This window comes from Cervus canadensis, chromosome 21 (assembly GCF_019320065.1).
Source record: "Cervus canadensis isolate Bull #8, Minnesota chromosome 21, ASM1932006v1, whole genome shotgun sequence".
Lineage (NCBI taxonomy): Eukaryota > Metazoa > Chordata > Mammalia > Artiodactyla > Cervidae > Cervus > Cervus canadensis.
Genome location: NC_057406.1, coordinates 42,956,175 through 43,063,570, shown reverse-complemented (window position 1 = coordinate 43,063,570; position 107,396 = coordinate 42,956,175). Strand labels below are relative to the sequence as shown.

Below are 107,396 nucleotides of genomic sequence, written 5' to 3'. Positions count from 1 at the left end.
AGTAAGTCTGTCACTACTTCCACCTTTTCCCCTTCCATTTGTGATGCAGTAATAGGGCCAAATGCCATGATCTTAGTTTTTCAAATATTTAGCCTTAAGCCAGCTCTTTCACTCTCCTCCTTCACCCTCATCAAGAGTCTCTTCAGTTCCTCTTCACTTTCTGCCATTACAGTGGTATCATCTGCATATCTGAGATTGTTGATATTTCTCCTGCCTATTTTGATTTGGGCTTATAACTCATCCAGCCCAGCATTTCTCATGATGTGCTCAGCATATAGGTTAAACAAACAGGGTGAGTGCAGACAGCCCTGTCCTACTCCTTTCTTGATCTTGAACTAATCAGTTGTTCCACATAGGGTTCTAACTGTTGTTTCTTGACTTGCATACAAGTTTCTCAGGAGACAGGTAAGATGGCCTGGTATTCCCATCTCTGTAAGAGCTTTCCACAGTTTTACATCATCCACACAGTCAGAAGCTTTAGCATAGTCAATGAAACAGATAGAAATTCTGAAGTTCCCTTGCTTTCTCTATTATCCAGAGAATGTTGGCAATTTGATCTCTAGTTTGTCTTTCTTTTCTAACCCAGCTTGGACGTCTGGAAGTTCTTGGTTCACATAATGCTGAAGCCTAGCATGTAAGATTTTAAGCATGACTTTACTAGCATGGAGGATAAGTGCAATTGTCCGATGGTTAGCACATTCCTTGGTACTACTCTTCTTGGGAATTGGGATGAGGATTGATCTTTTCCAGTCCTGTGCCACCGCTGGATCTTCTAGATTTGCTGACATACTGAATGCAAAACCTTGATGGAATCCTCCTTTAGAAATTTGAACAGTTCTGCTGGAATTTCACTGCATCCACTAGCTTTATTAACAGCTATGCTTCTTAAGGCCCACTTGATTTTGCACTGCAGAATCTCTGGGGCTCTGGGTGATTAACCACACCATCATCATAATCCAGTTCATTATATCCTTTTTATACAGTTCTTCCATGTATTCTTTCTATCTCTTCTTGATCCAGTCATCATTTACTAGGTCCCTACCATTTGTATCCTTTACTGTGCCCATCTGGGTGGAATGCTCCCTTGAAGTTTCCAATTATTCCTGAAAAGTAAGCTGTACATAGCCATAACAAATAGGAGATACAAATTAGATATAGGTATAGATACAGGATGATATTTATTATAGAGTAGCCCATATAGATATATTACATGCCTCTACAAATAGTGCATGCCATAGACCATCAATGCTCTCTTTATTATGGGAAATAAAATTATTAGCATCTTTAAATCTAACCAGCTTGGAGAGCATTCCAGAAACCCCAGAATCAATTCACCAAACTCATCCTTAAAATTCTGTTCCTCTGGAATCTTTCTTGGTAACAATATTTGTATTAATCAGAGTTTTCTGGAAAAAATGAACCAATAGAATACATGTAATCTGTATAAGCAGTAAACTGTACATAACCATAACAATTAGGATATATAAATTAGATATAGGTATAGATATAGGCATAGATGATCTCTGTTCATTTCCAAGGCAAACCGTTCAATATCACAGTAATCCAAGTCTATACCCTGACCAATAATGCTGAGGAAGTTGAAGTTGAATGGTTCTGTGAAGATCTACAGGCCTCCTAGAACTAGCACCCAAAAAAGATGTCCTTTTTATTATAGGGGACAGGAATGCAAAAGTAGGAAGGCAAGAAATATCTGGAGTAACAAGCAAATTGGGCCTTGGAGTACAAAATGAAGCAGGACAAATGCTAATAAAGTTTTCCAGAGAGAATGCACTGGTCATAACAAACACCCTCTTCCAACAACACAAGAGAAGACTCTACACATGGATATCACCAGATGGTCAACACTGAAATCAGAATGATTATATTCTTCCCAACAAAAGATGGAGAAGCTCTATACAGTCAGCAAAAACAAGACTGGAAGCTGAATATAGCTCAGGTCATGAACTCCTTATTCCCGAATTCACTTAAATTGAAGAAAGTGGGGGAAACCACTAGACCATTCAGGTATGACCTAAATCAGATCCCTTGCAATTAAACAGTAGAAGTGGCAAATAGATTCAAGGGATTAGATCTGATAGACAGAGTGCCTGAAGAACTATGGACAGAGGTTCGTGACATTGTACAGGAAGCAGTGATAAAGACCATCCCCAAGAAAAAGAAATTCAAAAAGGAAAAGTGGTAGTCTGAGTAGGCCTTACAAATAGCTGTGAAAAGAAGAGAAGCAAAAGGCAAAGGAGAGAAGGAAAGATATACCCATTTGAATGAAGAGTTCTGAAGAATAGCAAGAAGAGAAATAAAAGCTTTCCTCAGTGATCAGCACAAGGAAACAGATGAAAACAATAGAATGGGAAAGACTAGATATGTCTTCAAGAAAAATAGAGATACCAAGGGAACATTTCATGCAAAGAAGGGCACAATAAAGGACAGAAATGGTATGGACCTTACAGAAGCAGAAGATATTAAGAAGAGGTGGTAAGAATACACAGAATAACTATACAAAAATGATCTTCATAACCCAGATAATCACAATGGTGTGATCACTCACCTAGAGCCAGACATCCTGGAATGCAAGGTCAAGTGGGTCTTAGGGAGCATCACTATGAACAAAGCTAGTGGAGGTGATGGAATTCCCGTTGAGCTCTTTCAAATCCTAAAGGATGATGCTCTGCAAGTGCTGCACTCAATACACCAGCAAATTTGGAAAACTCAGCAGTGGCCACAGGACTGGAAAAGGTCAGTTTTCATTCCAATCCCAAAGAAAAGCAATGCCAAAGAATTCTAAAACTATTGCACAATGCACTCATCTCACATGCTAGCAAAGTAATGCTGAAAATTCTCCAAGACAAGCTTCAACTGTACATGAACCATGAACTTTCAAATGTTCAAGCTGGATTTGGAAATGGCAGAGGAACCAGAGATCAAATTGTCAACATCTGTTGGATCATCGAAAAACCAAGTGAGTTCCAGAAAAACATCTACTTCTGCTGTATTGACTATGCAAAAGCCTTTGACTCTGTGTATCACAACAAACTGTGGAAAATTCTGAAAGATGGGAATACCAGACCACCTGAGCTGCCTCCTGAGTAAATCTGTATGCAGGTCAAGAAGCAACAGTTAGAAATGAACATGGAAAAACAGACTGGTTCCAAACTGGGAAAGGATTATGTCAAGGCTGAATATTGTCACCCTGCTTGTTTAACTTATATGCAGAGTACATCATGAGAAACGCTGGGCTGGAGGAAGCACAAGCTGGAATCAAAGTTGCCGGGAGAAATATCAATAACCTCAGATATGCAGATGACAGCACCCTTATGGGAGAAAGCAAAGAAGAACTAAAGAGCCTCTTGATGAAAGTGAAAGAGGAGAGTGAAAAAGTTGGCTTAAAGCTCAATATTCAAAAAACTAAGATGATGGCATCTGGTCCCATCACTTCATGGCAAATAGATGGGGGAACAATGGAAACAGTGAGAGACTTTATTTTGGGGGCTCCAAAATTACTGAAAATGGTGACTGCAGCCGTGACACTAAAAAAACGCTTGCTCCTTGGAAGGAAAGTTATGATAAACCTAGACAGCATATTAAAAAGCAGAGACATTACTTTGCCAAGGAAGTTCCATCTCGCCAAATCTATGGTTTTTTCCAGTAGTCATGTATGGATGTGAGAATTGAACTATAAAAAAAAGCTGTGCTCTAAAAATTGATGCTTTTGAACTGTGGTGTTGGAGAAGACTCTTGAGAGGCCCTTGGATTGCAAGGAAATCCAACAGTCCATCTAAAGGAAATCAATCCTGAATATTCATTGGAAGGACTGATGTTGAAGCTGAAACTCCAATACTTTGGCCACGGTATGCGAAGAACTGACTCATTTAAAAGACCCTGATGCTGGGAAAGATTGAAGGCAGGAGGAGAAGGGAATGACAGATGAAGAGATGGTTGATGGATTCACTGACTCAATGGACTTGAGTTTGTGCAAGCTCCAATAGTTGATGATGGACAGGGAAGCCTGGCGTGCTGCAGTCCATTGGGTCACAAAGAGTAGGACATGACTGAGCAACTGAACTGAATTGATAGATATAAGGTGAGATTTATCATAGTAATTGAAACACATGATCATGGAGTCTGAGAAATCCAACAAGCTGCCATCTGCAAGCTGGAGAACCAGGGAAATTCATGGTTTAAGTTCTAGTTCAAGTTTGAAAAACTGAATATGAATGTCACTCAGTCGTGTCTGACTCTTGTGGCACCATGGACTATATAGTCCATGGACTTTCCAGGCAAGAATACTAGAGTGGGTAGTCTTTCCCTTCTCCAGGGGATCTTTCCAACACAGGGATCAAACCCAGGTCTCCTGCATTGCAGGTGGTTTCTTTACCAGCTAAGTGGCAAGGGAAACAAATTTGAAGGTTTTAAAACCAGAGAGCCTGGACATGTCTGGTCGTCCAATGGTTAAGATTTTGCACTGCCTCTGCAGGGAGTGAAGGTTCAATTCCTCCATGACACACAGCAAAAATACAAATAAACAAAACCAGGGTGCCAATCTTGGAAATCCTGGTCCAAGATTGAAGCCCCATGAACCAGAACTGTCAGTGCCAAAGCAAGATAAGATGTTGTTCAGTTTCAAGTGGAGATCTGTCAGGGTCCAGCCCCAGCAGGATGCAGGGGAACCCTCAGGATGAACGGCGTTGGCGAGAGAAGACACGTAGGACTGGCCTTGATGGGGCCAAGTCTGCGAGGGAGAGAGAGAAAAAGAGAGAGAGAGATTCAGAGACCAGACCAGGATATGCAGCAGAGTCTGACAGTTGCTTTATTTTTCACCATCGCCTTTATACCCTAAGTTGGTACATTTCTAAGGGGCATATAAGCACACAGACTTAGTTTAACATTACATCAGCTTGTCCTTCATGAAACCAGGTGTTCGCTGTATATTTTTGTTTATGAGAGTCTTTTCCCATAGATTTTTTTGTACATTATCTTCTGGCCTTGAACTTAGCAGAAAACAGAAAAGTGGCAGTCTCATGGTACAGCAGGTTGCAACATAATAGAAATACAATCCTGTTAACATAAAAGTCAGTCTTTTTACAGAAGTTTTTAGCTAAATTTATCTAAAAAGCTTAACACACAAAGACTCTGCGGCTCTGGTGAGGGAGCCCCTGTTTAGCACTCCTGGTTAAAATTAACAATTATCTTATTGTTTTTACACTAGGGCTAAACTCTTATTTTACTAGATCTCCAACTATAATAACAGTAGTTTCCCCTGCACAACCTCAGCACATCAATCAAACGTTGATCTAATAACCACTTTTAAAACAATATTTTTTGTATTCTCTAATAGGGCTTCCTCACCCCCCAAAGGGCTCTGTGCCTATTAGGGCCTTTTTTATGGTTAATCTCTATGTATAATATCTTCTGGCTTTCAGGCCTGTTGACAATTTATGGCTTGCATCTGGTGCAAATTTAAGCAACTTCAAGCAACTTCAGTAGCCGACCCTGTCTTTTTTGTGGTTAATCTATTTTCTTTCTATTAGGTGTCATCTCCATGGGAACTAGATAGGATTACATTTTTACAGAACAGAAATGCAAAGGATTGCAAAAACATCAGATATGGCACAAAACAGGCTCTTAGTCTAAAAGTTAACTACCTGCAAGAAGTCACCAGCTAATCTCTATCTAAAGTATTTTCTATTAGGCACATTTGTGGCTATAATATTTGTGGAGCTTTTCTCACCCCACGGAGGGACCTATGCTTAATAGTTTCTTTTGTTAGCGTACTGTGCTTAGGATGTTTAGGACAATCGTGAGCATTTTGTGCAATGAGAGCACACATTTATCAAACAAGCCAGAATGCCAGCAAAAGGGTTTGAATTGAAGCATTTCCTTCATCCCTGGCCCCTTCATAGGGTACCAGCGTCCAGGAGATTTATTAGTTAGGGTTTTAAGTTGTTCTTTATTCAGTGAAAGAGGAGCAGGAGAACTCTCGGCAGGCAACACAAGAATTTGCAGTAGGACAAAGAAGAACAACAGCAGAAAAGTGGGGAGGATACAGGATGGGGTAGAGGCTGAGGCCAATCTGGAGTGTCCCTTATCCTAGATGGCCTTGCCTGTCAGGTTTTTTCCTCATGACCTCATCATGGATGTGATCCCGGACGGCCTTGCCTGCCCAGTATTTTCTTCATGACCTCGTCACGGGCGGGACCTCCCATAATGTCTCCCGGCAGAGATCATATTCACTTTTCCTCTGCCTTTTTTTTCTAGTCAGGCCTTCAGTAAATTGGAGGATGCCCACTTGCTTTGTTGAGGGCCATCTTCTTTAGCCAGTCTACAGATTCAAATGCTAATCCTTCCCAGAGACACCCTTACAGACACACTCTGAAATATTTTACCAGCTATATGGGTGTTCATTAGCTCTGCCAAGTTGACACATGAAACTATGACACCTTCTTTTTTGTTTGTTACAACTTATATGATAGAGAGACCTTAAAATTACTAATATCAAATTGTCTTACTTTTTTATTTTTTTGTACCAGTGCAAGTTTCCTAAATGTTATAATTCAAGGGCATAACTCCCCAATAAGTATAAAGCTACACCTTGTTTTATTAATATTAGCTATTAATTTCATAATATGTTATTTGATAATTAATTGAGTTAATTGCTAAATTATTAATTTATTAGTAAATTGAGTTTTGAGCTACTGCTCTTCTTGTGTTAGACTTTGTACATTGAAACAATCTTTCAGTTCAGTTCAGTACAGTCACTCAGTCATGTCCGACTCTTTGTGACCCAATGGACTGCAGCATGCCAGGCCTCCCTGTCCATCACCAACTCCCAGTGTTTACTCAAGATCATGCCCATTGAGTCAGTGATGCTATCCAACCATCTCATCCTCTGTCATCCCCTTCTCCTCCTGCCATCAATCTTTCCCAGTATCAGGGTCTTTTCAAATGAGTCAGTTCTTCGCATCAGGTGGCCAAAGTATTGGAGTTTCAGCTTCAACATCAGTCCTTCCAATGAACACTCAGGACTGATCTTTAGGATGGACTGGTTGGATCTCCTTGCAGTCCAAGGGACTCTCAAGAGTCTTCTTCAACACCACAGTTCAAAAGCATCAATTTTTCAGTGCTCAGCTTTCTTTATAGTCCAACTCTCACATCCATACATGACTACTGGAAAAATTACCGAAATTTATTGCCTAGATGATGCCATCACATATTATAAAATGAGTTATTTTTCAACAATCTTTTCAAGGATTTGCTGAATAAGATATATTCTAATGTGGTGAGTTTGATGGCTATGCCATTACAGTGAAATTTAGTCAAGTTTTTTAGACTTTTTTTTTAATCATACTACTTGGCTTCTGGGGTCTTAGTTCCTGGACAGTCAAAGTGCCAAATCCTAACTACTGGACTATCAGGGAATTTCCAAGCTTCAGGGGAAAATTATTAAAAAAAAAAAAAAAAAAGTCTCACTGCACTCAGGATCTCATTTCCCTGACCAGGGAGTAAATGTGGGCCTCCGTAGTGAAAACGCCAAATCTTAAACACTAGAACACCAGGGAACTCCCTAAAATCAAGTTTTCAATGGTAAAACTAATGTGATGGTTGGTCTTACTCATTCTGTTACAGATTTTTAATAAACTCAGTTATAGGCAGGTATACTACTGAGGGTATACTTCACCTTTTATTAAAATATGATATATGAGTTAGTTTTATTGTATATAATTAGTGTCTTCTGATCATTTATCCCAAGGAAAATTTTGCTTTTGAGTTGTTTAATTATCCCACCCAATAAGATCCCTTGTATGTATAATTAATAAGATGCTAAAAAATATACTCTTTTTTAAATATAACATTAGCAGTGATATAGCTCCTCTCTTGGGCTTCCCTGGTATCTCAGTGGTAAAGAATCTGCCTGCCAATGCAGAAGGGTTCAGGAAGATCCCTTGGAAAAGGAAATGCCAACCCACTCCACTCTTCTTGCCTGGAAAATCTCAAGAACAAAGGAACCTGACAGACTAATAAAGGAAGCCCCCTATTCATGGGGTCACAAAAGAGTCAGACATGATGTAGCAACTAAACAATAACAAGAAGCTCCTCTCTTAGAGGTTGCAATTCTTGAATTTTTGCATTCCCATTACCAATTATAAGAAATGTTTAAAAAATGTTACACTGGTATTAATATTTGTTTCATTTCTATCTTTTCAACATAGGTGGGAAAGTAACAGGGTATTAATTAAGGGGGATAAAAATCAAATATATTCTGGTTTTCCTAAGCATTATATAAGTTCAAAATAGCATGAGGGGATGAGACTCGCAGACTGCACAACCATATCTCTACAACTGAATCACAACTTAAATACGTTGGACTTTTATTTTCCAATTCATTAAAAAAGCTTTTCTTGACTGTAAAGAGTACCTTCATAATGCCTTAGACTTGTACCTAATTTTTTTCTGCATTCTAGAAAAAAGTACAAATGCTTCAATAGCTTACATGAGATAAGTACTTGAGGATATGAATCTTTTAAATATATAAATTAGGCTAATTCCTGGGAAAATCTAAAACAGATTTACAAATGATTTAGTTTGTTTCCTTTTTGATTAATCATTTAACGTAATTTTATTGCACACAATTCTGTAATGTTAAGGCACTGCTGCTGCTGCTGCTGCTAAGTCGCTTCAGTCGTGTCCAACTCTATGCGACCCCATAGACGGCAGCCCACCAGGCTCCTCCGTCCATGGGATTCTCCAGGCAAGAGTACTGGAGTGGGTTGCCATTGCCTTCACCAAATGTCAAGGCACAGAGTTTATTAAATCTAACTAAATCTCTGCCACTCTATTTTCTGATTAATTGTATGTATATACATATATATATGTATTATATATAATATATATATAAGTTAAGTATAGCATTCAATAACTTGAGAAAAAAGGCTCTGAAAGCTGGTCACTGGAAAGGGAAATATCTTTATGATTATCATTTTCTTACAATACGTCTGGGAATTTTTTCTTTTTGCCAGATGACAGCATCCTAGAAAGATTATTTTTCCATTAACTAATAAGGAGGAAAAAAGGAGCTATATAGATGCCGGTTACATTTGAAATTAATAAATAACAAGACCAATTAAGACATAGGGAATATAAAAATTGTAGTGAGTCTTTCTCATTTGATTCTGAAACCACTGTGAAGTTTAAACTATCTTCTAGGCCAGTTCAGAGACTTTGGTCAAACTAAGAGGAGATTATACAGAGAAGAAATAAATTATTTCAGGAGGTAGTCATAAATTTTAAAATGATGGAAACAGAAAAGAGTAATAAGACAAACAGGTCTTATATAGGTCTTTGGTATAGAGTAGATTTTTAAAACAGCTGAGAAACATATTGAGAAAGAGTTATCAACAGCAGGAGGAAATTTCATAGACCAACATAAATATAAAGAGAGAAAAAGATTTTGAATTTTTTTTCTAACATAACACTGTTAAAGAAAGAATCATGATGTAGGTCTTAAGAACAAATCAGCTTATTTCTAAAATCTGTTTTGGAGGTTGAAAACTACTCTCTTCTATGGCTGTAACACTTTGCATGTTTCTGTACCCCCAGAGAGATTTCACCCTTATATATATATTCTAAAATTTTCTTAATAAATATTAATTATTAATTTAGTCTTAAATCCTAGTTTACACAAAGTGGCCTCAGAAATATTTTACCTATAAGATCCTGTGATTAGGTTCTACCATTTGTAGCTTGGTTTTTAATTTCCAAATGGACTAGTGTATTATCATGAGTTCTGAATATTGTTTTTTATCACTGCCATTTTTGAAGCAGATATCTATATATTGATTATATATATAGATAGTTAATTCTTGATTAAAAAAGCATTTTTTGTTCATGTGCCTTTACAAAAAGAGACAGAGAAGATAATCTATAAGGAGAAGTAAAAGGTGTATTGATGAGGATGTAAAGAAATATAGATCAGAAAGAGGAAAAAATGGGGTGAAAACAAGCAAGTAAGTTTATGGACCCTTTTGTGGTGGTGGTAATGGTGCTCAGTAGTATCCAACTGTTTGGGACCCTATTATACTGTAGAGGGCCAGGCCCCTATGTCCATGGAATTTTCCATGTAAGAGTACTGGAGTGAGTTGCCATTTCCTACCCAGAGATTGAACCCCAGTCTCTTGCATCTCCAACACTGGCAGGCATATTCTTTACCACTGCGCACACAACCCTACTTCAACATTTCCCTAACTCCTTGAGAAGAATGTAATGTTTCTGACTAATTTATTAAAGTCTTGTTTCATTTGTTTGTTTCTCAGGGTATAGATAAATGGATTTAACATGGAAGAGATGGAAGTCGTTAATATTGACACACCTTTATTAATTTCCATTTCATCTTTTGCTGAATTTTTGATATAGATAAATATACAACTGCCATAGGTAATGGAAACACAATCATGTGGGAAGAACAGGTGGAAAATGCCTTTTTCCATTGCTAGGCAGAGGGGAATCTTAGAAGTGTTTGGATAATACTTACACAGGACCAAACCACAAACATGAGAATCATTATGAGGATTAATGCAGAACAGATGATAACCATCTTCTCCATGAACCGTGTATCTGAGCATGTGATCTTCAGGACAGGTTTAGCATCACAGAAAAAGTGGTCAAGAACATTAGAATCACAGGATTCCAGGCTCAGTTCCAAGCTAAATGGTGGGATCATGATCAACACAGTGGTCATCCAACAGCAGAGATGAGTCTTTTGCAGACCCTGTGGTTCATGATGGTCATGTAAAGCAGGGGTTTACAGATGGCTACATAGCAACCATAAGACGTGTCATCCAAGAGAAAAAATTCTGTTATTTCAAACAGGTCTGTAAAAAATAGTTGGCATACACAAGCATTATAGGTAATGGTCCTGTCACCTGATGATATACTGTACAAGAGTACAGGCAGAAGTGCAGGCAGAAGTGAATGAGATTTTTAAGAAGGAAAAATTTTGGAGAAAAAAGCACATCATAGTTTTAAGGTGGGAATCGACCAATATGAGGATGAGGATGGCCAGGTTTCCAATTACACTCAACATGTAGGTGATGAGTAGAAATATGAGAGTCAGAATCTGCTATTGTGAGTCATCTGTAAGTCCCAGTAGGATGAAAGTGATGACTGCTATATGGTTTCTCATTCCTGGCTCCACACTTTCTCCCAAACTGTGTGGAAATCAGAGAAAGAAGAAACTCAGAAGAGGGAAAAATAGCTTTTGAGGTGGATTTCTGGTGGCAAAACCAATGAATTTCTCACTCTATGTTGTGCTCATAATGCATATTTCAAGATTTTAAATGTGATACTCACTGTTTTCACTCCTTTCCTGTCAGTCCTAAATTTCTCAGAGTAGCATTCTATATTTCTTTTTTTTTTTCCTCCTCCCATTTAGTTTGTCATTTGGTCTTATTATGTGTGTGCCCTTAATATCTTCCTAATTTATTCCTTTTCTTCTCTCACTTACAACATTAATTCACTTAGGTTGCCTTATACTAGTGCTGAGATACTTCAAAAACATATTGACATACTCAAAATATACATTTTGTGACCCTTATCCAGTCTTTTAAAAGCAATACAATCAAAATTATTTTCAAGAAAGCCCAGATATGATGAACACACCCCAATGTTTTCTGGGAGGACAAAGCTTTTAAAGTACTTATAAATGACTTTCTTTCCTTGCTAGATCTTTCCTCAAACCACTTATATCATCTCCTATTTAGACAGGGCTAAATTTCAGCTTTAATCACGAGCTATGATGAAAGAGCACACTCTTGGGATTTGTGTTTCAAGTCTATGAAACTGTAAGATTAATGACATATTTTTGATCAATATGCATTTTATTCTGTGGGCAGAATGTATATTCATCCTCAGAGATTTTACGAAATCTCTTTAACAGAGGGTAAGAGAACTGGAGAATAATTGTTAGATTTTAGTGGTTCTAAATCAGATTGGGGGTTCTGTGCCAGCCTCCACAGATATTAACACAAGCAAAGAAGGAAACTTGACAGATTTCTGGATTTTTTTTCCCATATGGATATCTAAGTAGAATATCAATAGGCAATACTTAGCTGTTTCTTGAACATAGATAAAAAAATCTTGGAAAGCCTAATCACATTTTCCTGCTCTTAAGATTGACATGTGCATGTGCTAAGTTGCTTCAGTCATATCCAACTCTTTGTGACCCTGTGGACTGTAGCCTTCCAGGCTCCACTGTCCATAGGATTCTCCAGGTAAGAATGTTTGAGGGGTTTGTCGTTTGTTTCTCCAAGGGATCTCCCAGACCCAGGGATTGAATCAGCATCTCTTACATCTCCTGCATGAGGAGGCAGATTCTTTACCACTAGTGCCACCTGGGAAGCCCCAAGATTGACAGATATATTAATAAATAAATGACTTTTTTCATGCCTAGTGCAGAAGAATTGATGCTTTTGAACTGTGGTGTTGGAGAAGGCTCTTGAAAGTCCCTTGGACTGCAAGGAGATCCAACAGTCCATTCTAAGGGAGATCAGTCATGGGTGTTCATTGGGGGGACTGATGTTAAAGCTGAAACTCCAATACTTTGGCCACCTGATTCAAAGTGGTGACTCATTCGAAAAGACCCTGATGCTGGGAAAGATTGACGGCAGGAGGAGAAGGGGATGACAGAGGATGAGATGGTTGGATGGCATCACTGACTCAATGGAGATGAGTTTGAATAAACTCTGTGAGTTGTTGATGGACAGGGAGGCCTGGTTTGCTAAGGTCCATGGGGTCACAAAGAGTCAGACACGACTGAGCGACTGAACTGAAGCAGTGACATGGAGGTAAAGAAGAATCTCAGATATCTCACAATTTTTCATAGTATGCTACAGGAATATGAAAGTGTCTTAAACCTTACACAGAGAACAACTGAACTTGAAAAGGAAAATAATCAAGAGGAACAAGAGGCATCACAGTGTCATGCATGCACTTAGGTAACTGAGAACCAGAAGATATGATGGATGCCTCTATATCTAATGGATACAGACATCCCTCTACTCCAATCACATCAAAACTATAAGTGCCGTAGAATTAATACAAATTTGGACAGAGGACAGCAACACAGATATACTGAGACAATGCCCTATAATGAATTTTGGTAACACATCCCCTGATGGCTCAGTCAGTTAAGAATCTCCCTGCAGTATAGGAAGGGCTTCCCTGGTGGGTCAGCTGGTAAAGAATCTGCCTGCAATGCAGGAGACCTGGGTTCAATCCCTCTGTTGGGAAGATCCTCTGGAGAAGGGAATGACTACCCACTCCACTGTATTGTCCATGGAGTCACAAAGAGTCGGACAAGGCTGAGCAACTTTCACTTCACTTCATTTGCAGTATGGGAGAGGCAGGTTCATTCCCTGGGTCAGGAAATCCCCTGGAAAAGGAAATGGCAGCCCATTCCAGCATTCTTGCATGGGAAATCTCATAGATGAAGAGTCTGGTGGGCTACAGGCATAGGGTTGCAAGAGTTGGACACAACTTAGTGACTAAACCAACACCACGAAGCAAGAAAGAAATAGAATTTTTTTAAATTAGAAATTAGGTTTATTTATTTATTTGCAGAAGGATTCACATTTATTGGTTCAAATACAGTATCTAACATTTCCTAAACATGCATTTCACACTAATTGGTCACATTTCCACAGGTAGTCAATTCACAGAAAAGGGCCCATTCCTTGCCAGGTGGCAGGGTGGAAGGTAGCAGAGGTCTTGGGTAGCAGAGCCTGCCAACTATCACTTGGTCATGCAGGACTTATGGAGTCAGGTTGGCCGGCAGCCCTTGGCCAACTCTTTGGGGACATGGGCTCAGAGACATCCTGTTTAATTGACTCCTGTGCAGGACTGTGGGCAGAGGTGGGCTCAGGTAGGTAGCCCAGGGGGAGGATCATGGACGCACGTGTCGCCAGAGCTCCTGAAGGTGGTGTCACGGGAGATGGTGCTCCCTGTGACTTGAATCATAGGAAGGAAATGCTGGCCTCTTCAAGGGGGTGGCTAGTCCCCTTCAAGGTGGTGGCTAGTCCTCTTCAAGGTGGCTGGGCAGGTGGGAAGGACTCCCCAGACATGGCCCAGACATTACAATGTAGCCACAAGCCCCTATCACAGGCCTGGGATGGCAACATGGACAAAAACACCCAACACCCCGGGGCAGGCAGTGTTTCTGTCTCCACAGAAACATATAAACAGAGCAGGAACTACAGTATTCTTTCCCCTCAAGATTCCTCAGAGAGGAATAGGCCAGGATGTCTGTCACTCAAGAGGTATAGTTTTTGTTGCTTTTTTCTTTTTTTTTTTCTTTTTCATAGAAATCTGAGTCAACAACACTATCATCTAAGATATTTCAGAGAAGGAAAACAATGGTCACCAAAGAACAAAAATCATCCTTTGGCTGGCAGGGCTGGCTCCAGGATTTGGGAGACTAGCCTCCACCAGTAAGACAACTTTTTTCTTGGACTTGAAACAAGCTCTGGCCTGATTCATAGCTTCCCTTTGAGCCTGCAACTGATCCCTGAGTGGGCTGTTGCCCATGGAGGGGTGCAGGCCCAGAGAAGGGAGGCCAGATGTGGTACTGGATTAGGCAGAGGGACCGGGCATCATGTGAGTCGGTAGGGGCCGGATCATGGAGGCTCATCTTACAGCACTGCCTGAAGTCTTCAAGTCTCAAGTGAGCCCAGCTTTGGTCAAAGAGGAAGCCCCAGCACAGTCTGTGGGGTCCTGTCTCTGACGAAACAGTCCAGGTCTGGCTCCTAAGCCCAGAAAAGAAGCCATTGCTTGTGGTAGCCAGAAGATGGGTTTCTGGGGACCCTGTAATTAAATACACATCCTGAGCTGTGGCCCTAGAAACCCTTGTCTCAAGGCTAACCAGTTTCCAGCACCTGGTGGAATGATTGCCATTTCTTATCCTGAGACACTAAAAAACATCATTTCACAGACACTGGTCATAGATGCTTCAAGCTGAGGGAAAAGGGAGGAATGATCAAATGCAAAAGCAGAGGGGAGTGCAGGGGGACTCTCATGGATCAAGTTGGGGAGAGTAAGAGTGGTAGGTTTTTTGTTTAATTTTCTTTGCTTGTTTAACTTAAAAAAAAAAAAAGAAAATTTTAAAGTTTAATAAAAGTGTTGGTCTAAAAAACTGTATTGCTTAAAACAATTGCAGAATTTTGAAAAGCAACAAGCAAAGGAGACATAGACTTGGAACCACTGCTCAACTTCCTGCCCTGCTGGGAAGCCAGTCTTTTGACTTTGGCCAACCTTGGACATGGTCTAAGTGTTGCCCATCCTGGGTTTGTCTGTTTCCCTCTGTCCCATTCCCCAGTAAACTGAGAACACCCACACTAAGGTAGGAAGTAGGCAGCAGAGCAAGGCAGCTAGCTCAGAAAGACCAGGGCTTTAAGTACCTGGTGACATAGTGGCCACGGCAGGACTCCCTGCTGATAATGGGTGGCAGGTGAGAGGCAGGCTGCTATGGAGTGGGTGACTGTCACGATGCCTTGGAGACCCCTCAGTTTCCTCTACCCCTCCTCCTCTGGATCTGCTTTCCACCCCTGGAGGTTTGTCCATCTCACTATTTATTGGGCCTGGGGGACTGGGTATTAAGTTTAATTTTTAAAATATTTTATAAATTGAGTTTTTGTAACTAGCACATTTAACTTTAATCCTATCAATTAGTCTCTTTTGGCCTCATCATAAAATTTAAGTGTATGAGAATCATTCTAATATTTCCAGTAGCAAATCATACAATTTGCCTAATTTCTTGCCCTATCCCACCAGTATAATGATTCTGGATGCTATCAAGAGATAATACACCATAGTGATAAACAGGTCAGTCTACAGCATCAGACAGCTAATTTATGTCTCCTCTTTTTTTTTTTTTTTTCATCTAACTTATCTAGTTGCAGGTTTTCACAAAAGGCTATGCTTAAATTCCCTGTGGAAATTCCCATGTGCTAGTCCTTCTCTCCTTAACGATGTCTCTATTTGAACTCTCTCCAGTCTCCTCCTTCTCTTTTCTGAGTTTTTATTTGGAGATCATTTCTACCAGGAATCCATGTCTAATACTTCAAGATGGAGTTAACCTTTCCTCTAACTATTCCTACTGTAACCTATGATTATCTTACAGCAGCTTTTATGACTAGATTTCCAGTCATGTTGGTAAATTTCATTTTAAACATTGTATTCTCATCAGCATCTTATTGCCAAGGGCACAGTCAGTGTTCATCCAAAGTTTATAGAAATAATCAGAGTGAATTTTATTTTTGCCTTATAGACAAAGAACAAGTTATAATTTTAAAACTATTTTAAAAAATGTAAGTCAACATAACTTTAGTAAGAAAATAACAAAACTATTTTAAAAAGCGTTTAGAAAGAAAGTTTTTATTTTCTTTCTTTCTATTAAAGTTAATCAGAAAAAACTGCACTGACGTTTGAGACTAACTTTAATGTTATGGAAACCTGACCCCAAATCTCTGTATTGCTTTCCTATGGACTAACGTCTTTTTAAAGTAAACATCCTGTGTTTTGTGCAGTTTCTAGAATTAGACTGCCTGAATTCTTATTCCACTTTGTTCCTTTTAGTTTCAGTTTACTTAATAACCTGTAGTTCAAAAAATTATTTTGAGCATTCATTCTATAATCCATACAGAGACTTTGGCAGACAGCAAATTAAAGCCTCAACTTCTAATTGTTTCTCTTTTTAATGTTCCTCTCTGTTCTCATATTCTTTTCTTTGACCCCAAATTACTCAGAAGTTATGTTAATGCATCTGAGCGCTAAGCAATGGCCACTGTGACAAATGGATTTTCTTTTCTGCATTCTCCACGAAGCAGGAGAATTTTGGTGACTGGGTATGTTCAATGTTCTTTTAACAAGTAATTAATGCCAGAGTTATGGACTCTGCAGTTCTGCATAGGACGCACTAGGTGTTCCACATTTCTTTCTCAGCCATAATTTATTTATTAATAGCATGGAAAGATATTTCCATTTGTAAAGATCACAAGCTTTCTTACTTTCCTCCATAATGAGGCAGAAAAGGATTTCCCATGGAGAACATCATTAGTCATATAAATGGCTTTCACTTATTTGCTACAAATTGCACCCATAAAAAAACCCATCGTGTGGTTTTTTTGGTGTTTTGTTAATTTAGGTAATTTTTTCCATTGAGACTGAAACAACTGACAGTATCTATCTTCTATAGTTAGGAAAGTACCTATAGGTATATAGTGAAGTGAAGTCGCTCAGTCCTGTCCGACTATTTGTGACCCCATGGACTATAGCCTACCACGCTCCTCCATCCATGGGATTTTCCAGGCAAGAGTACTGGAGTGGGTTGCCATTATAGTTACCATCAAAAGAAAGAGGTACTGTCCAGGCTCGGGAGAAATACTCTTCTGATATTCTCATACCTTTTTAGATAAAATCCCATAGAAAGTGACACTTCTGAAATAAATCTAGAAAATTCTTAAGCCCTTGAGATTTCACTGTGGCAACGAAACTCAAAGCAGTATCTAATTTTTAAAACTCTCCCATTCTAATTAGCTCTTATCACATCCACAATTCTCTTCTGTCATATCTTTTGTTAGTGAATGCTGATGAACTGTTTTAATTCAGGTGCATTTACTATTTAATAGGAAATTAATATTTCCTATTTACTTCCATGATTATTTACATGATACAGCTCAGTAATCACTGATGACAGCATTGCAGATATCTGGCATTCTAATGAAGAATGAAATAGTTATATCTTGGTATAAATATTGATTAATGACAGTGATATTATCGAGCACATCACTTCTGATTGTCCCTTCAATTATTCTGCTCCAATGAGTACACATTAAATTATTCAAGATAAATTTCTTGAAAACTTATTATGTGATTGGTACCAATCTACTCCTGAATTTAAAAAGACTAAACAGGAATTAACCCATGTCTCAATTGAGGTGTGTAATAAATATCTCCAGTGAGTCTAATCCCTTCACCTTTTAATTTTCTAGAAAAAAAAATATCAGACAGAACTATTTTTTTCCCTTGAGATATCCAAATTAATTATTGCCTTATTTTTAAACATAAATCTAATATTTTACAGAGATGAAGTAAATAAAATGTGAATGAAGAGAAAAACTGATATTACCAAAAAGAAAATACTTGCTCTTAGCAATCATAGCTTTAGTTGAATATGTAATTCTTCTAGTCCCAAAATGAAACTATGTATAAGTGAAGTCAATACATTCATAAGTAACTCTTTCATGAACCCATCCACATTCTCACAGCATTTTGGGGAACAGAGATGATCTATCTGAGTTTTCTTTTTTTTATTTATTTTTATTAGTTGGAGGCTAATTACTTTACAATATATATACAAAATATAGTGGGTTTTGTCATACATTGACATGAATCAGCCATGGATTTACATGTATTTCCCATCCCGATTCCCCCTCCCACCTCCCTCTCTACCCGATCCCTCTGGGTCTTCCCAGTGCAATTGATTTTAGCAGACATGGATGCTTTTCAGGCTTCCCTGGTGGCTCAGATGGTAAAGAATCTGCCTTCAATGCAGGAGATCCAGGTTCAATACCTGGATGGGGAAGATCCTCTGGAAAAGGGAATATCTATCCACTCCAGTATTCTTGCCTAGAGAATTCCATGGACAGAGGAGCCTGGGATCACAAAAAGTCAAACATGACTGAGCCACTAACACTAGACACTCTTCAGAAATCCTATTCCACTTTAAGTCTAGGAAGAAAAGCTGACATCACAATCCTGAAAGAAAAGCACATTTATTTTAAATTTCTGAGAAAAGTAAGATGAGTTTTAGAAGATTTTGAAAGAGATAATTTTTGATTTCTCTGGACAAAGAAAGATTTTTACACAATGAAATAAAATGAATGTTTTATTGTCCCAATTTCTTATAGATGAGCAGAGGTTCTCTGTGTGAATAAATAAAGGGCCCTTGTGACCAAAGTCTGAACATGACTAATGAATGTAATATGAACTGAATATTGGCAAAAGTTAACAGCGGCATCACTGGAAACCATGTCCTTGGAGATAATAAGATGCAACAACCTTACTGGACATATTCCAAGAGCATAACAATTGCCTGATGGAAAGACATAATTCTGACTCCTCTTCAACTTTTAGATAATAAAGTATGAGCAAACGATAACAAACTGTTTCCAGTGAGAAAAATACATAAGTATACATGAAAGTAATATACATAGCTACAAGTCAAAAACGTGACTATTTTACATGTTAATGAGTACAGATGTGCATTGTAATTTTTCTTCATAGTATAGTATTCAGCACTATAGGGAAAAGATAGGATTTAAAAAGGTTAGAAATACTACACAACTTAAATATTGAGAAAAACCTTTTATGATCTTGAAACCGAAGCAGGAGAATCAATGCATGTCCTCACAATGTTGTTTAACAAGTTGAAGAAGTATTTAATTAAATGAGAAAATATACTTCCATTTGACTTTGCTTTTCAGCATTTGCTTAGTTTTGAAACCAGATTGCATGTTATCTTGTAGATTTTTGTCCCAAGAAAAGATCATACAAAGATTACTCTGTTATAGCTCTATGTGACTTAACCAATTCAGTATCCATTAGAAAAAAAAATTTCAGAAGTCAAAAGTCTTTATCTTATGAATGCTTCTTAGAAGCAGTTTTACCATTCTACTGGTTCCATTGGCCAGTTGATTATAACCTTTTGTTTGTGTTCATTTACTAATTATATGAGTCATATTGCCCAATTTTTCAAAAATTATATATGAATAAGCTGCACCTCTGCATGGATAGAGTATCAGGAGAAGAGGATATCTATTTTTATAGTAATCATCAGATACTCTAGCTTAACTAAACAGGCTTAAGCATTAAGTCTAAGGTTAATGATGGGTGTGGCTCTCATGTTCAAGGGAGAGTATTTTCTTCTATAAGAGAGAACTGTTTTCACCTTCCCAATTTTAGCTTCTGAGTAGCATATCTTTTGAATATTTTTCTGGGACTTATGTAGAGCATTTTAGAATTTCCTTCAAATTAGAATATTTTCCTGGGCTTAGGCCATGGGGTTGCAAAAAGTTGGACATGACTGAGCAACTAACACTTCGACTTTTCACTTTTTATATACCATGAGGAGCAAGCAACTGAAACAAGCTTTTACAGCCTTATTTAAAAGAATTGTATTGATCTCAGAGAAGTAAAGGAATGTCAAAACTGAGAATAAAGCTTATCATAACACAGCAGGCCTTATGTGTTTAATCTTACATTATTAATTCTTTTATCTCTTCCTTGCACTCAGTGTATTCTTACTATAATACTTATCGCATCATTATTAATGAATAAAGAATACAAAATTATCATTTTTTTTTCATTGCAAATAAACTTTCTCCAAAGTGACATTTCTCCAAATTGAGAGTTTGCCTCAACTCAGACCAGTCTCACAAGAGTGTAAAAACTACTATAGATTAAGAACACAACGACAACAAAAAAAGGTTGAATTATTGGCTTTACATGAAAACCTCAAACCTTCTTGCAATTCAAATATACAAATGACAACATGAAAAAAACATAAATATTAGTCTTATTGTCAATCAGAAGCAAGAAAGTTCTTAAAAATTAAGAAAGCCATAATAATCTAGTACAAAAAATAAGTATATTTTAACACTGAAGAGGAAAACATACAAGCTTTGAAACCTAGATAAAACTAGCTTGGAAAATAAAACTTTAAATTCCAAAAATTCAGAATTTAGATTAACTACATTTCCTCCAAAATGAAAGAGCACAATCTTTCACAAACTGACAATCTAGATTGCATTGATCTGAGAAACTGTCAAGACAACAAAGTCACTTTTCGGATGACAAATCAGGACAAGTACTGAAATATACAATAAAATCCAATTCCGTAATGTAGCTAAACTAAGCCAACAGGAGTGAGACAATCTCAGCTAAATGAGAATCATAAACACACATCAACAAAACTAAACCAGCAAAATATACAGAAGTTTCTGTTTATAGAAGAGGAGCTCATTAGAAATTTTCAATGAGACTAGCAGGGAGGAAAAGAAATCTTCAAAATTAAGGAATGAAATGTGTGACCTTCACAGATATTTCTTAAAGATTTTTTTTTTTTACATTTGGTTAATTTTGTGTTATAATCTTTCACATTTCTCCCTCTAGACCTCAGTCCTCAGTGGTGCAGACTGGAATATCCTCAACTTTTATATCTTTCATTTTGACGTCTATGCTCATGGTGTCAGTTCTTAAAAAGATTCTCTTCCTTGTGTGCCTCTCTAGACTTCTTATGTACTCCAGGACTGTGTTTGGAATCCCTCATATATGCCCCTGTTAGCTAGTATGAGATAATAAATCTCTCCAAAAATCAGTGGTTCAACTGACCATTTTCTGGGTAAGCTGAGTGTCTCTGCTGCTCTGGGGAGAGATTAGTTGATCTTGGCTGGATTTATTCATAGGATTCTCATTATGCATGACTGGGCTTTGCCAGACAGATTAAGCTTCATTCACAACTTTAGTAGTTTAATGACTCATTACTAAGATAAGTGAGCTCTCTTCCAGATGGTGCTTTATCCTCTAGACAATGTTTGATCACATGGTAAGGTCATGGGGCTCCAAGGAAGAGAATGGAAGCATCCAAAGCTCCAGAGTCCTAGGCTCAATATCCCTTCTACCATATTCTATTCATCAGACTAGTCACAGGACCAGCCAGGACCCAAGGGGGGAAAAAAAAAAAAAATGAATCACTTGCTGATGAAACGAGCTAGAGACATACTGCAGTGGGGGAAAAAAAAAAAAAATGAATCACTTGCTGATGAAACGAGCTAGAGACATACTGCAGTGACTAGACAGAGGAAGGATCAGTCATTTTTGCTATCGTTTTCATAGTTGTTCATATCGTTTTGCTGGTCGTTTTCATAGACAGGACATTTCAGTCACCTGATGTTATATTTTACAATATCCTATCTATTTTGTCTGCAATATGCTATTCTGTCCCTAGTATGCAGGTGGATCCTAGGTAGTAAATGGCACCTGGGTTCGCTCTTTAAATTGGTTTTCAATAAGTTATGGTTGAATAAATTCCCTGCTGCTGCTGCTAAGTCGCTTCAGTTGTGTCCGACTCGGTGCGACCCCACAGCCGGCAGCCCACCAGGAGCCCCCGTCCCTGGGATTCTCCAGGCAAGAACACTGGAGTGGGTTGCCATTTCCTTATCCAATGCATGAAAGTGAAAAGTGAAAGTGAAGTCGCTCAGTCATGTAGGACTCTAGCGACCCCATGGTCTGCAGCCTACCAGGCTCCTCCATCCATGGGATTTTCCAGGCAAGAGTACTGGAGTGGGGTGCCATTGCCTTCTCCAGAATAAATTCCCTAGAAAACAATAAAGACCAGAATTTAGAAAAAGAAAAGTCTGCAATGACTCTAACTTTGATCAATGATGATACATAAGTGAATAATCTGGGTGTTACTTACTTGAATTTAAAACTGGAATTGATTCATAACTAAAATGCTGTGCAAACCTTTCTTAGAAAGGCATAAAATGCTTTAATTCTCCATATTTATAATGTTTCAAGATGCAGTTTAAAAATTGCTTTTATTATTATTTCATTTTTTAAAAATTTTATTATAGCAATAAGTTCATTTTAATCTTTTGACAATTTTTTCAAACTAACAATATAGATTTATGACCACACAGCTCCATTTTCAATATTTATTCCAACTTTAGATACTTTGATATTATTTTGTTTGAAATAACTTGCATAAAAGCCCAATTTAAAAATCTTTATTTATTTATTTCCTTATTGGGATAAAAAACACATAACATAAAGTTCACTGTCCTGACCATTTATAAGTATTTGGTTCAGTACTGTTAAGTATTATCACACTGTTATGAGACAGATCTCTAGAAATTTACATTTTTCAAATTTGAAACTCTGTTCTCATTAAACTTTGAAAAGTCCCTTGACTGCAAGGAAATCAAACCAGTCAATCCTAAAGGAAATCAACCCTGAATATTCATTGGAAGGACTGATGCTAAAGCTGAAGGTCCAATACTTTGGCCACCTTATTCATAAAGCCAATTCATTGGAAAAGATCCTGATGCTGAGAAAGACTGAGTGCAGGAGGAGAAGGGGGCAACAGAGGATGAGATGGTTGGCTGGCATCACTAAGTCAATGGACATGAGTTTGACCAAACGATAGTGAAGGACAGGGAAGCCTGGTGTGCTGCAGTTCTTGGGGTTGCAAAGGGTAGGGTCTGACTTAACAACTGAACAACAACTCTCATTAAACAACTGTCCATTACTCCCTTCCATCAGGCCCTGGTAAACATCATCCTGCTTTTCTGTTTCTATGAATTTGACTCCCTTAGATACCTCATATAAGTGGAATCATACAGTAGCTGAGGTTCTCTGGCTCACTTATTTCACTAAGTATAAGGTACTCAAGGTTTCTTCACACTGTAACATGACACACGATTTCCTTACTTTTTGAGTTTGAATAATAATCTATTGTATATATTAATATATACCACATTTTGTTTATCCATTCTTTGAACATTTTGGTTGTTCCCACCTTTGAGTTATTGAATATGTTGAGTATGGTGTACAAATATCTCTTTGAGATCCTGCTTTCAATTCTTTTGGATATCTGTCCAGAAGTAGGACTGTTCACTTGGTAGTCTTGTTTTGTTATTATTATTTTTTTAAGAGCCCATAATACTGTTTTCCCCAGAGGTTCCACTGTTTTCACAACTCCTTAAATGGTGCACAAATGTCATAGTTCTTCACATCTTTGCAAACACTTGTTATTTTCTGATTTTTTGAAGAGTAGCCATCCTGATACATGTGAAGTCTTCCAGGTATTATCATGATTTAGTCTCATTTTTAAGGAAAGTAGTAATTTGATAGTAATTTGATATCTTGTCCCTCATCAAGTATTTACCTGTTAGCTTTCACATCTATTGAGATTTTCTAACTCCACCATTATGTCTATGCTTGTTAGTTCATACATGACTATGAACTAGTTTTCCATTATATATTCATTCACTTTTACATAAAGCATTTTATCTTATTATATGAATAATAAAACACTGCTTTATTTATCATATGATTCTCAATTCAACTGGATTGTATGTATTCATTCCTAGATGTATTCAACTGGAACCCTTTTAAGCTGGTGTTTTCCATTTCTCTTCCTTGAATTTTGGCTGATCCTGTGAGTAGTCTGGTGAATAGAATGTGGTAGAAAGACATTGAGTCTAAGACTCTGGATTCTTGCTTGATTCTGTTATCTTCCTTGGAGCCCCATGATCTTCCCATGTTGGAAAAAAAAAACACAACACTATATAGAGAATAAAGCACCATCTAGAAGAGATTTCAGTTATCTTAGTAAGGAATCATTAAACTACTAAAATTGTGAATTAAGCCTAACTAAATAACAAGACTCAGGCATCCTTACAGACAATCCTATGAACAAATCCAGCCAAGATCAACTGATGTCTGCCAAAATCAGCAGAAACACTCAGAAACTTGACACAGAAACTCAAGTTTAACATCACTGATCTTGGAATGATTTGTTATTGCATAATAACTAACTGCAGAATGTGACAGGTGCACGTGAGGGATGCCAAACAGAGGGCTAGGGAAGGATTCAGGGAAGGAAATCTTTGTAAGAGGAGACACCTAGAACACAGGTCTAGAAATGAAAGACAAAAACATTCTAGTGTGGACCATTGAAGTTTTTGGTGAGAAATGCAAAATTTAGTAAGGTAAAAAATAACCAAATGTAGGACATCTTTCTTTGAGAGATATTAGTGAAAATTATACCTTCTGTTTTTTCAATGTTAAAGATGATCTTTGAAGAGACAATTTGCCTTCATATTGGATTCCTTGTCTATAGCCCAAGGTTTCCTTGTATTTTGCTGGTTTAATTTTCTTTAAGTCTAGAACTTTATTTTGCTGAGATTTACTGGCTCCTGTTGGTTTAATTTAGCCATATTTGTGACTTGCATTGTATTATGCATTCAGCATTAGACTTTCTTTATCAACATAAAGCTGACTTTATTGCCTCAGCAGAGTTTATCAGATCATTGCTACCTGGATGATGAATTAATGTAGATGCCATGCTTTTCACTTTAGAGAGAATTAAGTGAGTCTAAACTTTAAATCTTTGGGCTTTCATGTTTCTTTTACAGGGTAGATGTGGATCTCCAGGTTTCTAAACTCATATATATTTTCCACTTCTGTGTTAAAACCCATTCCTTTTTGCTCAAACTAACTCATTATTATCTTGATTAATTAACTCCTGCTTAAGAAGAGTGATTGAAATCACATATATGTCTTTTGAATGTCTGTACTAGAAAAAAAAAATGAATACTATTACTCTATTATTTTCCTATCAGTTCAAGAATTCACTATTTTCTTCACATAAGATTTAATAGTTCTCTAATTGATCAGAGCCAAGATAGAGTTTTGGAAAGCCCATACTCCTAGAAATCTAATTTTATGGTCTCTTGGTATGATACATCATCTTGAAGAAAGCTTATTTTCAACATGGGTTGCAGTGACCTAACTTGTTTATTTCAACAAGCATTGAAGATTATTTGGAGCCCAAGATTCAGTAATAACTATATAAGCATGTTAATATTAATAGACAATAGACCATAGTACAATAGCTAAGAAATGAAGATTATGACCTTAAGGCCCACTGCCTTTTTAAAATTTATATTTTATGCTTTGCTTCAACATTCCTTTACTTCTTTGACATCAATGACATTCTGTTGATTAAATCTGTAAAAGCTTCTTTCACTTGCTTGTTCCTCAGGGTGTAAATGAATGGGTTTAACATGGGGGCAACTGAAGTAGTAAGCACTGACACACACTTATTAACTGTCACTTTGTCCTTTGTTGAAGGTTTGACATAGATGAAGATACAACTGCCATAGGTGATAGAAACCACAATCATGTGAGAAGAACAGGTAGAAAAAGCCTTCATCTTTTGCTGGGTGGAAGGGAAATTTATGATGGTCCTGGTGATGTGCATATAAGATATAACTACACACAGAAATGTCAAGATGTCAGTCAACACAGCAAGGGCAACAGCCATCTGTTCTATGAACCGTGTGTCTGAACAAGAGATCTTTAGCACAGGAGAAGCATCACAGAGAAAATGATCAATGACATTAAAGTCACAGAATTCCAGATTTAAGCCCAGGCAGAGTGGTGGAAATATGACCAGCCAACCTGCTATCCAACAGCAAATAACAAGTCTTCCACAGACTCTGCTGCTCATGATGGTTGCATAATGTAAGGGTTTGCAGATGGCCACATAGCGGTCATAGGACATGATGGCCAGGAGAAAAAATTCTGTTGCTCCAAAAAGAATGACAAAAAATAATTGAGCAGCACAAGCATTATAGGAAATAGTCTTGTCCCCAGTTGATATGCTGTATAAAAATCTGGGAATGCAGGCTGTTGTTAACAAGATTTCTAAAAAGGAGAAGTGTTTGAGGAAAAAGTACATGGCAGTTTTAAGGTGAGAATCTACTAAAGTGAGCATAAGGATGGTCAGGTTCCCAGTTATACTCAATGTATAGGAAACAAACAGAAACATAAAAATCAGAACCTGCATTGGAGGATCATCTGTCAGTCCCAGGAGTATGAATGTAGATAAAGATGTACAGTTTCTCATTGCTGACTTGTGCTTCTGCTCAAACTCCTCAGAAATTCAAGTGACATTGAACTAAGAAAACCTATATTAAACCATGAGGCCATGGCCACTGGTTAAAATAAAATCCAATCAATTCAATGAATAGTCATTTTCTTCTTTGACCTGACAGGGACCTGCCAAAACTTTGGAATTCTCAGCTTTTTTGATGTGCATTACAGAAATCCTCCAGATCATGTTTTTCTGCAATAAGTTTTCACTTGAGTCCATATTTTCATACCCTCCATATGCTCTCTAATCTCTATTTTTCAGTTAATCTAAACTCTGTGCTCTATTGTCTGAAATATATCTAACTATATAATTAGAAAGGATCATCCATATGATATGATTTTGTGGGTTTTCTAACTATCTTTTGCTCTGAATAATTCTTCACTACTCACAGGTTCAAATGAGCTTGCAAGCTGCTTAAAGTGTGGGTCCCTGTTAAATGCAAATCAATGGCTGAGTCTGACATTTTATATAGCGCCTGGAGGCCATGCGTGCAGTATTTGAATGTTTGATGTTACTTCAATGAAAAAAGAGTTATTTCATTTTATTTTTGATATCAGGATTATCATGCAAATAATCCACATTGCTTTCTAGTTTTGCTATTTATCTTGAAGCTTCTACATCAATATCTGACTTTCCCTGCATTTCACTGTAATAGAACACAATGTTTCATAAGTACTACGTAAACAAGTTACCTGCCTCAATATTGAGTAAATTAGCCTCAGTGAAAAAACTTCAAAGAATTTAACCTCAATTGATTGTACTTCCAAAGTCGCGAAGGACATGGGAGACAGGATGAAACACAGGGTGGAGGAGACCAAGGACACAGGACAGCTCTGTTTCACGTAGTAACTTGAATCCTGCAACAGAAAATTGACATTAGTGGAAAAATTGGGAAAATCCAAATCAAATTTGTATTTGATTTAATTATTTTAATGTTATTATTTTATTGTTTTTCAATTAACCCTCGTCTCCACTCAGACCCTTCAGGCCAGAGCCACAGAGTCTCTCTTTCCAGCGCCTCTAGGGACTCTCTGTGAGCAGTGAGGTTGGCCAGCAGGTTGCACACACTCAGTCCTCGGGTGTCAGTTTCTCCGGTGGGATCTAGGGTGCGGCTCCGCCGCTGCAGCCCTGGCCCAGGCACCTAGAGAGTGAGGGACTTGCTCTGGAGGTGGTGGAATCTTTGCTGTCTGCCTATGACCTGGACCCATCCTTACATCTGTGTTTTATTAGTTATTAGTATTTGTATCCAGTGTTAATTCCTCAATATTAATAATTCCACTAAGATTATGCAAGTTGCTACTATTAGGGAGAGATGGGTGAAGGATATCTGGGAACTCTGCGCTATATTTTCAGTTCTTCTGTAAGTACAAAATTATTTCATAATGAAAAATTGACCAAATGGAAATAAAAAAGAAAGAAAACAGAAAAAGCACCAGCGATTATTGAGCACTTTCCATATGCCAGACAGTAGGTTGAGGTAAGTCTTTACATGGATTATTTGTCTGGAATAATACATCTTCTCTTCCAATCATTTGTTCTTCTTCAGCCTTATTTTGGCTGATGTCAATTTTATTCTATCTATAAGTGTATAGGATATCATTTGAAATGAATTTTGACAGTTAAAGTTAAGGATTAATATTAATCAGCAATATCTGAATTTCATGGATTCTGTCTATATCTAAAAGCCAAAGTTATAGCATCAACTAACAAGACCCAAAACTTGGAGATTTTGACCCCCCTCTAATAGTACACGCTTGTGATGAGGATGTCCTCGTTTAGAAAGAAATGTTACCTATGAAACAGCTCTTCAAAGTGCTTTCACCATAGGGGGACATTCACTTCACACACCAAAACAGCATCTACCAGTTTGAGTGGAATCTGTTTCATGATCCGACTCTTTCATTACCAGCTTCCTACCCCTAGTCTTTCCTTCAGTAGACTGATACGGAACTTGCAGGTTTTTCAACTTTTGGCTTAGAATCACTTCCTGAAAAAAAAAAAAAATCTTGAAAATTCATTGTGTAAGTTATTTGATTCTCTTTTTTACCCCTCTAGATCTAAGCTTAACTCTTTGTTACCACTAAATATGTGAATGTAATTTTATTGAGATTGGGCTATGTCTTGTTCATTGAGAATCCATAGCAGCTAACCCTATTTAGAAGAAGTAAATGGCAACCCACTCCGGTACTCTTGCCTGGAAAATCCCATGGACAGAGGAGCCTGGTAGGCTGCAGTCCAGGGGATCGCAAAGAGTCCCACACGAATGAGTGACTTCACTTTCACTTTTCACTTTCATGCATTGGAGAAGGAAATGGCAACCCACTCCAGTGTTCTTGCCTGGAGAATCCCAGGGATGGGAGAGCCTGGTGGGCTGCCATCTGTGGGGTCGCACAGAGTCAGACATGACTAAAGTGACTTAGCAGCAGTAGCAGCCCTATTTAAAGTTTGTCAAGAGCTCAATAAATATATTTATTGTAAAATTAATAAATTTTATATGTACACTTCTGACTCAGAATAAGCAGTTTGTTTTCTCAGTTAGTGAAATTTCCATTCTCTTTTTGGTACTTTTTTTTTTAATAGAAGTATGTAATACCAAGAGGGTTTCCCAATTTTTTTCTAAAAACGGTCAATTGAATTCTTCTGTGTTTTAGCTTCATTGACGTATAAATGATATAAAAATGTACATTCAATATATTTGGCATGTATAATCTCTGTTTTCAATTCCCCTTCATTTTAAAAATAAGATCTTTAAGATAGTAAAATAATTCTTTACTTTCTGGCAGTACACAAAATGCTACCTGTTGTACTTAGTCCTAGATTTAAAAAAAGTTATTTAACTTTTTTTTGATCAAAAAATATTATATATTTTGCATTCTCTGATTACTTAGGGCTTCCCAGGTGGCTCATTGGTAAAGAATCTGCCTCCAATGAAAGAGACTCAAGAGAAGCAGGTTTGATCCCTGGGTCAGGAAGATTTCCTGGGGTAGGAAATGGTAACCACTCCAGTATCCTTGCCTGGAAAATTCCATTGACAGAAGAACCTGGCCCCTACCTCCCATGGGGTAACAAAGAGTTCAACAAGACTGAGCACACACACACGCACACACGCACACACACGCACATACACACACATACACACACACACACACTCTGATTACTTACATAACAGCTAGATGAAATGTTTCCTATCCTTCAGTTATTATCTAGATACCTCATCAAATACCTCATACTGAATCAGAAGGCATTTGACATAGAGACTTCACTTAAATGGTTACCTGGAGTTTAACTTGGTTGCTTTACAGAATTCCCTTCCTTATCATTAAGAAAGGTAAATTTAAGCTCTTGCTTGGTACCTACTCCCATTTAGCCTAAAATGTTTATAGAAAGAAAGAAAAAGTTTTGCTAAAAGTTATCCTCCCCACCTCAACAGCAGCTTAAAGGTCATACAGAGACGGCACAGCATTTCCAGTGGTGGGACAAGAATGAATTGTCTCTGCAGCCTAGACGCCTCTGCTCAGGGCTGTCACACCAACTCCAGGTATCTGACTCTCTCAAGGATCTAACCTGTGTGTCCTGAGGAAAGACACTAATCTTTTATTCCAAATATATCACTATTTTTTTCAGTCCTTCATATTCCACCTTCTTAGCACTTCAGTGAAACTAATTGACACTGATATTGATATAGATGTTAAAATACTGAATTTTCATTACAATATGAAAGACTGTTAGTGGATGGAGTCACTGACTTGTAAGCAAATAAGTCACTCAATGCACATATATTACACACAGCTTTTGTTTAAAGTGAGGGAAAGCTTATGGCAGAGAACATGTAGGTGCATTTCTCTAAACTTCCATTGTATTTGGATGAACTTCACCATATTGATACATGAAAACAGCTTATCAATGATTGCCCTATATTTGCCAAACATATTAAGAATCCACACTTTATAAGCAGTTGTTGAAACCTTTCATAAAATATTAAAATGACAAGTCATATGAGTTATTTTGGTAGAGATAGTTTCCTCAGAGGAAAGCATCATTCTAGAATTCAGAAAAGGGACAGAAAATGATTTAAAAAATATTTCTCTGATACTCGTAACCTCTGATGTTCCCTTAATCCCAAAGTTGCAAAGGGTGAAAAAAAAAGTCACACAGGAAGGTCTTATGGTGGAGAGAGAGAAGGGTGGTCTCTGCCCATTCTTAGGAGCACAGAATCCTACTCACAGAGGGCTCTGCTGTTGATGAGTTCTCAGTAAGTTGTCCTCCACCCACACAAGATGAAGATTTTACTCAACAGAAAGCCTGTCTCCCACTGAGTCCAGGAAGTCTTTACTCTGGAACTGCAGAGCTAACAGTAATTTCAATGGCTAGGTAGGGATCTCTCTCTGTTCCTGGGAAAGTTGATATTCTGATATTTCTGGCAGAGGAACATATTTCTAAACTGACAGAATTACCCTTTAAAAAAAAAGGGCCCAATTTTCAATTAAGTGAAACAAACAAACATGTCTTAAATGTTACTAATGAGTCTCTTGTGTAATAGACTTTGGGGGCAGATAAGGGAACACAGACCTGGGGAAAATGTCCTCAGAGAGGTGCCTGTAAATAACATTAGCATCAGAAGAGGCCAGGTATGCAGTAATTAGTATCAGATTACAAGACAAAAAGTAACCATCTGTTATTTTATTTCAAAATTTTGTGAGGCATTTTAAGATGATAAATACAATGTTTCCAGTTTATTAAACTTGTAATATTTGTAATTAACGGTTGAATGTGGGCTTCCCTTAAAGCTCAGTTGGTAAAGAATCCGCCTACAATGCAGGAGACCCAGGTTCGATTCCTGGATTGGGTGAATCTGCTGGAGAAGGAAACGGCAACCCACTTCAGTATTCTTGCTTAGAGAATCCCATGGACAATATAGCCTGCCAGGCTCCTTTGTCCATAGGGTTGCAAGAGTCAGACATGACTTAGCAACTAAACCACCACCAATGTTTGAAAGTGAAAGTGAAAGTCATTCAGTTGTATTAGACTCTTTGCTCCCCATGGACTATACAGCCCAAAGAATTCTCCAGGCCAGAATGCTGGAGCAGGTAGCCTTTCCCTTCTCCAGGGGATCTTCCCAACCTAGGGATCGAACCCAGGTCTTCTGCACTGCAGGCGAATTCTTTACCAACTGAACTATCAGGGAAGCCCAATTAAGTGTCAGTGTAAACAATTCACGTAATAATAGAGAAAAAATATTTTATCAAAAGAAAAGGCAAAGTGGAAATATACTGCTAATAGTTTTCAGATATACCTTCCAGATCTTTATGATTCTTCTGTTTATACATTTCATGGGCCTTTTTTAAAAAACTGAAGTATAGGTGATTTACTATTGTATTAATTTCTGCTGTAAAGTGGTTCAACTATATACACATATGCAATCTTTTTCATATTGTTTCCATTATGGTTTATTATAGGATATAGTTCCCTGTACTCTAAGTAGGCTCCTGTTGTTTATTCATTCTATGTATATACTAGTTTGTGTCTGCTAATCCTAGACTCTTGTTCTATCCCTCTCCCACTCTTCTCTCCACTTGAAAACCATAAGTCTGTTCATCATAGGATATAGTTCCCTGTGCTATAAGTAGGACCTTGTTGTTTATCCGTTCTATATATATATATACTAGTTTGTGTCTGCTAATCCCAGACTCTCATTCTATCCCTCTCCCACTCTTCTCCCCACTTGAAAACCATGTCTCTTCTCTGTGTATGTCTGTTTTTGTATGGTAGATAAGTTCATAGGTGTTATATTTTCAGTTCCACATAAGTGCTATCATATGGTATTTGTCTCTCTCTTTCTGACTCACTTCGCTCAGTATGACCGTCTCCATCTGCGTCTGTGCTGCTGCAGACGGCATTGTTTCCTTTTGTGACTAAAGTTTAATTGTGTGCATATGCTGCATCTGCTTTATCCGTTCATCTGTCAATGGACATTTAGGTTGTTTCTCATGGGGCTCTTGAGTTCTATATTTATTTATGATCTTATTCTATTTCATTAAAACTTTAATACATATTTTACATTTATGTTTACATGTATTTTGTATTTATTCATGTTCATATATTTTTATTTCAGTTTGTTTTATAGAAACATTTTTAAATGTTTTTTCTATGAAAAGTGAAAGTCACTCAGTTGTGTCTGACTCTTTGTGACCCCATGGACTGTAGCCTGTCAGGCTCCTCTGTCCATGATATTCTGCAGGCATGGGCTCTTCCCAACCCAGCAATCAAACCCAGGTCTCCCATATTGCAGGCAGATTCTTTACCATCTGAGCCATCAGGAAAGCCCAATGTTCTAAATCTGGTTAATAGCCTCTGTATGTGCATGCAAAGTTGCTTCAGTTGTGTCTGACTCTTTTCAACTCTATTTAGACTGTAGACCACCAGGCTCCACTGTCCATGGGGATTCTCCAGGCAAGAATATTGGAGTGGGGATTGCCATTTCCTTCTCCAGGGGATCTTCCTGACCCAGAGATAGAACCCACATCTCTTTTTGTCTTCTGCATAGGCCAGCGGGTTCTTTACCACTAGCGCCACCTGGAAGAGCTAAATTTTAATCATTTGGTCACACTGCAGGGCATGTGGGATCTTAGTTCCCTGACCAGGGATAGAGCCCATGGCCCCTGCATTGGCAGCTCAGAGTCTTAACCATCAAACCACCAGGGAAGTCCCTAATGCTTTGATTTTAATATGTCTATGTTCAATTTTCTTTGAACATCACTCTAATGAGTTGATTAAACTTCTTAAATGTATAGATTTACTTCTTTCCTAACATTTTGAAAAGTTTCCAGCCATAAACTATTTTTACATTTTTTCTGTCCCATTCTCTCTTTCTCTTCCTCTTGGATCCAAGTTACACATATGATAGACTTCAACATTGACCATTGGTCCCACTATCTTTGTAAATTAAAAAGTTTACTTCTCCCTTTTATAAGGATTACACAGTTTCTATTGTTGTAATTTTAAATTCATTGCCTTTATCTTCTGTAATCTTTATCCAGTAATTAAGCCCAAAGTGTGACTTTCTTCAGAAACATACTACATTTTCATTTTTAACATTTTCCTTTTAATACTACATGTTTTCTCTTTCTCTTCTGAGAAATCTTTGCTTTTCATTATCTTCCTATAGAACAGTTGCATAGATTGATTTAAAATCTCTGTGTAATTCTATCAATATCTGAGTCCTCAGGACTTGACACCTGCAAGATGTCCCTTTAGTAAACGATTTTCTTTTTTGAATGGGTTACATTTTACCCATTCTTTATATAGTCAGTGATTTTGGATTCTATCCTCACATTTTGGATAGTATACTACATAAACTCTGAATTCTATTATATTCACCTGAAAAATGTGAATTTTTTTTTTTTTAAGCTAGCAATAAACTCTTTGAGACTCAAACTACAAGCTTAGTCTTGTCTTATGTAGTATGACTGAACACTCAGTTTAGTAATTTAAACCTTTGCTAAAACTGTTTTTGTTGTTGTTGTTTGAGCCTTGGGCCTCTGGTTCAGGGTTCATCCTGAAATATTTGTATGCTTATATATGTTATTAATGTTTGCTCTTCTCTAACTCTCTCATGAATTCCTGCATTAGTGTCAGACCTGCCCAGAGACCTTTCCATGTATCCTGTTATTGTATAGCATATTCTGCTAATGACATCTAGCTTCAGTTGGTTGATGGGTTATTGGGATATTTTATATCCTTGTTGGCTATCTGTCTAGTATTTCTATCTGCTACTGAGTGAGTAGTACTTAATTTTTCAGCTGTAAATGTAGATTTTTTTTTAAATTTTTCTTTTTTTGTTTTGTTTTGTTTTTTTGCTACATGTACTTTGAAGTTCTGTTTTTAGATGCTTTATTAGTTTGCTCCCTGGAGGAAGGCATGGCAACCCACTCTGGTATTCTTGCTTGGAGAATCCCATGGACAAAGAACCCTAGTGGGCTGCAGTCCATGGGGTCACACAGTCAGATACAATTGGAGACACTTGGCACCTTCATACTCATTAGTTTGCTTTCATAGCAATATAACATAATGGTAGAATAAGACAACAGAAATACATTGTCTAACAGTTCTGGATGCTAGAATTCACAAATTAAGATATCAGTTCCTTCTGAAGAAGAGGAAGCTGAGGAAGTAGCTCTTCCATGCCTCTCTCTGAGCTCCTGATGCAGTCAGTATCTTTGGTGTTCCCTCACTGCACATCTCTAGTTTCTGCCTCCATTATCACCTGGCCATCTTCTTCCTCCACGTCTCTTTCTTTATATTATCTTCTCATTATGTGTGTCTGCCTCTGCATCCAAATCTACCCTTTTAATAAGACCACTTGTGATACTGGAACAGAGCCCAGCCTAATGACCTCATCTTAACTAGATAGAAGGTAGGGCTGGAGAAGAGGGGCTAGGTCTGGAGCCAGGAATGAGATAGGGTTTCTCTTCTGCTCAGAGGCCGTCATTATCTATTGGGAGTTGGGTCAGGTCCCAAGTTCCTGATGCAGAAGGCCCAAGGGTTGGGTCTTGGCTGGTTCCTTCCGTGTAAGTTTGGTCCTGCTTATCCTCCATTCCTACCCAGCTCTGCCTGGGTCTGTCTTGCAATCCTGGTTGTACATGACTCCTGCCAGTCTCCAGTTAACCTTCAGTGAGAATCGTTCTACATGTTGTGTTTTTGATGCAATCCTAGTTGGGGAGGTGAGTTCCATGTCCTACTTTGCCATCTTGAAACACAAGCTTGAAACATTTTTAAGTTTATATTTCTATACATCCTTGCCAACATTCATCATTTTTGGATTTTTTTGAAGATTAGTCATCCTGAAACCTAGGAGGTCTTCCAGGTGTTGCCATGGATTCTTCTTATTTTAAATGTAAGCAACAATTTGAGACTGAAGAATAATTTGTTCCTCATCAAATTATTTTTTATATTGGTTTTCACCTATAGGGACTTTCTAATTCCATCACTACATCTATGCTTCTTGGTTCACAGGTGACTATAAGAAAATTTTTTTGTAGTTTTTATATATTTATTCATTTCACATCATATTTTTATCTTATTCTATGTGTTATAAAGCATAGCTTTGTTTCTCATATGATTCTCATTTTGTTCTAAACACGTTCAACAAGAAACCCTTTAAACTTGTGCTCTGTCTTTTTATAAGCTTCCATCATTTAAAAAATAATTTAATAAAGTCAAGAAGTTTAAAACTGCATCCTGTGCTGAATTCTAGATACTGTTTCCACATCCACTTCAATCTGATGTATTGGTCCAGAGATAAACTGAAAGAAGAAAAATAAATATTGTGTGGGAGTAAACCAAACTGATGCTGCATTTGTGAAAATATTTAAAGAATTCAAGTAAGAAAGTGTTGCATTAGCCCATGTACCTATTGACATTAATCTAGGACAAGGGAGGCAAATATACAACAGAGAAACAACTGCATGTAAAGAATGAAACTGTAACATTCTCTAATACCACACACAAAAGTAGTATTGAAATGGATTAAACACCTAAGTGTAAAACTGGATACTATAAAACTCCTAGAGGAAAACATAGGCAGAATATTCTGACATAAATCACAACAAGATCTTTTTAGACCTGTCTCCTGAAGTAATTAAAACACAAGCAAAAATAAACAAATGGGACCTAATTAAACTTAGAGCTTTTGTCCAGAAAAGAAAACCACAAGTAAGAAGAAAAGACAACCCTCAGAATGGGAGAAATATTTGCAAATGAACCATCACAAAGTACTGACCTCCAAAATACATAAGCAGTTTATGCAGCTCAATATCAAAATACAAACAACCCAACCAAAAAATGAGCGGAAGACCTAGACAGACATTTCTTCAAAGACACCACCAGATAGCCAACAAGCATGAAAAGATGCTTGACATCACTCATTATGAGACAAATGCAAATCAAAACCACAGTGAGGTGTCACATCACACCAGTCAAATGGCCATCATCAAAAAAATCTACAAACAACAAATGCTGGAGAGAATGTAGAGAAAAGGGAAAACTTTTGCTCTGTTGGTGGGAATATAAGTTGATACAACCCTTGTGGAGAATAGTATGGATGCTTCTTAAGAAGCTATGAACAAAACTACCGTATTACCAACAAATTCCACGGCTAGGCTTGTTCCCTAAGAAAACCATAATTCAAAAAGACACGTGTACACTACTATTCATTGCTGTACTATTTACAATAGCCAGGACATGGTGGCAACCTATATGGCCCTTGAGTGATGAATGAAGAAAGAAGTTGTGTACAAATATACAATGAAAAATTATTCAACCATGAAAAAGAATGAAATTGGGTCATTTAGTGATGTGGAAGAACCTAGACTCTGTCATATAGAGTGAAACAAGTCAGGAGGAGGAAAACAAATATATATTAATACATATATGTGGAATCTAGAAAAGTGGTACTGATGAATCTATTTGCAGGACAGAACTAGAGACACAGATGTGATGAATGAACATGTGGACACAATGAAGGAAAAAGAGGGTGGGACAAATTGAGACAGTAGTGTTAACATGTATCCCCTACTATGTGTAAAATCGATAGCTGGTGGGAAGCTGCTGTGAAGCACAGAGAGCCCAGCTCAGTGCTCTGTGATGACCCACGAGGCTAGGATGGGGGTTGTGCAAAGAGGCTTAGGATGGAGGAGACAGCTGCTGCAAGCTGTTGTACAGTAGAAACTAACACAACATTTTAAAGCAATTATAATTGATATAAACAATAAATTAAGAAAAAAAAAAATCAGGTCAGCTGAAGTGGTTAGTATCCTCCAGTTAGGGCTGCTAGAATCTAAATCAGGAGAGTTGGAATCTGAACAGAAGTTCCCCCATGTATCTTTGGCTAACTGATTGACTGAATACATGCAGAGTAAGTGTAGTCTATGTTCACCAGTGATAAGGCTGAAAGTTTGACAGAGATAGTAGGGGCTGAACAGTCAAGTGGGCTTGGAGTTTTGGCCCAGCCAAAGTAAAGACAACTTATGAATATCTTCTCAACCACAGGCTTCCAGCTGAACATTGGGAGAGCCACTTAAGAGTCAGGACTACATTCTGGGGCAAGTGTCAAAAATATTAAAGCCTGAGGGTAAAATCAATCCACACTTCTTCTCATAAACAAAGTTTTATTGGATAGTGTGCACTCCAACTCATTTGTTTAATATCTAAGACTGCTTTTAACAATAAAGTTGAGCAATTTTAACAGAGACCTCATGGCCCCAAAGGCCAAAATATCTTTTGGGTTGGCATGCTCTCACACCTCGAGGATGTATTTTCCTTTATTTTCTAAATTAAACTGAGCTGTAACACGGAGCTGTATCACTGATCTGTCCAAGAGCTGTGACACGGTCTGCTGAGGGCTGTAATGCTGGTCTGTCACTTCAAATTTTTGTTGTGATGAGACAGAACCAAGGAAATTACACACTCCCCTGACATCTATGGTGCCCTGACTCTGATTTAACCTGGCTGAAACAACCTTGGTGTGGCCCCCACAAGGAGGAGGTCAAGCACAGCAGACCAACTTGGCATAAGCTCCCGCGGTGGAAGCTGAACATGAAGAAAACGCAGTGCAGGGGAAGTGACAAGAAGCCCAGTGTGCTGGAAACCAGGACAGTGAAAAACAAACTCAGTGTAAAGCTCACACAGCTCAGTCTCACATTCCAGAAGACCTCCAGTTAAGATAGGCGGTCCTTGCTCCTGTGGCTGGAAGGACATATGCCTAGCAAAATATCAATTCCTTTACAACTTCTTGTTTCTTGTTTCCTTGACCCCCCCCCCCCGCCCCCCATCGTGAACAGGCGAGTGGCAGTGGGTGCGAATGGGGGACTCTGGAGAGGCTACTTCTCAGTATGTCCCAAAGGCTCCACTATCTGCTGAGCCCTGGTAGTTGTTACCCAAGCTGGTGGGGGTTCTCCTATCCTTAATCTTCTTTGTGCCAAGGATCAGGCCAATGAAAACTGTGAGCACAGGTCAGGTATCTAGCAGATTTTCCAGCAGGTTACGAAGGGGATTCCTTGGCACGTTTTTCCCACTACTTTTCCTTCCCATCCTCCAGCTCCTCTTTCCTGAGACTTGAGCCGGACCAAAACCCATGATGCCTGGCTTCAGGACCTAATAAAGCTCAGGCTCTGATGTCTCATTGCAAAAATTCTGTTAGAGACACAGTGATAGGTAAGAGGTGGATTTGTTTGGATTCAGAGAAGCACACTCTGCAGGGTGTGGGCCATCACAGAGAGCAAGTGCTTTGGCCATGGAATGTGGTGTGGCTTTGTTAGCTGGGCGAATTCATATGCTAATGAGTGGGAGGGTCATCCCAACTTTTGGGGAAACACCCACTCCTCTGTCTTTTGACATTGGCTTGAAACTGTCCTGCTACCTGTGGGTGTATCATTTAGCTTGCAGATTGGGGATTAAGGTTTACTTAAATTTGACTTGTCACCTTAGACCCATTTGATTTTAATTGGTTTATGTTATGCCCTTGTGCTTCGTCATTCTTTCAACAGTTGTGCCCTGCCCCCTTCCCTCCTGTTTCATGCTCTTTTCCTGAGCCCCATCCAGGCCCACAATTTGCCTCTACAATCTTCTAGAGGGACAACCAGGAAATAACTGGCCATTGGGAGGGAAATGCTTTTTTAATATCCAACCCCTCTAGATATTCAGGCCTTCTTCTTCCATGTTTCCTACAACATGTGCAACATTAGCATCTCTCAGTGAACCTGCTAGGGTGGGAGACAGGCACACCAGGCCTGCTAGAAGTCCATCAGTTGGCATCCCTTCAAAAGCGATTGGGCTTCCAGGGATAATGTTTGCCACTTTGGGAGTTAGCCCTGCAGGCTGTTTGGGCCCAAACCCTTACCATCCTTCTCCTAAAGTTACAAGCATTAGTTCAGTTCAGTTCAGTCGCTCAGTCATGTCCGACTCTTTGCAACCCCATGAATTGCAGCATGCCAGGCCTCCCTGTGCATCACCAACTCCCAGAATCTACTCAAACCCATGTCCATCGAGTTGGTAAGGCCATCCAGCCATCTCATCCTCTGTCGTCCCCTTTGCCTCCTGCCCCCAATCCCTCCCAGCATCAGGGTCTTTTCCAATGAGTCAACTCTTCGTATGAGGTGGTCAAAGTACTGGAGTTTCAGCTTCAGCATCAGTCCCTCCAATGAACACCCAGGACTGATCTCCTTTAGGATAGACTGGTTGGATCTTGGGTTGCAGCCCAAGGGACTCTCAAGAGTCTTCTCCAACACCATAGTTCAAAAACATCAATTTTTCAGTGCTCAGCTTTTTTCACAGCCCAACCCTCACATCCATACATGACCACTGGAAAAACCATAGCCTTGACTAGACGGACCTTTGTTTGCAAAGTAATGACTCTGCTTTTTAATATGCTATCTAGGTTGGCCATAACTTTCCTTCCAATGAGTAAGCATCTTTTAATTTCCTGGCTGCAATCACCATCTGCGGTGATTTTGGAGCCCCCCAAAATAAAGTCTGACACTGTTTCCACTGTCTCCCCCGGATCAAATCTCCACTCCACTTTTTTGGAACATCTGGTTTGTTGCCCCTTATCAATTTGTTCTTAAGTCAATTACTAACTCCTACAACCAGGACCCTGCCCCCTTGTGGGCAACATTGCTCCACCCCGCTTATTATTAAAATACCCTTAATGCCCCTAACAGGACCGGATAACCCACTCCTTCATCATTACTTCCATTATTACCTAAAGTGGGTCTATGACAATGGAATGTTTACCATTGGAGACACCCTAAACTGCTCTTATAGAGGACTAGGGGAAGAAATCAGTGACTTACACTCCCTTAGAGTAGTAAAAGGATAAGGCTTATGACTGTTTCACCAGGTTACCAGTCTCGGGGCACAGGCTTGGATTGCTTTACATCGTGATATCTATTCCCATCTGTGGTGAAGAAACTGCTGCTACTGCTAAGTCACTTCAGTCGTGTTCGACTCTGTGCGACCCCGTCCCTGGGATTCTCCAGGCAAGAACACTGGAGTGGGTTGCCATTTCCTTCTCCAATGCATGAAAGTGAAAAGTGGAAGTGAAGTCTCTCAGTCATATCCAACTCTTCGCGACCCCATGGACTGCAGCCTACCAGGCTCCTCCGACCATGGGATTTTCCAGGCAAGAGTACTGGAGTGGGGTGCCATTGCCTTCTCTGGGTGAACAAACTGGCAATAAGTTAAAATTACAACCCCTGAATCCTACCCAGCTCTGGTCATACTGGAGACCTTGGGAATACCCAACTCCAGCCCAGGGATTCCAGGAGGTCGACCTGCCTCGATCTGCCAAGAGATCCAGTCCCCACGAGGTCGTCATGCCTCAGCCTACTCAGGGATCCATCAGCCCAGGACCCCAAGAAGTCAACCTGCCTCAATCTGCCTAGGGATCTGGTCCATGAGAGATTGTCACACCTCAACCTGCTCAGGGATCCGCCAATCTGGGGGGAGGGGTGTCCCAGGAGGTCAAACTACCTTGACCTGCCTAAGGATCTGGTCCTCGAAAGGTTGTCAAGCCTCAACCTGCTCGGGGATCCACCAGTCCAGGGTTCCCAGGAAGTCGACATGCCTTGACCTGCCCGAGGAGTCAATCTTCAGGAAGCTATCATGCCTCAACTGGCCTGAGGATCTGCACCCTGATGCAGGGATGCCTGGCTCTGAGGTTGCAACAGTACTGAGTAGGATAAGCTTCAGAAAGACTCACCCCTAAAGAAGTCCACCCATGGAAATAGAAGGAAGCATATTACTTGTGGGACTGTGCCCAGTCTCAGCAATAACTCAGGGGCCCAATGAGAACCCCATTACCCCTTCTGGAAAGGCTAAAAGAGACCTTCCAAAAGTTTACCCATTCGGACTTAGACTCTTACAAGGGACAGGTGATTTTAAAAGACAAAGTCCTGGGGGGAGGAGCTAAGATGGTGGAGGAATAGGACGGGGAGATCACTTTCTTCCCTACAAATTCATCGAAAGAACATTTGAACACTGAGCAAACTGCACAAAATAACTTCTGATTGCTAGGAGAGGACATTAGGAACCCAGAAAAGCAGCCCATTGTCTTCGAAAGGAGGTAGGACAAAATATAAAAGATAAAAAGAGAGACAAAAAAGCTAGGGATGGAGACCCATCCCAGGAAGGGAGTCGTAATAGAGGAAGTTTCCAAACACCAGGAAACCCTTTCACGGGAGGGTCTGGGAGAAGTTTTCGAATCTCGGAGGGCAACCTAACTGGGAGGAAAAATAAATAAAACCCACAGATTACATGCCTAAAAGCAACTCCCAGCAGAAAAGTACCCCAGACGTTCGCATCCGCCACCAGCAAGTGGGGGCTGAACAGAGAGGAGCGGGCAGCATTGCTTAGGGTAAGGACTGGGCCTGAATGCCCTGAGGGCAATCAGAGGGAGCTAAAGTGAGATAGCGACTTAAACTGTGGGATAGCAAGAGAGAGAAAAAAAAAAATTAACCATCGAAAAGTGAGCTAACCAAACACACTGCCAGCCTGTTCGCAGAACAAAGGAAGGACTGAGCAATTTCAGAGAAGAGCTAGCCAATGGTGGACCGGCCCATCCCCCACCGGAGGCAGAAGGCAAAGGGGAGGGGAAAGGGGCAAACTCGGCCCCAGAAACGGCATCTCCTACCAAACTGCAAACAGGCTCCCAGTTTCTAAACAAAGACTTCCTGAGATTCTGGATGGTTGACATCCACTGGGAGGATTGCGGCTAGAGATCAGCTCCCCAGAACAGACACAATGCGCACCCAACCGGCATGCAGGGAAACTGAGGGGATAAGACGCACGCACCCAGGGAGAGTGTGATCGTCAAGCTCCTGGCTGCCTGAGCTGCTGGGGCTGGGGAAGGCACAAAACGCAGGCCCAACCAAGTCTGCGCTTTTGTGGAATACCTGAAAACTGGAACCATACGCAACCCAGGGCCCGCTCCCTATAGAGCAGCCTGGAGCCTGAGCAGTGTAGACGGGGGAAGCACATGTGCTGTGAGCGGGGGCAAACCCAGTGTGGCCGGAACACTGCGAGTGCGCCCCACACACGCCGGTGACATTTGTCTGCAGCGCCCCTCCCTCCCGCAGCGCGACTGAACAAGCGAACCTGAACAAGAGGCCACCTCCGCCCACGTGTGTCAGGGCGGAAATTAGACACTGAAGAGACAGGCAAACAGAAGCCAAATAAACAAAGGGAACCGCTTCAGAAGTGACAGGTGCAACAGATTAACATCCCTGTAGTTAACACAGACTACACCGGAAGGGGCCTATAGATATCGAGAAGTGTAAGCTGGAACAAGGAGCTATCTGAAACTGAACCAAACACACACGGCCCACAACAGCTCCAGAGAAATTCCTAGATATATTTTTACTATTCTTTTTTACTTAAAAAAAGTAAAAAAAAAAAAAAAAAATTTTTCTTCTTTTTAACTTTTAAAAAATTTTTATCTTAAAGTTCCCTATTGCTCCTCTATTACTACTTCATTTTCATTTTCTTTTACTTTCTTTTAAAGTCCTCAATTACTCCTCTATTACTCCTTAATTTTCATTTTCATATATTTTTACTATTTTTTAATTAATTTAAAAAATTTTTTTCTTTTATTTTCTTTTAAAGGCCGCTATTACTCCTCTATTACTCCTTAATTTTCATTTACATTTCACTGTAACCTTGCAAAAAAATGACCCTATTTTTAAAATGAACTTCATATATAGTTCTTAAATTTGTTTTTGTTTTTAATATTGTATTTTTAAGAGTCTAACCTCTACTCTAGATTTTTAATCTTTGTTTTTCAGTATTTGATATAAATTTTGGACATTTAAGAATCCAATATTCAGTACCCATTTTTATTCAGGAGTGTGATGATTACTCTCTCCCCCTTTTGACTCTCTGTTTTCTCCCCCAGATCACCTCTATTTCCTCCCTCCCCCTTCTCTTCTCAATCCAATTCTGTGAATCTCTGCGGGTGTTCTGAACTATGGAGAACACTTAGGGAACAGAGTACTGCGTAGATCTATCACTCTCCTCTTGAGTCCCCCTTTTCTCCTCCTGCTCATTTCTATCTCCCTCCTCCCTCTCCTCTTCTTCATGTAACTCTGTGAACCTCTCTGCGTGTCCCTCACTGTGGAGAATCTTTTCACCATTAACCTAGAAGTTTTATTATCAGTGCTGTAGAGTTGGAGAAGTCTTGAGGCTACTGGAAGAATAAGACTGAAATCCAGAGGCGGAAGACTTAAGTCCAAAACCTGAGAACACCAGGAAACTCCTGACTACAGGGAACATTAAGTAATAAGAGACCAGTCAAAAGCCTCCATACCTACACTGAAACCAACCACCACCCAAGAGCCAATAAGTTCCAGAGCAAGACATACAACACAAATTCTCCAGCAATGCAGGAACATAGCCCTGAGTGTCAACATACAGGCTGCCCAAAGTCACACCAAACACATAGACCCATCTCAAAACTCATTACTGGACACTTCATTGCACTCCAGAGAGAATAAATTCAGTTCCACACACCAGAACACCGACGCAAGCTTCCCTAACCAGAAAACCTTGACAAACCAATCATCCAACCCCACCCACTGGGAGAATCCTTCACAATAAAAAGGAACCACAGACCACCAGGATACAGAAGGGCCACTCCAAACACAGCAATCTAAACAAGATGAAAAGGCAGAGAAATACCCAACAGGTAAAGGAACATGAAAAATGTCCACCAAGCCAAACAAAAGAGGAGGAGATAGGGAATCTACCTGAAAAAGAATTTAGAATAATGATAATAAAAATGATCCAGAATCTTGAAAACAAAATGGAGTTACAGATAAATAGCCTGGAAACAAGGACTGAGAAGATGCAAGAAATGTTTAGCAAGGACCTAGAAGAAATAAAAAAAGTCAATTAAAAATGAATAATGCATTAAATGAGATCAAAAACACTCTGGAGGGAGCCAATAGTAGAATAACGGAGGCAGAAGATAGGATAAGTGAGGTAGAAGATAAAATGGTGGAAATAAATGAAGCAGAGAGGAAAAAAGAAAAAAGAATCAAAAGAAATGAGGAAAACCTCAGGGACCTCTGGGACAATGCAAAATGCCCCAACATTCGAATCATAGGAGTCCTAGAAGAAGAAGACAAAAAGAAAGGCCATGAGAAAATACTCGAGGAGATAATAGCTGAAAACCTCCCTAAAAGGGGGAAGGAAATAGTTACACAAGTCCAAGAAACCCAGAGAGTCCCAAACAGGATAAACTCAAGGTGAAACACCCCAAGACACATATTAATCAAATTAACAAAGATCAAACACAAAGAACAAATATTAAAAGCAGTAAGGGAGAAACAACAAATAACACATAAGTGGATTCCCATAAGGATAACAGCTGATCTATCCATAGAAACTCTTCAGGCCAGAAGGGAATGGCAGGGCATACTTAAAGTAATGAAAGAGAATAACCTACAGCCCAGATTACTGTACCCAGCAAGGATCTCATTCAGATATGAAGGAGAATTCAAAAGCTTTACAGACAAGGCAAAGCTGACAGAATTCAGCATCACCAAACCAGCTCTTCAACAAATGCTAAAGGATCTTCTCTAGACAGGAAACCCGGAAAGGTTGTATAAACGCGAACCCAAAACAACAAAGTAAATGGCAACGGGGCCATATCTATCAATAATTACCTTATATGTAAATGGGTTGAATGCCCCAACCAAAAGACAAAGACTGGCTGAATGGATATACAAACAAGACCCCTATATATGCTGTCTACAAGAGACCCACCTCAAAACAAGGGACACATACAGACTAAAAGTGAAGGGCTGGAAAAAAATATTTCACACAAATGGAGACCAAAAGCAAGCAGGAGTCGCAATACTCATATCAGATAAAATAGACTTTCAAATAAAGGATGTGAAAAGAGACAAAGAAGGACACTACATAATGACCAAAGGATCAATCCAAGAAAAAGAAATAACAATTATAAATATACATGCAGCCAACGTAGGAGCACCACAATATGTAAGGCAAATGCTAACGAGTATGAAAGGGGAAATTAACAATAACACAATAACAGTGGGAGACTTTAATACCTCACTCACACCTATGGATAGATCAATTAAACAGAAAATTAACAAGGAAACACAAACTTTAAATGACACAATGGTCCAGCTAGACCTAATTGATATCTATAGGGCATTTCACCCCAAAACAATCAATTTCACCTTTTTCTCAAGTGCACACGGAACCTTCTCCAGAATAGATCATGTTCTAAGCCATAAATCTAGCCTTAGTAAATTCAAATAAATTGAAATCATTCCAGTCATCTTTTCTGACCACAATGCAGTAAGATTAGATCTCAATTACGAAAAAAAAACTATTAAAAATTCAAACATATGGAGGCTAAAAACATGCTTCTGAATAACCAACAAAATCATAGAAGAATCAAAATATGCATAGAAACGATGAAAATGAAAACACAACAACCCAAAACCTATGGACACTGTAAAAGCAGTGCTAAGGGGAAGGTTCATAGCAATACAGGTTTACCTCAAGAAACAAGAAAAAAGTCAAATAAATAACCTAACTCTACACCTAAAGCAACTAGAGAAGGAAGAAATGAAGAACCCCAGGGTTATTAGAAAGAAAATAATCTTAAAAATTAGGGCAGAAATAAATTCCCCCACCTTTTAAAAGTTAATCTATACACAAAAATATTTCTTAGAGTTTTCCTAAGAAAATAAATTCAGTTTTTTAGAGACGGCAGTCTCAAAGAGCTTTCTACATGTTCAAAAATCCTGAGGGTGATAAATAATGCATGAGCCAAAGTGAACAGAAGTTTCTATGAAAATGTTCATTTAACCTATCATTTCAATTTAATGCCTTTAGGAATTATTATTTTAATCAACTTAAGGAAGCTATGAATGACTGACTTAAAAGTAAGCATGATAAGTTTTGCAACATTAGTAGTATTTCCCTTTGTTTAATTTCAGTCACAATTTTGTCCGAGAAAAAGGAAATTCATGTGCTTGCATTAACCTAAGATCTATGAGCTATAGTTTCTGTATTTTACAAAGTCTTCAAAAATATGAATGAAATGTCTTAATAGAAATAGATGGATATGTGAATAGATATCCAAATATATATATGCAGAAATGACATCAGCTATACCATCAACCTCAAGTTGGGAAATATACGTACGTGTGTGGTGTGTCTCTGTGTACTTCTTCCTTCGTCACTCTAAGAGATAAGCTGCAGTAACACCACTCTTGGGAAATCCCTCCTTTCAAATGTTTACTGAAAGATAAATGAACCAAAATCAGTTTGCTGCGTGTCAATATCAATTAGTTTATCTAATTGTGTCTTTTTTTAAATTTTTTTTTACAGTCAGCCTTTGTTGATTATCCATTTTAAATAAGTAGTGTGTACATATCCATACCAAATGCCCAGTCAATCCCTCCCCATGCCATCATTTCCCACTAGTGATGGTAAATTCATTCTCTAAAACTATGAAATATGCCTTATAATACTATGCGGCATTTTTTTAAGAAAAAATACAGTATTTGAACATTGAGTAATGTCCATACCATATTGAATAAGGTTACATAGTGATACATATGTAGCCTGAGAGATTAAAAAAAAAAAAAAGGATAAAAAAGTAGGTCAGATGGCAACAATCATTCCCTACCACTTCTGGATTTAATCTAATATATATGTTGTATACATCCCCAAATTCTCTGGGAGGGTCTTAGTTTTCAAAACTATGAGCCTAGGTCAGCACTTCATCCCCATACTGGTGGCTGCCAACACATGGGTTTAATGTTATGAACTGGGCAAATCATCAGATACAGCTCTTCTCCTACCTCAATATGAATAAAATACAATTTAAAAATGGTGAAGAGGAGCTCTTAACAGATGCATAAACTGTGATTTCGAAGGGAAATTTTTTCACTCATTGATGTAGTATTACAATCTTTGAGACACTTATTCTAAATTGAAAATTATGTTACCCCACTTCAGTAATTAAGTTGAGATGCCTGAGAAAATAACTAACTGCAGTAGCTTTTAGCATAAACTCAGCATCAATAAAACACTTGATTTCTGAAATTAACATTGCATTTATTGATAACAGTGAGCATAGAAACACAGTATCAATGAAAATACAATTATTTATTTGAAAAAACAGGGAAGGAAAGGAAAAACCTTACAGCTTTTGCCACAATTCCAAATATCACGGTATATCTAAATTAATTTTAAAAAATAGCTCTTCTTTAGAAAAGAAAAGCAAAATAACCAGAAGTGTCTGGCTATAAACTCAGTTGTACAAAAAAAAATTGAATAAAAATATTGAGTATCAGAATTTAAGTCCAAGTATGAAGAAACACTTTTATTGTGTATGCTTGGTAATAAATTTATTAAGAAAATAGTCTTAGGCACTGACAATACACATGAAACTACATTTGTTGTTGTTACTATCAGGGTGAGGAAGTTACGATTCCAGCAAACATATTCTCTAGCTAAGTACTAACATAGTGACAAGTTTTGCTGTTCATGGGAAGACAAAAGTGGGTGTATAGGATAAGGCTTCTAGCAGAATTGCACAAAACTCTTGAGAGGAAGTTTTACTTCAACTGAAAATCAGTTATTAGGTTTACTCAGTTAAGTTGCTGAATATAGGACAGAGTATACAATACCTTGCACAGACTGTGTTGTTAATAAATGGAATCTATGAGTACACAGGAAGGGTGATGTAAGTGACTAATCATGTCTTCTGATTTAGTCACGCTGAAATCAACATGAATAGTTTGGTAGTAGGTTCAACACAGATGTAGATATGCTTGGTATTAAAGTCAATATGTTAATTCAGAAAAAAAATCAATTAGTAGAAGCAGAAATGTGTATTTATTAACTGAAAAATGTTATACAAAATTATAGCAATTGTGGAGAAAAAAGGCAGAGGTGTGTAATCGGAAGTGAAGAGGATTTAAATAGGTACAAGCAATCAAAACAAACAGATAACACAGAAAAATCATGTGTAATTTTAAAGTCCCTTTATCAAAGCACTTCTTTTAAAAATGTAATAAATTGTGTTTAAAATGCTGTGTTGCACAACAGTTTGCACAATGGTACAGGAGTAAACACACTTATCCACAGCAGGAAAAACAAATGAACAAACAAAAAGAGAAAACTCTTATTATAAAGCTGGAACAGAGATTCCACATTCTGGTCAAGACTCTAGAGGGAGTCCAAATTACAAATTATGTGTTAGTATTTTGGGGGCTTCCCAGGTGTCTCAGTAGGTAAAGAATTCCTCTGTAATGCAGAAGACTCAGAAGAGGAAGTTCGAGCTCTGGGTCAGGAAGATCCCCTGGAGGAGGCATGTCAGCCCACTCCAGTATTCTTGCCTGAAGAATCCCATGGACAGAGAAGTTTGGCTGGCTACAGTCCAAAGGGTTGCAAAGAGTTGGACACAACGAAGGGACCAAGCACGCACGTATTAGCATTTTGACAAGAACTGAATTGTTAACCAAATGCATACTCTAATGACGTGTTGTTTCTTTCACTTAGCTCTGAATATGGGAGATTTAGGGGAGCCAAATGATATTTCGCTACTTGTGAAATCACACTATTTTAGCGATGTATTCAACCATATGCATATTTTTACTGTTGTTTAGTAGCTTAGTTCTGTACGACTCTTTTGAGACCCCATGAATTGTAGCCCACCAGGTTTATTAGCCCATGGGATTTCCCAGGCAAGAATCCTGGATGGGGTTACCATTCCCTTCTCCAGGGGATCTACTCCACTCAGGGATTGAACTCCTATCTCTTGCATCTCCTGCATTGGTAGGTGGATATTTTTACCACTGAGCCACCAGGTAAGCCAATCGCATTCATGTTATGATTTAAAATATCATATGAAAATGTAAGGAAGGTAGAGCTGATTAAATTAGTATTTATACAGATAATATGTTCTACATAATTATTTCTGAATACCTGTGCATGCAGTTTGGACAAAAGTCATCAGTGATGAAAAACTGGACAATAACAACCTTTATTCTGCTGGGATTGACAGACGACCCTGAGCTGCAGGTTCTGATTTTTATCTTTCTGTTTCTCACCTACACGCTGAGTGTCACAGGGAACCTGACTATCTTTGCACTCATCTTTGTGGATTCCCTCTGAGAACACTTATATTTTTTACAAAATTTCTCCTTCCTGGAGATTTTATTCACAACTGCCTATATTCCCAGGTATTTGCATAGCGTCGCAACAGGTGACAATGTCATTACCTACAATGCCTGTGCCAGCCAAGTGTTTTTTACTGACCTCTTTGCAATAACAGAATTTTTTCTCCTGGCTGCCATGTCCTATGACCGCTACATGGCCATCTGCAAACCCTTGCATTATGTGACCATATCATGAGCAGTGAAATCTGCCAGAGACTTGTTTTTTGCTCTTGGTTGGCTGGACTCTTGGTCATAACCTCCCCACTTAGTCTGGGGCTAAATCTGAAATTCTGTGATTCCAATGTCATTAATCATACTCTCTGTGATGCCTCTCCCTCCTGAAGATATCCTGTTCAGATACATGGTTCATGGAGAAAACTGTTTTAATCTGTGGGGTGCTGACCGTCATTTTGACTCTTACGTGTGTAGTTCTATCCTATATTTATATCATGAAGACAATCTTAGGATTCCCTTCTGTCCAGCAAAGAAAAAAGGCTTTTTCCATCTGTTCTTCTCACATGATTGTGGTTTCCATCACATATAGCACATGCATGTTCATCTATATGAATCCTAGAGCCAAGGAAGAAGTTCCTATTAATAAAATGATTTCACTACTCATGGCTTCCATTTCACCAATGTTAAATACATTTATTTATACACTGAGAAATAAACAAATGAAGAAATCCCTCAATGACTCAATCAAAAGACTTGCATTATTATTAAAGAAGTAAAATGAAGTAGCAGTCAATAAATAAAGTTAGCATAAAAGATGAGTGGTTGCTAAATTTTCTATTGAAGCTTATAGTTTTCTTTATATTTTAATAACCTATATTTCAGTTTCATTTCTCTGTTCCTCTTTAGATTTACTTAAGTTGCACCTTAATCAACTTAGTTATTTCCTTTATTTTTTTCTCAACTTCATGAAGATTTGTCTTGGTAAAGAAAATGGAAGTATATTTCTCATAAATTGATCTGTATTTAAGTATGTTGTTGTGTTAAGTTGCTCCAGTAGTGTCCCACTCTTTGCGACCCTATTGCCTGTAACCTGCCAGGCGCCTCTGTCCATGCAATTCTCCAGGCAAGAATACTGGAGTGGGTTGCCATTTCCTTCTCCAGTGGGGATCAAACCGGCATCTCTAACGTCTCCTGCATTGCCAGGCAGGTTCTTTATCACTAGCGCTACCTGTGAAGCCCAGGTAATATAATCTCATGTAATTAAATGTTATGGTATAATAAAAACAACTCATTACCATTTCATAAAACTGGCAGCATAATACTACTAACAGTTGTGCTCAAATATGGATAAAATTCTACAAAAATTCCAGTGAGAACTGAAATTACATGATAAGATACTGAATAGAATGAATGAAGGCATGATGTAAAAGTACAATGACCAATTGAGAAAGATAGTTATAACACTTCTAATGCTTTAGGAAAACACATTAAAGACAAAAATAAAATCTCGCAACTATTTTTTTGAATATCACTAATATAGAAAGTCAAAATGTGGGCAATCACAATGTATCAAGGATGAAAGGTAATCAGTAATAAAAAACACAACTTTCTAGGTCGGAAAGCTCGCCTTCTCTTCCTGTTTCCCGTCATGGCGCAGGATCAAGGTGAGAAGGAGAACCCCATGCGGGAACTTCGCATCCGCAAGCTCTGCCTCAACATCTGCGTCGGGGAGAGCGGAGACAGGCTGACCCGGGCGGCCAAGGTGCTGGAGCAGCTCACGGGCCAGACCCCAGTGTTCTCCAAAGCTAGATACACTGTCAGATCCTTCGGCATCAAGAGAAATGAAAAGATTGCTGTCCACTGCACTGTCCGTGGGGCCAAGGCAGAAGAAATCCTGGAGAAAGGTCTAAAGGTGCGAGAGTACGAGTTGAGAAAAAATAACTTCTCAGATACTGGAAACTTTGGCTTTGGGATCCAAGAACACATCGACCTGGGGATCAAGTATGACCCGAGCATCGGTATCTACGGCCTGGACTTCTACGTGGTGCTGGGTAGGCCAGGTTTCAGCATCGCAGACAAGAAGCGCAGGACAGGCTGCATTGGGGCCAAACACAGAATCAGCAAAGAGGAGGCCATGCGCTGGTTCCAGCAGAAGTATGATGGGATCATCCTTCCTGGCAAATAAATTCCCGTTTCTATCCAAAAGGCCAATAAAATATTTTCAATGAAAAAAAAAAAAACAAAACAAAAAAAAACACAACTTTTTCCAAAAATATATCAAAATTCTGGTACTAAGAAAATATTATAAATTAAAATATTGTAAGATACCACCAACACAAATAACAGGAAAATTAATGGTTCAGTTCAATACAGTGCAGTCGCTCAGTCATGTCCGACTCTTTGTGACCCCATGAGCCATAGCACGCAGGCCTCCCTGTCCATCGCCAACTCCCAGAGTCCACCCAAACTCATGTCCATTGAGTCGGTGATGCCATCCAACCATCTCATTCTCTGATGTCCCCTTCTCCTCCTGCCCTCAACCTTTCCCAGCATCAGGGTCTTTTCAAATGAGTCAACTTTTTGCTTCAGGTGGCCAAAGTATTTGAGTTTCAGCTTCAACATCAGTCCCTACAATGAACACCCAGGCCTGATCTCCTTTATGATAGACTGATTTCCTTGCAGTCCAAAGGACTCTCAAGAGTCTTCTCCAACACTGCAGTTCAAAAGCATCTCTTCCTCTCCAGCTCACCAGCCCTGAGCACTTGTCTCATGCATCCAACCTGGGCTGGTGATCTGTTTCACCCTTGATAGTATACTTGTTTCAGTGCTATTTTCTCAGAACATCCCACCCCCGCCTTGTCCCACAGAGTCTAAAAGTCTGTTCTGTACATCTGTGTTTCTTTTTCTGTTTGCATATAGGGTTATCGTTACCATCTTTTTCAATTTCATATATATGCGTTAGTATACTGTATTGGTCTTTATCTTTCTGGCTTACTTCACTCTGTATAATGGGCTCCAGTTTCATCATGTCAATGTACGGCAAAAACCACTACAATATTGTAAAGTAATTAGCCTCCAACTAATAAAAATAAATGGAAAAAAAAAGTAAAATAAAAGCATCACTTCTTCGGTGCTCAGCTTTCTTTATAGTCCAACTCTCATATCCATAAATGACCACTGGAAAACCCATAGCTGTGATTAGATGGACCTTTGTTGACAGAGTGATGTTTCTACTTTTTAATATGCTGTCTAGGTTGGTCATAACTTTCCTTCCAAGGAGTAAGCATCTTTTAATTTCATTGCTGCAATCAGCATCTGCAGTGATTTTGGAGCCCAGAAAAATAAAGTCAGCCACTATTCCACTGTTTCCCCATCTTAATATTTTACATATTTCATTCACTACTTTTTCATAAAAGTACATAAAATAATGACATACGTTTAATTAGAGTCAGTGAAATCTAATAGAAAACTTACAGACAATAAGAACATTTAATTATTTGGATGAAGAAAAGATAAATGGAAATGAAAAGTCAGTTGACTACATTTATAGCAGCAATAAGCCCCTTCATCAGAGCAATCAATATAACTGCTAAAGAATAGATTCTATTCTTAATTCAAAGTGTTACAAAATAAAATATCAATTTGCCCACTCAACAGATAAATTTAATGCAATTCCAGTCAGAATAAACTTTTTAAAAGAAATTAATTGCACAGATTATCTCAGTATGAAATAGTTAAATCTCATGAATAACATGTAAATGAAAAATGAATATTAATGAATAGCAGCTTACTTTAAATAATATCAAAATATATTATAGATCAGTGAAATCAAACTAGTGTGGTACTTGCTTTAAAAAAGATAAAAGGTTCAGTAGAACATTTGAGATCACAAAAGTATACACTAAAAAATAGCCTTTATTTTTATATAAAGTTTTACTTTACTTGTTATATGAAAGTTGGATATTTTCAGTTCATTAAGAAAATCGTTGTTTATACAACAATTGCTTCAGACACAAAAAAATCTCAAATGAAAATTTTTATTTTTTATTCACACAAATGGGTTACATTTAAATGATTTAAAATTTTAACTATAAAAATAAGCCAAAACAAAACAATGGTAACTGTTGCAGGTAGTGAATACTAATGAGCTTTCATTGTGGTGGCTATTTTTCAACATACGTTTATGAGAAACTATCAAATTTTATACCTTATACATACATATATTCTCATTCATACCTCAGTAAAGGTGAAAAAATATGTTTAAGAAAAATGAAAAAAATAAATACATGCCATGTGACTCCATTCATAAAATATTTTAGACACTTCAGACTAATCCATAATGATAGACATGGATGGATGATTGACTGTGAGCAGTAGCAGCAGTAAGGATGGGCAGGAAAGAGGGATTAAACAGGTGCACAAGTAAGCCAGAAAGATAAAGACCAATACAGTATACTAATGCATATATATGGAATTTAAAAAGATGGTAACGATAACCCTATATGCAAAACAGAAAAAGAGACACAGATGTACAGAACAGACTTTTCGACTCTGTGGGAGAAGGTGAGGGTGGGATGTTCTGAGAGAACAGCTTTGAAACAAGCATACTATCAAGGGTGAAACAGATCACCAGCCCAGGTTGGATGCATGAGACGGGTGCTCAGGGCTGGTGCACTGGGAAGACCCAGAGGGATGGGATGGAGAGGGAGGCGGGAGGGGGGATCGGGATGGGGAACACATGTAAATCCATGGCTGATTCATGTCAATGTATGACAAAAACCACTACAATATTGTAAATTAATTAGCCTCCAACTAATAAAAATAAATGGGGAAAAAAAAAAGAAACTTTGGAAAATGAAGGATTAGTGTGATAGGGTGACATTTAAGAGTACACATATGTCAAAATATCAAATTGCACACTTTAAGTAGTGCAGTTTATTGTATGTCAATTATATCTCATAATGTAGTTAAAAACTAAAGAGCAAAAAATATTTGATAGACAACTGTATAAAACTATGAACTATATGACAAAAATTAGTATCAAAACTTAAAGACTTAAAATCTTGAAATACATATATAAGAAATTTAAAAGAACGAGACATGAATAGGTATAAAAATAATTTACCAAATCTAATTGTAGTGCAAATATTTGATATAAACTGATCTTATGATTTCTATGAAGTGAAAGTCACTCAGTCGTGTCCAACTCTTTGCAACCCCATGGACTATACAGTCCATGAAATTCTCCAGGCCAGAATACTGGAGTGAGTAGACTTTCCCTTCTCCAGGGGATCTCCCCAACACAGGGATCAAACCTAGGTCTCCCACATTCTTTACCAGGCGGATTCTTTACCAGCCTAGCCACAATATTATATAAATTTTCCAAAAGTGAAATCATATTTTTACTGAGAAATTTCACTTCTATAAATTATTCTCATGCATTAAAATGTATTTGTATGAGCATCCTTTTGATAGAATAATTGGCAACCTGGGACAATAAAAATAATTCTACACTTAGTTCAGGTTTTGTTTTTAAACTGGCCAAAATTGTCATTGAAGCAATGTTATTTTGGAAAAAAGAAATGGATTCTCTGTGATAAACAATGTTTAAATATATAAAATAATATGTTATTATTTTAGTGAAATATACATAATAAAATTGACCTTTTTTACCATTTTTGTGTCATTAAATACAAAATTCAGTGACATTAAGCACATTCATATTGCTGTGCATACATGTGTTGTGCTCAGTTGCTCTGTCTTGTTCAGTTCTGCGATCCCGTGAACTGTAGCCCATCAGGCTCCTCTGTCCATGGGATTTCCCAGGCAAGAATACTGGAGTGGGTTGCCATTTCCTTCTTCAGGGGATCTTCCTCACCCAGGGATTGAGTCCACGTCTCCTACATCTGCATGGCAGGAGGATTCTTTACCACTGGGCCACCTAGGAAGCCCATATTGTTGTACAACCATAAAAACATGTTTTGTATCCAATTACATGATATGGTGGGAAATTTTTATGTATTCACGAATATTATAACATAGTCTGTGCTGAGATAGAAATATCTGGAATGATAAGGTCTATAATGTAAATGTTAGGCTTGTGTAATTTTATAAACTTCCTTTCTCTTATCTGATGGGAATTGTCCAATAATAAAACATTCATATAATTAAGGATTTTATTCATATAATTAAATAATTAAAACTTTCAAGATGTCTTGTTATATGTGAAAGATTTTTTAAAATGATTTTTGTGGTTTAAATGATACTGTTGTCCTCCTGACCTGTGTCAAAGGCTGCTGTAACATCCTCCTGTCTCCAAAGACATAATCCCCACTGAAGCGTGTTGTATTTTTGCCAAACTTCATTAATCAGAGTAAATAATGACTCTTGATTGTAGGTCAGCAAGGACCATTTGTTTTTGTCACTTAGTGGTATTTTCTGCAAATTAAAAACAAAGTGACATTTGACACTGACTGTAAAAGCACTCCTCTTTGTCCTGTTAATTTAACACATATCTCCTCTAGCAGTTAAGAGAATTCCTCAGCTCTTACTGAAATTTATTTTTGTTTCAATCATGGAGATAGTAAGAAAATATTTGGACATTCATAATAGCACTAAGCCCATCATAAGCAAAGCTTTCCAGTTTGTTGGAGATGGTGAACAAAGGGAGACCTATTCATTCCCAGACATGCCAGTGAATGTGAAGACATAAACATTTTTATTAAAATATGATTATTAACATTGTAATCTTAATTTTTCTATGCTTAAACAAACACCAGAAGCTTTGATTTACTCATAGAAGAGTAAGTATGATAAAGTTTGTCTCTTAGATTGTAATTCCTTTAGTAGGATCTTCTTTATATTTTCCTCTGGAAACAAACGTATTTCAGTAGTAATTTCTATTTTTAATGTATTAAAATATATTTTTGAGATGCCAGCTTTTAGAATGAATTTCCCTTGTGTGGATAAATTTCACTTCCTGGGAGGTGTATGTCATATTTAAAAAAAAAAAACCCTGTATCAAAGTTAATGTAAGAAATATTCACAACTTTGGATAGATATACAATCTCAAAAAAAAAAGTCATTTCCTGTATATAGAAATATGTAAGCATGTCCTTTCATCCCTCTTTACATACCCCCAAAATAACATAATGACTGAAATGATATATCTCATTACATAGCCATGTGTTCATATTGAACATTCGTTTGAAAGAATAATCAGAAATCAGATACTAACATTTTATTGTCAATATGCTTACTAACTTCTATTATAATATAGTCTTGTAAAAAAAATAGATGTATTTCAAGAATTGTGTGATGGTCAAAGTTTGAAGAGCACAGTAAAATTTCACAATGATGCACATATCACCTGTGAGATTATTATGAAAGATGAAAGGAAGGTAGATGGGCTGCAAATACATATGTATGTCTATTTCTTCTACATCTCAATTTGATGTAAATACTTACAGCAGTTGAATGGGAGACTAAATTCCTTAAGAAGATTTTTCAAGTAAGCTGTAATCCTCAGTTAGTGATTTTACTCTACATCAGAAAAATTGGACCTGAGTAAGTAGTTACAATTAATCCTGACCAACCTCAGTAAGAAAAGAATACAATAAGTTAAACAATAAAGTAAATACACTTGTAAAACAAATGAACCAGGCACAAAAGGGTGAAAATTTTTCTATTCATTGATGTTAGAAAATCTCAAGATAAGAAACACTAGTTGTATATTAGAAATATTTGAGTCTCTACTGGTGTAGTATCAATGAAGATTAATGCCTTGGTTGGAAGATGTAGAAAGGAAGAGAAGGCGATTATCATATATATCAGCAGCAGGGTAACACACATATTCAGTAAAGGCAATGATGGAAAAAAAAAAAAAAAGAGAACATGTGGACTATGTAGCAGTGGGTGATGGGCAAGCAGCAGGGTCTTGTTTGTTAGAATTAAGTGCACTTAACCTAAAAAGAAACTAGCACAAAAAATTTTCTTTTGGAACAAAGACCTCAATTTTTTATCTAGAGTCTATAAAGTAAACCCCACTTATCCTAGCACTGTTTTAAAAAGATTCAGAGTGTCAAGAAAAGATATGAAATCAAGGATGCAATTTTCTGATTTCATTTCTGAATAAGGAAAAATATTCAAAGTCAAAAGATATTATTGCAACCTATAAAAGTATAACTCCTCAGCATCTAGTTAGTCACAATGGAAAATTTTAAACACATGATAGACGGACAAAATATATGTGTGTGTGTGTGTGTATATATATATATATGTATATATATATCACATTATATATAAAAATGAAAATATTAAATGCATTGAATTTTAAATCAGTTAAAGTAGTCTATAATCTTATCAGCAAATATCTCTGAATGTCACACACAGACTGGAGAGAAGCCAGAAGTCAGTGATGAGAAACGGTACAGTAACAACATTCATTCTGCTGGGACTGACAGACGACCCTGAGCTGCAGGGTTTAATTTTTATCTTTCTATTCCTTACCTACACACTGAGTTTACTGGAAACCTGACCATCATCACCCTCACAATTGTGGATTCCCACCTGAAAATGCCAATGTACTTTTTCTTAAAAAATTTCTCCTTCTTGGAGATCTCCTTCACATCTTGTATCCCCAGATACCTGTAGAGCATAGCTACAGGTGACAGGGTCATTACCTATAATTCTTGTGCCCTTCAAGTAGTTTTTACCGATCTGTGTGGAATAACAGAATTTTTTATTCTGGCCACCATGTCCTATGATCTGCAAGCCCTTGCACTACATGACCATCATGAGCAACAGAGTCTGCAGAATTCTCATCATCTCTTGCTGGATGGCTGGTTTGTGTGTATTAATCCCACCATTTAGCCTAGGTTCAAATCTAAAATTTTGTGACCCTAACAAGATTGATCATTTTGGTTGTGATACGTTTCCTTTAGTGAAAATCTCGTGCTCAGAAACATGGCTGATGGAACAGACTGTTATAATCTGTGCTGTGCTGACCCTAAATATGACTCTTACTTGTGTAGTTCTGTCATATGCTTGCATCATGAAGACAGTTTTAAGGCTCTCTTCTGCTCAGCAAAGGAAAAAGTCCTTTTCAACCTGTTCTTCTCACATGATTGTGGTTTCTATCACTTATGGCACATGCATTTTCATCTACATGAATCCTACAGTAAAGGAAGAAGTGACCATTAATAAAGTGGCTTCACGCCTCATTTTTTTCTGTTTCACCTACGTTGAACCCATTTATTTATACCTTGAGAAACAAGCAAGTTCAGAAAGCCTTTAAGGACTCAATCAAAAGAATTGCCTTGTTCTCATCTAAGTAAGAAAAAAATATTTTTAAAATATCTCAAAAGGATAGGAAGGAGGCATTTTTGAAACATAATTCATTAATAGTGAAATACATATTATTACAATGAACACACATATATAGCAGATAAAATTTAATAAAAATTCTTTTTAATCTATCTTAAAAGTTGTCAATAGAATGTATTAGAAATAATGATTTAACTAAGTAGAACAATCATCTTTAAAAGCATATGGATAATCAGGAGAGTATAGGCAGGTATATGGGAACAGAGGTTGCACTGTAGATCACAGAGACTTATGGTTGAAGTCTCAGGATTACTGTAGTAAGAACACTTGGGACACAATAGATGCACATTTAATGAAAGTTTGAATTAGAAAACCGTACTTATTTTCATGGAAAGATTACCTTGTTTCCTGAGAAGTATTATTTGTAGCTTCCACAGCTGTGAATCAAGGGGAAAACATCCCCAGTATATTTGATACCTATGCCAACATCTAACACCAACTGAGCTTTTATATTCCAAATTCTATCATAATTATCTAAATTATTAGATATAACAACTTGAAAAATCCACACAAATGTAATTCCTTGGAAATTATAGTTTTTACACCAAATCAACTATTTACTATCAGGAAAACAATGAAATGCAGACATAATATCACAAATTATTTAGAACACTGAAAAAGCTACAGTCAATAGGAATTCTGTTATCTTAAATTATTCATTATTTACAAAAATGTAAACTAGTCCCAAAGAGGGGAATTTGTACTCATCTGAATAAATTGAAAAAAACTAAGAATTAACAAAAGTAAATGGAAAATGTAACTTACTATGGGTATAAAATGAAGTTAGTTAAGTAAGCTAAAGAGATTAAAAGCTAATTCTTTAAGATGTCCAACAGCAGTACAAGAGACCCACCTCAAAACAAGGGACACATACAGACTAAAAATGAAGGGATGGAAAAAGATATTTCACGCTAATGGATACCAAATCAAACAGAGAAACCATTAGTCAGACTCATCAAGGAAAAAAGGGAGAAGAACCAAATCAACAAAATTAGAAATGAAAATGGAAAAATCACAACAAACAACACATAAATACAAAGGATCATAAAAGACTACTATCAGTAACTATATGCCAATAAAATGGAACTTGGAAGAAATGGACGAATTCTAGAAAAGTATAACTTTCTAAATCTGAATGAGGAAGCAATAGAAAATCTTATCAGACTCATCACAAGCACGGAAATCAAAACTGTAATCAGAAATCTTCCAACAAACAAAGCCCAGGACCAGATGGCTTCACAGCTGAATTCTACCAAAAATTTAGAGAAGAGCTAACACCTATCCTATTCAAACTCTTTCAGGTAATTGCAGAAGAAGGTAAACTTTCAAACTCATTCTATGATGCCACCATCCCCTTATTTCCAAAACCAGACAAAGATGCCACAAAAAAAGAAAACTGCAGGCCAATACCACTGATGAATATAGATGCAAAAATCCTTAACTAAATTCTGGCAAGCAGAATCCAACAATATATTTAAAAAAATCATGCATTGTGACCAAGTGGGCTTTATCCCAGGGATGCAAGGATTCTTTAATATCTGCAAATCAATCAATGCAATAACCACATTAACAAATTGAAAGATAAAAACCATATGGCTATCTCAATAGATTCAGAGAAAGCCTTTGACAAAATCCATCATCCATTAATGATAAAAACTCTCCAGAAATCAGGCATAGAAGGAACATACCTCAACATAATAAAAACCATATATGATAAACCCACAGCAAACTTATCCTCAATGGCGAAAATGTGAAAGCATTTCCCCTAAAGTCAGGAACAAGACAAGGATGCCCACTCTCATCACTTCTATCCAACATAGTTTTGGAAGTTTTAGCCATAGCAATCAGAAGGAAAAAAAAAAAAAAAAAAAAAACAGAAATAAATAATATGGAATCCAGATTGGAAAAGAAGTAAAACTCTCACTGTTTGCAGATGACATGATCCTTTACATAGAAAACCCTAAAGACTCTACCAGAAAATTACTAGAGCTAATCAATGAATATAGTAAAGTTGCAGGATATAAAATTAACACACAGAAATCCCTTGCATTCCTATACACTAACAATGAGAAAACAGAAAGAGAAATTAAGGAAACAATTCCATTCATCATTGCAACAAAAAGAATAAAATACTTAGGAATAAAAATACCTAAAGAAACGAAAGACCTATATATAGAAAACAATAAAACACTGATAAGGAAATCAAAGATGACACAAATAGATGGAGAAATATACCAAGTTCATGGATCAGAATAATGAAAATGAGTATAATTCCCAAAGCAATCTATAGATTCAATGCAATTCCTATCAAGCTACCCACGGTATTTTTCAGAGAACTAAAACAAATAATTTCACAATTTGTATGAAAATACAAAAAACCTCAAATAGTCAAAGCAATCTTGAGACAGAAGAATGGAACTGGAGGGATCAACCTGCCTGACTTCAGGCTATACTACAAAGCTACAGTCATCAAGACAGTATGGTACTGGCACAAAAGACAGAAACATAGATCAATGGAACAAAATAGAAAGCCCAGAGATAAATCCACGCACCTATGGACACTTTATCATTGACAAAGGAGGCAAGAATATGCAATGGAGAAAAGACAATCTGTTTAACAAGTGGTGCTGGGAAAACCACTGGTGCTGGTGCTGGTCAACCACTTGTAAAAGAATGAAACTAGAACACTTTCTAACACCATACACAAAAATAAAGTCAAAATGGATTAAAGATCTAAATGTAAGACCAGAAACTATAAAACTCCTAGAGGAAAACATAAGCAAAACAGTCTCTGACATAAATCACAGCAGGATCCTCTATGACCCACCTCCCAGAGTAATGGAAATAAAAGCAAAAATTAAAAAATGGAACCTAATTAAGCTTAAAAGCTTTTGCACAATGAAGGAAATTATAAGCAAGGATAAAAGATAACCTTCAGAATTGGAGAAAATTATAGCAAATGAAGAAACAGACAAAGGTTTAATCTCAAAAAATATACAAGCAACTCCTGCAGCTCAAATCCAGAAAAATAAGAGACCCAATCAAAAAATGGGCCAAAGAACTAAACAGATATTTCTCCAGAGAAGACATACAGATGGCTAACGAACACATGAAAAGATGCTCAACATCACTCATTGTCAGAGGAATGTAAATCAAAACCACAATGAGGTACCATCTCACACTGGTCAGAATGACTGCTATCCAAAAGTCTACAAACAATAAATGCTGGAGAGGGTGCGGAGGAAAAGGAACCCTCTTACACTGTTGGTGGGAATACAAACTAGTACAGCCACTATGGAGAACAGTGTGGAGATTCCTTAACAATTGGAAATAGAACTGCCATATGACCCACGAATCCCATTGCTGGGCATACACACTGAGGAAACCAGAACTGAAAGAGACACGTGTGCCGAAATGTTCATCACAGCACTGTCTACCACAGCCAGGACATGGAAGCAACCTAGATGCCCATCAGCAGACGAATGGATAAGAAAGCTCTTGTACATATACACAATGGAAATACTACTCAGCTATTAAAAAGAATGCATTTGAATTCAGTTCTAAGGAGGTGGATGAAACTGGAGCCTATTATACAGAGCAAAGTAAGTTAGAAAGAAAAACAGCAATACAATATATTAATGCATATATATGGAATTTATAAATATGGTAACGATGACCCTATATGTGAGACAGCAAAAGAGACACAGATATAAAAAACAGACTTTTGGACTCTGTGGGAGAAGCCGATGATGGGAAGATTTGGGAGAATAGCATTTAAATATGTATATTATCATATATGAAATAGATCACCGGTCCAGGTTTGATGCATGAGAGGGTGCTCAGGGCTGGTATACTGGGATGACCCTGAGTGATGGGATGGAGAGGGAGGTGGGGGGGGGCGTCAGGATGGGGAACACATGTACACCCATGGCTGATTCATGTGAATTTATGGCAAAAACCACCACAATACTGTAAAGTAATCAGACTCCAATTAAAATAAAAAAAAATTGAATAAATAAAAAGTCCAACAGCATAGCTAAATCCCACCCAAATGAATGTAATGAGTAAAAGACAAATGCTCAATATTTTATTGGAAGATCTGGGACATGCAATAACATAAGAAAAAAAATCAAGAGAAATATGAGGGAGAATAAATAAATGATTTCATTTGATTGATTTCAAAGTCTTATTAAAATTTTGCTTTTCTTAAATGGAGGTCTTACATGTCATGCAATGAATTATATCAATCATGGTTCAGTTTAATCAGCAACATTTTGTTTCCAATAGTAATATGCAGTAAAATTGTATGTCTTAAATTGATGTCTTAAAATTGATAAAATTTGATAGTTTTTTAAATCTTGAGGAAATTTTTACATATTCAGAAAACTCAAGAAACACTAATAGGGAAGCAGTGTAATTAATAAGGGAATTTGGTTTCTAGATGAAAACTGGATATTATTTAAAAATCAGTAGACAATCATAGCAATAAGCAATGGGAAAACGTTAATATGAGCAGGTACATGTGTATTTATGTATTTTTGAATAAATAATCTATAAGTAGTTATAGATTGTGTATTGTAGAATCACATATTACTTTATTTGTGTACAATCATTAAGCAAGTAGAACATTGAAACAAAATGAATTTTAATACAGGATATCTGAAGCAGAAACTAAATAATACAATCAGAAAGAAGAATGGGTAGAACAAGACAAAATAATCAAAATGAAACATCGATCTTAAAATCCCATGGAATATGAGAGTTTGGGTAAATATATATACACATATACATGAGTATAAGGAAACATTTTTTCAAATACATTTAATTCTGCCATAGAATGACAGATTATTAAATACCTGTTGCCAAGTAAAAGAAATGAAGCTGCAGTTTATTTTGTTAATATTAGTTCAGTAAAAATAAGAATGCAAAAAGGTAAATTCTTTGCATGTGTAACTATCTTACATTATGCAATGGAATGTTATTCAGCCATTAAAATTGGGAAATCATATCACTTGGAACAGCATGACTGGACCTTGAGGGTATTATGTCAAGTGAAATAAGTCAGAAAGACAAAGACAAATACTATATAATCTCATTTATATATGGAATTAAGAAACAAAAACAAAACAAAGAAATCAACCTCATAGAGAAAGATCATATTTGTGGTTACCAGAAGAAGGAGGGCAGTGGGGAATGAAGAACATGATGTTAACACCACTGTAAGGTATATATTTGAAAGTTGTTAAGAGAGTAATCCTAAGAGTTTTCATCATAAGGGAAAAAACAGTATTTTGTATCAATATGAGATGGATGTTCACTAAATTTATTGCAGTAATCATTTCACAATATATGTAAGTCATTATGCTGAATGTCATAAACTTGCCATCTACCTGTCAACTACATCTCAATAAAACTGGAAAAAAATAAATATAAAAATCCCATAAAAAAGAAGAAACTATAAAAAGAAGAGCACTGTAAACTCAAACTAGTGGAGGGTAGTTGAGACTAAGGTGGAATTAAATAAAATAGGAAATAGAAGAATATATGAGAAATCATTGAGATTAATAAAGGCATGCCAATAATGTGGCAATGATGTAAGAATAAACGAATAGATCAGCAGAAAGAAAAAAGAGTGAAGAAATAATCTATACAAGTATGGTAAAATGAGGTATGACAAAGCAGTACAGATAGAGTAACATTTTCAAAAATTCTGGACTGTCAGAAATATATTAGATTTTTATCTTAATTATTTTGGTTGTTTATTCCAGATAAACTTGTGAAAATCCATCGATTATTCAGGTATGGTATGCAAACTTTTAATATGCATATCATATTTCAGTACAAATATTGAAATAAAAATAGCATAGAATGAAAAGCATACACAACTAATATCTCACTTAATAGCAAAAATAATAAGAAATAAAAATAAAAAAATGCAATGCTTTCTACCTAAGACCTGGAATAAGAAAAAGAGAGCCATAGCAAAATCTCATAAAAATAAAAATTAAACACATGGAGATTTTTTTTTAAGATGAACTATTTTATTGACAAATAACATTCTTTTTAATTAATTTTTAATTTTTTTCATTTATTTTTATTAGTTGGAGGCTAATTACTTTACAATATTGTAGTGGTTTTTGTCATACATTGACATGAATCAGCCATGGATTTACACGTATTCCCCATCCTGATCCCCCCTCCCACCTCCCTCTCTACCCGATCCCTCTGGGTCTTCCCTGTGCACCAGGCCAGAGCACTTGTCTCATGCATCCAACCTGGGCTGGTGATCTGTTTCACCCTAAATAATATACATGTTTTGATGCTGTTCTCTCAAAACATCCCACCCTCGCCTTCTCCCAGAGTCCAAAAGTCTGTTCTGTACATCTGTGCCTCTTTTTCTGTTTTGCATGTAGGGTTAAATAACATTCTTGTTTATGTAGACAAGAATACAAAAAAAGTTACTAGAACTAAGAGAACATACCAAGAGCACAGAATAAGAAGTCAGTGAACAAAAATTAACTGTATTTCTGTATACTAGCAACAAACAATCTGAAAACAAAATTCTGAAAATTCAAAATAACCTAAGATGCCTTTGGAGTGAATTTAACAAAAGGCATCTAAGCAAAGACATCACTTTGCTGACAAAGGTCCATATAGTCAAAGCTATAGTTTTTCCAGTAGTCATGTACAGATGTGAGAGTTGGATCATAAAGAAGCCTGAGTGACAAAGAATTGATGCTTTCAAATTGTGGTGCTGGAGAAGAGTCCCTTGGACAGCAGGGAGATCAAACCAGTCAATCCTAAAGGAATCAACTCTGAATATTCATTGGAGGGACTGATGCTCGAGCTGAAGCTCCAATACTTTAACCACCTGAGGCAAAGTGCCAATTCACTGGAAAAAATCCTGACTCTGGGAAATAGTGAAGGCAAAAGGAGAAGAGGGTGCCAGAGAATGAGATGGTTAGATAACATCACCAAGTCAGTGGACATGAATTTGAGCAAACTCTAGGAGATAGTGAAGGACAGGGAACCCTGGTGTGCTGCAGTTCATGGGGTCACAGAGAGTCAACACAACTTAGTGACTGAACAGCAACAAAATCTACACTAAAAATACAAAACATCACTGAGATAACTCAAACCTAAGAAATAGAGATACAGACCACTTCCTTGGATTGAAAGACTATTTTTTTTAACCCATAGATTCAAAGCATCCTCATTCAAATTCCAAGCAGGATTTTTGTTGAAATTGATGAATTGATATTAAAATTCATACAGAAACTCCAAGGACCTAGTAGAATTAAAATAATTTTAAACATGATTAATATATTTGAATGATTCACACTATCTGACTAATATGAGCTACAGTAATTTCATCAGGTTTTTCCAGGTGGCTCAGTGGTAAAGAATCTGCCTGCCAATGCAGGAGACATGGGTTCAATCTCCGGGTCAGGAAGATCCCCTGGAGAAGGGAATGACAACCCACTCCAGTATTCTTGCCTGGCAAATCCCTTGGACAGAGGAAGCTGGCAGACTACAGCCCATTGGGTCTCAAAGAGTTGGACACGACTTAGTCACTCAGTTCAGTTCAGTTGCTCAGTCGTGTCCAACTCTTTATGACCCCATGAACCACAGCACACCAGGCCTCCCTGTCCAACACCAACTCCTGGAGTCCATCCAAACCCATGTCCATTGAGTCGGTGATGCCATCCAACCATCTCATCATCTGCTGTCCACTTCTCCTCCTGCCCTCAATCTTTCCCAGCATCAGAGTCTTTTCCAATGAGTCAGCTCTTCGCATCAAGTGACCAAAGTATTGGAGTTTCAACTTCAACATCAGTCCTTCCAATGAACATTCAGGCCTGATCTCCTTTAGGATGGACTGGTTGGATCTCCTTGCAGTCCAAGGGACTCTCAAGAGTCTTCTCCAACACCACAGTTCAAAAACATCAGTTCTTCTGTGCTCAGCTTTCTTTCACTAAACACCAATTTCATAGAAGGTGAGACTTCCAGAATGGCTGTGTGAGAAGATCAGCAAAAATTCTCCCTGAAAAAGCAAGAATAAATATGGACCAAAATTGGCAGATTTTTGTCCTACTGACTCTTTTTAAAATATTCATTTCCTAGACACATGGTTAATGAACTCTGTCTGCAGGATTCATTACATCATGAAAATTTGCAGTCACAAAGTAAGGGCTCTGAAAAAGGAGGAGAAAGAGAGTGAGAGAACTCAACATGTTTAAAAAATCAAGAAATCTGAGTGAAGGTTACATATTCTTGTAACTTTTCTTGTAAATCTAAAATGATTTCAAAAATTTAAGGTTTTCAAAATAATAAAGAAATATATGCCAATTAAATGCAAAGATTCTGAGACTGGGTTGAAAGACTCAGTCATAGACTGCTTACAGGAGACAATCTGTAGGTAGAGATAGAAAGAAAAATATGGATAAAGAGATGCACCCATGCAAATGCCAACAAATGAAAGCTTGAGGTTTATAAATATGAATAAGGTAGACTTCAAAGACATATTATAATCAATAAAGAGATACTTTTCATAATATACAATGTTCAACTCAAAAAGATTGCATAAATTATCTTTTTGCAGTTTACAATACTGAAATACATGAAATAAAAATTGACAGAATAAAAAAGAAAAATAGAAAGATTCAGAATTATACTGTTTGAACAAGATTTATAGCTGATGAAACATATATCTGTTTTGAATTCAGTACAAACTACAGACATAGGAAATTTGAACTACACTAAAACCTACTATTATGATTGACATTTAGAGAACTCCCTACTAGCAAGTGTATAATATATATTCTTTTCAAGTTGCCCAAGGAACATTCATAAAGTAGAATATATGTTGGACCTTTGTCTTAACAAATGCCCAAGTATTAAAGTAACTTAGATTACATTACATAACCGAAATGGAATTGAACTAAAAATTAACATTTCAATAAAAGATCACTAGAAAGCCATGAAATGTTTGAAATTATGTAACCACTTACACATAGCTTGTGGATTAGTATGAGAAAACCAGATGGGGAGATAGAAAATGTATTGCACTACATGAAAATTCTATATTTATAAGAAAATTCAAGTTTTAAATGTATATATTTTAAAAAAGAAATAATAAGTATTTAAATTTCCATCAATACTTAACATTGTGGACTATGAATATTATAGTCTACCAGAATTGTCCTCCTGGTGTCTGATATTTATTTATAAAATGAATTCCCTCCTAATTTTGGGTCACATGTCAACAATTAATACTCCACATATGTCAACAGTTAATGCTCCACACATAAAGATAATTTGAAAGCTTTACTCACACAAGGGACTTCTGGGGAGGGCAGGATGAGTTCAAACAGGTACAGATTGAATTGAATGAGGCAGAAGGGGGCTGGGCCCAGACAGTGTCTAGGGTTGGGCCTGGGTGCTGGGACCAGCCGGCAAAGAGAACAAGTCCCGATCGCAACAGCACGGAAGCCTGAGAAAAGAACCGATAGTAAAGGATGGGGTCGAGAGGACTGAATGCTCCTGAGGCAAGTCAGTGATTTTATTGAGTAAAACAGCTACCTTTACACTAGTACAAGCATAAAAAATGCCATCTGGTTCTTGCCACATCAATACAATTCTTTATCATAAGTGATTGCAGAAGCTTACATTCTGTTTTTAACATTCCAAGATAAACTAGGCATGGGAACTAAGTGAAAGGTCACTACTATGTTTTTCTCAAGGAAGAACAAAGGAGACCCAGCAAATGTTTTCCTACTTTATCATGGGGTGCCGGAACAGGGAATGGCCTCTTTCAAGGCTTTCCCAGGGCCTTTTTGGGCCTTGAGCAGGGAAATTCCCTGTGAGTGGGCTTGAAACTGGCACAAGTTTTGGTGTTCCCTTTTGGGATAGCATTTTGCAATATGAAACAAAATCCTAATAATGATGCATGCATAGTGAATGCCATCTGGAATAATTTATAATACATTTACATAATTTTCTAAAGGATTATTTTTGTGGAAATTAGATAATTGTTAAAAATGAATAAATTTATAGCAATTAATGAAGTAGAGAATAAGTCCATACAATGAATAACTTGCAGTAATTTTAATGAAGAGTAAATAAGTATTCCAAGCCAAAGATGGTTTTAAAAACTAATGAAGTATTCAGAAAAGGAACACTATAGACAGGAATTTTTATGCTGAAACATAAACTATTGAAGTGATACTTATTTCCTGGTGCTTATAAATCTGAAAAATTACAGTTTATGATTCACTTTTACAGATGTTTTCCTACTTTAAATGTCCTTGCCAAATGTGCCTAGTAATGTATAAAAATAATATATCTAGACATATGCATACAGATGTCAACAGTAGCTAACTCTTTGCCATGTATGATCATACATGTATTTTCTTTGTGAATATTTGATTTATTTTTACAGTTAAAATTAAAGTCATCAAAATTAATAAATAAGGAAAATTGTTCCCTGTAATTAAAAGGGTCTATGATGAAGTTCAAGTTTATTTCTATTTCTAAGAATGCTGTCCCCACTGTTCCTTCAGGAGTATTTCTTTCCCCCAAAGTCAATTACCCACTAGATTCCTTAATGACTTTTGAACCAGTCACCAAGGACCTAAGTGTTTATTCACTTAGTTACAGTACATTAAAAAAAATGATAATATTTCAAAGGAATCATATCATCAAGCTCTCTAAAAACCAGAGTGAGATCTTGTACATGCCAGCCTTTTTACTTAGAGTGTAAGAAAACATTGTTAGATTTCAGTGGGACCAAAATCTTGAGGAAATCTCTAACTGTTTTAGAGACAGAAAACTTGGGAATCTTTGCCTGTGAATGTGAGTGTCTTTTCCTAATAAAGAGTGATTGGCAGTGTACCTACCTATTTCCACTGATACATTTCTGCTCAGCTATTGTCACCTTGAGGAATTTGGGAGTGAAATGACTATCTGAAGCTATGATTACCAGAAGAGTAAGTATGTTCATCTTAGTCACTTATCCTCAACCTATCAGAATGATAGACTGATGCTTGCCTCTGAAAGCTAAAATGATTTCATATTTCTGACAAGATCTTTTAAAGAAGTTAAGACAAGTGATGAAATAAATATATGAAATCATGTTGGCCTGCTTATGCATTGGTAAAACTAAGCTATCTCAATGTAACATGATTTTTTGAGCACCCAAAGCAAACCTTCTTGTTATCCCATGGACATCTGAAAAAAATACAGAGAGACAAACATACGTTGTAGATGTGTCTTGAGCTTTTATATTTTAGAACAAAATCTTGGTGAGTGAGAAGAAGAAAAACAGTGAGTTAAAAGTGAATTGAAGAATTATTGGAAGAAAAGGGCTATCAGACTACCAGTGAAATCACCTACATCAACAGTCTCTTCTGCTTCTATGGCTGAGACAGAATTATACAAGTATATTCACAATGTAAAATAAATTGAAAAAAATAAAGAATTTGAGAAGGTGGAAAGAGCTATAAAAATAAGCTCTCTCATATAGCAAAAGCAATTTTGAGAAAACATTCCCTTAACCAACCATGGAATACACATCAGTTAGAGGTGAGGATAGATATCTGTTCACAATTAATTGTTAGGTTCAAGATGAAAACCTCTGAGAGCAGCATTATGAGAAGTTGTTTTGCTAGTATCATTGATATCATGAATTTGGTACCATTTTTTCAATATTAATCTCAATTTTATGAACAGACTAGAGCTGAAGTCAGAGCCTGTGATGAGAAACCATACAAGACTAACGATATTCATCCTGATGGGATTGATAGATGACCCACAACTCCAAGTTCTAGTATTTATCTTTCTGCTTGTCACCTATATGTTGAGTGTAACTGGCAATCTTACAATCATCTTCCTCACCTTAGTGAATTCACAGCTTAAATCTGCCATGTACTTTTTCCTCCAAAATTTCTCCTTCTTAGAGATCTCATTCACTATACTCTGTATTCCCAGATTCCTTTATAGCATGTCTACTGGAGACAAGACCATTACTTACAATGCTTGTGCTAGTCAACTATTTTTTGTCATCCTTTTTGGAGCAACTGAATTTTTTCTCCTGGTCGTCATGTCCTATGACAGCTATGTGGTTGTCTGCAAACCACTGCATTATGTCACCATCATGAGCAGCAGAGTCTGCAGAAGGTTTGTCCTCAGCTGCTGGGCTGGAGGGCTGCTTATCATAACTGCCCCCCCCAACTTAGTCTAGGCTTAAATCTGGAGTTCTGTGATTCTAACATCATTGATCATTTTCTCTGTGATGTGTCTCCTATCTTCAAGATCTCTTGTTCAGACACATGATTCATAGAGCAGATGGTTATAGCCTGTGCTGTGATGACCTTCATCATGACCCTTGTGTGTGTAGTTCTTTCCTACATGTACATCATAAACACAATCCTAAAATTTCCCTCTGCCCAGCAAAGGAAAAAGGCTTTTTTCACTTATTCTTCCCACATGATTGTTGTATCCATCACCTATGGCAGTTGCATTTCCATTTACATTAAACCTTCAGCAAAAGAAGAAGTGCACGTTAATAAAGGTGTGTCAGTGCTCACCGCTTCCATTGCTGCAATGCTAAACCCCTTTATATACACCCTGAAGAATAACCAAGTGAAGCAAGCAGGCAATAACTCAATCAAAATAGTTGCATTTTTCTCAAAGAAATAGGAAAATATTGAAATTGCAGATTCAGGTTATCAGGACAGTTTGGTGTCATGTTTAGTGTAGGGTGAGAGCTGATCAATGTCAGGGAATGTTTAACGGGAGGATTCCTACGTGCTGTTTCTCATAAATCCTCTGTTCCTTATCAGCTTCTGCTAGAAGCGAGTAGAACTGCCGGCAGCTCTCAGGACTGAGATCATTGTGTGAGATGGGCTTGGGTCTCCTTTAGTAAACATTCTCTTTACCACAAAACTGCTTAGTCTCATCCCACTTTTCTTGAGATATGGATTGTCTCCTGACCTTGTGACCATTATTATCCTTTGTTCCCTTGGTAACGGTTACTGTACATTTGGTTTTCTAATTTTTATCATTATTGAAAGAAATTTCTTGTACTATAGCCTATATATACTCACAGAAAAATCATTAAAGTACCTTTGCTCCATCAGAGCTTGGGTCTCCGTGTCTTTCTTTCTTTCTTTCCTTCTTTCCTTCTTTCTCTCTCTCTCTCTCTGTCTCTCTCCCTCCCTCCAACTCTCTCTTTCAATTTCTTATCATCAACTCCAGACAACCAGGTCCTGGTCCATTAAAGGACCTCAACAAGTGGCGCCCAGAGCACGGACACTGGTATACATGGCATTTTGGATGGAGTGACGCCGGAGGCCTATTGAGGTCTGGACCTATTGAGGTCGGTAAGTACTAAGACACGGGTCAAATGGCTGGAAAGCCCCCTCATTTCTCTGTTTTACTTCACCATTTGTTTAAAGCTCAGGGACTTTTGATTTTGCACCAATGAATAGAGGCTTACTTTCGAACAGTGGTTAAATGTAATCCTTGGTTCCCTGATAAATGCAGTTTTGATTTAGAAATTTGGCACCAGGTCAAAGAAAATGAATGAGCTGCCAAACAAGGAAAAAATAATCTAATTGAATTCTAGCCCCTATGGGCTCTCATTAAAGCTGTATTTCTGCCATTTCAAGGTAAATTCTAGCCCTTCCAATATTCGACAACAGACAGAAGACTTATTACATGAATATAAATTAAATGATAAGACTTTATAAAAGACCTAATTAAAACAACATAAAATATTTCAAAATTTTCTTACTAGCCCTGCCCTGGCTGCTCCAAATGGTCCTCCTCTGCCAACAGTCGCCGACTCCAAAAGTCTCTCTTTTGTTGGAACCTAATGAAAGTTGTGCTAATTTTTTAGCTAGATTAGAATCTGCTGTTTCCTGTACTGTAATCGGAGAGGAAACCAAGAAACAGCTAGAGAAATTATTTGCTTATGAGAATGCAAATCAGGAATGTCAAAGAGCTATCGCTGCAATTCGTGAGACTGGGACTATTATTGATTATTTGGAGGCTTGTCACAATCTAGGATCAAAAACTCAAAAGATGTAAATACTAGCTGAAACAATGGCTGCTGCTGCTGCTAAATCACTTCAGCCGTGTCAGACTCTGCAACCCCATAGACGGCAGCCCACCAGGCTCCCCCGTCCCTGGGATTCTACAGGGAAGAACACTGGAGTGGGTTGCCGTTTCCTTTTCCAGCACATGAAAGTGAAAAGTGAAAGTGAAGTCGCTCAGTGGTGTCCAACTCTTAGCATCCTCATGGACTGCAGCCTACCAGGCTCCTCTGTCCATGGGATTTTCCAGGCAAGAGTACTGGAGTGGGGTGCCATTGCCTTCTCCAGAAACAATGGCTACTACCTTTAAAAAGGGAAATGAAGGATACTTTACATGTGGAGATAAAAACCATTTAAAAAGGGACTGCCCTAAGAATGCTAATAAAAAACCTCCAAGAATTTGCCCTCGCTGCTGTAGGGGAATGCATTGGGCCAAAGATTGTAAATCTAAATTTGATATTAGAGGAAAACCTATTCCAGGAAACTCCAAACAGGGGACCCCTCAGGTCCTCTACAACAAAAACCAGGGGTAAATTTTATCTTTTCCCTCAAACCCTCAACATCCAGCAGTGCTGCCATTAATATACCAGCCCTAAATGATTTTTTCCTGTACCCTTAAGCGGTCCCTTCTAGAGTACTTACCGGATTTTTTGGACCCTTGCCCCCACAAACCTTCGTCTTTTATTTGGCCGATCTAATTTGGCTTCTAAAGGAACTACTGTTCACTCTGGAATAATTGATTCAAATTATAAAGGAGAGATTCAAATTATGATGTCGTCTCAGATTCTATGGCAATTCAAACAGGGGGAAAGTGCTTAATTATTTCTTTTGCCTTACATTTCTATTAACTCCTCTAATAATGTACAGACAGGTGGATTTGGCAGTACAGATAAAAACCAATCCTTATGTACATCATTGGTATCTAAATATGCCTAACCAAATATAAATATCAAAATTAATGGTAAAAGATTTTCTGGTCTCCTCAGCACTGGATCTGATATTGCTATTATTTCTAAACACTTATGGCCCAAATCCTGGCCTTATACAAAAGGTCTCTTGCCAAATTGCAGGAATTTCTCAAACCAAAGTATAAGAAATTTATCAAAATGTTCAAATCTACCCATATGGTAGACCAAAAGGCCAACCTACAACATTAAGACCTTATGTGATAGATGCACTTCTTAATCTAACAGGAAGGGACTTAATTATGCAATGGCAAACTCAGATATCCATTCCACATTTTTCCTAGGGGCCACTGCTCATTTAACAAACAAAAACAGTTATTAAAATAACTGAGAAAAATGACAAGCCTATTTGGACAGAGCAATGGCCCCTATGAAAGAAAAATTACAAGCTACTAAAAAACTTATAGACACACAATTAAAATAGAAACATATTGAGGAATCTTGCTCTTCTTGGATCGCTCCTATTTTTGTTATAAAAAAGAAATTTAACAAACGGTATCTCTTAACAGACCTTAGAAAAGTTAATGCATCTATGAAACCTATGGGTGCATTACAACCAGAGATCCCATCACCTATTACTGTTCCTCAAATTGGCACGTTATTATTATTGATTTACAAGTTTACTTTTTAAATATACCTTTACACTCTTTAGACCAGGAAAGATTCACTTTCTCTCTCCCTTATCCTAATCACATCAGGCCTCATAAAAGATTTCAATAGACTATGTTACCTAAAGGTATGCTTAACAGTCCTCTGCTGCTGCTAAGTCGCTTTAGTCATGTCCAACTCTGTGCGATCCCATAGACAGAAGCCCGCCAGGCTCCTCCGTCCCTGGGATTCTCCAGGCAAGAGTACTGGAATGGGATGCAACTGCCTTCTCCGTAACAGTCCTCTAGTATTTGTCAAAATTTTGTAGCCAAGGCTTTACTTCCTATGTGACAGTAATTCCCTCATGCATATATCATTAATAATTTACTATAACTACAAAAAGGAGAAGTGGTATTTTTGACACTGAATGGCCATGATATTCTTTAGACTCAAGAGAAGACTGATTAAAATAAAATCTTTTTTGAAATTGCAAAACTGGTTCTTCTTACACGTGCAGTTAAGAAAATGTTAACTTGTTAAAATACTTTTTTGGAGCTCCAGTTCTGCTTGGGAAACAAAAACAGGCCTAAGAAAAAACCTAAAGTTAACTCTTATTATGTCCTTGGGATACACAGAACACTCTATCTAGGACTCCAGCCATAAACAAATTGATGGAACTCAAAATAAGTAAATAATACAAAAAGATATTTTAAATTTCAAATGGAAAACTACGCTTATCTATCTAAAATGATCTATGTCTCAATATATGTCTTTGTTTTTGGATAATATGAAGTTGATAAGTTCTATTTAAATTCAACTTCACATGAACTGAAAATATTCAATATTAAATATAATGTTTATTTACATATAAATATAATTTAAATATACAATTTAAATATAATTATTTGTTAATTTAATTAAGATATTTCTTAAGTCATCAACATTATATAATACTTTTATTTTGCCTAGGTTTAAGGTAAACTAAATTTGTCAACAAAAAGGTAACTCTTTATATATATATATATATATATAAAAATACATAAATGAGATGAAAACTTTTAAATAAACTCTATTAAAGATGGTTATATTTTTGATGGAATGATCTATTATTATAATATATTATTGTAATCTGAAACAATCTCTTAGGATTGGGGTAACTTGGGTTTCTGGAGTTATGCTGAACTAAATAATAAAGGTTTGTTAAATAACTGGGTCATTTCCGAATGAAATGAGACTTTAAAATATTGATTACTGAACATTGGCTTCCTCTTACAAAGAGTTTTTCTTACAGAAAAACTAAAGAGATTTTGAGCTATTAATAAATATATATATGAGTGTAAATATATATATTTATGTGAAGAATAAATATATATATTATAATATATAATATGATATAATAAATATATTCACCAATCTGTGGAATACTAACATACAAGACACTTCATAGTTGCTGAAGAAAATTAGGATATATGCTTTTAATTAAAAGATGTAGGAAATGACAAATGAAATGATGAATGCAAAAATATAAAAAGGGTTTATGACAGATGAAAGAGAGTTTTATGGCAAATAGATGTGACTCCTTGACCTGAACTTTCTTCCTCTTCCTTCTTAGATGTTTCAATCAATACAAATTCTTTTCTAGGGGCAACACCTCTCCAAGGGAAAGCTACAGAACATGTTATAACCCACCTATCAACTTACTGTGTGATAATGAAAACACCTAATTCTATAAATACAGACAATGGCCCTGCTTATATTTCTAAGCCGTTCAAACAATTTTTACATTCATTCTGTATAAAACAGATTACAGGCATTCCTTATAATTCACAAACACAAGACATAATTAAACAAACACATTACACACTGTAACTGCAAATAAAAAATTAAATAAGAGGAAATACACAGGAACACTTTTATCTTCCTTATTCAGAACAGACTTTACTAGATTCTAATGAAATATATTATATAAGCCTATAACTATTATTAATATAGTTTTATTTCTGTTTCATCTGTAAGATTCTTAAAACAACATTAACTTCAATGCCTGTTTCACAATACAAAACAAAAACAACATAAAAAAGACACCATTTGCCGAATAAGAGTATCAAAAGTGCAAAATATTCACCTTCTTTTCAGGTCTGTCTTGAAAGTATAATCATCTTCTTTAACACACTGAACAGAGAGACTCAACAGCTGCCAGGCTGCATTCCTTTTCCAAGGACAAGGTCAAATATATTTGAGTGTGAGCAACATTTCATTTGTCAAGTTGTTCTGCATCAGCTTTTCAATAATTTCACTTAGGAAAAAATGTTTGAATGTTTGCTCTTAATCCTTTGCTCCAAAAAACACAAACCACTTAAAACACAGTCAGATCTCATTTCTTTTTATATCAGGAAAAATGTATGTACTGAATGAAGAGAAAATCAACCCATTAATTCAAAACCACAGCCAAATACCAGTCCCAAAAAGATTTCTGGATGATTTTTTTTTTTTTTTTTTCTCTTAGACTGAAATATTTCCTGGGGATGTTTTCATCATTATTGCTTTCTTTTCTTTCTATAACTATTGTTAATATAGACATATTTGTTTGAAATTTTTTAAACTTACTGCAAGGAGATATTTTGACAAAAGCAGAAAAACATTTTGAAACATTAAAGGACACCTCCCTTCCTTTGCCCATTTGATATCAAGACTGGTTAACTAATCAATGGAAATCTAAGAAACTAATCTTACAGGGAAAGGGGTATGCTTCTATTTCTCCAGATGTATCCAACGAACTCACATGACTTCCTCTTCACAAGATTCAACCTAAGGGGGCCCCCAGCATTCAGACTAGAGAAAAAACAACAAAAACCCCAGGAGGAAAGAATTTCAATACAAGCCATGGTGACTTTAAAATTTTCCAAAAAATGCCACACTCGACGTCACCGACCTTATGATCTCCCTAGTTGGGGACAGATAAAAACCCTTACTAATCAAACTGAAAATCTGATTTCTCAACAGGGAATGCCTCGGAATCCTGAAAATATTTTTCTTTGCTATGCTTGCTTTGCGTGCTTTTGCTTCCCCCACTCAGGCTGACTTTATTGATCACACTTATTGGGCTTATATACCTTACCCCCCCTTTTTTATTGTAGGTTATAAAATGGACAGATATAAGACCAATCATATCCACTAATGACTCAACACATATACCCCCTCCTTGGAATTTGGAGGGGCCCTCTCATCCTGAAAAAATAGAAAAACTAATTAATATATCTCTAGGTTATGAAGGCCTTCCTTTGTGTATGGGCCCTATAGAATTATGCATAAACATTAGCTGACAAACTTGGTCTTTCACCCTGCCTCCAAAAGAGGACTTTCGGACGCTGCTTGGATTAATTACTGCCCTTTCTTTGTTCATAAATCATGTTTATACTACTGAAACTTTAGGGAAAGAATTAAAGAAAAAACAAAGAACACTATGCAAAGGGTTTACTAATAAGAACTTTAAATATATTCCTGTTCATTGGGACAAATGTCAGGCCAAATCAGGAAAATCAATGTTTATGGCTAATCATACAATGGTCGACTGGGGACCCCATGGTATGTGGTTATCTAACTGCTCAGATGATGTTAACAGCACTATGTGTGATTTTGTTACTCAAGTAGCATGGAAGGTTACTAATACTACAATGGAGCATTACCATGACAGAGGATTTCTTGGATGGCTTGACGGTGGAATGGCCCCCCCTCATCCTCGAATCATCCTTGATAAACAGAATGGGCCTAAACAAAGGGACATCTAGAAACTTGCTGCGAACACTGAAGAACTTGGGACTTTGAACAGACATTTTACAGGGACCAGTTGTAGCTATAGCAATTATCTCTTTCACTATAATCAATCATATTTTATACAAGCCTAAGTTCCACTTCCTTTTGTTGTAGCTATAGGAAATTTACAATTCAATAAGACTTTACATTCTGTAACTTGCATAAATTGTAAATTATATACTTGTCTTAACTCCTCTATTTCCTTGAGAAATGACTCCCTTTTGATTCTTCAATCTTGATGTAATCTGTGGTTACCAATAAATCTCTATTGGCCCTGGGAAGAAGGTCCCATGGCTGGACTTGCTTCCTGGTTACTTACTAAATTGCTCCAGCGATCTAAACAATTCATTGGATGGCTGATTTTTGGCATTTTGGGATTAATAGCCATTTGCACCACAGCTGCTGTCACTGGTGTTGCTTTACAAACCTCAATTCAAACACATAATCTTATCCAAAATTGGACTAAACATGCTCATACTATATGGGCCACTCAGGCTCAAATGGATGAGGATATTCAAGGTGAAATACAGGAACTAAAAACAGTCATCAAATGGGTTGGAGATCAATTAATAAATATACAAAAACAGGTGATACTAAAATGTGATTGGAATTCTACTCAATTTTGTGTTACTCCTGTTCAATTCAATAATAGTGCTTACAACTGGGAACAAATCAAATTTCATTTACAAAACATACATGATAATGCCTCTCTGAATGTACAATTATTACAAAAAGAAATATTTGAAACCTTTTCTAATAATCTGCCTTCTTCCACTAATTTGAAAACTTTAGCTGAACAACTAGCTAATCAATTATCTGGACTAGACCCACGCAGATGGGTTCAAAGCATTACTCACAGCATTGGGTCTGGAACTGTAATTTTAGTGATTGGCTTGACAATTATATTTGTCATCTACATCTTCATGCAAAGATTGTTAAAACTAAACAAACTCTTACGGCCAGAACTCTTTTTACAAATATTATATATATAAATAAGGGGGAATTGTCAGGGAATGTTTAACGGGAGGATTCTTATGTGCTATTTCTCATAAATCCTCTGTTCCTTATCAGCTTCTGCTAGAAGCGAGTAGAACTGCAAGCAGCTCTCAGGACTGAGGTCATTGTGTGAGATGGGCTTGGGTCTCCTTTAGTAAACATTCTCTTTACGGCAAAACTACTTAGTCTCGTTCCACTTTTCTTGAGATATGGATTGTCTCCTGACCTTGTGACCATTATTATCCTTTGTTCCCATTATTATCCTTTGTTCCCTTGGTAATGGTTACTATACATTTGGTTTTCTAATCTTTATCATTATCGAAAGAAATTTCTTGTACTACAGCCTATATATACTCACAGAAAAATCATTAAAGCACCTTTGCTCCATCCGAGCTTGGGTCCCTGTGTCTGTGTGTCTTTCTTTCTTTTTTCTTTCTTTCCTTCTTTCCTTCCTTCCTTCCTTCCTTCCTTCTTTCTTTCTTTCTTTCTCCATCTCTCTCCCTCCCTCTGGCCCTCTCTTTCATTTTCTTATTGTTAACTCCGGACTGCCAGGTCCTGGCCCATTAAAGGACGCCAACAGATCAACAAACTATTCTGATGCACAATAAATACAAAAATAGAAAACAAACTTTGTATACTTTAAGAGCAATGTGACAAAATTATTATTTAGTGAACCTAATAATAGAAAATTTGAACTTGTATGTTGTGCCATTTTATATTTTTACTATATTTCCAAAAATATGTGTATGCATCACATTGAAGGTAAATGCTGGTACTTCACCATAAACAGTTCTGGAAACACTAGATTAATGGGTCTTAAGTTTTTAAATGATTTTATATCTTTCTGGTCATCACAGTAGTCAGACTAAGTGCCTAAAAGCATTTTTTGGCCCTACAGCCTTAACAGATCCTAACTAGTTCATCTTCCCCCTGTTGCAAAATACAGGTGCAAGGTACCATCTCTCATTAAAGAGACTGTCCAGAAAAACAAGCAGAATTATACCTTCAGACTAGTGTCACCTATTCAATAAACAGTTCAACTATACAAGTGCTTAAGAGATGATGATAATGATAGAGAACAAGAGAGAGATGTTGTCATCCACATAACTATCAGATCATTATTCAAACACTAGTATAAAAAGACTTTCTAAAATCTTGAGAATTCTCATTACAAAAGCAACATTCTGTTACTATGTATGGTGACAGATATTAATTACAGTTACTGTGGTGATCATTTCACATTATATACAAATGCCAAATCATCATGTTGTACACCTGAAACTAGTGCAAGGTTTTATCTCAATTATACCTCAATAAAAAGTGATTTGAATATACAAATTACTATGTATATTGGGTTACCCAAAATGGTCCTCCGGGTTTTTCCATAGAATAATAATAAAATAAACAACAAGGTCCTAATATAAGCATAGGGAACTATATCCAATATCCTGTAATAAGCTATAATGGAAAAGAATATGAAAAACAATATATATATGTATGTGTAATTGCATCACTTTGCTGTACACTTGAAACTAACACAACATTGTAAACCAACTGCACTTCAATAAAAATTTTAAAATATTTGCTAAAATAAAAAAAAATTAGTCCATGTAAAAAATAAATGTACTTTATTATCAAAGAGGAAGACTAACATTCCAGAACTGAATGTAGCTTCTTGAAATTTATAATAAAAAATGGAAATTAAGAAAAAAAAACTTTAGGAAAAAGCAGATCAAGCACTGAAATATATACTGAAACACCAATTATAACTGTAGTTATATCTTGCATAATGACCAAATTTCAATACAACTCAACTGAAAAAAATGGATGGAAAACTCAAGTTATATATTGATCAGAGGTTGATAATGTAAAGTGAGAAAGAATAAAAAAAAGATGAACCTTCATATGAGTTCTCAAGGAAAATTCATACTCTTAGATATTAAATTCTTTATTACCTTTCATATTTCTCTCCCTAGTCCTCCGTGTCTGGGCATATAGAATACATTTGTCTCTGAAATATTTTATTTATAGATTCTTGTTGATTCTTGAAATATTTTCTTCAGTCTTTGCACTGTCCTTTAGATAAATCCTGTTCATCCTTCAGATCTGAACATAATGTCACTGCCTTGGTAAATCAATCCTCGGCCTCTTCCCAAATTAACCTTTCTCCCCATTTTCCCCACCTTTTATCCCACTCCCCCACATCCTGTTCTTTATATTCTTCTTTATTCCTCTCTACAAAAGAAAAACCCTTTTTGCCTAACACTTGACATGCTTGCAGCCTTTATGGTCACAATATTCACTTTTCCTCTCTGCTTCAGTTTACTTAACTTTTATTGTTACAACTAAGTGGTTTTTTTTTTTTTTTTATTCTTCATTCTCTACAATGCTATTACTGTCATCCAGTAAATTTCCCATTTCAGGTATTGTATTTCATTTCTCAGAGCTAACCCTTTGGTTTGTGTGTATTTCTGAAGAAGAAATTTCTCTTCTGGAATATTTAGGTAGAGTGCAAAAATACTTTTACTAAAATAATAATACCTTTCAAAAATTACAAAAAGGAATTATATATGCATTATATATAAGTTTACTGTATCAAATATATAGTTATATGGGCTTCCCTTGTGGCTCAGCTGGTAAAGAACCTGCCTGCAATGCGGGAGATGTGGATTTGATCTATGGGTTGGGACAATCCCCTGGAGAAGGGAAAGGCTACCCACTCCAGTATTCTGGCCTGGAGAATTCCATGAACTGTATAGTCCATGGGATCACAAAGATTTGGACAGGACTGAGTAACTTTCACTGAGTCTCACGCCGCTTATATACATATATTCATCTTAATAATGTGAAACTACAAAGTTACAAATTTATACAATGTGCTTATAAATTTTGGTTTGATATTATAGTAACAAACTATTATGTAATTAAATTTAATTAAAACAGGTATTAAGTAGATCTCTAAAAATATTTACATTTATATTTACAATTGTTTTAGCAAATTATACAGGTCATGATTATTGTTTATATATTTTTAAATATTGCATATTATATATTTAGATAAAGTTGCTGATTTATAATTTGAGAAGATCTTTTTCAAAACATTTATATTAGTTATCTCCAGATTATGATACCAAGTACATTTTATCTGATTAACTTTTTAAAATAATTTTATTATTCATATAAAAGGTAAATTCAAGAGAAAATTGAGTTTTCCAGGCAGCACAGTGGTAAAGAATCTGCTTGCCAATGCCAAAGACATAGGAGACGAGAGTTCAATCCCTGGATCGGGAAGATCCCATGGAATAGTAAATGACAACCCACCAAAATATTCCTGCAGGGAAAATCACACGGACTGAGGAGCCTGGCAGGCTATAGTTCATGGGGTCACAAAGAGCTGGGTATGACTGAGCACCACCACCAAGAGAAAACTAGGGCTCTTTGATCTTCAGAGTAACTTGAATGATATAATTATAAAATATTTAGAATAGTGCATCATCTCACTCTTGCTCCTTGTGCTCCAATCTCTAAGCTTGTTCTTCTTCTTTCTTCTGAGGATACTACTCAGAGCTGCCATGTTATAGGCTTTTTGCCAGCACTATGACACAGAAGATCCCATAGTGATTTTATTGAACCTGGACCTCTAAGGACCCTTCTGTTAATTCATTAAGCTGTAAGTCTGCTAAATAAAGTAAACACCAATCTTGTTAATGTATAACTCTCTCTCTCCAGAAAGTCAGAATGTCAAGATCTTCAAAACCTGAGAGAATTCTTGGTAATTCTCAATCTTAGAATTGTTTTTTATTATCAGCGATAAACAATAAGGGAAATAATTCTAAAGTTTGGGATAGCCATCATTTATGAAGAAAATTTATAATACTTGATGATGAATAACAGAAATAACTATGCATTCCAAGCTTCACATTAATATAGAGTGAAATTATGAGCAATAGAGAACAGAAAGACACAAATTTTGGCCTTAACTAATGTTGCTAAGCAGTTACTTGAAGTTATGATTGACTGGCAAAAAAGTAAGTATATAGTTTTTTTTTTTTTCCAGTGCAGTTAGTAATAGTCATAAATTACTATGTAAAAAAAATGCTTTATATCCATCTTTATCAAGTAAGAGCTATTAGTGTAAATTTTGACATTTCATAATGAAACTAAATATTATATGCTTTACAACATTTTTAAATAACTTTGAAAAGATAAAAATCATGGGACAGTTTGATTTTTATGCATTAGCTAGCATAGTATAGTTTGAGAGTTATTAAGACAATAAACTCCTACTTTATCCTCAATCATAACATAAAAAATACATATGCAGACAAGAAGATCACCACTCCTATGTAAAAAAACAGTCTGATGATTTATCATCTCATTTGGCATCCCTTCTTCATTACAAATACTAATTCTTGAGAATATTAAAGTAAACAGAAATGAACCTAAGGTCGAGTACTTTCTCAATTCTTGATTTGTAACACCTAGAAGAAACTGAGTTTCACCAGTGAACTTTAATTTTGAAAAAGAACACGTTACTTCCATAATACTGAAAACTGCCTGGAATGTGAAAAGCTGAGTTCACTAGCACAGTGATGCCCTAAGTGTCCACGACTAAGAGAAGGGAAGAAAGTTTGAACTGTTGAATGTTTTCACACCATCCCAGATTCACCTGCCTAATGTTGGACCCAGGGAAGCCCCTAATTTGGGGGAAAGCTTTCAGTCCTCAAGCAAAGAATAAAATCAAAACTGTTTCCTTCTGTCTAGTAGGGTCTGCAAAATGTGAAGCTTACTTGGGGACACCATAAAGATTTTTGTCAGAGTTGAGCCTGCTCTCAGATAAGTATGAAGAATATTTTTAAAATAAAGACAATAAAATGTAAAATGACATAAAATAACTTCATTATGCAAGGTAATTTCCTAATAGCTTGTTAACATAGAGAAATCCACGCTTTGGAGGCACTGAATGAAGGCTGAAAACAGTTGAAGTTGGTGTTTTTGTGATAGATGAAAGCTGAGGAGTAACCTTAGGAAAATTATTCAAGTATTACAAAGTATTTGACCACTAGCTTCCATAACTCATGAGTAGACAGACTAAGTCATAAGTATTAGGAACAAAGATAAAACCACCTGATTGAAAGATGGGGCAAGAATGAAAATACAATAACTATCTACAATAAAATACTACTCATGGACAAGATATTCACCTCAAGACAGTTAAGTCAGTTTGCCTGTCATTTACAACCAGTGTTGGGCACTCATTTAGACTTCATTACACTCTTTTCAAGTGTCTCTGAATTTTTCCTGCATATTGGGCAGAAAGCAGGAATCCATGAAGAGAAACCACACAATAATAGCATTCATCCTGCTGGGACTGACTGATGACCCACGAATCAAAGTTCCAGTTTTCACCTTCCTTTTTTTCAGCTACAGGTTGAGTGTAGCTGGGAACCTGACCATTATCTCCCTCACCCTCACGGATAACCATCTCAGGACAGCCATGTTCTTGTTTCTCCAAAACTTCTCTTTCTTGGAAATCTCATTCACATCTGCCTCTATTCCCAGATTTCTGTACAACATATCAACTGGTGACAAGGTCATTACCTACACTTCTTGTGCTGTTACCTTTAGGGATTAAGAATTTTTCTCTTCTAGCCACTATTACCTTCAACCATTATGTGGCCACCTGCAAACCTCTGCATTATGTGACCACCGTGAATAACAGTCTGCCACAGGCTTATCAGCAACTGCTGGATGGCTGGTTTATTAATCATCATTCCCCCACTTAGCCTGGGCCTCAATCTGGAATTCTGTGACTCTAATGTCATTGATTATTTTTTTCTGTGATGCCACTCCCCTCCTAAAGATATCATGCTCAGACACATGGTTCAGCACATTCTAGTGTTTTGTCTTGACTTTCATCATGACTCTTGTGTGTGTTGTTCTGTCCTACGTGTATATCATCATGACAGTTCTAAGATTCTCTTCTCAGCAAAGGAAAAAAGCCTTTTCAACCTATTCTTCCCACATGGTTGTAGTTTTCATCATCCATGGCAGCTGCATCTTCATCTATATTAAACCTTTAGCTGAGAATGAGATGACCCTTAATAAAAGAGTTTCTCTACTCATTTTTTCTATTTCACTCATGTTGAACCCATTTATTTATACTCTGAGACACAAGCAAGTGTAGAAAACCTTGCATGACTTGATCAAAAAATTACATTCTTCTTAAAGAAATAAAAATAAGTAGTTGATTGATCATAATGAAAGCATGAATATTCCCTCAACTTCTCTGATAAAATTCAAATCATATAAGAGTTTCAATAATTTATTTTCCACTTTTATCAACATTTTACAACTTCTTTAATTTTACTGATTGGGTACTATTACAACTTGACTCCTCTATTCCACAGCAATTTAACAGTTCCATCCATAGGATATGTTTATAATAAAATTTGAGTTAAAAGTTACAAATAGGATGGAAAGCAGTAATAAAAAACACTTTTTCCAAAAATATATCATAATTCTGGTACTAAGTAAATATTATAGATTAAAATATTTTAAAATACCACCAACACAAATAACATGAAAATTAACGGTTCAGTTCAGTAAAGTGCAGTCACTCAGTCCTGTCCGACTCTTTGCAACCCCATGAACCGCAGCACACCAGGCCTCCCTGTCCATAACCAATTCCCGGAGTCTACCCAACTCATGTCCATTGAGTCGGTGATACCATTCAACCATCTTATCCTCTGTTGTCCTCTTCTCCTCCTGCCTTCAATCCTTACCAACATCAGGGTCTTTTCAAATGAGTCAGCTCATCGCATCAGGTGGCCAAAGTATTGGAGTTTCAGATTCAACATCAATCATTCCAATGAACACCCCGGACTGATTTCCTTTAAGATGAACTGGTAAGATCTCCTTACAGTCCAAGTTCAAAAGCATCAATTCTTCGGCGTTCAGCTTTCTTTACAAGCCAACACTCACATCCATGGATGACCACTGGAAAAGCCACAGCCTTGACAAGACGGACCTTTGTTGACAAAGTAATGACTCTGCTTTTTAATATGCTGTCTAGGTTAGTCATAACTTTCCATCCAAGGAGTAAGTGTCATTTAATTTCATGGCTGCAGTCACCATCTGCAGTGATTTTGGAGCCCCCAAAAATAAAGTTAGCCACTGTTTCCACTGTTTCCCCATCTATTTGCCATGAAGTGATTGGCCCGGATGCCATGATCTTAGGTTTCTCAATGTTGAGCTTTGAGCCAACTTTTTCACTCTCCTCTTTCACTTTCATCAACAGGCTCTTTAGTTTTTCTTTACTTTCTGCCATAAGGGTGGTGTCATCTGCATATCTGAGGTTATTGATATTTCTCCCAGCAATCTTGATTCCAGCTTGTGCTTCATCCAGCCCAGTGTTTCTCATGATGTACTCTGCATATAAGTTAAATAAGCAGGGTGACAATATACAGCCTTGACATACTCCTTTTCCTATTTGGAACCAATCTGTTGTTCCATATCCAGTTCTAACTGTTGCTTCCTGACCTGCATACAAGTTTCTCAAGAGGCAGGTCAGGTGGTCTGGTATTTTTCCATCTCCTTCATAATTTTCCACAGTTTATTGTGATCCACACAGTTAAAGGCTTTACCATAGTCAATAAAGCAGAAATAGATGTTTTTCTGGAACTCTCTTGCTTTTTCGATGATCCAGTTGGATGTTGGCCTTTTGATCTCTGGTTCCTCTGCCTTTTCTAAAACCAGCTTGATCATCTGGAAGTTCACGGTTCACGTATTCCTGAAGCCTGGCTTGAAGAATTTGAGCATTACCTAGCTAGTATGTGAAATGAGTGGAATTGTGCAGTAGTTTGAGCTTTCTTTGGCATTGCCTTTCTTTGGGATTGGAATGAAAACTGACCTTTCCCAGTCCTGTGGCCACTGCTGAGTTTTCCAAATTTGCTGGCATATTGAGTGCAGCACTTTCACAGCATCATCTTTTAGGATGTGAAGTAGCTCAACTGGAATTCCATCACCTCCACTAGCTTTGTCTGTAGTGATGCTTCCTAAGGCCCACTTGGCTTCACATTCCAGGATGTCTGGCTCTAGGTGAGTGTGAGTGATCACACCATCGTGATTATCTGGATCATGAAGATCTTTTTTGTATAGTTCTTCTGTGTATTCTTGCCACCTCTTCTTAATATCTTCTGCTTTTGTTAGATCCATACCATTTCTGTCCTTTATTGTGCCTGTCTTTGCATGAAATATTTCCTTGGTGTCTTTAATTTTCTTGAAGAGATCGCTAGTCTTTCTCATTCTATTGTTTTCCTCTATTTCTTTGCATTGATTGCTGAGGAAGTTTCTCTTATCTCGCCTTACTAATCTTTGGAAACCTAGCTTTAATTTTTTTATTTCAGATATAAGCAACCCTGTATTTTTGTGTGTGTGTGCAGGCTAACTGGATTGCAATATAAAATGTTCATCTTACCATATGTCGTGGACAAAGCATTTGAAAGCTAAGTTTCAAACCTACCAAATGATATGTCAACAAAATTGAGAGTACAATTATTTAAAAATATTCATTATCTAGTAAAAGCAAATACATTTAAGTACATTATTTGGCTTTTCTAAAGAAAATCCATAGAGAAACCCCTCTCTCATCCTCTTCTCAGATCTTACTGCCTTCAGTTTTACATGCAGACTTTGCAGAATTCAGGACCCAGGAATGAGAAACCATAAATCACCAGCCAGTTTCACCCTCCTGGGATTAACAGATGACCCACAATTGAGGATTCTGATTTTTATATTTCTACTTATTACCTATATATTGAGTGTAACAGGAAACCTGATCATCATTATCCTCATAGTAGTAAATTCCCACCTTCAAACTGCTATGTACTTTTTTCTCCAAAATGTTTCCTTCTTAGAAATCTCATTCACTTCCACCTGCATTCCTAGATTCTTGTACAGTATATCAACGGGTGAAAAGACCATTACTTATAATGCTTGTGCATGTCAACTATTTTTTACGTATGTGTTTGCCGGAACAGAATTTTTTCTCTGGACCACCATGTCCTGTGATCGCTATGTAGCTATCTGCAAACCCCTTGCATTACATGACCATCATGAACCACAGGTTCTGCAAAATGCTTATCTTTTGCTGTTGGAAGACCACTCTGTTGATCATAGGCCCACCACTTAGCCTGGGACTGGAACTGGAATTCTGTGACTCCAATGTCATTGATCACTTTTTCTGTGACATTAATCCACTCCTGAAGATCGCATGCTCAGATACCTGGTTCATTGGAGAGATGACTCTTGTTGGCTCTGTGTTGATCTTTATTATCTCATATGTGTCATTTTGTCTTACATGTATATCATCAGAAAATTCTAAGATTCTCCTCTGCCCAGCAAAGGATAAAAGCCTTTTCCATCTGTTCTTCCCACCTATGGCAGCTGCATCTTTGTCTATATCAAACTTTCATCAGAAGATGAAATGACCATTAACAAGGGTGTATTAATACTCACTACTTCCATTCCCCCCATGTTAAATCCATTTATTTATAGTCTGAGGAACAAGCAAGTGAAACAAGCCTTTAATGGCTTAGTCAAAAGAATTCTATTGGTCTCAAAGAACTAGGGGAAAGTTGATAGGATTCCTGAACAATTTTCTTATGTGTGTATCCTCTTTTGCCCCTTCCTGAACTAGATCTGATCTTACATTCTGTACTAAAACACTGATCAAGTCACCCCCATGTCCCATTATAAACCAAACCCTTTGAGATTTATAACTTTTAAGAAAAAAATGAGAATACATGTTTCAGAAAATCTAAGCATGATCTATCCCTCAAACTTGGTTTACCAACACTGAAAGGATTGAGAGATTTATCCTTAAGATATTGGTGTAATGTGTGCAAGATTAGTTGCATCAAACTCTTTGTGACTCCATAGACTGTAGCCCACCATGATCCTATGTTCATGGGATTCTCCAGGCAAAAATACTGGAGTGGGTTGCCCCAGAGGATCTTCACAATCTGGAAATCAAACTCACATCTCCTGCATCTCCTGCATCGGCATGTAGATTCTCTACCACTGAACCACTTGGGAAGCCCTCGGGCAATAGAGCACATCAATTTTCTAGAACAAGAGTACTCAAGTGAGAGAAATAATATTAGAAAGAAACAATACTTTTTCTTATTGCAACATGAAAAATATTTAAAATCTTCCAAATATATTTTATTTTTTTTAATTTTTTTCATTTATCTTTATTAGTTGGAGGCTAATTACTTTACAATATTGTAGTGTTTTTTTTTCATACATTGACATGAATCAGCCATGGATTTACATGTATTCCCCATCCTGATCCCCCCTCCCACCTCCCTCTCCACCCGATTCCTCTGGGTCTTCCCAGTGCACCAGCCTGGAGCACTTGTCTCATGCATCCAACCTGGGCTGGCGATCTGTTTCACCCTAAATAATATACATGTTTTGATGCTGTTCTCTCGAAACATCCCACCCTCGCCTTCTCCCACAGAGTCCAAAAGTCTGTTCTATACATCTGTGTCTCTCTTTCTGTTTTGCATATAGGGCTATCATTACCATCTTTCTAAATTCCATATATATGCGTTAGTATACTGTAATGGTCTTTATCTTTCTGGCTTACTTCACTGTGTATAATGGGCTCCAGTTTCATCCATCTCATTAGAACTGATTCAAATGAATTCTTTTTAATGGCTGAGTAATATTCCATGGTGTATATGTACCACAGCTTCCTTATCCATTCATCTGCTGATGGGCACCAAATATATTTTAAAATAAGGAACAAGTATAAAGATTTAAGATATCAAAAAAGCATTTACTAATGAAGAGCTTTAAAATTACATGTATTCTACTGAAAGCATCCAATCAGTTATAAAGGTTATTTTTTAATAGCCAAAAAGCACACTAACTAAGTTACAATGAAGAGAGAATGCAGGGGTTATTCCTGTGAAAGAGTAAAACCTGCATTGAAATTATATAAAACAAGTTGATACTAATCTTGTAGTTCAGTCATTCAGTCATGTCCTACTCTTTGCAACCCCATGGACTGCAGCATGCCAGGCTTCCCTGTCCTTCACCATCTCTCACAGTTTGGTCAAACTCATGTCCATTGAGTTGGTGATGCCATCCAACCTTCTCATCCTTTGTGGTTCCCTTCTACTCCAGCCTTCAATCTTTCCCAGCATCAGGGTCTTTTCTAATGAGTCAGCTCTTCACATCAGGTGGCAAAAGTATTGAATTTCAGCTTCAGTATCAGTCCTTCCAATGAATAATCAGTATTGATTTCCTTTAGAATTGACTGATTTGATCTCCTTGCAATCCAAGGGACTCTCAAGAGTCTTAAACAGAAGCTGATCTACTATGATACTGATCTACTAACTGAAATACCAGATGTTGAATGTAGAGCCTTTAAACTAAACAAAAAGATGGCAGAAAACCCAAGGAAACCAAAAAGGCTAACAGAATGATAAATAAATAACTAGGAAGCCAAATGTACACGATACAGAGAGAACAAAATATATACCTATGACTCTAATATCAATTAGATAAAATGAAGCTTTATTAATTTCAAGAGTTCAAAATTTGTATCCAGTGATATCCTTCAAAGAAAGGTCCTCATTTAATTACTTGTTAAATTATTTACCAACTTCCACTTCAATAGACAAATAGATTAAAATTTCCTTTCATCCTCTTCTTTTTTACAGACCACTACTCACATCATGGCCCATCTAGACAGGAAGGTTTCCGTTCATTTCAACTCCCCAACTCTAGGGTTCTCTTTAAATGACACTTCCACAAAAAATCTCACTACTTACTCCTCCACCAACGTGACCACTTAGCCTTGAATAGGCCTACTCATCCATGCCAGTGATTACATATCTGCTGCTCTCATAACTCTTACCAAACTATACTTCCATGTTTGTTGTCCTTATTCTACTCTAACTGGTAAATATCTTGGAGAATGTTTATCTTGAATGCCATATTCTAGAATATTTTATGACTGGCACTTATACATAGCAAAAATACCTTCCAACTTGATTTGAAAATTCTTACAAAATGAGAATGCCTATGTGAAGATATTAAGTAACTGTTGACATTGACCTCTGAACAAAAGATAAAAGAAAGGCATGACTTATAGTAACTATCCTGTAAAAATATTTAAATTTCTGAATGAAATAATCATATTGAAAACCAAGATTTATTGAAAATCTATAATACTGATAAACTGAAAATAGCTTTTCAAGTTATAATCATCATAAATTGTACACAAAAATATCAAAATTTGTAAAATAAACTACTACTAGCAAGTTGTAGAACTTGAATTCAAAACCACATCATTAAACATGAAAGGATGCCTTTACTTAAGTGCATATCTGCTTCTCCAGAGGCATCAAGATGATTTCAAGGAATATCCCAAGAAATACCAATCAACAATAAAATCGAGAAAGATTTATATCATAAGCAATATATAAAGATAAAAGTAAAATGTATTTTATTGTTGTTCAGTCACCAACTCTTCATGTCTGACTTTTGTCAGACCCCATGAACTCTTCGTGTTCATGTCCAGCTCTTCACAACCCCATGGATGGCAGCACTCTAGGCTTCCCTGTCCCTCACCATCTCCTGGAGTTTGCCCAAGTTCCTGTCCATTAAATAGGTGTTGCCATCCAAACATCTCATCCTCTGTGACCCTCTTCTTCTGCCTTCAATCTTTCCCAGCACCAGAGTCTTTTCCAAATATTTGGCTGTTCGCATTAGGTGGCCAAAGTATTGAAGCATCAGCTTCAGCATGTGTCATGCAAATACACTTATATTATTAACCCAATGTTAATAAGAATATATTTTATAATTGTACAATATACTATGAAAACTGTTAATATAATTTTTAAAATAAGAATACTAATATACAGTCTTTCCAGGTGGTGCTAAAGAATTTTTTTAGAGGGGAGGTTAGTCGTCTCCTATACCAGAGTCTCTTAATGTGAGTCCATTAAGACACCAGAAATCCACCCATGTTATTGCAAATAGCAAGATTTTCTCCTTTTTATGACTGAATAATATTCTATTTTACATATATATACCACAATTTCTTTATCCATGCACTTAGATTTCTTCCATGTCTTGGCTATTGTGAATAATGTGCAATGCATGTACGGATGCATGTATCTTTTTACATTAGTGTTTTCACTTTCTTCAGATAAATATCCAGAAGTGGAATTGCTGAGTCATTTCATACTTCTCTTTTTGTGTGTTAGCTGCTTAGTTGTGTCCAACCATTTGTGGCCCCATGGACTGGAGCCCGCCAGACTCCTCTGTCCATGGGATTCTCCAGGCAAGAATACTGGAGTGGGTTGCCATTTCCTTCTCCAGGGAATCTTTCTGACCCAGAGATCTAACCCGGATCTTCTGCATTGCAGGCAGATTCTTTACTATCTGAGCTATAGGGAAATTCCAGTTCTCTTTTTAATTTTCTTTAATTTAAATACAGTTTGATTTACAATATGTATTAGTTTCGGGTGTGCAGCATATTTACTATTTTTGCAGATTTACACTCCATTATAGGTGATCACAAGATAATAGCTACAATTCCCTGTGCTATACAGTATATCCTTATTACTTACTATTTTACATATAGTAGTTTGTATCTCTTAAATCCATATACCTAATTTGTCCCTCTCCCACTCTTTCTCTCCTTTGATAATCATAAGTTCATTTTCTGTATCTGTGAGTCTGTGTCTGTTTTGCACACATTCATTTATATTTTTTTAGATTTTAAATTTTATTGTATGTATAGTATATGAACAATATCATACTATATATGTCTTTTTCTGTCTGACATTTTTTATTCTCTAGGTCCATCCACGTTGCTGCAAATGGTATGTTTTTCCTTTTTATATATTTATTCTACAAACACTACATTGTACATATTTCATATCTTAATCCAATCATCTGTTGATGGTCATTGCTTTGCTTCCATGTATTTTCTATTGTAAAGAGTTCTCCTATACTGAAGTTCATGCATCTTTTTGTTTTTGTTTTGTTTTGTTTTTTTAATTTTTTTTATTAGTTGGAGGCTAATTACTTCACAACATTTCAGTGGGTTTTGTCATACATTGATATGAATCAGCCATAGATTTACACGTATTCCCCATCCCGATCCCACCTCCCACCTCCCTCTCCACCTGATTCCTCTGGGTCTTCCCGGTGCACCAGGCCCGAGCACTTGTCTCATCATGCATCTTTTTGAATTGGTGCTTTATCTTTTCTAGACATATACCCAGGAGTGAAATTACTAGATAACATGGTAACTCTATTTGTAGTTTTTTGAGAAACGTCCATACTGTTTTCCCCACTGGCTGCACAAATTTACATTGCCACCAACGGTGTGTAAGGGTTTCCTTTTCTGCACATCCTTGCCAATGTTTGTTATTTGCAGAATTTTTACTATTTTTACTATCCAACTGGATAATTGTCATTTGAGACCAATGTTGCCTTACTGATTTCCTCTTTGTCTGGTCTGTTTTGATGTCAGTGGATGTGAGGTGATGTCTCATTTTAATTTGCATTTCTTTAATAATCACTAATGTTGAGCACCTTTTCATATGCTTGGTAGCATCTGTGTCTTCTGTGGGAAAATGCCCATTCAGGTCTTCTGCACATTTTTTTTAATTTGATCTTTGGCTTTTTTTCTCTTGAGATGCATAAGCTATTTGTGTATTTTGGATGTTAATACTTTGCCAGTTATATATTTGCAAATATTTTTTCCCATTCAGTTCATTGTCTTTTCATTTGGTTGATGGTTTGTTTCCTCTGCTGTGCATATACTTTTCAGTTTAATTAGGTCCCCACTGTTTGTTTTTGCTTTTATTTCTTTCACTGTAGGAGACATATCAAAAAATGTGATTTATGTCAAAGAGTATTCTGCCTATGTTTTCTTCTATGAGTTTTATTGTTTCCATTCTTACATCAGGGTCTTTAAACCATTTTGAGTTCATTTTTCATGTGGAGTAAAGGAATGTTTTAATTTCATTGTTTTATAAGTGACTGTCCAGGTTTCTACTTGTTTAAGGAACTGTATTTTCTCCATTGTATATTTTTGCCTGCTTTACCATAGATTAATTGACCATACATGCATGGATTATTTCTGGGCTCTGTACTCTATTCCATTGATCTATGTGTCTGTTTTTATGCCAATACCTTGCTGTTTTGATTACTATAACTTGCTGTTTGATTATAATAGCTTTGTAGTATGGTCTGAAGTCAGGGAGCATTAAATCTCTGGTTTTGCTTTTTTTCCCAAGATCGTTTTGGCAATTCAAGGTCTTTTTTGGTTCTATATAGTTTGGGGGATTATTTTTTCTAGTTCTTTGAAAAATGTCATGTGTATTTTGATAAGGATTCCATTAAATGTATAGATTGCTTTGGTTGGTATGGACATTTTAGCAATATCAATCCTTGCAATCCAAGAGCAAATGATATCTTTCCATGTCTTAGTGCTGTTTTCTGTTTCCTTCATCAGTGTTCTACAATTTTTAGATATGGATTTTTCACCTCCTTGGTTCAGTTTATTCCTTAGGTATTTTATTCTTCTTGAAGCAATTTCAAACAAAACTGTTTTTTTTTTTTTTTAAATTTCTTCTTCTTATATTTTATTATTAGCATATAGAAGCACAACTGATTTCTGTGTATTAATCTTGTACTCTTAAACCTTGATGAATTCACTTATTAGTTCTAATAGTTTTATTCTCTATATAAACTACCATGTCACCTGCAAATAAATAGTGACCGTTTTACCTCTTCCATTCCAGTATGGATGGCTTAGTTTCTCTTTCTTTTCTGATTATTTTGGCCAGAACTTCTATGTTAAATAGAAGTGAAGAGATTGGGCATCTTTGTTTTGTTCCTGAATCTAAGCAGCAGTTTTTCAGCTTTTCACCATTTAATATGAAGTTGGCAGTGGGTTTGTCATAAATGGCTCTTATATTGTTGAGATATATTCCCTCTATACTCACTGTAATGGGAGTTCTTAACATGAATGTATTTTGAATTTTATCAAATGTTTTTTCTGCATTTATTGAAATAATCATGTGATTTTTATCCTTGCTTTTATTAGTGTGCTGTATTACATTGTATTACATTGATTGATTTGCAAACCTTGAACTATCTTTTTGATCTTGGAATAAACACAAATTGATTATGATGCATGACCCTTTTATATATTGTTGAAATCAGGTTTCTAATATTTTGTTGAAGAGCTTTACATTTATATTCTTCAAATACTGGCCTATACTTTTGTTTCCTTTATAAGGTCATTGAATTTATAGTATCAGGGTAATAGTGGCCTCATAGAATGACTTTAAGAGAGTACTCCCCCCTTCAATTTTTGGAATAGTTTGATAAGGATAGGTATTAGTTATTCTTAATATGTTTGGTAGAATTTCCATGTGAAGCTATCTGATCCTGGACTTTTCTATGCTTGGAATTTTTTAATTAAAATTTTCATTTCACTTTTTGTGACTGGCCTGTGCAAATTGTCTGTTTCTTTTTTATTCAGTCTTGGCAAGCTGTAGATTTCTAGAAATTTTTCTATTTCCTCCAAGTTGTCCACTTTGTTGGCATATATTAATAACTGCTTATAACCCCTTTACAATTTTTTGTATCTTTTTGGCATGGTTATTGTTTCTCTTATTTTTTATTTTATTTCTTATTTAGTTTAATTGAATCTTCTCTCTTTTCTTCTTCATGATTCTGGCTAAAGGTTTGTCCATTTTGTTTATCTTTAAAAAAAATAGCAGTTCTTGGTTTCATTGATTTATTTATCTCTATTTTATTTATTTCCTAATCTTTATGATTTAATTCCTTCTGTTGACTCTAGGCTTTGCTCTTCTTTTTCTAATTATTAAGGTGGTAGGATAGATTATTTGAGGGGTTTTTTCCTGTTTCTTGAGGAAGGACTGTATTTCTATGAAATTCCCTCTTAGAACTGCTTTTAATGCATCCCATAGATGAAAAGTTGTGCTCCCATTCTCATTTGTCTTGAGGTATTTTCTAATTTCCTGTTTAGATTTCATTATTGGCCCACTGTTTTTTTAGCACCATGTTGTTTAAACTCCGTGTGTTTGGTCTTTTCTCATATCTCTTTCTGTAGTTAATTTCTAGCTTCATAGTATTGTGGTCAGAAAAGATGTTTGATATAATTTCTATCATATTTCATATATATAATTTCATATCATTAATGAGTTTTGTTTTGAGGTCTAATATGTGAACTATTCTGGAGAATATTCCATGTGGACTTGAAAAAATATGTGCTCTGTTGTTTTTGGATGTCATGCCTTCTAGATATCTGTCAAGCCCAACTGGATAATTGTCATTTGAGACCAATGTTGCCTTACTGATTTCCTCTTTGTCTGGTCTGTTTTGATGTCAGTGGAGTGTTAAAGTTCCATACTATTATTATAGCATTGTCCATTTCACCCTTTATGTCTATTATTATTTGCTTTATATATTTAGCTGCTCGTGTATCAGGTACAGATATGTTAACGAGTGCAATATCAACTTCTTGTATTGACCCTTTTGTCATTATATAATGCCCTTTTTTGTCTTTTATTGAAGCTTTTGTTTTAAAGTCTAGTGTGACTGATAGGAGTGTTGCTATTCTTACTTGCTTGTCATTTCAGTTTGCATGAGGTATCTTTTTCTATCCCTTCACTTTCAGTTTGTGTGTGTCATTAGTGCCAAAGTCAATCTCTTGTAGGAAACATATAGTTTTGGTATTTTGTTTGTTGGTTGTTTTTTGTCCAATTAGCCACCTATATCTTCTCATTGGAAAATTTAGTCCATTGCTCTTTTGGTCCTTCTTTTCCAGTTGTTTTTGTACTTATTCTCTGTTCATTTCTTCTTTTTTTTGTTTCTCCTGTTGTGATTTGGTAATTTTCTTAAGTAGAACCTGTGGGCTCCTTTCTTTCTAGTTCTTCTTATCTATGGTAAGTTTTTGATTTGTGGCTACCCTGGGGTCCATCTATGTGGACCCATAATTATATCTACTTGATTTAAACTGATAAGCATTTAAATCACATTCTTAAAGATCTATACTTTTATTTCTCTCTCTTACATTTTGTATTTTGATGTCATAGTTTACATCTTCATGTTTATTCCTTTACTTTTTGTTGTAGTTATAGTTGCTTTTACAATTTTCTTCTTTTAATCTACATGCTGTCTTATTTCAGTAATCTTAAATTCTTGCTATTTATATGCCTTTCTTATTGGGATATTCCTTTCCTATAGATTCTTACTACTTTTCCATTTAGATAAGACCTTTTAACATTTCCTTAAGTGTAGATTTAGTTTTGCTGGATTCTTTTAGTTTTTGCTTTTGCTTGTCTGAGAATTTCTTTATCTCTTCTTAAATTCTAAATGATAATATTGCTAGATATTCTAGATCATCTTACTAGAATATTTTAGATCGCTGGCTTTTCCCTTTCAGCACTTAACTATATCATGCCCTTCCCTTATGGCCTACAAAATTCCTGCAGAAGAATCAACTGACAGCCTTATGGAGATTCCCTTCTATATGATTCTTTGGTTTTCTCTTGATTCTTTTAGAATTTTTATCTTAAGCTTTTGCCATTTCAATTATAACATAAATTAAGGACAAGATAGTTAGTGTTTATAGATTGGAATAATTAATATTGTAAAAGTCCATGCTGCCCAAAGCCATCCATATATTCAGTTTAATTAATTTAATTCAATTAAATCCCTATCAATATTTCAATAACATATCTCACAGAAATATTAAAAAATTAAAAGTTACATGTAACCACAAAATACTTCATATAAGCACAATCCTGAGAAAACAGAAGAAAGCTGGAAGCATCACACTTCCTGATTTCAAACTATACAACAAGCTATAGTAATCAAAACAATATGGTACAGGTATAAAAACTGGCACATAGAGAGGTGGAACAGAGTTAATATCCTGGGAATAAAATAACTTGCATATACGATCAACTATTTGACAAGAGAGTCAGGTTACTCAATGGGGAAAAGATAATCTCTTCAATAAATTTGGAAAGCTGAATAACCACATGCAGAAGGATAAAACTGGATTTTTATGTTATACCACTCACAAAAATTCACTTGAAATGGATTATAGACTTAAACTTAAGACCTGAGACTGTAAAACTCCTAGAAGAAAACATTGGCAAAGAACTAGGATAAGGCACCAAAGGAAGAGGAAACAAAAGCAAAAATTAAAAATCAAGACTAGAAAGTATTAGTTGCTCAGTCGTGTCTGACTCTTTGTGACCCGATGTACTATAGCCTGCCAGACTCCTCTGTCCATGGGATTTCCCAGGCAAGAATACTGGAATGGGTTGCCATTTCTTTCTCCAGAAAATTAAGAATACATCAAACTAAAAACCACTAAACACCAAAATAAACAATCAACAAAATGAAAAGGCAATCTACTAAAGGAAAGAGCATATATGCAAATTATATATCTAAGAGATTAATATTCAAAGTTTGTAAAGAACTCACATGATTCAATAGTTAAAAAACAAAACAAAACCCAATTTAAAGTGGGCAGAGAAAGCAAATAGACAGATACAATGCAATATTACTGAGACACAAAAGAATAAAATAATGCCATTTGCAGTGACATGGATGGACCTAGAGACAGTCATTCAGAGCAAAGTAGGTCAGACAGAGAAAGAGAAATATATAATATCACTTACATATGGAATCTAAAAATGGTGAAAATAAACTTATTTAGAAAACATCTTCTTTATCTGCTGTTAGACACTCATTGCTTCCACATCTTGGCAATTATAAATAATGCTCCATAAACACTGGATTGCAAGTGTATTTTTAAATTAGTGTTCTCATTTTCTTTGGATAAATAACAAGGAGTGGAATTGCTGGATAATGAAAAATCTTCTATTTATAGTTTTTTGAGGAATCTTCATATCTTTTTCCATAATGGCTGCACCAATTAACATTCCCAGCAACAGTATGCTAGTGTTCCCCTTTGTCCATATCCTCTCAACATTTATTTGTGATCTTTTTGATCATAGCCATTCTCACAACTGTGAGGTGGTATCCCATTGCAGATGGACCTGGAGGATATCATGCTAAATGAAATAAGTCAGTCAGAGAACTAGAAGAACTGTATGCTATCATATACATATGGAATTAATAATATGAAATGAAAAAAATGAATATAGCAAAACAGAAACAGGTTTACACAATTAGAGAAAAATTAGTGGCTACCAGTAGGAAGAGGGAAGAGGAAGAAGCAAGATAGAGGAATCCAGCCCTTGCCATTCTCTGTGAAGGTATGTGAGTGGGATTATGCTGCATTTCTTTTCCATTTCACAAGATTTCTATTTCTTTCATATATGCTAAATTAAGGGTTGGAATTGTGGTGCTTGAGAAGACTCTTGAGAGTCCCTTGGACAACAATGATATAAAACCGGTCAATCCTAAAGGAAATCAACCATGAATATTCATTTGAAGGACTGTTGCTGAAGCTGAAGCTCCAAAACTTTGGCCATCTGATGCAGAGTCGACTCATTGAAAAAGACCCTGATGCTGGGAAATATTGAGGGCAAAAGGAGGAAGAGGGTGGAAAAAGATGGGATGATGAGATAGTATCACTGACTCAATGGACATGAATTTGAGAAAACTCTGGAGGACAGTGAAGGACAAAGGAACCTGGTGTGATACAGCCCATGGGGTTTTTAGAAAGTTGGACACAACTTAGCAACTGAACAAGGGTTGGGACATCCTTTCTTTTAATATTTTTATTCTAACATACTGGAGAGAAATACCTTAAAGTTATTGATGTCTGGATGTCATTTCCCCTTGTTTCTTAAGCCACTAGAAGTGCCCTATGTTATTTACACTCCTTTGGTACAATTCTCAAGTTGTCATTTAGCCTCATATCTCCTTTCATTCAGTCACGTTTCTTTTGGGTCTTATATACTGCTCTCCTTGTGTTAGGTCTTACATACTGAGATAATTGACACCAAATTAATCAGCTTGGATCATGCCACAATTAATGATAAAATTAGTAACATTTTGTCCATCTCAACATTTTCGAAATGAAAAATTTTGTTCAATATGGTAGATCTAATGGAATTATATACCTTTAACCTGAGATATTAAAATTAATCTTTGAATAATTAAATGAATGGGATCATGGCCCTCCAATTGTTCTTGTAAATGGTCTCATAGATTTTTAATAACCTCAGTTCTCTATAGGTATATTCACCCTTCATATGCTAATACAATATGCTAAATAAGTCAGTTTTATTGCATATAATTAGTGCTTCTGTCCCTTAGTCTCAAGGGAAACTTTGTTTTTGTGTTGTTTTGGTGCTTTTCCCTTCTCAATGAATCCCTTGAGTGTGTAATTAAATAAGTTATAAAAGAAAGCTCACTATTTTAGTGTGTGAAATTAACTATAACTCCCTACTTGGAGGATATGCTAACACTTCTGTAAACTATTCCTGGATTTTTTTTTTCTATTTCCATTTCCAAATGTAAAGAATATAGAATGCATTTTATTAATAATAGATATGATATCATTTGAACATAGTCACAGTAAATTCTACAGTATTTATCTTATTTGGGTTAGAATCAAATAAAGTAATTTCTACCACCCAAGTCCAGAATGTTGGCTTAAGTTCAAACTTACAAGAGTGAGAAGGGACATGGAAAATTTAGAGAACCACAGAATATACTACACCTTTTGACACTGAGTTGCAACTTAAAAGAAACTTTTCTTTCAATTTCTTGCTGAAATAATACTGTGTGTACTTTGAATACATTGATAATTCATGTATTTTTTCCTCCGTTTTCACGTATTTGAAGAAAATACAGGAAAATACAGGAACTAAGGTAAGTGCTTTAGAGTTTGGGTTGTTTATCTTTAGTTGTAAATTAAGGTAATTTTGTGGAACTCAAAGGCAGAGATTTATAAGCAGATTGATTTTTTTCTTTCTGGATAATCATTGTTGAATTCTTTCTTGTATGGAAATATGTAAAGGATGCTTATTCAAAAATGCATCTAAATCTCTCCTTTGTTTTCTTTTTTTGATTAATTGTATACATTTAACATAAGAATGGATATGTTGAGAAAAGAAGACTAATAAAATGATCTCAATAGAGACAAATCTTCAGTCTATGGCCTCACTTTGGCCACATTTAATTATCAATTTCTTTTTGCCTGACTGCATCCTCTGAAGCGGTATTTCTCCATTCGTTATTAAAAAATAAAAGTTATCAAGATGCTGATTACATGAGAATAGATGAGAAAAGGACAGATTATTTTCATTTAGCACTAATTATACAAGGAAGTTATAGACACAAGAGAAATAACCACTCTAAATCTTTTTCACTTGATTCTGGAAATCACTGTGATATTCAGATAAATCCTCTGAACTAGGTCAAATTTTATTTTTTTAATCAAACTAGGAAAAAACTACTAAGGAAGCAACACATAAGTTTTCCCGTTTGACATAAACTAAGAACCTAGGAACTAAGGAAAAGAAATAAAACATAAAACACTGCTAAATACTGAGAAAAAGTCATCACCAGCGATTCAGTTTCACAACGATAATTCTCTAGGCAAGAATACTGGAGTGAGTTGCCAAGCCCTCCTCCAGAGGATCTTCCCGACCTGAGGATCGAACCAGCGTGTCTTAAATCTCCTGCACTGGCAGTTGGATGGCTCACCGCGAGCACCACCTGAGAAGCCCCAGTGTCTGTTGTTCAGTTCAGTTCAGTTCAGTTCAGTCACTCAGTCGTGTCTTTGTGACCCCATGAATCACAGCTCGCCAGGCCTCCCTGTCCATCACCATCTCCTGGAGTACTGAGTCTTAAATATAATGTAAGACATTTGACCTTTCTTTTAAAAAAATTTCTATGTGTCCTCCTCACACATAATTTCCATAGATTTTAAGAGAATTCACAAACATTCTGAAATCTATTCATGTTCTTAAGGCTAAGATATTGTACTGGATATTTGTTATGACAAAGTGTAAAAGAGCAAAGGCAGGAAATTAAAAGCCTTTATGTTCAACTTCCAACTGAATTACTAACATGGCACTTCCTCAATGAGCTATGAAATTGTAATCTTCGTAGAAATACAAATGCTTAGAACTCACCCAAGGGATTCAAATGGATTGTATCAGTTGTGTCTTGGACATTTGTCTTCATTAAAGATTCACCAGGTTTCTGTTAGTAAGCTGAGATTTAGATATATTCCCCAAACGCTTTAATTTGAGATCATTTTTTTTTCTCTAAAAAGTGGAAATGGTAACAATCTACTCAAACAAGATTGTAGAGATTTTAACAAGAAAATTTATGTACATCCCCAAAGACAGTGCCTGACACATTGTTGGTACTGAAAAATGTTAGCTTCTCTCTTCTCTGTTCTTATTGACACTTAGAGACAATCTTGACCATTATCCATTTAGCTCTTTTTTTCTATCTTTCATAAAACCCCTATGAGATAAATGAGGAGCCAATCAACACAAACAGAGTTCATTCTTTTGGGTCTGACAGAGACCTTGTGCTGCAGATTGTAGTTTTTCTCTTTCTCTATTTTTTTTTTTTTAACCTATGTGTTGAGTGTGACAGGAAACTTAAACACTACCATTCTCAACCTTGTGGATTCCCACCTAAGATACCAATGTATTTCTTGGTAAAAAATTTTTCCCTTGTAGACATCTCATTCACAACTGTTTATATTCCAAGGTTCTTGGTGAGCCTTGTCACAAAGGACAGAACTATTTGCTATATAAGTTGTATGACCCAGTTTTTTTTTTTTTTTTTTAATCTTCCTTTGAGTCACTGAATTTTACCTTCTGGCTGCTATGTCCTATGACCGTTATGTGGCCATATGTAAACCCCTCAGTTACACCTCTCATGAGCAACAGACTTTGCCACCAACTTGTACTCAGCTCTTGGGCAACTGGATTCCTGATGACCTTTCCTCCAGTGATTTTAGGGCTTAAGTTGGAATTCTGTGATTCCAATATCATTGATCATTTTATTTGTGATTCTTCTCCCATCCTACAGATATCTTATTCAGATACACATTTCCTAGGGCTGATGGCTTTTTCCTGACTGTGGTGACACTGATGGTCACACTGATGTTAGCGATTCTTCTATGTGTGTATCATCAGGATAATTCTCAAATTCCCTTCTGCTCAACAAAGGGCCAAAGCCTTTTATACCTGTTCTTCCCACATGATTGCAGTCTCCAGCTTCTTATGGAAGCTGCATTTTCATGTACATAAAACCACCAGCAAATGAGAGAGTGACTATAAGCAAAGGAGTAGCTGTGTTCAATACCTTAGTTGCCCCTTTGCTGAATCCCCTCATTTATACCCAAAAGAACCAGAGAGTGAAACAGGCCTTTAAGGACATGGTCCAGAAAGTTTGGTTTACTTCAAATAAATGAGAAAATTCTAAAGTGTATGAAGAAAAACAATGGGGAAGAAAGGCTGCCCTTTTAATCTTGGTCTAGTTTGTCTTTTTTTGTACATATTTTTAGTTATATTAACCATTTCAGCCAATTTGGGGCCTCCTCCATGCTATCATTTCTTGCTGGAAATTCTGTTCTACAAACCTATTCCTTTTTGAATTTCAGATATGCAGAATTTTAAATGTGATATTTTTCACAGATCATATTGTAAGAAACAAATGCTTTCAGTAAGGCTCTCTATAAGCTAGTGTGTTAGGTATCTTTCCACAATCTGGCATAGGAATAGAATATTTGTTGCTGAAATTATATTTTTAGAACAAAAAAGACTATTTGAAAAAAATTACAAAATCAATTATTTAGTCAAGAATAGTTCAATTATATTGATATAGCATATCCTCCTGAGATTATTGTTTGGTGTGTCATATTTTTAAATATGTGAGCATACTGTACAAATTATAAAATAAGATACTATTATTGCTATTATACTATTGTTACTATTTTACAAAATACTTTGTCACTCAGTGACATTTTGATTCTTCCTTATGTGATGAATAAGAAAAATAGCAATCAAATTCTGTATGATCTCAAATGAAAGTATTTTTATTATGATTCTAAATTTTTGAATTTCTGAAAGAGATGCAAACCCAATCATCAGCAGACAGGATTACCACCTTACTCAGCCTTGCCAATCAGAGGAAAAACAAACAAACAAAAACTCAGCACAAATCTCACCCTATATGAAACTCACACAAACCACTGGACCAAGCTTAGGAAGGCAGGAAAAAAAGGGAAGAAAGAATTCACCTTTTCCAAGGAAATAATTCAACTTTCCTTGAAGCCTGGGAAAAGGAGACCTCAAACACAATAACTTAAAAAAAAAAAAAAGGCAGAGAAACACTGCACCTATGAAGGAACAAATTACAAACACAGAAGCCTAAATAAATGAAGAGGAAATAGGAAAATTACCTGGAGAAGAATTCAGAATGATGATAATAAAGATGATCAAAAACTTTGAAAACAAAATGAAGAAAATGCAAGAATCAATTAACAAATACCTAGAAGAATTAAAGAATAAACATACAAATGACCCAATTACTGTAATTAAAGATACTCTAGAAGGAATCAATAGCAGAATATCTGAAGCAGAACGAATCAGTGATCTGGAAGATAACATGTAGGAAATAACTTCTGAAGAGCAGAATAAAGTAAAAAGAATGAATAGAGCTGAGGACAGTCTCAGAGACTTCTGGGACTGTATCAAAAGCACCAACATTTGAATTATAGGAGTCCCAGAAGAAGAAGAGAAAAAGAAAGGGTATGAGAAAACTTTTGAAGAGATTATAGTTGAAAATTTCCCCAACATGGAAAAGGAAATAGTCAATAAAGTCCAAGAGGCACAAAGTGTCCCACAAAGGATAAATCCAAGGAGAAACACACAAGTTACGTTTGGTTCAGTCACTCAGTCATGTCTGACTCTTTGTGACCCCATGGTCTGCAGCACGCCAGGCTTCCCTCTCCATCACCAACTCCTGAAATTTACTCAAACTCATGTCCATTGAGTCGGTGGTTCCATCCAACCATCTCATCCTCTGTCATAACCTTCTCCTCCAGCCCTCAATCTCTTCCAGCATCAGGGTCTTAAGAGTCAGCTTTTTGTATCAGATGGCCAAAGTATTGACTTTCAGCTTCAGCATCAGTCCTTCCAATGAATATTCAGGACTGATTTCTTTTAGGATTGACTGGTTGGATCTCCTCTCAGTCCAAAGGGATTCTCAAGAGTCTTCTCCAACACCACACTTCAAAAGAATAAATTCTTTGGTGTTCAACTTTCTTTATAGTCCAAATCACACATCCATACATGACTACTGGAAAAACCATAGCCTTGACTAGATGGAACTTTGTTGGCAAAGTAATGTCTCTGCTTTTCGATATGCTGTCTAAGTTGGTCATAACTTTCCTTCCAAGGAGTAAGCATCTTTTAATTTCAGGGCTGCAGTCATCATCTGCAGTGATTTTAGAACCCCCCAAAATAAAGTCTCCCGCTGTTTCCACTCTTTCTCCATCTATTTGCCAGGAAGATATGGGACTGGATGCCATGATCTTAGTTTTCTGAATGTTGAGTTTTAAGCCAACTTTTTAACTCTCCTCTTTCACTTTCATCTAGAGGCTCTTTAGTTCTTCTTTACTTTCTGCCATAAGGGTGGTGCCATCTGCATATCTGAGGTTATTGATATTTCTCCTGGCAATCTTGATTCCAGCTTGTGCTTCTTCCAGCCCAGCGTTTCTCATGATGTACTCTGCATATAAGTTAAATAAGGATGGTGACAATATACAGCCTTGATGCACTCCTTTTCCTATTTGGAACCAGTCTCTTGTTCCATGTCCAGTTCTAACTGTTGCTTCCTGACTTGCATACAGATTCTTCAATAGACAGGTCAGGTGGTCTAGTATCCCCATCTCTTTAAGAATTTTCCACAGTTTATATTGTGATCCACGCAGTCAAAGTCTTTGGGGTAGTCAATAACGCAGAAATAGATGTTTTTTTTCTGGAACTCTCTTGCTTTTTTGTTGATCCAACAGATGTTGGCAGTTTGAAATCTGGTTCCTCTGCTTTTTCTAAAACCAAAGTGAATATCTGGAAGTTCATGGCTCACGTATTGCTGAAGCCTGACTTGGAGAATTTTGAGCATTTACTAGCATGTGAGATGAGTCCAACTGTGCGGTAGTTTGAGCATTCTTTGGCATTGCCTTTCTTTGGGATTGGAATGAAAACTGACCTTTTCCAGTCCTGTGGACACTGCTGAGTTTTCCAAATTTGCTGGCATACTGAATGCAGCACTTTCACAGCATCATCTTTTAGGATTTGAAAGAGCTCAACTGGAATTCCATCACCTCCACTAGCTTTGTTCATAGTGATGCTTCCTCAGGCCCGCTTGACTTCACATTCCAGCATGTCTGGCTTTAGGTGAGTGATCACACCATCGTGATTATCTGAGTCATGAAGATCTTTTTTGTACAGTTCTTCTCTGTATT

At 36.6% G+C, this 107,396-nt stretch overlaps 2 protein-coding genes, 1 long non-coding RNA gene and 7 pseudogenes across 3 annotated transcripts; 7 read left to right on the top strand and 3 right to left on the bottom strand.

Moving 5' to 3' along the window:
* Positions 1–10,253: 10,253 nt before the first annotated feature.
* LOC122423172 lies at positions 10,254–11,194 on the bottom strand (annotated as a pseudogene).
* Positions 11,195–18,426: 7,232 nt separating this feature from the next.
* Positions 18,427–47,115, bottom strand: LOC122423578. The gene is made up of 3 exons (XR_006264185.1): positions 47,018–47,115; positions 27,478–27,642; positions 18,427–18,819 (listed from the first exon to the last, which is right to left on the bottom strand). It is a non-coding gene; the product is annotated as an uncharacterized LOC122423578 (long non-coding RNA).
* LOC122423577 (olfactory receptor 6C2-like) lies at positions 25,820–26,758 on the bottom strand. The gene has a single exon (XM_043440757.1). The coding sequence runs from the start codon at positions 26,756–26,758 to the stop codon at positions 25,820–25,822; it is 939 nt and encodes a 312-aa protein (XP_043296692.1).
* Positions 47,116–49,843: 2,728 nt separating the features above from the next.
* On the top strand, positions 49,844–50,774 carry LOC122423859 (annotated as a pseudogene).
* An 839-nt stretch (positions 50,775–51,613) lies between these two features.
* Positions 51,614–52,258, top strand: LOC122423662 (60S ribosomal protein L11-like). The gene has a single exon (XM_043440920.1). The coding sequence runs from the start codon at positions 51,647–51,649 to the stop codon at positions 52,181–52,183; it is 537 nt and encodes a 178-aa protein (XP_043296855.1). The 5' UTR covers positions 51,614–51,646; the 3' UTR covers positions 52,184–52,258.
* A 6,156-nt stretch (positions 52,259–58,414) lies between these two features.
* LOC122423514 lies at positions 58,415–59,333 on the top strand (annotated as a pseudogene).
* An 11,804-nt stretch (positions 59,334–71,137) lies between these two features.
* Positions 71,138–72,081, top strand: LOC122423513 (annotated as a pseudogene).
* A 13,088-nt stretch (positions 72,082–85,169) lies between these two features.
* On the top strand, positions 85,170–86,027 carry LOC122423171 (annotated as a pseudogene).
* Positions 86,028–88,556: 2,529 nt separating this feature from the next.
* On the top strand, positions 88,557–89,471 carry LOC122423467 (annotated as a pseudogene).
* A 13,918-nt stretch (positions 89,472–103,389) lies between these two features.
* LOC122423170 lies at positions 103,390–104,339 on the top strand (annotated as a pseudogene).
* The last annotated feature ends 3,057 nt before the right edge of the window (positions 104,340–107,396 follow it).

What these genes read in the sequence shown, in the direction of transcription:
- LOC122423662 (XM_043440920.1), top strand. Translation starts at nt 51,647, where the DNA reads ATGGCGCAGGATCAAGGTGAGAAGGAGAACCCCATGCGGGAACTTCGC.
- LOC122423577 (XM_043440757.1), bottom strand. Translation starts at nt 26,758, where the DNA reads ATGAGAAACTGTACATCTTTATCTACATTCATACTCCTGGGACTGACA.